Raw genomic sequence first — 144,179 nt, 5'->3', positions numbered from 1 at the left:
GCTTTCATAGCTGACTCAACATCATCAATATAATGAATAAAATCATCTTCTAAAGTAGTAATGATAATACCAAGTGCTTGCTCATCTTTTGCTTGAAGTGCAGCAGTTGTAGCTCTTGTAACTGCAGCAGAAATACCTGCTTCATCTTCAGTAAGTGGCTTGACCGTACTCCATAGATTCTTCTTCATGAGGTAGCCCTTCACCTTGATTTGCTAGGTATGAAACCCAGTTCCGTTGAATTTGTCGAGAAATTTGGAACTCATGATGATGAAATATGATACTTTATGTTGAAATCTTGCTCATATAGATGATTTAAGCCCAAATAAAAAAAATATCATCAATATAAATCAAGATAAGTATCACCATGTTATTGGAGCAAAAACTGCAGAAAAGAGGCGACTGAAAATTAGCTCCGTACAGCAGCTACAATGAACCATATGCTCCAAGATTTGATATGCTGAATCTTCACTTGATGGACTCGGATCACCTCAGAGGAATTGGGCCAATTCGTTGAGATGACGGCGAATTGTTTGAATGAACAGAAAACGGGCTGCGCTAATGGCGATGACGAATTCGCTGAGCTGCGTTGAAATTGGCCGTTGAGCTTCAAGTTAGGGTATGCATGGCACCAAGGCAAGAAGGCTATATCATAATATTAAGGTTTCATCCCCTCAGGTGCAAGCACGGAAGCAATCTACAGCATGTGGTTCAAACAACGAAAAACTGGCTATGGTGATTAAGAAATTGATTAGGGTTTTTGCTAATAAACTAAACCTAATTGGGTCAAGCTCTGATACCAAATGTTGGATATGATAATTCAACTAAGAATATTGATCAAAACATATTCAAGGTGGATCAAAGATTGTACAAGACATCATTAATATGAGGAACAAAAATTGGTATATGCAAAAAATTGATATGAGATTAACACAAGAAGACACTAATTATGATTAGACATGAACCAAACTTACATAACCACTTGATCACGACTTGTACCTTATTTAGAGACTCCTCTACCCTATTTTTAGTTGCATGAGTTGCATGAATAACATGCACCAACCATTTGTAGGCTTTACACACCAACCACTCACCACTAGCCTAACAACCACATAATAAATTGGACTAAGGAGTTGGGATTACATTTATCCAACATATCCAACTAGGGTTGGCTATCATGCTATCTTGCTAACAAATAAGAAGTCAATGCATAATTTGTTCCAAGGAAGTAGGTTCCTTGGACAAGGACTGCCTAGTAAAAGGTGTTTTATATTTAGAATGTCGAGTAAGGGTCTAGCTTCAAGTGTAGACTTGGTGAATCGAATGAGAGGAAGTAGTGATGGTGACCTCCATCTTGCATGGGTGCAATTTGATCACACACACAGAGTACATGATTGGGTCACAATGGCATGCCATGTTTATGACCCATTATAAGTGTAATAAGTTATTATATATCTCAACTTTTTATTTTATTAAAGGTATTCTGGTAATTTATATAATATTAAATAGTTATTTATGTTTAAAAATATACTTCAACTTTTTTATTATATATTTTAATATTTTTATTTTATTAAAGGTATATTACTAATTTATGTAATAGTAAATAGTTATCTAAGTTTAATAATATACAAGGTCCAAGAGTTGATGACTATTGCAATGTGTGAGATGAAAGAGGAAGATGTGGAATCCCAAGACCTTTTTTGAACTTTTCTTAATCAAATGATGGAGTGGTCATGAGAAAGAGTTGATTTCCATGGCTTCATGGAAGATGAAGCACAAGCCAATTGGAATGCCATAAGAATAATGTACAACAAAGGGGCTAATAAGAAGATGGAAGGTCATGCAAGATCATGTTTTTTCCATTAGGAATAGAGTTTGATAAATACCAGTACCCACTATGTTAGAAATGAAGATCAAATGGAACATAAGGAATTGTGTGAGAAATAGAGAAGTACACGTTCAAAAGAGGAGGCAAGGTCTCAAAATAGACATATTCACAACTAGTGGAGAAGCAAGCAAGTGAGGCAATCAGACATCCATGCCTTGGATAGTTGGTTTAGTTGGTGGGAATTTGTATTGAACATTGGGGGGAATTGATGTCAAAAGTACTCTCACTAACTTGTTTATATGATTACCATAAGTAAAGCTTAATACTTACACATGTCAATATTTTAGGTTGTCTCTATCGAGGAGCTAGCAAACACACCAAGGACAAATCTTATAGAGTCTAAACATGGAAGTTGGATGGCAAGAGAGAGGGTCATAAGAAAAAGATAGCATTATACAGACATGGCCAACTCTCTATTGCAAAGTGCAAAGCAACATACATACATAATGGGAAAGCACGTAGGATCTGGACCTAATCTAGAGACATTGATGGGGCTAGGATTGCTAAAATAAGAATGTTTCTCATGCAATTGAAGTGGCTCGTGTTGAAGGCATAGTTCCCTTAAGTTGAATGTTGCTAAGTCGGATATTTAATAGGTCGGATATGTAAGCAGTCGGATATTTAGTAAGTCGGATCTGTAAGCAGTCGGATATTTAGTAAGTCAAACATATGCTAAAGTGGTAGGAATGTATGATGACTTTCTTGGGATCTTGGAAGTTAAGATATGTAACGGTTACTCAAGAATAACGTTTTGGGGAAAGAGAAACGTTTTTTGAGCAAGGTAGAAAAGAAGGAGAAGCAATGTAATGAAGGAAGTGAATCAAGCAGAATTTTGAGTTCTTTTCTTATCTCTTGTGTGACCTTACTCTATCAAACCTCTGTCTGTGCATTGCATTCCTGCCATGTCTGAGTTTTCTGCTTTGGCCTAATCAACATGTCTTTTATTGAGCAATTGTGTCTGTTTATACTTTCTTCTGTGTTGTTGAACCCCAACACAATTGGCGATCCTGCTGTGTTTGTCCTGTTTGGACAAAGGCGATGAATGCCAGTAGGGATGCATGTTAGAGAGGGAGAGAAGAATAGCCAGAGTTTATTATACAAGGGCACAAGCCCAGGCAGGCAATATTGATCCATTTCATTACAATCAAGCTGCCCAGGATGGTCAGCAGAGTCCACTCTCTGAAAATCGCGTAGTAGACCAACGGGGGGAGAATTCTGGAGCAGCAGGAGGAAGGCAAGTAAGGCAACTATTAGGGGCTTTACTCTTGGCAGGAAGATCTGCAAGAGTACAAAGAAGTCTCCAGTTTGACCCACTACAGGGGGCTACCAGGCAAAGACCTAGGAGACCACCACAACCGAACCTCATGGCTCAACCACCTCTCAACCCCACGGTCAAAGCCGCTAAATTCAGAGGAGGATCCAAGGAAGATGCAGATTGCCATGTAGCCCAGTTTGAATCTCGATGGCAAGCAAGCGGTTATCAGGCTTTATACAATGATCCAATTAAACTTCAGCAGCCACATTAGAAGATAAAGCCATGAGCTGGTTTAGCCAATATGGTATTCCACATTTTGTTAATTATAATGCTTTGAAGGCAGCATTTTTGCAGAGGTTCAGAAAGGAAAAGACTCCAACCGATGTTCTGAGAAAACTCAGGGACATTAGGCAGAAGAATATGTTGGTGGAAGACTATGCTCAAAAATTCATAAATTTGGTTGAAAGATTGCAGGGCAATGAAAGACCCACTAATGAGATGTTGGCCGGATATTTTTTGAAAGGATTAAGGTATAGTTTAAAGAATGATGTGGCAAGCATTGACATTGCTGGAGGAATCAATGATCTTGTTACGGCTGCTTAGCAAGAGTTGAAAAGAGGCTGGGTATGACAAAAGCAAAGAGTAGTAGAGATAACAGTTCTGATTCCGAAAAAGGGTCAGATGTAACATCAGATTCAGATAGGGAGGAGGCTTCAGATACAGCATCAAAAAGTGATGGAGAAGAAGACAAAAGAAAAAGAAAGGAGAGAAGTAAGAAGAAAAAACAGAAGGATAAGCATCCCAAAGAGGCGGATTTGGTAAGTAAGTTGAAAAAGTTTGGGTATTCTGTGGTAGCACCAAAGGAGAAGTAGTATTGTCACATTTGTGAAAGGGATGGTCACAGCACAGCTCAGTGTTGGTACAATCCTAAAAGCAGAGGACAGCCTACACCTGCTGATGTAGGAAGAGGTAGAATTGATGTAGGGGCAAATCAAGTAGCTCCATTTAGGGGCAGAGCACCATTTCAGAGGCCTAGACCTCCACGACCACCATGGAGGGAGCAGGAGAATAATGAAAGGAGACCACCAGGAGCTATGCCTTGTGTGTACTGTGTGGTGCACCAGATCATTGGGTAGGCCTGAATTGTCCATTGTGGGTTAAGCATAGAGAAGAACGGGGAATGCCTATGCTAAGGTATAATTAGGGTAACCAGCAAGGAGGACAGCAACCGCAACAACAACAGCAACAGCAATAACAGAATCAGCAACAACCAGCTCAAGCTAATGTACTTTTGGTTGATCTCTCAGATCAAAAAGAGCATAATGGTGTTAGTCAACCAACTCAGGAGCAGCACAAGCAAGAAGATAAGTGGGTTTGTGATGAATGCATACAAGTTGATGATATTGAAGTCATTGCTATCACTAGATCCAAAGCAAAGGGACCAATAGATTGGAAGGAGCAGAAAGGAATTAGGGATCAGGTCCAGAAGCAGATTCAGAAGGAGCAGAGGAAGCAGGTTGTGCCTACATCAAAGTCAGAAAGTCAGTCCGACCAACAACAACAAAAGGACAACATTAAACTTGAGGTAAATCAGGACAAAGATTGGTTCGAGGTACTCATCAACTCTCCCTTACAATTGTCATTGGATCAGTTATTGTGCTTAGTGCCAGCTTTTAAGGAAAGGTTGTTGAGGAAACTTTAGGATCAGGATAATGAATTATTGGTTCATCAAATAGGATTCCTAGCAATAAACAACATTGATCCAACAGATGTTGATTTTGTTGTGCCTGTAAATAAAAGTTCAGTTTGAGGGCAGGATTTTTGCATATGTATTGTTGGATGGAGGATCCGGAGTAAACATTTTATCTGAAGCTGTTTATACACAAATGGGCTTGGGAAAGTTGGCCCCAGCAGGTGAAGATGGCAGATAAAACAAGAGTACAACCATTAGGAATTCTCAAACAGCAACATATTGCAATTCAGGTATGACCTTCTTGGTCAATTTTGTGGTCATGCGAATGTCAGATTCAGCGTCCTCTTATGAAATGCTGTTGGGAAGACCTTGGCTCAAAATGGCCAAAGTCAGACAAGATTGGGGAGAGAATGTGGTTGTTATAAGAAAAGGGAAGAAGAGAGTGACTATCCCTATGCAAGGGAGGAAGAATATTCCACTCAAGGAAAAACCATTGTTTGCACAAACTATCAACTTGGCAGAAGAAGTTGAAGATGATGAGGAAGAAGAATTTCTGAAGGCAAATCCAATAGTTGTTCCAGTATTTGACGTAGATGTGGAACATATATTACAAAACAGGCTCAGGAAAGGTCCGATGTAGCACCTGGACAAAAGAGATTTAGGGAACAGAATTCAGACAGCTAATGGAACACACAGTAGAATCTTCTACCAAGGAACAGATTGAGCAGGAGGAGAAGGATGCAAGAATTATGGCTGAAAGAATCTATGACAAGAAGTTTGGCACTTCTAGTAGGGTTAAGGAGGATGAATTGAAAGAGATTAATTTGGGTATAGAGGCTAACCCAAAAATGGTAAAGGTGAGTGTCCATGCTGAAGGAGAATTTTTGAAGGAGTTGTTACACTTGTTGCAAAAAATACATGGATGTATTTGCTTGGGAGTATTCTCAGGTGAAAGGTATAGACCCTGCATTACATCAACATCATATTAACTTGCAAAAAGATGCAATTTCAATTGTGCAGCAAAGGTACAGAAGCAAAGGTACAGAATGAACCCTAGTTTTGCAAAGCAGGTTAAGGAGGAGATAGATAAGTTGTTGACAGTAGGCTTCATCAAGCCAGTGAATGAAGTGTCATGGTTGTCTCCAATTATAGCGGTACCTAAGAAGAATGGGAAGCTGAGAGTATGTGTGGACTATATAAAGCTTAATGCAGCAACTATTACTGATCCTTTTCCAATGCCATTTTGTGATGCAGTTTTGGATGCAGTTGCAGGGCATGAAATGTATAGCTTTCTAGATGGGTTTTCTGGGTATAATTAGATTCACGTTGCTGAGGAGGATCAATACAAAACAGCCTTCATTACTGAGTGGGGCGCATTTGTGTATACAGTAATGAGTTTTGGCTTGAAGAATGGACCACCATCATTCAACTTTGTCGCCCATAAGGTATTTGAGCCATATTTGCAGGATTTTATGAGGGTTTTTGTAGATGATTTTTTGGTTTTTGGCAAGAAAGAATTGCATTTGCTGCATCTGAAGTTATGTCTGGAGAGATGTAGACAGTTCAGAATGGCACTGAATCCTTACAAGAGTGTCATAGCTGTTAGAAGTGGGGTACTACTTGGTCATGTGGTTTCAAGTGAAGGGATGGCCATTGATGTAAAGAAGATTGAAACCATCCAATCTGCAAAGGCTCCTATCAATGTTAAAGAGTTGATGAGATTTGTGGGTCAAATTAAGTGGCATTCAAAGTATCTCAGATATTTAGCTAATGTGTGTTTACCACTAACACACTTAACTAAGAAAGAAGTAGCTTTTGTTTGGGCTGATCCTCAGGAAAGATCATTCCAACTTTTAAAGAAGATGATCTCTGTTGCGCCGGTTCTACAGTCTCCGGAGTGGTCTTTACCTTTTCATGTCTTTGTGGATGCGTCTGATGTGGCCGTAGGAGCCGTGTTGATGCAGGAAAAAGTCAGAGGTTGGTTTAGGCCAGTGTATTATGCAAGCAGAGTACTCACATCAGCTGAGAGGCATTATGCTGTCACTGAAAGAGAAGCATTAGGCATGGTATATGCTTTGAAAAAATTTAGGCACTATTTGTTGGGAAATAGGGTAATCTTCCATGTTGACCACCAAGCTTTGTTGTACCTAATCAAGAAGCCAATGCTAACAGGAAGGTTGGCTAGGTGGATGTTGTTATTACAGGAGTTTTATTTTGTGATTGTTCATACTCCAGGAAAAGACCATGCCATTGCTTATTACCTGAGTAGGCTAGAAACAGGTGAAGCACCAGTGGGAGTGAATGATGATTTACCAGATGCTCCATTATTTAAAGTTCAGCCTGCTGTGTCGGATTCTTGGTATGACCAATTATTGACATTTCTGACTGACGGCACTATCCCAGGTGAGTTTACTGCAGATCAGAGGAGGAAGTTTGCCTTGAAGAGTAGACCTTTTTTGGTAATTGCAGGGACATTATATAGGAAGGGCATTGATCAAGTCATCAGAAGGTGTGTTCCAGATTTTGACAGAATGCTATTATTCAAGAAGCACATTCTAGTGTAACAGGTGGACATTTCTCAGGAGATATAACAGGCAAGAAGATTCTCCAGGCTGGATTGTGGTGGCCCATAGTTTTGAAGGATGCACATGAGTATGCTAAGAGGTGTGTCATATGTCAGAATACTGGTCAGCCAGATAATAAGGATAGAATGTCAGATCATCCTATTCTGCCACTAGAGCCTTTCCAGAAGTGGGGGATGGATTTTGTGGGACCTGTTAAGCCTACAACAAGGAAAGGATGCAGGTATATTTTGGTTGCAACAGACTATTGTACTAAATGGGTAGAAGCTGTAGCTTTGAAGGATAATAAAGCTTCAAGTGTTGCAAGGTTCTTGTATCACAACATAATGACCAGATTTGGGTGTCCTGTGGAGCTTGTGAGTGATAGGGGATCTCATTTCTTAAATGAGGTGATAGCTGAATCAACCAAAACCCATATGATTATGCACAAAAAGTCTACAACTTACCATCCTCAGGCTAATGGGCAGGCTGAAAGTACTAACAAAACATTGGTTGGAATTTTGAAGAAGATAGTGGCAGACAATCATAAGGATTGGGATGACAAATTGGACTCAGCCTTATGGTCTTTTAGAACAGCCTTTAAGGTAACAACAGGGATGACACCATTTAGATTGGTGTATGGATTAGAAGCTGTGGTGCCTATGGAGTTTGTGGTGCCAAGTCTTAGAATCACAGCTGAGAAGATGTCTTCTAAACTGTCAGTTCAACACAGGAGTAAATATCTGATGCAGTTGGAAGAAGACAGGTTGGTCAGTTCATATATTACTGAGGTGATCCAGAAGAGAAGACATGCATGGGTGAGTATGAATGTCAAATTTAAAGTGTTTCAGGTTGGTGACTGGGTGATGGTGTACAACTCTAGATTGGGACCTCATCCAGGGAAGTTGACACTTAGATATAAAGGACCTTCTCAGATTGTGGAAGATTTGGGTCAAGGTACCTTTATTGTTGCAGATGTCTTTGGAAAAAGGGTAGAGAAGCCAATCAATGGTTTTAGGCTAAAGAAGTTTCAAGGGAAACCACCACATCTTGATTAGCCAATTTCAGCTTTGGTGCATATTGAGAAAGTCCGATCGGACTCACCAAAAGTTAACCAAGCACAGAGGTGGATGTTCTTCAGGCAGAACATAGGTGTTGAGATGATGGCCAGAAGCTTAATTGTTGGCACAGGGTGTTTTGATCAGTTGTTACAAAGAAGGAAATTTGCTGAAGTTTTTGTCAGGGTTGGTTTGACTGAATTATGCTGTGTCGAAAATTACTTAGTTGGACTTTACTGCCTCGGAGTTTTTAAAATTACTATTTTTTCCACAAGACTCCAGTTGGGGGCTGCATGCCCAGTTCAAAGGGTTACCAACTCTTCGACCCTAAGGCAAGGAAGATATACTATTCTTAGAATAGCCCCATTAGGTGGAGGCAGAGAAGGAGCCTCTGGAGGAGGCTTCATCCACTTTGCCCATCAGCAAAGTACTAGCTCAAAAGACATAGCCCATCATCTACAAACATGCAAGCTCCCGTTCTTCTATGGCAAAGGAGAGGCCTAAACCCTTTTAACAAAAGGTGGAATCAGAAGATGGAAGATGATAAGCTTGCTAAAGAGCAAAAAGGAGAATATGCTACCCAAAGTGGGCGAAGCAACTCTTGGATGGAAAACCTCCCCCGGTTCTTAATGACAAGCCAACCATTGTTTACAAAGTCAATGTAGGGTCATAGAGAATAGAGGAGCCAAAGCGTGATGATTATTTTATGGAGGTGTGTGTGGAGATCTTACGTTAGGCGAGTTGGCACGAGTGTGAGCCATCACATCTTCGTTTCCCTCATGCATCGTCCTTTCCGTTTTTCGTCTGTGTTTTCAGAGCCCCTTCAGTCTCCCATGCCTAACCGAAACCCCTTGCCACCATGCGACCTCTTCAAGATGAGGAATCGCCCAGAAGTGCTGAAGACGAGGTTGCGCCGCAAGGGAGCTAGCACGCGGGTGGAGGTGACTAGCTCTGACGAAGACTTGGAGGGTTCGGCGGATGAAGAAGCTAGCATGCCTACAGCTATGTGAGCCCGACAAGATGATGCAGTCCTTAATGGACCCATTCATGGACTTCAAGGTCGAGATCGATATTCAGGCAGTAGGAACGCCAACTGGTTGCAGAAAATTGGATTGCATGACTTTGCTACCTTGCCATGGGATGAATGGAGGAATAGTCTCTATGCAAAGTCACAGGTGGAGATCTTAAAGAAAACAAAAGGACGGCTTTCTTCAAAGGTAGTTTTAACTCCTGAAATTGTTGCTGAAGTGTTTAAGTTGCCCTGTTTTTCACAAGGTCCTATACCCAAGTGCACAGAGGACTCTTTGAAAAAGGAGTTTGGTCCTCGCGAGGGTGGAAGACAATATTATATGCTGAAGAATGTCAGTTTTACAAGAAGGGAGCAACTTAAGTGGTATTTGGAAAGGCTGTGTTTTCTTCTTAAATTTGATTATATGTCAAAGGAGAACTATGCTACTTTATGTTGGGCTGAAAAGGGTGAACAGGTCAGTTGGACACATTGGTTGTATGAAAGGATGTACAGTGAAGTATTTGCGTCTGACAAACGGAAGACTCAGACTAACAGTAGGGTGTGTGCTTACTTGGCAGCTTTGTTTTACTATGCTCAGAAAGTTGATGCAGGGGATGTGCTGTTACCACACAAGGACAAAGCTTTGGAGGGTGAGCAATATCAGCATGCAGAGCCGCAGGCTTTGCAGAAATCAAAGATGTTTGATTTGTCTAAGCTGGATAAGGACAAAATGGAGGTTTTTCAGAACCTGAGGAAAGCTGGATACACTGCACAAGAAGCTTTACCATTAGCTGACTCACCACAGTGTTCACAGTATTTTGGGGAGTTGGAGATACATTCTCCAATAGAGGTAATGGAAGCACAAACACCAACTAAGTTGGGTAAGACTTTCACTTTGTCCAAGAGAAGAAAAGCTGATAGCAGCATCAAGAAGTTGGTGACTAAGTTTGATTTTGGTGGTGATGAAACTGTTGTTACTCCATCTGAGTTTCATGTAAAAAATGGAGTCATGGCTAATAAGATGTTGACAGTTGTACAAGCTTTTATTGGTAAGCAACAGGTTCAGTTTGAACAACACATGCAGCAGATGGTAGAGTATGGTGCAGCCTCTGATGTGTTGCAAACAAAGGAGTTGCAGATACAGCAATTTCAGAATGAACTGCAAACAGGTGAAGGAGAAGCATAGTAAGGAAATGAAGGATATGTTTTATTTTATTAAAGGTATATTGCTAATTTATGTAATAGTAAATAGTTATCTAAGTTTAATAATATACAAGGTCCAAGGGTTGATGACTATTGCAATGTGTGAGATGAAAGAGGAAGATGTGGAATCCCAAGACCTTTTTTGAACTTTTCTTAATCAAATGATGGAGTGGTCATGAGAAAGAGTTGATTTCCATGGCTTCATGGAAGATGAAGCACAAGCCAATTGGAATGCCATAAGAATAATGTACAACAAAGGGGCTAATAAGAAGATGGAAGGTCATGCAAGATCATGTTTTTTCCATTAGGAATAGAGTTTGATAAATACCAGTACCCACTATGTTAGAAATGAAGATCAAATGGAACATAAGGAATTGTGTGAGAAATAGAGAAGTACACGTTCAAAAGAGGAGGCAATGTCTCAAAATAGACGTATTCACAACTAGTGGAGAAGCAAGCAAGTGAGGCAATCAGACATCCATGCCTTGGATAGTTGGTTTAGTTGGTGGGAATTTGTATTGAACATTGGGGGGAATCGATGTCAAAAGTACTCTCACTAACTTGTTTATATGATTACCATAAGTAAAGCTTAATACTTACACATGTCAATATTTTAGGTTGTCTCTATCGAGGAGCTAGCAAACACACCAAGGACAAATCTTATAGAGTCTAAACATGGAAGTTGGATGGCAAGAGAGAGGGTCATAAGAAAAAGATAGCATTATACAGACATGGCCAACTCTCTATTGCAAAGTGCAAAGCAACATACATACATAATGGGAAAGCACGTAGGATCTGGACCTAATCTAGAGACATTGATGGGGCTAGGATTGCTAAAATAAGAATGTTCCTCATGCAATTGAAGTGGCTCGCCTTGTGGAAGGAGTAGTTGGTGGAACTCTAATGTATCAAGATAATCGAGCATTAGAAGGTGATAAGGAAATTATGCGTCACAAAGGAAGGACATCTCATGTGGTTAGTGGAGGATAACAGTACCCATTGTCTCGAGTATAATTATGAAAATAAAAATAGATAACCATGGGACCGACTAAGGAGAATCTTTTTCAAAGAGTAAGATACAACACTTCAAAACATGACACACATGCAGCATAACTCCGATGTATGTTGGATGGAAGGTGTGTTATGAAGTAGTCCATTTATTGAACGGAATGGGCAATTAGAAGGAAACCTTTTCAGGTGAAATGGAGGATCATTAAAGGAACAAGGATATAAAAGTGTAATAAAATCATCCACAATTATTTTGCACGTGTGCCATGTCCATGTTTATTTTTAAAGAGAAATCACCCAAGACCAGGGGGTAAGAGGCCACAATTCATGTGGTTTTTCCCAAATGGTAATGCACTCTTGGCACACCTAGATATCAATATCTCACCCATGCCAAATTTGCCTTCTATTTGGCCCATTGAGGAGGGAACAAAATTGAGAGGCAAATACATTGATCTATGTTAAATTTAGGTTAGCCACTACAGATGGCATACCTGCTAAAATGTCACGCATTCCGTGATGAAAACATCAAACATCATAGGTGAAGGCACGGGCAAATAATCATGAAAAAACATTAAATTATGCATGAGTAGTTTTGGTTTCTCGAGATGAACTAGACAACGCCCAAAACATCATGCTTTTTTATCAAAGGAGGGAACCTCAAGATATGTGCACCAGAATTACCCAAATCTATCCAAACTGGCATGTCTCTAATAGTCGAGATGCTTTCTTTAGAGTGGCCATGTGAGATGGTAAAAGTGGTGCTTTTGTGAAGAAAACAATCCTTTTCAGGAGGTGGTACAAATGGTGAGGAATCTGAAAAATTTCCACAAAACCGTTTTTAAAGACCTCTATAAACTCTACGACTTTCCTTTGGGTGTTGGAGCCAAATTTCATTGTTTAGGGCTCCAAAACAGCCTTGCAAAGGTGTGGCACGAAAAAGTAAGCAAATTTCCAACACAACCACTTTAGTATCAATTTGCAGCCATCGTTTAGGGACCCGAATGAATAATTAGCTAGGGTTCAGGGGGGGAGCAAAGTTGTTCTACTATGATAAACCTAGAACTCTCTTATATATCTCTTTTCCGGATTCTCTTTCTAACCTAAACAAAAATTGCTCAAAAATTTGTAGAAATCTATGATCCATACAAAATTCAAAAAATATATATGGTCACTAAATGATAAGGAATGGATTTCTAGATTTGATTAAGCATTCAAAATATAAATATGATAAAATAATTATAATAAAAATATAAGACATCACAAAACTAATCAATGGATGGTCCTTAACCCATGATGTCTTACAACATTCAAAGAGTTGTGATGATTTTGGAGGCAAGTCTTGGTTGCTCTAATCATGAGGATCCAAAGGTGAGACATAGAATTGAAAAAGTGGCTGATCAACGTATCATGTTTTTGTCACTCTCTAAATATTCGTATTACATGAAAGTTAGTGGTTTACTTTTTTTTTATGGGTATGTGTCTCTACCTTCTCTCTCTCTTATTGTGGTCTACATATTGCTGATCTAGCTTCTACCTAAAATAGCTCATGCCTGTGTCCCAGGTTGATTAGTGGGATTGATGGGACTTGGTTAATTATGGTTAGTCGACACAATTTCATAGTTTCTGCTTGAATTTTTGAGTGCTACAAGGGGATGGTCTCAATAAAAGAAAGGTATGTGGCTTTTCAAGAAAAACTTAACCAAATTTGCCTAGAAATAACTTGCTTAGTCAACTCAAACTAGGTGTGTATATTCACCTTTTTGTTAGTGTGCATATTAATTTCTTCTAGCCAAGTGTTGCAAACACTTTATTAGAACTAAGGTTAAGTAGGTGTTGTTGTAGTCTTCTTCTTCGGCACGCTCCTCAGTATCCACCACAATCGAAGTTTGATAGGTCCGTGCCTCATCATCTTCTTCATTTGTATGACCATTTGTGTCTTCTATGTTGCTTCCATAGAAGTATCTTCTTGCTCGTGTGTCCATGTAGAAGATTGTTTCTATATTGGTGCATTGTGTCGAGTGCAGGATCTTCATGACTTTCCAGATGGATGAAGCTCTTTTTCTATCCATGTTATTTTCTATTTTAGGTATTATCCATGATGCAATTGGGTAGTACTTTACTAGTTTTCTCCATCCAAAGAAAAGTGTTTTCAAGTGTTGCACCGATTTTTGTTAATCCCATTTTGGATTAACAAAGATGCTCCTCCAATTGAGGACATTAATAAGTGTCATGTAAAGGCACTATAAAAGTTTTATTAAGATACTGGCCATCCTTCCAAGTGTGAATAAGGGCCAATTGTATAAAAGGCAATTCTCATAGAAATGATACAATCCCCCTTTGTGATAACTATTGTGCTTTGTCTTGAGAGAGAGAGGGAGAGAGAGTGAGAGTGTGCTTTAGTACATGTGCCTCTTTCATGCATGCATGTGTGTGAGATAGTGAAAGGTCAGTTGCCTTGCATTCATGGTGCGAGTGACTCCATAGAGTGATAACATGGAGGTGGAATTTGGAGGAGTGGAGCTCCCCAAGGCGACCTTGGGGAGCCTTAAGGGACGTGAGCTCAAAGCATTGGTAAGTACCCAACGATTGTTGTGTCTATTGCTTCTCTTGTTTGCGACGGTTGTGTGGAGTTCCCTCTTGGGAGGTGCGGTGGCCCATAACATTTTGGGCACCGCTGCCAGGGAAACACCCTTGTTTCTTCCACCCTCTTAGAGCTTTAGCTCCCACTATGTAAGATTCACCATTGCCTTTGCATTTGGAAGGTGCAATGTGAAGAAATTGTGTAGATAAGGTTTGAGTGATAGAGAAGGAATTACAGAAAATCGTGTGTTGAAAGTGTGGGTGAGTACTTGGGAGAACCTAGAGGAAAGCTACACTGGTTGTTTCTTTCAATTTTGATGGTTTTGTCACCAATCTTGCTACCGTGAGCTAGCACAGGTGATACCTTGTTTTTTTGTGTTTTTCTAAAAATTCACAAAAATTACAAAAATAAAGAGCCGTTGGTTGTGTTCATAACTTGCATTACATTCCTAATCCTTAACACAACCATGATAGATCATTTAGATAGGAAAATTACACTCCAAAGCATTATTCCGACGGGGTAGTTAAACATGTGAAAGTGCAGAAAATGGTTCACAGCGTGAACCATTTCCTGCTACTTCACGACGTGAAACGCCTTTTACAATCAGCGTCGAGATTTTTGGGATTACCTTGCTAAAAATAGGGCACCTTATCCTAACACATCTGACACAACGAAACTAAAGAATCTTATCACGTGAAATAGCAGTGAAGCGTTTCACGACGTGAATTCTTGTTTCACGGTGTGAACCATTGCCTACTCTTTCACAGGTTAAGCCTTTACGGTTTAACACTTCACATGTTAGCAGTTCACAAGTTAAGATCTCATGGATTGCTAGTTCACAAATTAAGGGTTGCTAGACCAGCGGGCGGTAAGAGAGGTATCCTAATTACACCATTTGGGTCTATCCAACTCAAATTAAAGTGATTCTAAGCTTTAAAAAATCAAAACATGAAACATCAGTACCACAGTGAGAAATAGTTATATTTCACAATGTGAACTACTCCCTGCTACTTCACGATGTGAACCATTCTCTACGGTTTCACGAATATCTGCTAGTTCATAGCTAGAAAAGACAATTCAGTAGAAAACCAATTGAAAAAGTTAGAGTAGTGATTTCGCCTATCAAAATACACTCTCATGCACTTGAGGTCTAGTAAACTCATTGGATACGACCTTACTCCCGTCGATAATGCATCAGACCACCCAGGTTCACGCCGCTCAGCGAGCACTCAATTGAGTGTTTTAGCTTGGAGAAATCTGACCACCATAGAAACAAGTAGAAACAAGTAGAAACAAGTAGTGAGGAATCCATGGAAAAAGGGCTACAATTCTTTGGCCTTGGGAGAGAAAGAAAAACCATCTTTCCCTATTAGATCCAACGAAATCTTTGATATGGCCAGAGGTTTTTTTGGTCTACCACACGACCAGGAAGATGAAGCGTAATCAGCGGGCATGGGCCGTCAACCACCGCAGGACACGATCTAACACCAGAATTACCAACCCAACCTTCTAGCTCCAAGCATACTAACACAGTGAGGATCAGTGGGACGACCCTCATGGTTAGAAGGGATAAGGAAAGTGCCACCAGGATAGGCCAAGTCTTCTTTCCCATATCAGAGAAAATAGAAACAGACTTGAAGAGGCTTAAGGCAGAGTGACAATTGCGGCTATTGAGCTTAAGAAAACAAGAGCTCGATACTCAAAGAGAACAAGGGCATAACAGACGGAAATGGAGAATGTAAATCTGTTTTGATCATGTGGCAAAGAACCAGAAACATATAGAAATGCCACTGATAGCATGTGGATGGGAATAACAGAAGGAGCAATACCAACTCTAGAACCCATCAATGAGGAATCAAAGGTGGACGAAGGTCTTGAGATGCAAGAAGAGGAGGAAAATTTACCGAGGGTATCTACATATGGTGAGGATCATCTCTATACAAGAGAAGATATACAAGAAATGATCAATGATCCAACATTCTTGCAGGGCATGGAACTCCTAATCCAACAAAGGTGGACTGAAGCCACTAATAATGAGCCAGGAGACGAGGAGTTGGCCGGACCTAGCCATAGACCCGAATTATATAGAAGAACCAATGCAGGAAGAGGAAGAGGTCTAGGTAGGCGGGGAGTAGCTCCTCAAAGACTAATTGTGGATCCAAATGCAGATGTGAACGTAGTCACCTGGGCGGATCTGCTAAATATGGCTGTAGAAATGGGTCGAGGTATGGTTAGGGAGCTAGGCACCGCCCTTAAATCCAAGCCATCCCAAATGAAGCCACATATCATTTCTAAGCTTGTGCAAAAGTTCTTGGGTGATGGGGACCCGATCCAGTATATAGAGATCTTTGAGTCAACCTGTGGGCTAGTGAGTGATGTAACCATGATCCATGCTTTTTCAGTGACCCTAGAAGCAAAGGCTCACCAATGGTATCGAACCTTAAAGCCAAAGGATAAAGTCAACTTCACTCGGCTTAAGAATGTGTTCATACCAAGCTTTGCTCGAAGTGGTGAGACAAATGGAGTCATGTGGCTCAGCTCCACAATATCAAGAAGAAAGAAAACGAGTCCATGCGACATTATGTATCTCATCTCGAGCACTTGAATTCAAGATGCAAGTTAAGGGACAAGCTAACTGATGATCAGTTATTGCCTTACTTCCGAAGAGGAGTCCGAGATCATAAAATACATGATTATCTAGTGTTAGCCCCAGCCGGCTACTCTAGATACATGCTGTAAGCTGGCAATCGAATATGAGAACAATATGCTTGTCTTGCCTCAACCAGAAGATGCCAAGGTAGCTTCGGTAGCGGTAACATCGCGAGTCTCAAGTCACCAAAACACATGAACCAAGAGTAAGCAAGTTGGAAATATGACAGTGGAAGAGCTCAATAATTCCATATTGGAGAAATTAAAGGTTAGGGATGGGAGAGAAGAATCACGGAATGCTCATCTCTACCCCCAGAGAGAGAGCTGATTTGGTGCTCTATTTGTAGACAAAATCACACTAGCACTAAATGCCCTCACTTAAGACTAAGGCAGTTACTTTATTGTGCTCACTGTGTGAGATTGGTGAACCATGACATTGCCATGTGTAGATATCCAAGGGTCCAACCCTTAGCATAACTGCCAGCACCAAGAGGACCGCTAGCCTTACTAGCACCACCAGTGGAAACCACTGTGGATGCAAGGTAGCCAAACCCATCCTACTTACCAAGAGGGATGTTCCGAATGTAGGACATGTCACCTTTGCTGCCACCTGTTCTACCATAACCACCACAGGCGAAAATCAACTAGATGTTGATTGAGGAGCGCTTGGACGAGGGGGAAGTCATGCGTGAGGTAGAAATCAATAATGATTACTATGAGGAGCCCACAAAGATCATGCAAGAGTTTTATATCTTACAGAACAACACACCGGTGCTAGTGTTTCAAACCATGATACAATGGAAAGATAAAGACATAAACTCAACTATGAGAAGGGGACCAATACAGTGTTTTGGTTGCAATGGACCTCATCGAATAGCGGAGTGTCCTCATAATAATGTGGCTAATGCAGGCCAAGCCCAGCCCTTGACAACACCGACCAACATCATGCCAACACTTTCCTATGTTCAATGTGGGGGGGTTGATCATTTGATCAAAGACTATCCATATCGCGCTAGTGGTTCTGCTTCCACTTCTAACCATGCCACTATCAGGACTATAAGTGTGCAGCCTGGGAATATCACGCCATTGAATGCCTTAACATGAGAGTAAGCAAAACAAGTGGGCAACGTGAAAAACCCAGTAGGTGTTACAACCTCTAAAGCTGGGAGAAGGAGAAGAGTGAAGAAAGTGGGCAAAGGTGATACCGTGGTCACAATTTAGGATGGATCCGAAGAAGATACCATTGACACAGGATCCACCCAATCAATGGAAGGAGACGACCAAGTGCTGAAACAGGATGGGCATGCCCAAGAAATTGCAAAGGAGAGACTAGCAACCACTAAAGGGATTGGAGAATATCCAAATGATGATGAAGAAATAAGGAAGCTTAAAGAAGCTAAGGCCATGGTTACGGAGTGCCAACAAATTCACGAAGCCAAATTAAGGGCTAACAGGGCTAGAGATACATCGTATCCAAGAAACGAGCTAATAAAGGAAAGGAAATTGGATGTTCCTACTCCAATTCTAGAAGGGTCTGAGGAAGGGACTCACAATGACCTCATGGCAAAAATGTTTTAAGGAAGCAGGGCAAGATTTGTCCATCCATTCATTCCCTAGGGTTGAATATGCGAAAAACACATGGAAGGAGCCCTCACTTGCTAGGGAGCCTAGATACATAGGAAGTCTCGCAGCCATATTGTCCACCACCATCAAAATGCTGCTGAGACCATTGTTATGCAATACGCCAGCATTATGGGCAGATATCAAGGACTGGGTAGAGGGAAGATTAAACCCAATGTCCACTACTAAGGAGACTCAATCACCTCTAGCAAAGAAAAACTTAGTGCATGAGGAGAAGGAAACCCCCAGATTCGTCAAAATACCTATCAATTAACTAGGCCGGTATTATGAGAGGATGATACAAATGCTATGATCCCAATTCACCATAACAGATACCAAGCATTGGCTATCCTAGATGGAGGAGCAAGGGTGAGCATCATTACAAAACGATGTTGGGAATTGGAAAGAGAAGATCTAATTATCAAAATGGAGGACATAACATCCTCAAGACCAATGGGGTTGTTGAAAAACATTAAGACTTAAGGTCTTTTCGTTCCGCTACCATCATACATTTGTTATGGAATTCCTACGCCAACCGGATTCATACGAAATTATCTTGGGTAGACCTTTCATGAGGGAAGCCAAATTGGTGCATGATTGGGCATTAGAGCATGATTGGGCATTAGATCAAGTGTATGTTCGAAAGGACTCGCAAATTCTAAAGATCGATCTACAAACATGGAAGGCAAATCCAATGGAAGGGAAATTGTTTGGAAATGATTCGTCGGTCACCACCCAACGAACCACATCCCTACAAGTCTACCAACCAATGGAGGAGAATTCACGGGAAGAGAAAGAGGCCGCAATGTATGCGTAGCTTCTACCCCCATATTTTAGTGAAAATTGGATGCATGTGCTTGCTACTATAGACATGTTGCCTCCCAAAGGAACCCAATATGTTGAATTGGGAAACATTCCTACCACCTCAATGCACATGGTAGATGTGCAACCAAGAGAAGAAGAAATGAAGGATGAATCCTCCAGCACAGAAGGTTCTAGATCACAAGGCCGCAACACAACACCTCAGGAGATGACGTAAACAAAAGAGGTATATTGCTCAACAAAATCCCCTATTACGAAGTAAACCCACGGATACCCAATGGCTAAAATATCTCGAGGTCACTAAGGTGAACGAGGAGTTTTCTAAGAACTGGGGTGAAGAATTGAGTAAGATAACCCTTGAAGGAAAATGAGAGGAGAAGGTTATACCTCAAGAGCCGGAAACGCCTAAACTCACAAAGGTATGACATAGAAAACGAAACAAGGCTCTGGTAGTGAAGCCGAGCGTGCAAGGCTAAGAAGGTCATGGCTTAGACAAAGGATGAGGAGGACGACATGCAAGACCTACTCTTAGTACCTGACCATTTTAAAACATACACCATTGACAAACAAAAAGCAGTCCAATTGACGACTAAAAGAGTAAAGGAAGTTGTCCAATCCATGTCTTACGAACGGTCTAGCTGAAGTTAAGAAGGTTGATCTTGTAGAGCCAGGGGAGGATCCTAAACCTGTCTATATTGCTAAGGACTTAACTGCGCGGCTGAAGAACAAGAACTCATTGCTCTCCTCAAAGAATTCAAGGATTAATTTGCTTGGAAATACATTGAAATAAAGGGTGCACCACCCAAGGTGGTTCAACATATGATTTTGATCATGGATGGATCAAGACCATCCAGGCAAAAGCCATACCAGATGAATCCAAAATATGCAGTGATTGTAAAGGAGGAAATTGATAAACTCATCACTTCAGATTTCATCTATGAGATTGAGCACACAAATTGGCTCTCACCAATCATGATTGTGCCGAAAAAGAATGGGAAATTGAGAGTCTGTGTTGATCTCAAAAAGGTCAATGTAGCCACCACTAGGAAAGACCACTACTACCCCACTGCCATATGTGCTGAACATGTATTGGAATGGGTAGCAAGTGAAGAAGCTTACATCTTCTTAGATACGTTTTCAGGTCATAATCAGGTGTCCACAGCACCAAAAGACCAGTACAAAAAGGACTTCAATACAATGTGGTGGACATATGCTTATAAGGTTATGCCTTTTGGCCTCACCAATGCCCCAACAACCTTCTAATGATTGATGTGCACAACCTTCAAAGACTACTTGCAAAAGTGGCTTGAGGTATTCATTGATGATCTATGTGCTTACTCATGCTAGACTGAACATTTGGCTTGCTTAAGAAAGGTGTTTGAGCAACGTCGATTATATCGTATATCCTTAAACCCTTTAAAGTGTCAATTTGATCTTAGAAATACCCCCACCAGCCAACTACAAAGGTGTACAGAGGTTTATGGGCCACGTTGGGTATTATCGTCGTTTCATCTTATTCTATGCTAAAATCGCCAGACCATTGTATAGACTACACATTGTCTTTGAATGGACTGAGGAATGCCAAGAAGCATATAATAAGTTGAAGAAAGCACTGGCAAGTGCACCTATTCTAAGGCCACCCAATTGGGATCTTGTATTCCACGTGCACATCGATGCATCGAATTTTTTGATAGGATGCATATTGGCTCAACCTGGGGAATTCAAATTGGATTACCCTGTTTTCTTCGCAAGTTATCAAACGATGCAGAGATAAATTACACCACTATGGAGCGTGAAGGGTTGGCCATGGTTTATGCTATAAAGAAATATCAACATTACTTATTACCGGCCAACAAGTTTGTATTCTTTGTGGAGCATCAGGCCCTATTATATTTGGTGAACAAGCCTTACACCACGGGAAGAATCACACGCTAGTTGCTTCTACTCCTGGAATTCAACTTTACGGTCACAGTGCGAAAAGGAACACAACATGTGTTAGCCAACCATCTATCTAGAATTCCAAATGGAGAATCTGCAAAACTGGCATTAATGATGTCGTCCCGGATGCTTATCTGTTCAAACTTGACATGGTGCCTGAGTGGAGAGAGGAAATTTCAAACTATCTAGCTCATGGTTTTCCACAAGATCAACTTTTGAACAAGGATAAAATGTGTCGGCTCATTAAGGCCATAATTGATTGCTGAAAATTTATATAAGCTGGGCAAGGATGATATCTTAAGAAGCTGTGTGCAAGAAGATGAAGATGTGTGCGAGAAGATGAAATTGACATGATATTAGAAGAAGCACACTCAGGAATAGCCGGAGAACATTTCACTTGAGAAGATACAACTCACAAAGTGCTTCAAGCGGGACTATGGTGGCCTACATTATTCAGTATTCCACAAAAAAAGACAGGATGCCACTCACCCCTGTAATTGTAAGACAACCCTTTGAGAAATGGGGGATTAATTTTATTGGACCCATTAGTCCAGCAGTGCATCTGTCTCACAAGCCCGATATGTGATCATGGCCATAGATTATTTCACAAAGTAGGTAGAGGCAAGGGCCTCTAAAATAGCCGATGCTTGAACCATAGCCAAGTTCTTATACGAACAAATCATTTCTAGATTTGGCTGCCCACTTGAATTAGTTAGTGTGACTGGGGTTCACATTTCTTTAATGAGGTGATTGAACACTTACTTACAGGATTCCTTATAGTACATTGCAAATCGTCACCTTATTACCCCCAGCAAATGGTCAAGCAGAGAGCACCAACAAGATTTTATGTGCTATCTTAATGAAAACCTTAGAAGCCAGTCGCACGGATTAGGAACACAAGCTGACTGTAGCTCTATGGGCTTATCGTAAATCGTAAATCGTATAAGGTAGCGATGGGATATACCTTCCGTCTAGAATATAGCGTTGATGCGGTAATGCCAATGGAGTTTTTAGTTCCAAACCTACAAATTGCAATATAAGAAAGGCTTATTGAAAATGCATTAGTCGAGAGATTGGTTGATTTGGAAAAACTTGATGAAACCAGGCTAATCGCATCACATGGGCTTACGGTCGAGAAACTATGAAGAAAACATTGGTTTGACCATAACTTGAAACACAAGGAACTGGAAATAGGGGACCTTGTCTTCCTGTATGGTATTGGAAGCACCAAGAAAAAGAAACTCAAATACAGAGGGTTAGGACCTTTCTGAGGGTTCAAAATCACCCCTCAAGGGTCGGTACGAATTGAAACCATCGAGGGAGTAGAAATGGAACGATACATAAATGGAAGCAAACTCAAAAAGTATTACGGACCCTTGACCCAGGAAATGCTCGCACAAGAGCATCTTCTAAAACAAAAGAAGGAGCTAGCTAAAGAAAAAATCAGACAAGCTCGAGAAGAAGCCAAGGCAAAGGAGAGACTCAAAGGAAAAATGCTACATGTGATCATGGCTTCACCACTCACCTTGCTTGATGAGGATGAGCTGGACATTGAGCTTGCATGTCTCAATGTAAAAGTCTCTACAACAAAGAGACACTAATATCATTGCATTAATTGATACGGGATTAAGTCATAACTTGATTTCCTATGAAACATGGTAGCTCTAGTAGACAAACCTCACCTCGAGGCCTCTAATGCACATGTTCACAATGTGCATTTGTTAGCTACGAAAACCATGGGATTTTTTAATGTTAATATTTCTATCAAAAATAATCCCTTGGTTGGAAAGGTGTTTTTCATGCCTATAGGATCCATGGAAGAAGAGATGATTCTTGGAAGATCCTGGATTTACGCCAATAAGTGCCACATCCAATGGGGAGAACGAGCAGTGTAGCTCAATGATGACAAGGAAACAGGCAAGGGACCATGAAAGCTGCCCAAGGGCAGGAAGTAATATTCTAAGCACAACTCAGCATTCAAAAGTGATGGGTCCATAAGGACTTACTAGCAGCATATGGCTACTACCAAGGGAATGCAAATGTATGGGTACCAAAGACCAATCCAAGACCCAACGTTATGTGCACCTTCAAGACAACAGAAGGGGCCCATAAGCACAAACAAAACCAATCCACCACTAAATCAAGTGATAAAGAAGAACCAACATTGGTATGGCAAAAGAAAGTTGTTCAATCAAGTAAATAGGGGAGTGTGACACCACTAATATCATCCACCAAGGAGAAAGAGTTGAACCAAACTATGGACCAGGGTAAAGAAGACATGCACTCACAAGGTCTTCATCATAGAGGAGCTGATACACAATGCTTTGCAGTTCCCCCACTAATCCCGACACATGTACACAGAGCAAATACCCATGGAAGACATGCTAAAGAGGATTTCCTATAACTCCAATGGGGAAGAATATGACCATATAAGGGATGAAGTAGATGAAAAGTCTTGCAGAGCCATGTCCATGCTCATGCAGGTAAAACTCGTGTGGACAGATATAACAGTGTACCCTTAAACCGCATCGCCAAGGTCCATGAAGAAAAAAGAAGAAGACTGGGCATGGTACATACATCGAGAAATGGAGAATTACCTCAAGTCACACCAATAAAAGGTGTGTAACCCCTATCTCTTTACTAAAGTGCTCAGCCATTCAGCTAACCTTCCAATTCCAGAAGGCACACAAGGAGCATAGGTACCCCAGGCTGGAGCACCCTTGGAACCATCTACTACCATTCCTGAAGAGCTGCAACAATAGGTACAAGCGCTCTTAAAAGACACTAAGGAGCTACTACAAGAGCTGAAGAAGGGTAGGATAACCAAGAAGGACAAAAAGATGAGGGGGATTCTCCAGCACGTTAAAGCTGACCCCAACGCTTAGACGCAGAAGTGTCATAGGAGATAGCTTCATTGAAGCAGACACACTAGAGCAGCAAGAAACACAAGGAATTAAAAGGATAAGCATACCAGCAAGCGCAGCTCCTAAGTTGCCACTTCCCACACCACCCTCAAGCCCTGCCCAGATTGTATTCACAAACCTCTCACCACTTTGCGACCCTGTCATTTCTGATCAGCCACCTTCGGCGGAGATAGGTGCAGAACAGGCTCCAAAACAACAAGTGCCCCAAACAGATGTGAGTACAAGGTATGAAGAAGCTACATTAGCACAACCGAAGGCCACGGAGGAAGGCCGCGAAGCTGAAAAGAGAAAGAGAGTAGAAGAGCCTACAAGGCCCACCAAGAAGAGGCGAATAGACAATAAGGGCACAATAAGAGAAGGTTCCTTCTTGCACAACTTAGAGGCTGATCGATTTCTATAGGAAACCATGGAAGGCCTCGACAGCATGTTGCAACTACAAGTCTGCAAAACAGAGGGCTCCGCCTCCACAAGTGCCAATACATGGGAATAAGAGCAAAGGGTATGACGATGTCAATTACTTACTACTCACATGATCCATGACAGGAATGCCACCCTATGGAAACAATTACAGGAAGCGAATGATCAAGTGCAAGCGCTTAAGGAGAAAATGGCTATTGCAGCAGATGGAACACACAAATAGGGAATACTTAAAAGCTTAAAAGCAGCACAAGAGCAGGAAAATAGATTCCAAACATTAGAGGAGCACAACAAACTGCTAAAAGCAAGAGGGGTTCAGAGGATCAAAGAAAACATGAAGCTTAAAGCACAAGTAGATCAAGCCAAGAAGCAACTTCAAAAGGAAGTGGCACATGCAAGAGAAAAGGAAGACCAACATACACAACAACTTAAGGACACCCATGCCACATTAAAAGCCAAGGAAGAAGGGTTTAAGGGGCACATCATTGAATCAAATGAAGACCAACATACACAACAACTTAAGGGGCACATCATTGAGTTAAATGAAGACCAACATACACAACAACTTAAGGACACCCATGCCACATTAAAAGCCAAGGAAGAAGGGTTTAAGGGGCACATCATTGAGATAAATGAAGCCATTGCTGTTGTTGAACAAAGAGTGGTCAGCCTTCAAACTGAAAGGAAGTAGATAAGCAAAGCCCAGGCTGACAAACTCAAAGCCTTAAATGAGGTGATCCAAGCAAAGACTATGGAGATTGATCAGATGCTGGCCAACCACCAGCAAGTGCTTGAACATGTACATCAATAGCTAAGTAGCAGCCAGAGCTTGGTAGCGGAGAGGCTGAAGCAAATTGAAGATGTTAATGCATAGGCCACCACTACAAGAAGGACACAAGAAGAGCCTACAAGAAGACAAGATGAGCTATGGCCGCTACTAGAGAGGTACGAGAGGCTACCATTTCAGACGTCCTTTCTGCCACAACAACACAAGGATATAGGAACTGGAACGCCGACTTGCCATGCAACAAAGGACTCAAAGGACGAAAACAACTGATGAATTACGACTCCTCATTGAACGAGCCTTAGAGATAGGTTCGTTGTCGGTAACTCATCGGGCCCCTCCTCAAACACTAACACTCTCTCTCCTTCAATATGAGATTAACCTCATAGAAGGCCTCAATCTAGGAGACCTTACACTCATCCATCTTAGAATACAAAAAGAGATGCTGACCCCACCATTATAATGGGAATTCTTTAGGGGGATATAGTACTAACCGTCCTAGCTAATATCTTTCTATCCCTTACATCCCATAGTGCTCAACCATTGTAGTTGGTGTCGGGTGCTACAACAATCAGACATCTTGGATGAAAGTGTCGATAAACTTGACCTGTTTATGCCAGATGATATCCCAATAACACCAACCAACTATGAGGTTGTTGTAAGAAGCTATTAATGGGCCACGGTTGGATAGAGGTTTATAATACCCATCAACATCTAAATCTTTTAGAATCCACCTTATATCATCCTTTTGGTAATATAAAACTTTATCAAAATATCCATAAGCGTTTGGAGTCTATGCTCACTACTGTGGTTTATAATTTTGATAAACAACATATTGAATATCCTAATATAACCACATAAAATATAATTGAACTCCAAGAATTTATGAAAACTAACAAGCCCACCTACCAACCCCCAAGTTCAGGAGAGGGTCAAGAAGAAACACAAAGCTCTTCTATTTCAGCTACTTACCCTGTGTTCTTTTCAATCGCAAGTAAATTACTAAATCCCTTCTCGAGTGTAGCTCCTACTAACAACTCTAAGGTAGATTACACTTCTCGCTTCCTTCTATCCCTATTGATATTCCCAATAACCCTCTAGCCCCCGAGGAGATGCCGGCACCCAATCTGTCTCCACCATGGCCGCTTGATGAGGTACGTAATATCCAACCTCAGGATGACATTGAAGCTTTTACTGACGTGAATGTCCTTGAGTCCTTGAAAGTTACAAAATATGAGGGGTTCATCAGAGCAGGTAACCCACTTTTAAAGCCGAAACTCATGTTCAAGGTGTTGATGCAAATCACACCATGGATCATGCCCAATGCTTATTCCACAATGGAATCATGGAGGTAGCCTTATGTGCCTTACCCTCGCACCAATGCCAGATTTAGAGGAGCTGTTACCAATCGAGGGAGAAGGCACATTATGGGAGAATGTGGCTAAGCACACAAAGCTGGCAAACCCCCACTTAGCTGACTTGCTGGAAATACAAATTGTCACCTTCATGATTGGCTACTACTTCTGTAGGTGGCACAAGGCACACCGAGTTCATACAAGGGGAGGCTACACAACCATCACCATAGATGATACCAATCCCACTATCGAGGATTTTGGTATACAATCAGATTGGTGAAAAGAATATTTGATGATCCCCGAATATAGTCATCAGTACTAGTGCTCCCCACCAACCCAAAGAGTGGATCCGCTCTACATGCCCATCAAGCGAAGGCTCACCCCACTCCGATTCCATGACGCAAAGCGAAGAGATTCTCATGTTTGCTACAATTTTTTGCAATTCTTGCCATCTACCTTCCCAAATATTACCAGCCAACGACAACAAATGCTCACATTGATACAAGCTTGGCCACCAAATTCCTGATCTAGACATCGTTCACTGCTGTCTACTCCTGAAGTTGATCGTAGTCCTTATCGATTAACCAAGGGAAAGGTATGTCAGAACAGCTTCGCTTTGACATGAACACATGCCCCAATGAAAGAGGCATGATGCTGTATTATGATCGCCTATGGTGTCTTCCCGGCTATATGCACATCACGTTTGAAGACATGGTGGACACCGGGTTCTGGACTTCCAACTCAGCATTTAGAAGAACCCTGAAAAAGCTTCAATCTCGCAGGAACTTTGCTATAGACACGAGTTCGGCGACCACGTCTTTTGACCTCAGTAAAAGGTTCTGAGGACAGAACCTACACTAGGTAGGGGGGATGTTAATCCCATTTTGGATTAACAAAGATGCTCCTCCAATTGAGGACATTAATAAGTGTCATGTAAAGGCACTATAAAAGTTGTATTGAGATTCTAGCCACCCAAGGCCTTAGTTAGTAAGTTTTGGGTGCCCAAGTGTAAATAAGGGCCAATTGTATAAAAGGCAATTCTCATAATGAAATGATACAATCCCCCTTTGTGCTATGCGAACTCTTGTGCTTTGTTGAGAGAGAGAGAGAGAGAGAGAGAGAGAGAGAGAGAGTGCTTTAATACATGTGCCTCTTTTATGCATGCATGTGTGTGAGAGACCGAGAGGTCGATTGCCTTGCATACGTGGTGCAAGCGACTGCGTGGGGTGATAGTGTGGAGGTGGAATTCAGAGGAGTAGAGCTTCCAGAATCCAAAGGGACATGAGCTCGAAGCATTGGTAAGTACTCAACGATTGTTGTGTCTATTGCTTCTCCCATTTGCGGTTGTGTGGAGTTCCCTCTTGGGAGGTGCGGTAGCCCATAACAATTTTATTCGAAATGTATTTCTCCATGAAGACATTAGCATGCTTGAACATATTCACTCGTGATAGGCATACCTTGCTCGTTAGATCCCTTTGGTCATAGAGAGAGCGTATAATTACTGCCCACGGGTTATTTCTTCGGATGAAATGTTATGGCCGAAAAATTTGAAATGGATTTTGTGAAGATCTTTCATATAGTATCCAACCATACCTTCAAAAGTGTACATGTGGATTTGACGGAGTCCTCTAGACATGACCAGTCCTCCTTCAGGTTTGAAGAAATCCCATTGTATGTATCTTTTTATCAGTTTACCAATACTTATCAGAGATGGTGCCATCAAGGAAACTACCATTTGGAAGTGAAGATGGTTCACTGTTCCACCTTTCTCCAATGCAAACATCCCTTTGAGGCACCCAAAAGAGATTCCCAGTTGGATACGTCGATATCACAATTACCAATGCTGCCTATTGTGATGGAGGCCTTGATAAGTTTAGTTTTTTTTGTAGGAGGAAATTTGGGGTAGTTGCTAATAGAGGGATTGGATTGTTGCATCTTACCTTTTGCGTTTAGAGTTTTGGAAGAACCTAAGACAAAGCACACATAGACAGAAGCATTCATGCTGCAGAACAAGGCTCTAAAACGTAAATGCGTAATTTTTAAATAACCGATTTATGAATGTAACAACAAGTGAACCCATGTACATTTATCACACGACGGCACAAAGCATGCTACCGGTTACGCATCAGCAGAGGTACTATAGTCATATATATTGAAAGAAAGGGCTACGTACAACAAACAATAAAGCAAACCTTGCGATCTTGCTCACCTTTCATTGCAAGAATATTCCGGACGCAGCTAGGACCTTCAGGAGGAGTAAGTATCCTCCTTCTTGTTGGTAAAGAACTGGGACCTCCATATCTCGGAACAGTAGTTGCAGTTGGTTCTAGTTCATGACAAAAGAGTGCAATCGATGGAGGAACGAGAGCTGAGTTTGTCACATCACGTAGAGGAATCCTTCGAGGCGGCATGATTAGAAATACACAAACTACTAGAAGAAAGGGATATTTATAATGGATCATCCACAATGGCATGCTGGAATAGAAAGGAATGGACATGCACGTATGGGCGGTAACGCATGCACGTGATATCCATCCCTTACAACCACGGTGGACCATGCATGACAAAATGAACACCGTTGTAGAATGCGCATGCTTGCCACATAAGGTACCAACAACATGAATGACCCAAAAAGAACACAAGAGATGATGGACGACCGATGATAGCCGTGTTGCATGCACAACAACGCACCAAGCCTTGTAGAACCTTAATGTGTGCTAGAAGGTACGAATATCATGAAAGAACAGGAAAAAACGTTAGAGCACGTAACTCGTAGTGCATCACGAAGGCCCAAAGACGTCGACGAGTGTGGATGAGAAGCACGAAGCATTGGAGACACGCAAGAACACCTCAAAAAGCGGGAATGACCATTCGAGATGGCCAGTGCTGATAGAAAAGCCGAGCAACATGGCCACGATTGTAGAAGGTGCATCACGATGGCCAGGTCGACGACCAACATCAAAGGCCATGCAACCGATACGTCGGGCGGGCGCGATGACCAAATGATGGGATAACTGAGAAGTACACGAACAAACAGCATGCAACACACACGTAGCATATCTAAAAGAAGCAAGCAAAACAAAAAAACTACTACCTTACTACCCCCTCTATTCACTCTATGCCCATAAGGTTAATTAATTAATTAACCTTTGTGTACCCTTTCCCAACTCGTCTCGACCACCCTCCCTTGCCCTAGCCTCCCTCGCATTGCCCAACAGTGAGCCCTCACCTCCAGCACCCTCTCCTCGTCCCTCGTCCCTCTCCCCTCTCCCTCTCCCCCTCGCCCTAGCCCCCCCCTCTCCCTCCCTCTCATTCCACGCTAGCCTCCCCTCCATCTCTGGCTCAAACACCTTGTATACCACTCGAAGTCGGCATCCGATGAATCTAGAAGGCACTAGATTTTTGCCTAAAGTTATCACAGCTTTAATTCTTTTGTTCGAAGGTTTATGCTCGACAGCTTATGCCCATTAATTAATTAATAGCAAACCAGCATTTTGGTGCCATATTATTCAACTTCAAACTAGGTGTTTTCAAGGTTAATTCGACTTGGTTAGTACTGTGTTTTTTTTTTTTTTTTTGCCTGGACATTGTGACACTTGTCGATTGGAACATTTTTGAGAGAGAGAGAGAGAGAGAGAGAGAGAGAGAATGGCTGCTGCTGCGCCTTCCCCTCCATCAACGCTTCTCCCTGGTCATGCTGATGCCTCCGGCACGTCCCTCTACGCCCACACGTTTGGCTCGAAAGCAGGTACGCATGCATATATACATGCATACATTGGACATATACATACAACATACGTGTGGATGCATAATGCGCTATCAAAGCACAGAAAAACATAAGTGCGTGCTTTGCGGAATCAAAGTACAATGTCTGCATACACATGTACGCAGGCACAGAGCAAAATACCACGTATGTACGTTACATACATACATACATACATAAATACATGGGGCACAGAGCAAAATATCATGGATGTACGCTTTGTGGAACGTGAGTACGTACGTACGTACATACATACATACATACATGGGTATCGGGTTGATGCTCACATATGTATTGGCTTGAAGGACTTCAATTTGTGGAACGTTGACGCACATGCATACAATCTCAGCACATGTAGATCACATATAGATATGCATACTTTGTTTTGTGGAACGTGGAACATTTGCATTCACTCATCCATGCTTACATTTTACATAGTACATACTTTCTCTCTCTCCCCCACACCTCAATGTTGGGGTTCGAATTCACGTCTTTTGGGTAGGTGAGTGGTGAGCTAACCACTTGGGCAAGAGCCTCTCTTTTCTTCTGGTACCATTTTTCAGCTACATTTGTGTTTGACTTTTGCTTATGTGAGAGAGAATCAACCAGATTTTCTTCGTTTTTTTGTATGTAGATTTTTAGTGTTCGCATGTTTCGATATATTATCAGTTTTTGGTTTTTGTAGATAGAGCTAGCTTTTATCTGAACTTGTGACAGTGTCATGTTCTAGTTCAGAAGTCTTGAGCTATGTAAGGAACCACAGGGTACATCCTGGTGGCGAAGGGTTTCCTCTCTTAGGGTAACAACCTGCGTTTGATACCTGCCAGCATACACCTGTTGGAAGCACTACGTGATTAAATAGTATATATCCCACAAAGAAAAAGGGAAAAAGTCTTCTGATCACCTGCACAAACCAATGCGTTAATGTAAGGCAATGGAAGTGATTGAAGCTTAGTGATACCTTATAACTAGTATGTATGGCACTTGAATGGTGCACGTTTGGAAAGGCTTTCCAAGGAAGCAGTTTTACACTACACTCTTAATTTGTTCACAATATCATGTCATTTTGAAAGCTAATACATGACATTAATCTCCATAGCCCTGATTCAAAGATCTTGGTCTGTGATGCAGGACCGGGGCACTTTAGAACACTTCCAACACATGGAGGTGCTGGAGATCTGATGGTTTCATCAATTGGTGTAGGCACATACTTGGGGCCAGACTCAGATGTAGCAGATAAAGAATATGAGGATGCGATATCACTTGCTCTCTCCCTCGGCATCAATGTTCTTGACACGCAAGCATTGGCCATCCTTTAAACTATGCTCATAAATTTCTCCCCAATAACGTGCAACCTTTTTTTTGGGCAAAAACTTTTCTCATCTTAGAATTTTCTTTTGATTTGTGCGTGTCTATGGTGTGTTTTGCAGGGCGATAAATTATCGGAACATGCGTAGTGAGAGAGCTGTTGGCCGCGCCTTATCAAATGCTATCATCAGGGGAGGCTTGAAAAGGAATCAAGTAGTTGTGTGCACTAAAGGAGGGTATTTGAGCTTTGATCTCAAAGAACCGGATGATCCGCGGGCTTGGTTGGAAGAGACTTATATAAAGCCTGGCATATTTTCATGGTCAGAGTTTGCAGCTGGAAGCCATTGCATGACAGCACCATACATTAAAAACCAGGTTCTCTCTCTCTCTCCCTCCCCCAACCCTTCTTCCTTGCACCCCCATTGTTGTCTTCCTAGCAGCATGCCATTCATCAAGAATAAGAATTTTGAGAAGTTGCTTGATTTCAACTATGAGTATACTAGTTTTGTATCTCACTTAAAAGCCCATTAGGAAGGTGGAAAGAAAGAAGCACTCTTTCAGCTGTAAGAACTCCCAGTGTGAGACACCAAGGATTGCTTACTGTTATTGTAATTATGCCTTGCAAAGTAGGGGAATTTATGTGAGCAAGCTGTAAGAACTCCCAGTGTAAGAAATCAAGGAGTGGTTAGTGTTGGTGTAATTATGTCTTCCAAAGTAGGGAAAAACTGCAAAGTAAGGTGGTGGTGCGAGGGCCAAAGGCATGAAGAATGAAATTTTACAGTTGCATCTGAAGGCAACTGAGATGATTGCTTGTAAACACATCAATAGAAAGGACAAGCTCTTCAAGCCTCTTCAAGGAAAGTACATGGGCTTCTAGATTGTGGTTGGAAGAAGAGTGAGCTCAATTGAAAGTATAGGCTCTTCTCTGAAGAAGACTTGCAGACGAAACAAATTATGTTGGGGATGCCTTGTACATTTCTGAAATGACAAAAGAATTTTCTTTCAATCATGAAAATAGTGACGAACAAAATAAAGGTGGAGTTTCATGCAAAATCCGATGCCGGCAAAAACTGTGTGAGCAACTGCAGATTAGAAAGTATACGGGCAAGATGCTTTTTTCACATAAAGCTACAAAGAATAGGGGTTGTAATAGCTGCAATTTCAATATATCACAGGCGAGGTATATATGGTTGGCTGTGGCTCGAGGGATGGGGATGTTTGGTTTGCTGCAGCCGATGTGCTCTATCACCTAGACAATGTGTTCAGAGTGTGGTTACATCTTTTTATGTCCATCGATAAAAGAGAATGTGGGGGAGAGGGAGAGCTTCAAACCATAGCAAGCAAACACACACACACGAGAGAGCAAGACACAAGAGAGATGGATAGCTGAATTTTCTTCTATCTTCTTCTTCTCTACTCAACCAACATAACATAAAGATAAGAGCACACACTATATGGGTTAGTACTCAACTACAACAACATACAAGGGTTGGTCTATAATGTGAACCTGACTAAATGAGCTGGCGCTATAACTATGCCAGTCTCTAGTAATCTAAAATGGTTGTCACACAACCTGTCATCCCATTGGCCGCATATCACCCGTAATGTCATGTGCACAGTGTGTATCTACCGTGTGCTACACACACACAAGACTAGCTTCGAGGTTTGGGGAAGCTTGGAGCTAGGCAGGCTGATTGGCGAGCTGAGTTAGGGATAGACTAACGGGCGGGCACCCAAGTATGGACGGGCGGGCGTCCAAGTGTGGACGCCTGATGACCGGCCAAGAGCCTATAAAAGGGTGGCCAAGGTTAGTCATTAGTACATAGAGTCACGTGTCTCTGTGAGAGCTCTATGGTCAGGAGCTTGGATGTAGTGCAGATATGCACCTGCTTTACGTAGCCGAGGCCGGCAGCAGTCTCGAGACCCGTGAGGGTAGCTTTGTGGTGATATGGGACGTCACGAGGTAGAGATTGGTCGGTACGTTCATCTAGTTAGCTCAGCTCATGGCTTGATGGGAATAGCCAAGACTAGTGGGCTTGCCCATGGCTGTCAAGATTGGGAGGTGAGTTAAGCCTGCACCCCCTTCACGTTTGTTTGGTTTGTTTGTAGGTTTCGAGTCTTGTACCAGGAGCTTTCTACGAGGAGATCCTATGGGGAACACCCAGTATAGTATCTTAGGTGATTGTATACATCCCTCTCAGGGACCTCTTATAAATATAGTAGGTTTGTTTGGTTTGTTTGTAGGTTTCGAGTCTTGTACCAGGAGCGTTCTACGAGGAGATCCTATGGGGAACACCCAGTATAGTATCTTAGGTGATTGTATACATCCCTCTCAGGGACCTCTTATAAATATAGTTGATTTTGGAAATATAATGGATTCTTCTTTGTATAATGCTTTCCATTGTGTCTTGATTTCACTTTCTTCATTTCTCATACCTACAATGGATGTTAATGAGTTAAGTGTGTTTGTTGAAAGCAACGAATTAAAGAAGATACTTGATTTGTTTCAAGATGTATTTCCTAAGGAACTGCCATCAGGCTTACCACTTGAAAGAGCAGTAGATCATCGTATTGACCTGGTCCCTGGTGCTCACCCTGTTAGTATTCCACCTTACAGGATAAGCCAAGCTGAGGAAGATGAGTTGGCCAAACAACTTGTAGATTATTTGAGGATGGGCTTGATCCGTCCAAGTAAATCACCTTGGGGTGCACTTGTGTTACTCAGGAGAAAGAAGGACAACACCTGGAGAATGTGTATAGATTACAAGAGATTGAACAAGCTGACAATTAAGAACCGTTATCCTCTCCCTAGATCAGATGACCTGATTGATCGGTTAGCTGGAGCGAACTATTTCACAAAGATAGATTTACGTACTGGTTATCACCAGATACGTATTCATGAAAGGCATGTCGAAAGAACTGCATTTCTGACTGGGTATGGCCATTACAAGTTTCTCGTCTTACCTTTTGGGTTAACCAATGCTCCAGCCACTTTTCAGCAAATGATGAACGATCTTTTTCGTGAACATTTGGGAAAATTTGTGGTTGTGTTCTTGGATGATATTTTGATATATAGTCGTACTCTTGAGGATCACGTTAGACACCTCATGATTGTCTTAACTATTTTAAGACAGAATCGACTATATGCTAAATTAAGTAAATGTGAGTTTTTCATAACAGACATCATTTACTTGGGACACAAGATCACTAGAGATGTATTGAGCATTGACTATGACCGAGTTCAGAAGGTTCTGGCTTGGCCTACACGGCAGACAGTGAAACAACTTCGTTCTTTTCTCCGTTTTGTTGTTTTTCTTCGGAAATCTATGCGGGAGTACTCTCAGCTCACACTACCGATGAGACTGACTTGTTGAAAGGTCGTGGACGTAAGTCGAATTAGCCTATCACTTGGAATAACAATCTGGATATGGCCGACTTTTGAAAGATAAAGTCAAGGAAGCACCTATCTTAGTACTACCCGATCCTATCTTAGCACTTGTTGAAAGGTCGTGGACGTAAGTCGAATTAGCCTATCACTTGGAATAACAATCTGGATATGGCCTTCAGACTTTGAAAGATAAAGTCAAGGAAGCACCTATCTTAGCACTACCCGATCCTAGTCGTCTTATGTTCTTGAAACTGATGCTAGTGACTATGCAACGGGATTGCTCTATTTCAAGATGGTAGACCTATTGCTTTTGAGAGTAAAAAGCTAGACAACACTCAATTTCGTTGGCCAACCCTTGAGAAGGAGCTTTATGCTGTCATTCATGCTCTCAAGGTTTGGAGACATTATTTATATGGCTCCAAGTTTGTGGTATTGACTGATGATGGATCATCAGTCAATTAGGTATGTGTGTGATGCAGATGATTTGAGAGCAAGGAAAGCTCGATGGATTGAATTAATGCATTTTTGAAATTCGTTATCGAAAGGAATCCATGAATAGTGTCGCAGATGCGCTTAGTCGGATTAGAGAGGTGAATACTTTGTCGTTCACCAAGATTTCTATTGACTTATTTCAGTCATTGAGAGGGATTTGTAGGATTGATAGTTATTTTGGTTTATTTTGACAGAAGATCTAGGACAGGAGCTCATTGATTGACTTATTTCAGTCATTGAGAGGGATTTGTAGGATTGATAGTTATTTTGGTCCATTTTGACAGAAGATCTAGGACAGGAGCTCATTGATTGACCAAGACTCAATGACTGAGCAGCCTACCATTCAGGCTGCAGGAGGTCAGTGGATGATTCGGAATGGTTTACTATTCCGTAATGACAAAATTTGTGTACCACAGATCCCGGACATTAGGTCCAAGATTCTTAAGGAGTGTCACGACGCCCCAACTGCTGGACACCCTGGGGTACACAGGACATTATCGTTAGTAAAACACACTTTTTATTGGCCAAAGATGAAAGGGTATGTAGAAGATTATGTTCTCAAGTGTCAAGTTTGCCAAGCAAATAAAGCTGAACGCGTTAGACAGGCTGGGTTGTTGCATCCTTTGCAAATCCCGGGTAATAAATGGGAAAGTATTTCCATGGATTTTATTACTGGATTGCCAAGAACAAGTCAAGGCCACGATTCTATTTGGGTTGTGGTGGATTGCTTGACAAAAATGGCTAGATTTTTACCGACACGGAAGACCATTACAGCTACGTAATTAGCACGGCAGTTTATCGAGCAATTGTTTCGACTATATGGGTTACCGTAGGACACAGTCAGTGATAGGGACTCTAAGTTTACAAGTGACTTTTGGAGACTTGTTTTTGAGAAGTTGGGAAACATTTTTGAATTTGAGTTGCTGAGATCATCCTTAATTTGATGGCCAAACTGAAAGAGTGAATTAAATTTTGGAGGATATGCTTTGAGTATATGTCTCCAAAAGACAGTTCATGGGAGGATTATCTTCCTATGTTAGAATTTGCATATAATAGTACTAAGCATACGAGTATAGGTTTTAGTCCTTTCATGCTTATGCATGGCTTTCAACCTCGATCACTTGTTATAGTGGGATTTTCAAGACTTCAGCATGATGCAACACATAATTTTTTGCAAGATATGCAAGAAATATTACAAGTTGCGAAGGAATCTATTAGAAGTGCTCAAGACAGAGACAGATTTTATTCTAATAGACATCGTTCACCCAGAGAGTTCTCTGAAGGAACGATGGTGTATTTGTGAGTTCCGAAAGATTCCGAGACTTTACCGTCAAGTCGATCTCCGAAATTATCTTCTAGATACTGTGGATCATTTCGTATTACACGACGGATTGGTTCAGTCGTATATGAATTGGATTTGCCTTCTCATGTGAAAGTTCATCCTGTATTTCATGTCAGTAGACTTAAGGAAGTACTGGGTGGAACAGACCAGTTAGTTACTCCTCAAGAAATTATAGATGTCGAGGATATGACATTTGTTCCATACGAACCTGAAAAGATTCTTGGATTTCGTGAAAGACGATTGCGTAATACATTTATCACGGAATACAAGATCAAGTGGAAGGATCGTGTTGAGGAGGACGCTACATGGGAGACATTGACTACCCTTCAGAGGGATTACCTTGGCTTTTTAGTGAGCTCACGAGTGAGCTCTTAGAGGAAGGGGAGTATGTCATGTGCACAGTGTGTATCTACCGTGTGCTACATGCACACAAGACTAGCTTCGAGGTTTGGGGAAGCTTGGAGCTAGGCAGATTGATTGGCGAGCTGAGTTAGGGATAGACTAATGGGCGGGCACCCAAGTATGGATGGACGGGCGCCCAAGTGTGGACACCCGGTGACCGGCCAAGAGCCTATAAAAGAGTAGCCAAGGTTAGTCATTAGCTCATAGATTCTCACGTGTCTTTGTGAGAGCTCTATGGTCAGGAGCCTGGATCTAGTGCAGACATGTACCTGCTTTATGCAGCCGAGGCCGACAGCAGTCTCGAGGCCCGCGAGGGTAGCTTCGTGGCAGTATGGGACATCACGAGGTAGAGATTGGTCGGTACGTCCATCTAGTGAGCTCAGCTCGTGGCTCGGTGGGGACAACCAAGACTAGTGGGCTTGCCCACGGCTGTCAAGGTTGGGAGGTGAGTAAGGCCTGCACCCCCTTCACGTTTGTTTGGTTTGTTTGCAGTTTTTGAGACTTGTACCAAGAGCGTTCTACGAGGAGATCCTATGGGGATTCGACACATAATCTCACCAACCATGCTAGTGGTGTAGATGCGAAAGCTATCACCCAGGCGGGTCATCAATGTCCGCCGTAGCACTAGTTGAGCTCGATATGTCAACACTCCCTCTCGAGCTCAACTCCACGCATTGCACTCCAAGTAAGCTCCTAAACCTATGGAGCTTCTCTGTGCCCAATGCCTTCGTGAAGATGTCAGCCACCTGATCCTCTATGCTGACATATACCAGATCGACATCTTCTGCTAGAACCTTCTCCCTCACAAAGTGATAATGCATCTCAATGTGCTTCGTTCTTGCATGATGTACTGGGTTATTGGCCAACTGTATGCTGCTCATGTTGTTACAATATATGACAACTGCTCTATCCACGGACTCTCCCATGTCACTAAGTAGCTTCTGAAACCAAGCTACCTCACAAGCTGCCATAGCAGCACCCCTGTACTCTGCCTCTGTACTCGACAAGGTTACTGTTGGCTGCTTCTTACTGCTCCAACTCACAGCAACACTCCCAAATGAGAACATAAAACCATTGGTAGATCTCGTCTGCAATACTACCAGCCCAATCAGCATGTGTACCCATGCAACTGTATCTTTGTACGAGCCTCATAGAAAAGTCCATAATCAACTGTGGACTTTATGTACCTGAGGATCCGTCTAGCCGCATCAAGTGTGGCTTCCTAGGGGCTTGCATAAACTGACTCACAAGTCCAACAGCATAGCTCAAGTCTGGCCTTGTAATGGTCATGTAGATCAAACTACCCACTTTGCGCCTGTATGTAGTGGGGTCCTCCAAAAGGTCACTTGTATCTGCGGAAAGCTTTGTGTTCTGCTCCAATGGCACTGAAATAGGCTTACAGCTTGTCATACTATACTTGGACAACATGTCCAAGCCATACTGTCTTTGCAATAGCAAAATGCCATGAGGTGATCTCACCACCTCTATGCCCAAGAAATACCGTAGCTCACTCAAATCCTTCGTCTCAAACTTCTGCTTCAAAAGCATCCTGACATCATGTATGTCTCCATCACTATCACTAGTGGTAATCAAGTCATCTACATAGATGACTAATAGCATGATCCCTCTATTTGTCTTTTTCACATATAGTGAAAAATCTGCATTGGATATCTGAAATCCAATGGTAACAAGATACTCCCCGATCTTGTTTGACCATGCTTTGGGTGCCTACTTCAAGCCATACAAGGCTTTGCGTAACCTGCACACAAAAGCTAGATGTCCATCACTCTCATAACCTGGTGGCTGCATCATGTACACTGCTTGCAAATCACCATGCAAGAAAGCATTCTTTACATCCATTTGATGTAAAGACCAACCCTTCGCTGCAGCCATAGCAATGACAGCTCTCACGGTTGCCATTCTTGCAACCGGGCTGAATGTCTCCTCATAGTCTATGCCATAAGTTTGCGCATAGCCCTTGGCAACCAATCTTGCCTTGTACCTGCTCACTGAACCATCAGCATTGTGCTTGACTTTATACACCCACTTACATCCAATTGCCTTCTTTTCCTTAGGCAAAGGCATTAACTCCCATGTTGCATTTGCATCCAATGCTGCCACCTCCTCATCCATGGCATCTTTCCATTTCTTATTTCCAATTGCCTGCTCAAAGCAAGTGGACTCAACCTCCTGTATTGCTTTTACCATGTAAGTATAATGATGGGTTGTATATCCATCATATCTCAACCAATCAATAGGGTATCTAATCCTCGTAGACCTGCGTACACCTGGATCACTTCCAGGTGTCCTTAAAATAGCCCTGGTTCTCCTTACACCAGGAGTAACCACAGACGGAATGCCAAGCTCCTCATCAAGGCTCTGCTCAGAGCCACTAGAGTCACCATCCACATATGAGTGACCTGCTGACAGATCAGGCACAAAAGGTTGATCTACCTTTTCCTTCCCTTTCCGTAATACATGTGTACCTGCATCATTCCTCAACCTGCCTGACCATGGGCTAACATTGGATCCACTGCTCGAGGACTTCCCAGGTCCACTCAACACCTGTGATTGCTGCTCTACATGTGGTGCAACATCAGCACTTCTTACATCTGCATCTTCTGTTGCCTTCACTACTGGTGCATACCGGCTTCTTATCTCATCGAAGACAATATCTTTGCTTACTCGCATCTCACGAGTGGTAGGGTTATAGCGTCTATAACCTTTTTGCTCCATAGCATAACCAATGAAGATGCATTTCTCTGTCTTTGGATCCAACTTTGCTCTCACTTCATCAGGAACATGTACATATGCAATACACCCAAACACTTTCAAGTGAGACACATTTAGTCTTATGCCTGTAAACTTCTGTTCAGGAGTCATACCACGAACAACTGCAGTGAGTGTCTTGTTCATAATGTACACAGCAGTTGCTACTGCTTCTGCCCAAAAGTAATGTGGCATATTCTTTTCAGCCACCATCAAGGCACGTGCCAATTTTGCAATGTGCCTGTTTTTCCTTTTTGCAACACCATTCTGTTGCGGAGTGTACCTGCATGTAAATTGCCTCTTGATTCCCTGCTTTCTCAAGAAATCGCTGAACTCATTGGAGAAATATTCTCTCCCACTATCTGATCTTAGGCATTTTATTTGCATGCGTTTGAGATTATTTATGGCAGAGTGGTCTTGCCACCTATCCTTCGAACAAAGGATGAGATATTTGCAGCTGATGAATATGTTCGTGACTTGGATGTTGCCTTTGGTCAGGTGCGGACAGCCATTGCAAGATCTCAGGATAAGCATAAAATCGCTGCTGACAAGCATAGAAGGGACATGGAAGTCAAAGAAGGTGATTGGGTATTGCTGAAATTTGAGAAGGCTAGGCTTCGAAAGAGGCCAGGATGAGAAGGATCATATCCTAAGCTTTCTCCTCGCTATTATGGACCCTTCAAGGTGATTCACAAAATCAATGAAGTGTCCTACAGCCTACAGGCTTGCTCTACCTAGTCATTGGAAGATTCACAATGCTTTTCATGTGAGTCTATTTCGGAAATATGTGGGGCCAGATCCTGATGAGCCTGTCACAGAAGATCCGCCCGAGATTGAAGAGCTTGAGGAGATCCTCCTCAACTCTCAAAAGTGGCACAAAGGTTGGGTCTACCTTAACAACTCAAAGAGTTGAGGCGGGGGGGCCACGTGTTTTTCTCTGGACAGTATGCAGGTGTGCACGGGGACATGGTGGACAGTGTGAATGGCATCAGGTTGGAGTCAAAAAGTAAGCCCATGTGTGGACAACCCCAAGTGTGAAGGGGGCAAAGAGATTTTGATTTAAAAAGGTTTTATAACCTTTGGTGGTCAAAAATTAATGATATAAAGGTTTTAAGCCTTGGGAGGCCCCTAGGCAATTTTTAGAGACTACTCCACTTTTGGAGGCCCACGTCTCTCTCTCTTGCTTTTTTTGGGGGGGGACATGCAAGTTTCATGCGTGGAGGAGAGGCCAGGATGAGAAGGATCATATCCTAAGCTTTCTCCTCGCTATTATGGACCCTTCAAGGTGATTCACAAAATCAATGAAGTGTCCTACAGGCTTGCTCTACCTAGTCATTGGAAGATTCACAATGCTTTTCATGTGAGTCTATTTCGGAAATATGTGGGGCCAGATCCTAAAGACTGCAGGCCGTACAGAGCAGGTGACGGCTGTGGATGCAGGTGTGGCGCTGACGACCAGAGTGCAGACGGTTGGCAGTTTTGCAGATTCAGGCGGCGTAGGCAGGTACAATCGATAGCTGCAGGTACAATCCACGTGGCAGCTGTACGACTGCAGATACAGGTGTACGGACAGGTACACCTGGTTGCCATGCGTGTGCTTTTTGGCTCGTGGAAACAGATCTGCAGGCAGCGCTGGACAGAACAGTGCATGCTTTTCTCCACGCACAAGGGAAACTGTAGGCGGCTGCTGGACAAGACGGGCAGAGACTCAAGCCTACTTCTCTCTCTCTTTCTTTGGCCGGTGCAGGATTGGTTGGCTGTTGTGTGGCTGAGAATAGAGGCCCGTTGGGGACTGTTTTGGAAAGGGTTTATGGACTGTTTCGTGGCAGTGCATGTGGTTATGAACATGGGCAATGCTCGGGACTGTTTTGAGATCAGTTTGTGGACTGTTTATGGGCTGTTTTTGTTTGGCTAAAAATTAAGCTATGTACTTGGGTCTCTGGCTGCAAGTACAGGTCATTTGGTTATGTTTCTTGTCATGGGAGTGATGCAAGCTCGGAGCAGATTGTTTTCTTCCTGCTAGAAAGGAACAGAGGGACCTACAGTTGTGGGCATCTCTATGTTTCCAGATGTTTCATGAGGGAACAGGTAACTAGATGTATGCTGTTGTTGGCACTGTTGTTGAATGGTGCTATGAATGGTTTTGTATGGAAACAGGACAGAAGTTTCAAAGGGAAACAGGCCTAAGGGTTTCATGTGGAAACGGGTCGTAGGTTTCTCGAGGAAACATGTATTTGGGTTTCTCCAGGAGATAGGTCACATGCAGGCAGAAGGTACAGGAATGGACACATGCTTGGTACAGCCTTGCTACTGATTGGACAGGGGACAGGGAATCCATGACAGAGATGGATAGTACCCTTGGAAGGTAGAGAGGGTTGGTACAGGTGTGTCGACTGTATGGTATGCTGTGCTGTGATACGAGTTCTCTTTTGAGAGACAGTTTGGGAGTCTGTGTTGTGATGCAGGAGCACTGGATGTGTCAGGGTGTGATGCTGTTCATAGTGTGAGAGGCTATGGATGGTTGTGGCAGCCTTGATCATAGGAGAAAGCTTCTGTATGCAGACTCAATGTGAGAGAGTCTTTCGATGTGAACAATAATCAAAGCTCTTATAATCAATTAAAGAAATACCGCAAGGGGCGCCACTGCGATTTGGGGCCAATCGGTGTCCGTGTACTGTTTGCAGGAGCACTCTAGCTCCCCCTGTTTGTTTTCCTTTTCTAGGTCCTCAATGGCGTTGAAGTGTTTTATGTGCGAGTGTTTGTTTCACCGCCCGTCAGGCCGGTTTCAAGGTTCCGTTTGCCGGGACAATCGCCAACTTTCCTAAGGGGGCGAGCTCGTGGTTGTCTCATGAGAGTCACATCAAAAGCTTCACCGTGTGGAAAGTGAAAAGGAAGTGCAGGACACAATGCAGGATTGTGTCTTTGCCTATATGAGGTGAGGAGCAAGAGCTGAAGATGAAGTTCAGGAGAAAAGACACCAAGGACTAGAAGTAGTCGGCCAGGAACGAGAAGCAGTTGAAGTGTTATGGTGCAGGAGATGCGTTGAAGGCTATGGCTTTCGACAGTTTGTCACCGGTGGTATCTTCAAGGAGGCTTCATGGGTTCGGAAGACAGTTTCTTTCTAGGCTGGATTTGTTTGTGGATGCCGAGTGGACAAGAAGCCATGATGCAGGTTCTTTGCAGGCTTCAGGGGTTCTACGTGACGGTTGAGTTTCCAGCCTTATTGTTGTTTAGCAGTGGTTATCTACTATGCTTCAGCGAGGACTTGTGCTTACCACTTGCGTGGAGTGCAAGCACGTTTTGGGTGCCTGAGGATGTATCAGATGAGGCTCAGATGGAAGTGGAGGAACTTGACGAGGTTCTTATTCCTGAGCATATACTGGCACATAAGGAAAGAAAGGTACAGGGTAAGGTTTCCCGTCGCTATCCTGTGAAGTTCAAGAGCTGTTCACTGATGGATACGAAGTGGATGGAGGAGGTTCGCTGATGGATGCGAAGTGGATGGAGGAGGGTGACTTAGTAGATTCACCTCAGGAGTTGCAGCTTTATCTTGATGCCTATGAGTTGGAGTCGACTCTTGTTACGGCTCATTCAGGTTCAGCAGAGCATAGGTCTGGAGCATTGCCTGATGCTCAAGAGGGGGGTAGCACCTCTGCTCCCTTGTTACAGACAGGCTCAGTTGTTATCTAGGAGTCGCTTGGTGACATCTTTGTATTCACCCGAAGGTACTGAGGCTGACAGTACATCTGCTTATGGGACTTCTATGATCTTGTGTTCTAGACACATGAGATGATGGTTGAGTATGGTTCACAGTCGCGCGCACCTTGAACTATAACTGCAACTATGGATAACTCTATGGAGGGCATAAGTCTTGCGAGCAGTCCTAGAGTTGGTTTGGTTCATGGAAATATGGATCGAACTCTATTTGTGCATGACACTGCATGTATGCATACACTTTTTGAGGTAGAGGTATTTTTGTGTTCTGGTGCCATTGGATCCTGGTACCATTGAGAATACATTGGGAAATACTCTGCATTGTGTTGAGTGCTGCATGTATATTGGTATGATACATCAAGTGCTTTATTATGTTCATGGATGAACCACTGGGTGTGACTCCTCTGGGATGGCCATGAGACATATGTGGGAAAGTACTTAGTGGATGTAGTGTTTGGATGCATTGAGTGCTTGCATATGCTCATGTTGTACCATCAGTCGTGGGTCGTGCGGGATGCCCATGGGCGTAAGGCTTGCGAGCAGCCCTTAGACTGTTATTTTAGAGTAGGTAGAGCATTTTGAGGAGCATATTGTTTGCGAATGCATATATGTGTCATGCATATGTTTGTCATATGTAGAATGATGCATGGTTTTGTTTTTGGCTAACACAGTTAACGTGTTTCCATTTGGTTTTAGACTTTTGCTGTAGGTTCTGCAGGAACAAGCAAGAGGTGTTTGTCACTTTGGCGTGACAGTGTGGCTTATTGTGCAGGATGATTGTATTATCACCCAGATGCATTGGAGGGCCATTATTTTTGTCATATGGGGAGTCTTTACTCATAAGATGCCTTACTGTGCCATTGAGTGCAATCGAGGACGCTTGCCATTTTTCAAGAGGGGGGTATGTCACGACCCTGTGTTTTTCTCTGGACAGTATGCAGGTGTGCACGGGGACATGGTGGACAGTGTGCACTGTGAATGGCATCAGGTTGGAGTCAAAAAGTAAGCCCATGTGTGGACAACCCCAAGTGTGAAGGGGGCAAAGAGATTTTGATTTAAAAAGGTTTTATAACCTCAAGTGGTCAAAAATTAATGATATAAAGGTTTTAAGCCTTGGGAGGTCCCTAGGCAATTTTTAGAGACTACTCCACTTTTGGAGGCCCACATCTCTCTCTCTTGCTTTTTGGCGCCCGGGGGGGGGGGGGGGGGGGGGGGGGGGGGGGGGCGTGCAAGTTTCATGCGTGGAGGAGATGAGAACTTGGTCGACTTGTTGCTGCAGGTGATTGGCTGCGCCTAGAACTGCACTATCAGACAGGCCGTACAGACCTAAAGACTGCAGGCCGTACAGAGCAGGTGACGGCTGTGGATGCAGGTGTGGCGCTAACGACCGGAGTGCAGACGGCTGGCAGTTTTGCAGATTCAGGCGGCGCAGGCAGGTACAATCGATAGCTGCAGGTACAATCCACGTGGCAGTTGTACGACTGCAGATACAGGTGTACGGATAGGTACAGCTGGTTGCCATGCGTGTGCTTTTTGGCTCGTGGAAACAGATCTGCAGGCCGCGCTGGACAGAACAGTGCATGCTTTTCTCCACGCACAAGGGAAATTGTAGGCAGCTGCTGGACAAGACGGGCAGGGACTCAAGCCTACTTCTCTCTCTCTTTCGTTGGCCGGTGCAGGATTGGTTGGCTGCTGTGTGGCTGAGAATACAGGCCCGTTGGGGACTGTTTTGGAAAGGGTTTATGGACTGTTTCGTGGCAATGCATGTGGTTATGAACATGGGCAATGCTCGGGAACGACCCAAGTACATAGCTGAATTTGCAGCCAAACAAAAACAGCCCATAAACAGCCCACAAACTGATCTCAAACTGCAAGTACAGGTCATTTGGTTATGTTTCTTGTCATGGGAGTGATGCAAGCTCGGAGCAGATTGTTTTCTTCCTGCTAGAAAGGAACAGAGGGACCTACAGTTATGGGCATCTCTATGTTTCCAGATGTTTCATGAGGGAACAGGTAACTAGATGTATGCTGTTGTTGGCACTGTTGTTGAATGGTGCTATGAATGGTTCTGTATGGAAATAGGACATAAGTTTCAAAGGGAAACAGGCCTAAGGGTTTCATGTGGAAACAGGTCGTAGGTTTCTCGAGGAAACATGTATTTGGGTTTCTCTAGGAGATAGGTCACATGCAGGCAGAAGGTACAGGAATGGACACATGCTTGGTACAGCCTTGCTACTGATTGGACAGGGGACAGGGAATCCATGACAGAGATGGATAGTACCCTTGGAAGGTAGAGAGGGTTGGTACAGGTGTGTCGACTGTATGGTATGCTGTGCTGTGATACGAGTTCTCTTTTGAGAGACAGTTTGGGAGTCTGTGTTGTGATGCAGGAGCACTGGATGTGTCAGGGTGTGATGCTGTTCATAGTGTGAGAGGCTATGGATGGTTGTGACAGCCTTGATCATAGGAGAAAGCTTCTGTATGCAGACTCAATGTGAGAGAGTCTTTCGATGTGAACAATGGCTGGATTTGTTTGTGGATGCCGAGTGGACAAGAAGCCATGATGCAGGTTCTTTGCAGGCTTTAGGGGTTCTACTGTGACGGCTGAGTTTCCAGCCTTATTGTAATCAAAGCTCTTATAATCAATTAAAGAAATACCGCAAGGGGCGCCACTACGATTTGGGGCCAATCGGTGTCCGTGTACTGTTTGCAGGAGCACTCTAGCTCCCCCTGTTTGTTTTCCTTTTCTAGGTCCTCAATGGCGTTGAAGTGTTTTATGTGCGAGTGTTTGTTTCACCGCCCGTCAGGCCGGTTTCATTATCAATGAATATAACATAGTACCTGCGACTTGCAATTGTTGCAGTCTTGGTCGGTCCCCATACATATGAATGTATGACATCCAATGGCCTTGCACTGACATACTTTTTATGTGGGAAAGCATGTTTGGCCAACTTACCAAGTTGACCGTCAACCTTAAACTTTGGCAAACCTGCAACAATATTTTGGACCTGCATAGACTTTAGTCGCTGTACATTCACATGACCAATGCTCTTGTGCTATATATCAATATCTGCAACGACACCTGTTCCATGCTCAAACATGGCTGCCTTTATCTCATGCATGTTCACATCCAAAGTAAACATCTTGCCATTTCGGTTCCATGCTCAAACATGGCTGCCTTTATCTCATGCATGTTCACATCCAAGTAAACATCTTGCCATTATTGTTACCCTTTGTAACCAAGTGACACTTATTTTTGAAGTCTTCCACAAAACATCCTTGAGGATTAAACCTCACTTGTAGACCCTGCTTAACCATCTGTCCAACAGAAACCAGGTTCTTTGTAATATTCGGAACATGAAGTACACCAGCTAAGTACTTCATTTTGCCATCCTGCATAGACAATGGCACTTTACCAACATGCGCAATGGGATGTATAGTATCATTACCTGTTTCTACATAACCTGGTTTTTCTATTTTCTGCATATTTCTAAACCACTCAGCATGATCGGTCATGTGGTTAGAGGCGCGAGAATCCACATACCATATATCTTGAGATCCTGACACATCCCGTGTTATGGAACTAAGCATGTGCTGCATCACAAACAGTTGCTCACTTCTGTCATCACCTCCATGTTTGCTAGATGATGCATAGTTGCCTTGCTGCAACTTTCCACTTTTAATGTCATTCTGCTTTTTGTAGCCTTGCTGCAACTTCCTACTTTTTACGTCATTTTGCTTTTTGTAGCAGTCCTTTGCCATGCGTCCTGGTTTGCCACAGTAATAGCACTCTATGCTATTTGCATTTTGTTTTCTTTGCCAACCACCTCGGCCTCTTTGGCTCCCCCTGCCTCTAGACTGGCCTCTTCCACCTGTGTATGATTGCTGCTGTGAATCATTGGATTGTTGTTGTCCAGAATTCTAATTTCCTTGTCGGCCACCACCTCTACCTCTGCCTCTACCTGAATTAGAGTAAAAGGCCTGTTCCGATGTGTTCTTGCTTTGTGAAGAAGAATCCTCACCTAAAGCCTTTTCTTGTATGATCAGCATAGATATCAAGTTCTGAAAGCTGGGAATATTCTCTCTAATTGCAATGGAGGTCTTGAATGGCTTGTACTCTTTGCTAAGTCCATTCAAACAGACACTCAACAAATCATCATCCTCCATTGATACATTGATAGACCCAAGGGATTCAACAATGCCCTTGATCTTGAAGGCATATTCATTGATGGACATGCTTTTCTTTTCCACAGTATTCAACTCTTGCGTTAACTGCAACTTCTTTGCCTTTGTTAGTCTGGAACATCTGAACCAGATTCTGCCATGCAGCTGCTGGAGTGTTTGCATCCTGTATGTGTCCTATCATAGTGTCTGTGACACTAATTGAGAGCGAGTACATGACTTTTCTTGCACCTTGATTCTAATCCTTAAATGCCTTTATATCTGCAGGAGTGGCATTCTCCTCAAATAACTTTGGAGGCTCCTCATTGTCTCCTTCTACATAATCTCAATATCCTTTACCTATTAGGAAATTGGTCATTCTGAACTTCCAGGCATGGAAGTTATTCTTATCTAGCTTCTCACTAACAATCTGATTAATTCCATCAGACATGTTTTCCTGCAGCAATCAAATAACCTGCAAAAAGACAACTTCTGTATGCAACTTGTAATACAGTAGTATCTCCTGTAACTGCTGTAGCAGCGGTACTTCAGTACAGTCTGTGTGTCACCAAATGTGACCAGAGTATATGTACATACACCCAGTATCAACAATACATGTGCAAACCCTGTTTGTAATTCCAAAATGCACTGCTGCACTCCAATAACCAGATTTCGAGCAGAAACAGTTCTCTACCAGAACTTCCAGAAAACTGTCGAAAATACCCTGCAGTGATGAAACAAGTCCCGTAACGCGAATCTGGGTGAAAAAACTGGTCCAATAGGACAATATACCTACCCTATAGCTCCGCTCCCGCGAAGATAGCTCCTCAATTGGAGATGTGTAGCTCCCAGAGCTACTGAGGGAGTGTTGTACCTAAACCAAGATGGGGAAAGAGATGATGGTGCTCTTATCCGTGTAGTACCGCTTCCTTCCTTGCTTGTTCTTGCTTCTTGCTTGCCTCCTTAGCTCTCACACGAACTAGGCTCTGTTACCAAAAAGAGAATGTGGGGGAGAGGGAGAGCTTCAAACCCTAGCAAGCAAACACACACACACAAGAGAGAGATGGATAGCTGATTTTTCTTCTATCTTTTTCTTCTCTACTCAACCAACATAACATAAAGATAAGATTACACACTATATGGGTTAGAACTTAGTACTCAACTACTACAACATACAAGGGTCGGTCCATAATGTGAACCCGACTAAATGAGCTGACACTATAACTATGCCAGTCTCTAGTAATCCAAAATGGCTCACACAGCCTATCATCCCACTGGCCGCATATCACCCATAATCTCACCAACCATGCCAGTGGTGTAGATGCGGAAGCTATCACCCAGGTGGGTCATTAATGTCCATCGTAGCACTAGTTGAGCTCGATATCTCAACATCGATGATTTTATTTCTGAAAGATATTGGTGTATTCCAGTAGAAACAAGCTAGATGTGTCTTCATGTTTAAAATGGCTGAGAACTATTGAATGATAGATTGTGGTCGTCCCCATGGCGGTCAATGGGTTCCCGAACTAGATCCCTTTGACATAGATTGCACCACATATACTTGAGGGTATCAAGGAGTAAAAGCTATCGAGTTAGAGGTATATAAAAATCTGGCTATGTTCTGTTAAAGAATTGCAAGATGTCTAAGATTAGGAGAAATTCATTCATTCTATAGCTCAAGTGGTAGGGAAGGAGGCCCCCTCACGTAATTGCTAAGGAGACCCTCCCTTGTGCAAAGCTCCCGGAAAGAGGTACAAGATTTGGAGGGGACCCACAACCATGGAGAATAAATGCCATAATCTTGATGAGTTATTTAAATCGGTTAGAGCATGAAGAAAACTCACCAACTATTTCACTCTGCATATTGAAGTAGTGGAGGAGAAGAATTGAACAATCATAGAAGCATATAAAAGAAGGGGAAAATATGTAACTTAGATGAGAAGAAGATTATAAGAAGCATGCTAGCTTGTAAAAGGGCAAAGCTGTAGTTGTAACCATTTGGTCCTCCATGCTCTTTTCACATGATAAAACTCATGCCCGGACACATAGAGAGGATGATGGATACACAGAAACAGGGTTCCTAAAGTTGGAATTGGAAAAGTTTGGGTCAAAAAGCAAGAAAAAGCAAAAGTCAAACGTTGTTGACCAAAAAGATGAGGGCACCGTTGGAAAGAGGGCATCGAAAAAGCAAGGCCCTGAAGATTCTAAAAGCATGAATCAAGAACTTTGACTATTATCAAAGCAAAAGCAAGGAGGCAAAGCAAAAGCAAGACAATAAAACAAAAGCTAGGGGATAAAGGCACAAGCAAAGCGTGGTTAAAAGCAAGCATCCCCTCAAGTATTTAAAGGAGCATGCACCCTCCTCATGGATCATAGAAGAACTCTTGGAGGCTCATAGAAGAAGTACGTGGAGAACTCCCTTGGGAAAAGAACACCATCAACCTTCTTGTGTGCTGCTCCTACAGCCATACACTGCCACCACCTTGGGGAGCTACCACCGGTGCGTCACCCTTCACCTCTACGTTTGAGTACTTCTGCCGCTGACCGCCAACTGTTGCACCACTACTCTGCGCGCCTGTCCAGCAGCGCCACCACCTTTGCCTTGTGAACTCTGCCGCCCCGCCCTGAGCAGAGCTGTAACTATTTGGCCTTCCTAGCTCTATTTCACATAATGAAATCCATGCCCGGACACCAAATAGGTGGAAAAAGACATGGGGACAGGGTCCAGAAGGTTTGATTAAAAAAAAGCGCCATTCTTGGTCAAAAAGCAAGAAAAACCAAAAAGTCAAAAAGGGTTGACCGCAAGCCAAGGGCACCATTGGAAAGAGGAGACTAAGCCGGACCAAAAATCTAAAAGCGGCTTTCTCAAAAAGCAGCTCTAGGGCCAAAAAGCAAGACCTTGAAGTTGTAAAAGCACAAATCAGGAACTTTGGCTATTATTAATAATATTTAATAGAAAGGCAAAAGTAAAGCAAAAGCATCACTTTTTGGCAAAAAGCAAGGCTTCCCCAAGTATAAAAGAAGCATGAGCCTCTCTTGAGCATCAAGTTGAAGAAGAACCTCTTTATCGCGTTGCCATCTTCGTTCAAGCGTGGAGATTATCTTCTTCATCAACATCTATGAACCAAATCATGGAATTTTTCATCGCTACCGGCTGATTTTAGAGCGCCTCCAACAACTGCAGTGCCACGTCACCATCTTTCCGTGTGACTGTACGGACACAAAAGTTCAAAAACTCTAAAATTTCTTGGAGCCTAAAACTACTCAAAAATTGCTTTTTGGAGGTTTTTATCGCCCGTAAACCATTAAAACAGGTTTTATATCTGTTTTCTTGCCAAAAAGAGCTTTTCTAGGGTTTTCATCATCGACAAGGCTATAGGAGTTGTGGAGATTATTCATGGGATCTAGATCTAGACTTGGACTTGGGATCCATTGGATTTGGATATTGGATCTGGTACTAGCCCGATGAGAGATACTTGTGGGTCATCCCCGCGGTGTGCTCGGCATCAGAGATCTTGTGCGTCGACATTGACATCGACTTGGATATCCTACATCGGCATATTTGTTTGTTTTGTATTCATTGATTATATTGATCTTAGCCAGTGTGCCCGTGGGGATTGTTCCTGAATAAATTCCTGAAAGGGAGCGGGCCCTGTTCCCTGCTCGGTGCGGTGTATTGGGCAAGATCCCTATTCCCTTCTCTCTCTCTTCCCTCTCTCTCTCTATATCTTTTATCTCTTGGACACATGGTTGAGTCTGTCACGGCATGCCCCGCTGGGCTTACAAGAGCCGACCACAGCCAACACCGCCATGGCTTTGTGCGTTGCCAATACTCCTATCTTCCTGCGTCGCCTCCATCCTCTGTCTGTGCCACCTTTGTGCCACCTATAGCCGGTTCTGTTATTGCCTCCCGTCGCTGCCAGCATAAGTTAGCAGCATAGCGCCGCCAAAAACACCAGCATAACTGTCGCCTGATAGCTTGAAAAGCTTGCACAGTCGGCTCTTTACCTTGTACACAGTATGCAGCCACCGCCTCAGCTTTGTGCGCCGCCTATGCACTACTCTTTGCCCTAAAAGCATTGCTGCTGTTGTCGCTATCTGCAGCATCTATCCCCTCAGAGTATTCCGTTTGAGTAACACCAACTTTTCTAAACTCTCAAGAAGGAGGGAAGTTACCTTGTGGAGACACTATCTAGTTGTGAACACTTCTGAGATTATCTTTGTCCGGATTGGATTGAGAACAAAGAGTTTGTTTTGTGGATACTTGGGAACATCAGTTTGATTCATTGGATATTGATACTAGCTCAATGTAAGACTGTTGTGGGTCAACCTTATTGTGAGCTCGACATTAGTTATCTTGTGCCTCGACATCGACCTCGGCCCGATCTCGATATCAACACCTTTGTTTGATATTGTATTCATTTGTTGTATTGGTCCTGGCTTGGAAAAGCCCGTGGATTGTTCCTGAAATAAATTCCTAAAGAGGGGGCGGGGCCTGTTCCCCGCTCAGTGTGGTGTACCGTGTGAAACCCCTATTCCCATCTCTCTCCCCTTTTCTCTCTCTCTCTCTCTCTCTCTCTCTCTCTCTCTCTCTCTCTATCTTTATCTCTTGTACACGTGGTTGCATATGTCATTGCATGCTCCGTTGGGCTTACAGTGGTATCAGAGCAAGATTTCTCTTGAAGAAATCTTTTCTGGGGTGACATAACCATGTCGAGAGTTTAGGGAGACCAAGGGCCTCAAGAAGGGAACAACTTTGAAGACAACCTAGGACATCCAGAAGAGATCGAAGGCCGCCAGTCTGCCTCTCATGAGACCGCAGTCATGACTTCAATTGAATATCGAGAATTTCAAAAGTTAAAAAGGTATCCTTAAGATGAAGAGTTCCTAGCTTGGAGAGCCAAGAAGGAATAAGACTACAGAAGAGCCCAGATGTTTGAAGACTTTATTAAAGACCAGACCAGTGAAGCCAAAGGTGTGGAAGCCGCTAAAGCCTACTTACGAGGTAAAGGGGTTTCCTTTAGAGAAGAACCAGAGCCACCCGATCCATCAGTCATGGAGGACAGAGAGAAGCTACCCCTAGACCCGCTCTATCAGATGCAGCCTCTTCTGGCCAAGCAAAGGAGCCTTCAAAAACCGGCAAAGGAGACTTCAAGCTAGGAGAGAAAAGTGTGAAGTTTGATACCTTTTATGGAAAGCGGGACACTCAGAAAGCTCTATCCTTCATCAAACAGTTTGATGCCGCCTTTGGAGGCGAGGACTTCTCCGAAAGTCCAAACTCCGCACAATCCGTATGCACTTAAAAGATGCCACCTTGAATAGGTGGTTAAAGGTGGTCCAAGAAGGGACCGAACCTACCTCATGGGCTGATTTCAAAACCATGTTCAACAAGAAGTTCCTTCCCACTACCTTTGAGACAGATGTACAGAAGGAATGGGACGAGGTAAAACAAAAAGCGGGAGAAAGTGTGGCAACATATCTTGATAACTTTTCCAGCCGTCTCAACCTCATATACTCCTATTCCACCATTGACGGAAATGCGAAAGTTTGTAAATGGATTGCAACCAAAGCTTTATCAAGCAGTCTATATGATTGGACCAAAAACCTTGGAAGAAGCCAAGACAAAGCCTTGCAAACCGAAGCTCTATATATGCCTTGGATGGTGGGCAAATCAAAGAATGAGAATCGAGACTCGTCTGAAAAGAAGAAGTTCAAAGGGGGATCTCAAGCAAGGAACGAGCCTCAAGAAAAGAAGAATAAAAACGAGGAAAAACCCCCATTGTACCAAAAGAAGCTATCTTGCAAGCAACTCGAGGATTATGTCAAAGAAGGTAAATGTTTCCAATGTGGAAATAAAGGATATATGGCTGCAATCTATTTCCTCATACTTGATATATGTAAGAGATCCAAAGGAATCAGAGGGTGATGAGTCACTCTCAACTCTTGATCATGAAAGGAAAGACTTCCTAAAGAAGTATGAGGATTGTTTTGCAGATACTCTTCCAGGAGAGCTACCTCCAAAGAGACCGGAAGATCATAAGATTGACATCATGCCAGGAAGCTCACCTCCTAATAGACCTCCTTATCGAGTGAGTGAGACTCAACAAGAGGAGATTATGAACCAAGTGACAGAGCTCTTGGAAAAGAGTTTGATTCGACCTAGCTCATCACCTTTTTGCTCCCCATTTTGATTGGCTCAAAAAAGGATGGTTCTTGGCGTATGTGCATTGATTATAAGGCTCAATAAGATCACTGTAAAGAACAGGTTTCCTATTCCTAGGATTGATGATATCCTGGATAGATTCGATGGAGCCACTATTTTCAACAGGATTGATTTGAAGAGTGGATACCATTAAGTTAGGATTGTTCCAGAGGACATTCACAAGACCGCATTTAGGACTACCTTTCGACTCTATGAGTATTTGGTGATGCCTTTTGGTCTTACCTGAGCATTCAAAGAATGAAGAAGAGCATCGAAAGCACTTGGATATGGTATTTCAGGAATTGTGGAAGCACAAGTTGTATGTGAATGGCAAGAAGAGTGAGTTCTTTTTGTCAGAGATTCACTACTTGGGCCATATAGTGTCCAAGGAAGGTGTTAGGATGGACCTAGACAAGGTCAAGGCTATTGTGGAATGGCCAGAGTTGACTAGTGTGCATGTAGTTCGAAGTTTCCTTGGCTTATGCTCTTATTACAGGAAGTTTATCAGGTGGTTTGCTGTGGTAGGAAGTCCACTACATGATTTGACAAAGAAAGCCATAGGATTCCGGTGGACCAAAGCTGAAAAAGAATCCTTTGAAGTACTAAAATTTTATGCTAGCAAAGGACCGGTATTGATTATTCCAGATTTGTCGAAGCCATTCGTGCTAGAATGTGATGCTTTAGGAGATTGCATTGGAGTAGTCTTGAACCAAGAAGGCCATGCCATGGCCTATGAGAGTCGAAGACTTCAAGGAGCCGAAAAGACGGCACCCACTTACGAGAAAGAATTGATGGCTATCATACATGCCTTGAAGATTTGGAAGCATTATCTTATGGGTGTTGAGTTTGTTATCAAGACAGATCATCAAAGTCTTAGGTATTTCATATCTCAACCTAAGATATCAGAAAAGCACATAAGATGGGCTAGCTATTTGGCCCGATTTCATTTTCAGATTATGTGTACTCATGGGAAAGACAACAAAGTAGTAGATGCTTTATCTTGAAGACCCATGACCCATGCAGTTTCCATGGGATATCATTTGGACTTCACTATGATGAAAGATCTTTATGCTACAGATGAAGATTTCAAGGACATTTGGGACAAGTTGCAGAATGGAGACTTGGTGACTTCTTATGTCATCAAGGATGGGTTTCTTATGATGCAAACCCGTTTATGTGTGACCAAGGATTTGAGACTAAAAGTAATGGAAGAATGCCATGCCCCACCTTTTATGGGACATAGAGGTATCATGACAACAACTCAAGCCTTAGAAAGTTATTTCTTTTGGCCTAGCATGAGAAGGGATATTGAGCAATATGTTCGAGAATGTTTGATTTGTCAGAAGGTCAGGTTTGATCGACAAAAATCCGTAACCAAGTATTTGAGACTAAAAATAATGGAAGAATGCCATGCCCCACCTTTTATGGGACATAGAGGTATCATGACAACAACTCAAGCCTTAGAAAGTTATTTCTTTTGGCCTAGCATGAGAAGGGATTTTGAGCAATATGTTCGAGAATGTTTGATTTGTCAGAAGGTCAAGTTTGATCGACAAAAACCCGTAGGATTGTTACAACCTTTGCCAATTCCCAACATTCCATGGGAAAGTATTGCTATGGACTTCATATTTGGCAAAGCTCCTTTTGAGATTATCTATGGCAAACCGTTATTGCTGCCTATTTTGAAGACCAAGGAAGAGATCTTCCATGCGGACGAGTTCGTTTGAGATTTGGATACGGCCTTTGCACAGGTTCGGAAGGCCATTGAGATATCTCAAGCCAAGCAAAAGAAAGTTGCAGACAAGCATAGAAGGAAGGTCACTTTTGAAGAAGGGGATTGGGTGTTATTGTGATTTGAAAAAGCAAGACTTAGAAAGTCAAAGGCTAAGGAGCTCAAGGAACCCAAACTTGCTCCCAGATATTCGGGACCTTTTTAGGTTACCAAGAAGATCAACGATGTATGTTATTATTTGGACCTTCTAGATCATTGGAGGATACATAATGCCTTCCATGTTAGTTTATTGAAGGCATATACAGGACCACCCCCAGAGGAGCTTGTATTGGAGGATCCACCTGAAGTGGAAGAACAAGAAGAAATCTTACAGCCGGAACAGATTATATTCTATTCTGTGAGAAAAAGAGGAAGGACAGTGGACACCAAATTCCTCTTGAAGTTTAAGAACTATTCGCCTATGGATGCAAAATGGATGCTTGAAGAGTACGTTAAAGACTACCCAGATATTCTTCGAGCTTATGAGAAAGTAGTTGGTCCTGATGTATTTGAAGTATAGGCTGGAAATGTCTTGTGATCAAGACAGATTTAAGAGGGAGGGATTGCAGCCCTAGCCCTCTTCATTGTATATATATTTATATTGAAATGGAATTGATCATTATCTTACTTATGTAATGATTTTGATTGGACATGCTCTAGTTTGGGTAGCAACGATGCTAGAAAGCCCAAGGAGCAAGATTTGTATATGGGAGGCAACGATGCCAGAAGACCCATTGGACGGCAACGATGCCATATATATTGGATTTCGCAGTCGCGCGGTCATTGTGACTAGATGGCCCATATGATTGTATTGGATTTCATAGTTGAGCGGTCATTGCGACCAGACGGCCTAGATGACTGTATTGGATTTCATAGTCGGGCGGTCCATGCGACCAAATGGCTCAGATGACTATTTATGAACTCGCTGGTGGTCTTAGAGACGAGATGGCCTTAAGGAAAGTCTGAGTGGTCCTAGTGACCACATGGCTCAGCATGGTTTCAATGAAACCATACAGGACAATCCATGAATAGGAGAATCATTACTTGTGCATTGCATACTGGTGTATGTTTGAATTTCTTTGACTTTGTGTGCTGTTTTTGATGTGTGGACAATGCTTGGATTTATGGCATGTGATAGTCCACTGGGCTCCAGACTACCTGGCTAGTACCTGGAATAGCTAGTAGACGTGAATGATGCATACTTGTTTGTTGACTAGCTTGTGTCTAGTTTTTGCAGAAGCTGAGTATACATTTATTATCTAACCCTTGTATCATCAAGAACAAGGACATCGGTCAAAGAAAGGCATAAAGATGTTGCTAGAGGAGCAGTAGGCACCACATATATGAGGAAAAGACCAGATGCACAAGAGCACCAGATGGGGCTAGTATTGCGATCATATCTATGCCACAGTTGAGGACAACTATGATGTTAGAGGGACAGAATGTAACCATTTGGTCCTCCATACTCTTTTCACATGATAAAACTCATGCCCGGACATATAGATAGGATGATGGATACATGGTAACAGAGTTCCTAAAGTTGGAATTGGAAAAAGCACTCGTCTAGGTCAAAAAGCAAGAAAAAGCAAAAGTCAAACTTTGTTGACCAAAAAGTTGAGGGCACTGTTGGAAAGAGGGCATCGAACTGAATCAAAAAGCTAAAAGCCGCTTTTGCAAAAAGCTGCTTCAGGGCCAAAAAGCAAGGCCCTGAAGATTCTAAAAGCATGAATCAAGAACTTTGACTATTATCAAAGCAAAAGCAAGGAGGCAAAGCAAAAGCAAGATAATAAAACAAAAGCTAGGGGATAAAGGCAAAAGCTAAGCGTGGTTAAAAGCAGGCATCCCCTTAAGTATTTAAAGGAGCATGCACCCTCTTGGTGGATCATAGAAGAACTCTTGGAGGCTCATAGAAGAAGTACGTGGAGAACTCCCTTGGGAAAAGAAAGAACACCATCAACCTTCTTGTGTGTTGCTCCTACTGCCATACACCGCCACCACCTTGGGGAGCTACCACCGGTGCGTTGCCCTTCACCTCTACGTTTGAGTACTTCTGCCGTTGCCCGCCAGCTGTTGCACTGTCACAAAATTTCTTACAGCTTCTATTTCTCTACTATTCATGTGTGGCATGTGGAGCCTAACATGACATACATGTATGGCTGTTGTGGCAAATGGAGCCTGACATGACATACATGTATGGCTGGTGTAGCCTGACATGATAGTACATGTGTGGCTTGTGGGGCCTGACATGGTGTACATGTATGGCTTATGGAGCCTGACCCTGGTGGTCTGTCTTCAGAGTAAATTCCCTTCCATAAAGAAAAGGTTTCCATTGTTTCAAGGATGTGATAACCCCTAGCAACTCTTTGTCATATACAGAATAACTCTTTTCTGCATCATTCAACTTTCTGTTGTAATACGCCACTGGTCAGACGCCTTCTTTGGCCAGATTACTGGCATCGGTGATCACCTCAAAAGGGTTGGCCCATGGTGCGAGTTTAAGAACTTGTTCTTCGGAAGCCGCCTTTTGCAAAGCAAAGAAAGCCTCTTAAGCCTTACCTGTGTGACTGAAACTTTTTGTCTTCTAGTCTTCACTCCCTTGCGCAAATTTGTCAATGGTGCTACTAGGTTAGAAAACCGAACCATGTGCAAGCTATATGCTTGGCACAAGCCCACGAAGAAACGTATCTCTTGGGCTGTACGTCCCAATCGAGAATCACCTTTATCTTTTTAGGATGAAGGCGAATGCCATTGGAACTGATCACATAGCCCAGGTATTTGACTTCTTGAACTCCAAATATGCTCTTCTTAGCATTAATGTAGAGTTCGTTGTCTCGCAAAAGCTGTAAGACCTTCTGCACATCTTTCACATGCTACTCAAATACCGATGAGTATGGCGAAGACTCGTGACATCATCTTGTTAAATGTCGCCGGTGCATTGGTCAAACCAAAAGGCATGATCACAAACTCATAATGCCCTCGTTTTGTTCAAAAGGAAGCCTTTGGGATATCAGTCTCGAAAATCTTGACTTGATGATAGCCACTTTTGAGGTCGATCTTGCTAAAGTACTGAGCACCGTTGAGCCTTTCAAGGATGTACTCTATCCTTGGCATGGGGAACTTATTCTTGATTGTCAGTTTTTTCAAGGCTCGGTAATCCACACAGAGTCGTGCGGTCTTATCTTTCTTTTGCACAAACAGAATCATTGCAGCAAATGGAGAGGATGAAGGCCTGATGAAATTAGACTTCAGCAACTGTGCTAGTCACGTCTTGAACTCAGCTTCCAACGCCTTGGAAAGACGATATGGAAACTTACTGGGTGGCTCAGCTCCAGGTACCAAATCAATACAATGGTCTTTAGGACGAGAGGGTGGGGGTCTTGGTGGAAGATCATCCCTCAACATGCTGTCTTGGAACTGCTGGAGGAGGCCGGTCATCTGGGGTTCTAATGGAGTTGCGTTGGGTGTCGCTATTATCAGTTGTGGGCATACATAGATCATCTCACACTCAGCTCCCTTTCTAATAGGTTTACTGGCTTGAAGGTGGGAAATAAGTGGAATACCTTGAATGCTTCGATCTCCATGAATGATAGTAGGCCTAGGCAAGCCTTTGACGATCGTGAAGGTGTCCTGCCTGCAATCAGGAATGAGCACATACTGGCAGAAGCACGGAATTCCAAGGATCATGTCGCACCCGAGAAGGGGCGAGACAATGAAAACCCTCTGAAACTGGGCCTTCTGAATTGTGAAGGCAAACTGTTGAGCTTTTTGAGAAATATGAGTACGTAGGCCAAGAGTGAACCCATCCACGTCCAAATGATACATCACAAGGGCACATTTTGTTGGGGTAAAGGCATTATGCCCACCCTTATAGTGTGTACAAGCCCATAAGTTTTATAGTACATAGTACACTTAGTACATTAAAACTACTAAGTGCACTATGTGCACTAGAGCAAATATACATGTGTGATAGGGGAGTCACACACTCATACTTTGTGAGTTGACTTATCCCCACATGTCTCTCTCTCTCTCTCTCTCTCTCTCTCTCCCTCCTTCTCTCTGTGTGTCTCCCACATGAAACCCTAATTGTTTCAGCTGAGCTTCTTTAGCTCCTTCAACTGGTATCAGAGCTTGATCACCTCCCTCTTCTCACAGTCCTCCATTGATTACTCTACTGGTCGCTTCCTACTGGCCGTACCATCTGCACGTGATCACCCTGCTGTTGGTCGCACTGTCTATTGTGCGCCTGCTGGTCTTACTTAGCTGGTCGAAGAGCCCTGTCTATTGCTGGTCGTACTGCCCTGGCTGCCCAGCGTAGGCAGCCAACAGATCACGCAGCTGAGCCAGGCGTGCCCAACCACAGCGTGGGCTGCTCAGCTACTGCCCAGCAGCAGCCACACTGCCCAACCAGGCAGCCAACAGTTGCTGCTCAGCCAGGCGAACCACAGCGCAGCAGCAGCATCATAGCGCAGCCAGCTCCCAGTCTGCACAGCAGCAGCTCTCAGCTCGTAGCACCAAGTCTAGCAGCAGCTCCCTTCAATAGCCGTACAGCACACAGCAGCATCCGTACCTGCATAGCAGTAGTAGCATCAGCACACGAGTCAGCAAATATGACACCCCCCTTCCTGCAACAAAAAAATCAAGAAATTCAGTCTGCAAATCGCAAGAAATCAGAAATTTCAGAGGTATTTGCTTCAATTTTGGGATTTGCATGTCCATTATCATCAATTGAGCAGGTACAGGTCCTAATGGCTCAGATTTGAGCACAATTGGCAACATTGGGTGACATTGGTCACATTCCGGGTCAATTGGCAGGAAATTGGGTGTTAACATTTGGGGCTTTTTGATGTAATTGTGCCATTGGGCATTCATACATGCTGTATGATGTGAGCAATCTCACATTCGGGGCTAAATTGCAGAAAATTGGAGTGCAAATCAAAGGGCTTTTGTGCCAATTGGGTTGATTTGCATGCAGGCACTGGCATTTGATGCTTTGGGCAATGTGTTGATGCCTGTCAAGCACTCAATGTGCCAGTAAATCAAGGGCCTTTTATGTATTGGATGTATATGTGGCCAGGGGGAAGCATTGTGAAGACTCTGGATGCCTTCATGTGCATTAATGTACCATTCATGATCAGAAATTGATCTTGAATCAAGGGGCTTTTCAAGATTTTGTGCTTGTTGAGCTTGGCAAAGCAGTAGGGAAGACTTTTATGCCTTGAACCCTTAGTAATCCACTTGCAGTCAAGGGGCTTTTGCCCAATTTCTGTCCGGGACTGTTGTATGCAGTGGTGGGGACTGTCAAGGTCTGATTTTTCACTCATTTGGACAGCCAGGAGAGCATTTATTGCTATTGTACTTGTTGGTACAGATTTGGTACAACTTTGTACAAGTTTTGGCATGGCTGTACATTGATTTGAGTGAGGAAAAGGCTCATTTTCAGCTGCTGTACTTGCCGGTACAGATTTGGTACATCATTGGTGAGCACTTAGTACTGTTGTACAGTATTTTGGAAGGGGAACAGAGCACATCTAAGGTGCTGTCATAAATCTGCAGCAACCAGATTTTGCTGATCTTATCACATTCAGTGGGAGGAGAGTTGCATTCGTGCTTCCGCAGTGGGAGATAAACTTTGGGAGAACAACTGTGAGCACTTTGTGTGCTTTGGTGCAGTGTTTGCACATCTTGCAGGGAGTCAGGCATTGACTGTGTCAAAGGTTGCATATTGCTATGGCAACCACAGGTGAGAGCTCTTCATTGCTTCACATCAAGAAGCTTGAAGGCTCACATAATTATGACATTTGGCAAACCCAGTGCTATAATGTGTTGCTCCAGAAGAAGCAGCACAAGCCCTTCAAAGAAAGGGGTGTAATGCCCGCTCTTCTTACTGCTGAAGAATGGGAAGATAAGATATGGATGAGCTGGCAAGATCCACCATCATGTTGTATGTGTCAGACTCCTTACTTTTCAGCATACGTGAAGAGAAGACAGCTTGGGGAATGTGGCAAAGATTGCAAGACTTGTATGCCCAGCAAAGTGCCTCAAGCAAAGTGTATTGGTTGAAGAAACTCATAGGTCTTCAAATGAAGGAAGGGGCGTCTATGACAGCCCATCTAAATGAGTTTAATGGTGTTGTTAGCCAGGTCATCAATCAAAAGTTGGCAATGGACGATGAGTTCAAAGCCACCTTTCTCTTATGCACTTTGCCAGAGAGTTGGGACACATTCAGGACAGCCACTAGCAATTCAAATGCTATGCTATCATATGCAGATGTGGAGAGTGCTCTCCTTCAAGAGGAGATGAACAGGAAGAACAACTCTGTTGGAAAGTCCAATGCAATGAATGCACGTGGCAGATCCGAGCAAAGGGGTAAAAGCCAAGAACGGGGAAGGAGCAAGTCCCGCTCCAAAAAGGACTTGGAATGCCATTATTGTGGCAAGAAGGGACATTTCAAAAAGCAATGCTACAAATGGAAGAATGATCAAAAGGAAAAGGGCAAAGGCAAAGACAAAGACAGATGAAGCCAAAGATGCAAAGCCTAAGGGCAAAAGTGGAGTCAAGATTGAAGAAGTCAATGTGTCACATGCAGGTGACAGTGAGGATGAAGTCCTATTCATGTCTTCACTTGATGCCCATTCACTCCATGCAGGAGATGGTCATGGTATGCACTCATGGATCATTGATTCAGGTGCCTCCTTTCATGTCACAGGTTGCAGAGACTTGTTTGTCAGGTATACTGCTGGCAATGAAGGAGTAGTTTATTTGGGTGACAACCATGCATGCCAGATTCTTGGCAGAGGTGATGTGAGGCTTGTGTTTTCAGATGGCTCACAGCTTATGCTCCATGATGTCAGGCATGTACCTGAGATCAAGAAGAACCTGCTTTCTACTGGACAGCTTGATGATGCTGGTTATGTTACCACATTTGGTAGTGGAAAGTGGAAGATTAGTAAGGGCTCACTGGTTGTTGCCAGAGGCTCTAAGGTAGACTCTCTTTACTTCATGCATGCTGGTGTCTGTCACCATGCTAATGTAAATGCAACCGAGCTGCCGGAAATCTCTATGTGGCATAGCCGGTTGGGACACATGAGTGTCAAAGGAATGGAGCAATTGTCTCGTTTTGGTTACTTGCCTTCTTTAGAGTTCTCAAGTTTTCAGTTTTGTGAGCATTGTATATATGGCAGGCAACTCCAGTGTCCCCACAAGAAAGCTCTTGAACAGAAAGATGCTCAGTTAGAGCTTGTGCATACAGATGTATGTGAGATGCCTCAGCTTTCTTTGGGAGGGGCAAAATATTTTGTGTCTTTTATTGATGATGCCACACGCAAGGTGTGGGTTTATCCTCTTCTTTTGAAGAGTGATACATTCTCAGTGTTTGAGAAGTTTGTTGCTCATGTTGAGAATCAAACTGGCAAAACACTGAAGGCTTTGCGTTCCGACAATGGTGGAGAGTATATGTCCAAACAGTTTCAGGACTTTTGTGATGCTAAAGGCATCAAGAGGGAGCTCTCTGCTCCTTATGATCCTCCACAAAAGGGGACAGCAGAGAGGATGAACAGGACCATTCAGGAGAAGGTCTGTTCTATGTTGTCACATCCTGCGTTACCTCATGGTTTTGGGCTGAAGCTGTTATGACAGCCGTTCATCTTATAAACAGGTCACCTAACACGAGGCTTGGTGGGAAAGTGCCAGAGGAAGTATGGACAGCGAAGCCTCCGTCCTACAAGCACTTGAGAGTGTTTGGTTGCGTTGCGTACGTGCACATACGCAGGGAAATACGCACCAAACTTGATCCTAAGTCTCACAAATGCATATTTCTAGGATATGGTGACAGAGGTGAAATGGGGTATAGACTTTGGGATCCAGTGAATAGAAAGATTATACGCAGCAATGATGTCATTTTTGATGAAACATGCATGTATAAGGAGCCTTAAAGGCAACAGGAGCCTGGCAGAGTCATCTTTGATGATGATGGACATCATGGACAACAACCAAGGGCTGTAAATCAGCCATTACAGCAACAAAACCAGTCCTTAAATGGTGTTGAAAATGGTCCTAATGGACAGCCAGAGATGGCAGAAGATATCCCTATGGATATCCCACAGTTAGAGGAGATACCGGGCATGATCTTTCAACCTTATGGCATGGAACAAGAGCCACCAATAGGTGATATGCAGGCTGGACAGCAACCTGCAAATGATGATCATTGGGTACGGAGGTCCACAAGACCCTCCAGACCCCCTGACAGGTTTGTTCCAGGGGTTGACTACTTGATGCTCACCGACTGTGGGGAGCCCTCTTGTTATAAGGAGGCTTTACAGAGGGCGGACAAGGCTCTTTGGGAGCGTGCTATGAAGTCAGAGATGGATTCTCTGCACAAAAATGGAACATGGGAGTTGGTGCATTTGCCTACAGGCAAGAAGGTTTTGCCATGCAAGTGGGTTTACAGGCTCAAAGTTGCACCTGATGCAAAGCCAAGATACAAAGCCAGGTTAGTGGCTAAGGGCTTCAAGCAGGAATATGGTGTGGACTTTGATGAGATCTTCTCTCCAGTGGCACCTTTTCCTATAATTTAGGAGATGATCTCTTTGTTTTTCACCACATGAGAAATACATGTAAGCACCATGTAGAAACCTGTTTCATTGCTCGATCTCCCCCAAATCCTCAAGAGTTCGCCATACATACTTTGCACTTGACACTTGAGCTCTGAAACCCATTTTCGTGTCCAAGAAACCGTCTTGAGTGCCTGGACCATGCTACGAACACTCGGTCCTCTGTACTGGATAATCCCCCATTCCCAAAGCTTGTACATTCTTGATCTTTTGGGCATCCAAAGCCCATCCACACACATGAATTCTGGAGATGCCTAAAATATTGACAGGGTCCCAAATTACCCACTGAAGGCCCCCCCTGCAAGCATGAGTATTTGCTTTATTTCTTCTTCTAGAGAACTGTATACAAGTTGAACTGTGTCCACAAGACTGAGCGGAGAAATTGAGTGACTAACTGCCAAACGCAAGGGCAAAGCGACCAAACGCTGGGCAGAACTATTCAACAATGCATAAGCTTTAGGTGACTGTGAAACTATCTTCGAGAGAAATACATTGGCCCTAGACTGAGGGTAGGTATCCCCGTGGCGTGCTCGGCATCAGAGATCTTGTGCCTTGACATCGACATCGACTTGAATATTCTACATCGGCATATCTGTTTGTTTTGTATTCATTGATCGTATTGATCCTAGCCAGCATGCCCGTGGATTGTTCCTAAATAAATTCCTGAAAGGGGACGGGGCCTGTTCCCCACTCACTGCGGTGTACTGTGCAAGATCCCTATTCCCTTCTCTGTCTCCCCTCTCTCTCTATATCTCTATCCCTTGGACACGTGGTTGAGTCTGTCACAGCACGCCCCGTTGGGCTTACACTTAACCATAGGGGCTAGAGGACCGAGGATTAGGAAAGCTTGCTAATTATAAGGGTCAAGGCTTATAATAACTCATGAGTGAGTTATAAATCAGTAATCCCATAAGTATAGCTTTTATTGAAAAAAGTTATACAAGTGAGAATTATGAGTGGAGTGGGTTTATTGTATTATTGTAGCCTTGTGCTATGATGGTCAATACCTAGGCCATGTGAGTGCTAGCCCACTCCTGCTAGTCCATAGTGATGGAGACAGTCTACCATCGCCCCCTAAGGACAGGTCTCGGTGGTATGCGACACAAGGGCCTATTGGTTGGGTCTGTATGGACAAGAGCCTTGACCCCTATGCTCGGGTTGATCCAGTTTAGTGGATCTACGGTTGGGTGATGAGCCTCAGTCTACCGATTCTAATTTGGATTAACATGTGTTTAACTTGTGTTTAGGAGATCTTGGAGAGAGTTTGATCGTGACAAACCCCAGACAATCACCCATGTGAGTATTGTACTGAAGCATCAAAATACAAGTTGCTGACATGCAAAAACGCAATGCAATAAAAAAAAGAAGAGAAAAAAAATTATTTAAAAAGAAAAAAAAAAGAGATGTGGCATTGATGATGTGGCACTATCACGTGGTAGAATTGCAGCGCAAGGCAACCTTATGGGCTTGGAATGATGCAACCAGCTTTTGGAAAGCAAAAGATTAAAAGCTTTTTAAATACTAAAAAGAGAAGAGCTTTTATTATTAAAAAGATGAGCGCTTTTTTGAAGTGCTTTTGGGCAAGAACTATATATTCAGCTATTCTCTCATTGTTGAGACATGTAAAAAGACAAGAGAGCTCTTTAGCTCTAAGAACTTGTACTCAAGACTCCTCCAAGGGGTTTTATCTAATATAACTCGGAAGAGAGGAGGGGGGGGGGGGGGAAAGGGGGGCGGGGGTGGGTGTTGCCCAAGGCTATTCGGACTATGCTGTCCAATGCTACACTAAGCTGCTCATTGACTATGCACTAGGTGTCTTGTCACGTGCACCCATGCACTGTGGTACACGGTGACAAACTGGCTCATCAACAGTGCAAGAATCATGTACAGAAGTAGTACCTTTTAGGATAATTTTGTCAATGCCGTGACCCCTTTGTGAGCGCAGTCCGGGACATGTCAGGCACGAGCTACGTAGGTTACTCTCCCATCCTTAGAGTGTCAGGTCAGTCCTCTTAATCCACTATGGAGAATTCAGCAAGTGTTCATCATTCAGGAGCATGTAGATGTCAGTCATAGCTGTAGCATGCATTAGGGGCATTTAGTTGCATCCCATGTAGAAGGGGCCAGCCCTAAGGCCAGCCCCAAGGCAGCCCCCAAGGTGGGCTAGCCTTGCAAGGGGGTAGCCAACCCCCTAGCCACACCCTTAGGTCAGCCGAAAGCTTTTTGGAGACTACTGTGCAGTCGACCAGGTCATCATGGGCCTGGACAGCAGTCGGCCAAGTGCCAGACTGCAGTCGGTCAGCTTAGGTGGCAGTCGACCAGAAGATACAGCAGCCCGACCTATTATCTTAATTGACTAGGCATTTATGGTAGTTGTGCACAGTTATTGCAGCCAACCAAGCATTTGTTGCTGATCATGGCATTTTCTGTTGGCCGACAGGTAGTAGGGGGGCAGCTGACTTGCATCATGTGGGCATATAAAAAGGCAAGGCCTGTTCAGTCCCAAAATATGCAGGTACAGATCAAAGATTAACATCAAAAATCAAGCATGTATGCTTAGGCTCATGCCTGTGCATACCTATAGGCTACAGCCATACTTGTGCTCTCAACCGAAGGCAAAGAAGCTCAGTCTCTTCAGGAGTATTTAGCACCCATAAGTATCTCTCACCGGGCTAGTACCAGATCCAATATTCAAATCCAATGAATCCAAGTCCAATGAATCCAAATCCAAGTTCATATCTAAGTCCAAGTTCATATCCAAGTTCTAGTTCCAGATCCAAGTCCAAAATCCAAGCTCCATGTCTAAGCTCTATGTTCCATGTCCAAGCTCTATGTCCAAACTCCATGTTCATGTCCAAGCTCCATGTCCAAGTTCCATGTCTAAGCTCCATGTTCAAGCTCCATGTCTAAGCTCTATGTTCCATGTCCAAGCTCCTTGTCCAATCCAATATCCGAGTCTATATCTAAGTTCCAATCCAAGTTCTAGTTCCAATCCAAATCTGAGTCCAAGTTCCAATCCAAATTCTAGTCCCAATCCAAATCCGAGTCCGAGAATCACTCCTCATCCCATGAGTAATCTCCACAACTCCTATAGCCTTGTCGATTTTTTGGCAAGAAAATTGATATAAAACATCCGAAACGTTGCAGTAACCCCGGAATGGCTGCCCAAAACGTTTCAGCTAACAGGAAACGTTTCAGTTTGCCGTTTTCTACAACACCACACGTTTCAGAGATCTTTCTGCCCAAATCAACATGAACTTGTAAGAAAATGTCACACTACAATAACTTGAATCCATGTTATTCTCCTTTTATTCCCCTTTTATTCGTATAAACCATAAAATTCATTTCATAATGGGATCACATGTGCGTACAAACAATCATGAACTTTCAACCCCTCCCCTCCCTTAGCCCTCCTTGCTGATGTGGTGTTTCCATTTCCGTTTTGGCTTTCCTCAAAATTTTCGTTTCCATATCCATTTTTGTTTCCATTTCCGTTTCCGTTTCCCCGTTTCCCTCAACTACGTTATATTATCCTATTAGCCTGTGATGGATGATATCATGTCATGTCTAGGGAGTGTCTGGTGTTTCCCTTTCATTTTGATGTTTTCCTATTAGCGTGTAATGGATGATATTGTCTCATCTCTAGGGAGAGTCTGGTGTTTCCTTTTCATTTCGATGTTTTCTAATAGGATATTGGAGGATGCATTTCCTATCGAAGTACTCTTACTTGCCATGCATACATTTTGGTCTTATAAGTCGGTTTCAACAAACCACACCCCCCCCCCCTCCCTCTCTTTCCTACCACTTCACACATGTCGAAACACGTTTCGGTCCCCTACCTCAACCGGAACATGTGTCGGCCCTCAAAAACAGCCGTTTCGGGCCGTTTCTCGTAGCTATGTAATATAGTGGACTAAAAGATATCATTTGTGTTCACATGCATCCATCCTTAGGCCCATGTACCGAGACATATTGAGGACATCTACGAGAAAGAATAGGAGAATGAGGGTTTGGCAAACCATTGTGCCCTCACATAAGGGATGAGGTCGATGAGAGACAGAGAGGTTGGATGTATGCCTATGAGGGGTCAAGCATGTCCTAAAGGCATAGGCCTATGAGCCGGGTACAAGAATCTACAAATCAAAACGCCAAGGATGCCCACTAGAAGACTACGACAAGAGAGGCAACCGAGAAAATCAATAAATAAGACCCTAGCAATCACTTTGGGGAAGTACTTTGTCACGTGCATCATTGTTACATACTTGACGCTTAATGTAACTATTTGGCTCTCCTAGCTCTATTTCACATGATGAAACCCATGCCCGGACACCAGACAGGTGGAAGAAGACATGGGGACAGGGTCCATAAGGTTTGATTAAGAGAAAGTACCATTCTTGGTCAAAAAAGCAAGAAGCAGCAAAAAGTCAAACAGGGTTGACCGTGAGCCAAAGGCACCATTGGAAAGAGGAGACTAAGCCCGACCAAAAAGCTAAAAGGCGCTTTCTCAATGCACACAGAGGAAATAAAACATCCAAAACCTACACTGGTACACCTGGTGTTTGCTTCAACTTTTTTTCCCTTAATCTTTGGGACTGTGTGGTATCATAACAGGTTTTGCAGAGGATACTATGGCCGTTTACAAAGATTCTTTGCAACACAGTCCATCACATGGGTGATAGCATGGGCCACCATGGAGTCCCCCTCCCTCCCCTCTCTCTTTCCCTCTTTGCTCCTCTTCAATATGTGAAGGATAGCATCGCCATGGCACTTTGCTTTGACCTCTAGTGGACTTGGCAGGTAGGCATGCCTGGGACACTGTTTACAGCACATCGCTGGGCACACCCCAAAGAGGCACACCCCAAAGAGACCAGAGCGCAATTTGCTATCCTCTTTACGAAGTCATTCAGGACCATTTGGACAGATTTTTATGGCTTTTGGGAACGCCTTCAGGGTAATTCTAGGGCTATGCAGGAATAGAGAGCAGCATTTATTTTTTATTTTTTATTTGCATTTGAAGCTTGAGATCCTTTTTGAATTTGTTTGCTACTCCTATTAAAAGAGAGATGACTGCAAACAGTATATTTGGGGAATAAGGACAAGGGCACAAAGCATAATCATCACTAGAGATGTTACTTTAGAGAGCATAACTGTTATTATACAAGGCCATATGTACATATATGGGCTTGTATAATAAGTGTTCTGCTCTCTGAAATAACATCTCCTCTCTCTCTCTCTCTCTCTCTCTCTCTCTCATGTGTGTGTGTACGCGCATGCATGCACTATATGTATGTTATATTTGTGTATCATCAATCACCTCTCTCTGTGGCTTTTTCTGGATAATATTCATCATGGTTTCTTGTTTATGATCAGCTGAGCAACAGTAGGAGGAACTTGGGACTCGAGACAATTGATGTGTATTATGTACACAATCCGGAGACCCAACTTCGGGAAGTGACAAGGGAGGAGTTCAACTCACGAATACGGCGTGCTTTTGGTGCTTTGGAAGAGGCTTGCAGACAGGGCGAGATTTCAGTCTACGGTGTCGCCACATGGAATGGTTTTCGTGTTCCTTCTGGATCTAAGGGTCATCTTTCACTTGAAGATCTCGTCAATGCTGCCACGGATATTGGTAACATAAATTTTTACAGCCAGAAAAGTCAATAATCAAATCCCTTTTGTAAATTTAATGCTTTTTCGTTTAAGAGACTGAAATTGGATGCACTTTCTCAATTCAATATCTTTTGATTTTCAGAAACCTATAGGAGAGCTGGAGCCTCCCTCCCCTGCGTGAGTCTGTTCACGCCCCCACTTCCCACCTTCTGCCACCTTCGTTCTCCCACCGCCTCCTGCTTTTGCCTCCCCGCCATCTTCATGCTCCTGCTGCCTCCTGCCTTCACGTTCCTGCCATCTTCATGCTCCTGCCGCCTCCCGCCTTCTGCCTGCTTCCTTCGGTCACCCGCCTGCCCACCTTCATGCTCCTGCCTGCTGCCTTAGCCCCTCGCCCGCCTGTCCCTTAGCCTCCGTCTGTTGGCCAGCTTTCCCCCGGTTTGCCTGCCTCCGTGCCCCAGCCTCCTCGTCGCCCTTCTCTGCCAGATCTCCATTGCCATCAAAGCCTGCAGCTGTCCCGCCGTTGCCCTTCCTCCTGAGAACCTATCTGCCTCGTTTCCTTTTTCCCTTGCCCGCCCGTCTGCTTCCTTTTCCCTTCAGGTTCTAGCGTTGGGGGTTTTTGTTCTTTGGGCGAGGTTCAGCTTTTCTAGTCTTTTCCCTTTCAGGACTCCATTGCAGCTGCTCCGTCATCGCCAACCAAGGCCGCTGCCCCTTGCCTATTCTCTGAAGCGGGTCTCCAGCTCTTGGCTCCTATAGTCTCCTCCCACGTGGCCTCTTCACTGGTTTGCAAGATAGTTGGCAGCCTTGCCTGTGGTCAGATTCGGGATTTTCTCCAGGCAGCCCTCATCGTCAAGCCCAGGGAAATCACCGATATTCATTTTCTTGGACTCGGCTACCCCCAGGTCGACTCACCCGCAATGGATGATTGAGTGTTGCAGCAGAGCCCCATCGTGATACATAGCACTCGGGCATTTTTTGCTCGATGGCACTATGGCTTCAACCTTGCATCTAACCCCCTTGCAGGTGTTCCTGCTTCCCAAGCCTCTGAAAGGAGTACCACCCCCTCAATCCCGTCTCGATTGGACAGGTTCCCCTCAGACTGCCGCCTCGGTGGTAGCTAGGGCAGTTGGGATTCCATCCATCCGGGTTTGCATAGCCTCTCCCGAGGCTCTCCCCCATGTCATTGCGCTCCACCCCCCTCCCATGGGGGCTCATTCATGCAGTGGGTTGAGTATTCAGGCCTCCTCGGATAGTCCTTTATTTGCTGACGCATCGTCAGGCCTGCAAAGGACGCCCCTCAGCCTCTTACCAGGACCCATTCCATGCTCACCCAGCAGGAGTGGAGGAGGCAGGCGATCAGCCCCATCCCTCCCCTTAGTCCGGCCAGTGCAAGCCGGGCCGGCCCGATCCGGAGGCCCAGCATTGCGAGGATGCCAGCCATTGACAGCCATTCCGACGGCAATGCCACCCTCTCCCGCAAGGGCGTCGACACCCAGAGAGCCAAGCCAAAGAGGCGGGCCTCCTCACTCCCCCCTTTCCTCCCTCTGTTGATCTCCCCCTTCTGGCTTCCCCTGGCCCTGCCCCAATTCTATCTCCCCCCCCCCCCCCCCCCCCCCCCCCCTTCCACCACTTTCCTCCCCTCTTCCCTCCCTTCCCAACACCTCCACCTCCCCTCTTCATGCCACCGCTCTCCTGCAGCTCCTGATCCTTCCTGACGTGAGCAGCCAGGTTTTGTGCGCCGATGTGCATCAGTTCTCCGATGCAGTGGAGGTGACGATTGCAGCTTCCCCACTTGTTGCCCTGCCACCTGAGTTCCCTAGCAGCCAGCCCCTTGTCAATGGCCTACATCTTCTTTATGTGCATGCTTGTGGATGCGAGTTTTTCCATTACTCACGTACCGCCACCCTCAACAGACAGTTGTATAGTGGTCTTCTCCTTCCCCCTAAGCGCCCCCCCCCCCCCCCCCCCCCCCCCCCCCCTCCCCCCCTCCCAGGGAGCCTAGAGGCAGTCCTCTTTGTTTTTCTCCACGTGTCAATGGCAGTGTTCTAGACGATCTCCTTTATATACAGGATGAGGGAGATGCCCACGGATAGATTATCCCGCCGAGATTTTGAGGCATCGAGACAGCTGGCCGAGGCTGGACACACTGATGCTACAGTGGTTCTCACGTCATGGGATAGACATTGAGCGGTTGCCACCTTTTCAGTATGATCAGCCTGCTCCACGGGGTTACCTCTCTCTCAATGAGAGGAACAGAGTGATGAGACAGGACATATGACAGTGCTACATACAGGAGACATGGACAGCACCAGAGAGCCCACTACCACGGAAGATGCTGTATTACAGAGACCACTTTATGAGCATCTCAGGGGATGGGTTTATACAGCGACCGCGGTATATGGATGTATACATGCCACACAGCTCTTGCGTTGCTATTGGACAGCTACGAGTTTCATCACATCAGCTAGAGATAGAGGCTGGGAGAGCAGCACGGGTTCCCAAAGCCGAGCGGATATGCAGATTGTGCCGCGAGGAGGTGGAGACTGAGGATCACTTTGTATGTAGGTGTAGAGCCCACTAGGGGGTCAGAGATAGATATGCAGGATTGTTTGAGGAGCACTCTTCACTACATTAGTTGATGGAGGCCTCGGACCAGTGACAGCTTGGCAGACTACTACTAGAGCTTCATAGTTCTTGAGAGAGACTCCTCCAGACACCCGCTCCCACTAGGGGTGGGAGACAGTCCCAGCTCACAGATTTCTTCCAGAGAGCTATGCCAGTGCCAGCTGATGTACCACGTGGGGTGGTGACCGCACAGAGAGCAGAGGAATTGAGAGCCAGGAGGAGACCTAGACAGACTGGACATAGAACACCCCGACTCCGTCACCGAGAGATAGCAGCTATCCGGATGAGACACCAGATGGAGACACAGGAGAGGCTAGCTCGCTTTCATTCAGACTCAGGGTACATGTTCACGCCACTCACAGCCTTAGCATCGGCGATGTATGATATCTTATATTCCTCTTATGGCACTGGATGGAGTTAGACATAGATCTGCAGAGCATGCTTGTACTACCCCTTCAACATATAGAGATGCATCTTGCCTTAGCACTCCATCCACATCCCCACCCCCCTTTATATTGTTTGTATATGGGCTCCACCGATCCATGATGATTCATAGTTGTATCCAGACACATGCACACTTTTTCTTTTCTTTCTTTTCCTTTTCTTTCTTTTTCTTTTCTTCCAATGACCGGAAGAACACAGTTGTATTATTTTTTGTCTCATAGGCCGACTTTGGCCTCTTGTAGACGTTAATATATCTTTCTTTCTTTCTTTCTTTCTACCATGATGGCTGGAGCCCGGAGAGTGCATATGGCAAAGCGAGAGTGGAGTGGGCCTTCATGGAAGGCAGGATCAGGGCCCACCTTGCTCGGCTTTGGCCCCGTACAGACAACTGCTACTTCCACCTCCATACCATCTCCAAAAACCCTCTGCGTAGAGGGTGTGCCAAGCAGGACTCACTCCGCCCATTTTTGGCCATGCGGATTGTCTTCTCGAACTTTCATGGGATGAGTGGTCCTCACTTTCATAGGCGGAGGAGGGTTTTTGATAAAAGAGTTGCAGAGAGCTGTGGTCGGAGGCTCAGTGGACATTTTTTCCCTTTAGAACACCACCTATCTACATGACGGACCCGTAGATGCGGGAAAAGTCTTGCTTAGATGGAGTCACGCCTTCTGGTCGCTTGCTTTTGGTCCAGAGTAGAACTATGGTGGTGTTTGCATATCAATCAGTGAGTAGTTGCTCTCCTCGGTTTTGGATTTATGCTCCATTGTCTAGGGCAGAGCCAAGTGGGTTGTCGTCAAGATTGGGAAAGAAGACCGTGTAGGTTTCCTGAACATTTATGCCCCCAACATGGTGGCAGGGTGGACGGAGTTTTGGATAAAGGTGCGGCAGGAGCATCCTCAGGCAGATTTCTGGTGCTTGGGAGGGGATTTCAACATGTTAAGGACCTAGATGACAGGCAGGGAGGAGGGATGGATAGTATTTAAGAGGCTGAGTACTCCACCCGCGAGGAGTTGGTTCTCACCATGAGAGTTTGGTTGCATCCATTGGAGCCTCCGTTTCTCTAGGTCCGATAGGAGGATGCATAGGCCGAACCTTTTACTGCATTGATAGATTTTATGTGGATGAGTGGACTTGTAGTTAAGGGGGTATGATTGGCATTATTGGAGGCACCACTCTGTCAAACCATACCTTAGTTCTACTTCACTTAGAGGATCCTTGGCATCTAGGCAACAGAGTGTCGGCATTCTCGGGAGTTTGATTCAGGATCTTTAGATTGGCAAGTGGATCGAAGATATATTGGGAGCTCTATCCTTGAGGCTGGGCTCGGCTGCTGTGGATTTTGACTTTGGTCTTGGGGAGATCAGCTCTTTCCTACAGAGGGCAGCTCAACCAGGGTTCATCTTGTTCCGCGAGAAGATGGAGGTAGCCCGCGTAGACATATACTCGATGGAGGAGAGCCACTACCATTCATCAATTAACTTCAATAACATTCAAAAACCATTCCAATTAAGCTACTCAAGCTTGAGAGGGGTTGAGAAGAGAGAAACATTGAGAAATTATAGAAAATGATCAAAATTCACTAATTACCTTACAAATTGCTTGATTCTTTGTTCACGGTAGAGGCCTCCAACCAATCAATTGGTTAAGTATGTTGATGGAGCCACCAATGGGGATTGAAGAAAGAGGGAAGCTCCAAAAACTAGTGAATTATTAATGAATTCACAGTTCTTGGCTTAGGTGGAGTAGAGTAACGATGCATAAACACTATATATTTTTCAACAAGGGGGAGGCTTCTATTTATAGGAAAAATTGAGTTTTTAACTAAACAAACTGATTCTAGAATTTTCTAAATCAGTTTGGTCAATATTTGACCATTTTTAGGTCAGTTAAGCTAACTTTTTGGAACTAGACTTGAATGAGGAGAGAGGAGAGATGAAATATCTCAATTTTTATGAGTTTAAAACTCATTCAAGCATGTGAAATATGCACCTCCTTTAAAGAACTCCCCTTCTTTACATATGTGTCAAAATGGAATCATTATACTCAAAATATCTCATATTTTTAATATTGCTCATAGTTTTTTACTAATAAACCTTGTATATTTTCAACTCTTCATCTTATGTGAAATATGCATCTCCTTTAAAGAACTCCCCTTCCTTACATAGTGTCAATATGAAATCATTATACCCATAATATCTCATATTTTTAATATTGCTCATAGTTTTTTACTAATAAACCTTGTACATTTTCAACTCTTCATCTTATGTGAAATATGCACCTCCTTTAAAGAACTCCCCTTCCTTACATAGTGTCAATATGAAATCATTATACCCAAAATATCTCATATTTTTAATATTGCTCATAGTTTTTTACTAATAAACCTTGTACATTTTCAACTCTTCATCTTATGTGAAATATGCACCTCCTTTAAAGAACTCCCCTTCCTTACATAGTGTCAATATGAAATCATTATACCCAAAATATCTCATATTTTTAATATTGCTCATAGTTTTTTACTAATAAACCTTGTACATTTTTAACTCTTCATCTTATGTGAGCATTTACTCATTTTTGGGTATCTTCTTTTACAAAATTGGATTTATCTCCTCCCTACACATGGATTGATGCTATTGGCTCATAGGAACCTTAATTGGACCATAATCTAAATTTTTTGAAAATCTAGACCCTTAGGCTAAGGTCCTTTATACCCATTTTCAATTAATTCCAATTGCACATTGGAAAATTCTTTTTGAATTTCTGTTTCAGGGGAACTTATTTTAACAAGATGAGTTATTTTTCTATCCAAAAATATTCATAATCTGAATATTCTCTCTCTAGAATAATTTTCTCTCTCTAGACTAAAACACTTAGAAATAAGATCTTTTATATTTCTGAAGAGGGATTTGATTACACGGAAAGATGCTGGACATCTTGAGAGGCTGGGGAGGAATCTTACAAGCCAACCTGAGGAAGATGAGTTGGTTAAATAACTCGAAGATTATTCGAGGATGGGCCAGATCCGTCCAAGTAAATCACCTTAGGGTGCACCTGTGTTACTGAGGAGAAAGAAGGACAACACCTGGAGAATGTGTATAGATTACAAGAGATTGAACAAGCTGACAATTAAGAACTGTTATCCTCTCCCTAGATCAGATGACCTGATTGACCGGTTAGCAGGAGCGAAATATTTCACGAAGACAGATTTACGTATTGGCTATCACCAGATACGTATTCATGAAAGGCATGTCGAAAGAACCGCCTTTCGGACTAGGTATGGCCATTATGAGTTTCTCGTATTACCTTTTGGGTTAACCAATGCTCCAGTCACTTTCCAGCAAATGATGAACGATCTTTTTCGTGAACATTTGGGGAAATTTGTGGTGGTGTTCCTAGATGATATTTTGATATATAGTCGTACTCTTGAGGATCATGTTAGACACCTCACGGTTATCTTATCTATCTTAAGATAGAATCGACTATATGCTAAATTAAGTAAATGTGAGTTTTTTATGACAGAAATCATTTACTTGGAACACAAGATCACTAGAGATGGATTGAGCATTGACTATGACCGAGTTCAGAAGGTTTTGGACTGGTTCTGGACTGGCCTATACCACGAATAGTGAAACAACTTCGTTCTTTTCTCGGTTTTGTTGTTTTTCTTGGGAAATCTGTGCGGGAGTAATCTCAGCTCACACTACCGATGACCGACTTGTTGAAAGGTCGTGGATGTAAGTCAAATCAGCCTATCACTTGGAATAACGATTTGGATATGGCCTTCAGTATCTTTTGAAAGATAAAGTCAAGGAAGCACCTATCTTAGTATTACCCGATCCTAGTCGGCCTTATGTTCTTGAAACTGATGCCAGTGACTATGCCATCGGGGCTGCTCTATTTCAAGATGGTAGACCGGTTACTTTTGAAAGTAAAAAGCTAGACGATACTCAATCTCGTTGGCCAATCCTTGAGAAGGAGCTTTATGCTTTGATTCATGCTCTCAAGGTTTGGAGACATTATTTATATGGCTCCTAGTTTGTGGTATTGACTGATCATCAGTCAATCAAGTATGTGTGTAATGCGGATGATTTGAGAGGAAGGAAAGCTCGTTAACTGAGTTAATGCAAGATTTTGATTTTGAGATCCGTTATCGGAAAGGGTCCATGAATAGTGTTGCAGATGCGCTTAGTCGAATTAGAGAGGTGAATACTTTGTCGTTCACCGAGATTTCTACTGACTTATTTCAGTCATTGAGAGGGCTTTGCAGGACTGATGGTTATTTTGGTCCATTTTGGCCGAAGATCCAGGACGGGAGCTCCTTGATTGACCAAGACTCAATGACTGAGCAGTCTACCATTCCGGCTGCAGGAGGTCAGTGGATGATTCGGAATGGTTTACTATTACGTAATGACAAAATTTATGTACCACAGATCCCGGACATCAGGTCCAAGATTCTTAAGGAGTGTCACGACGCCCCTTCTGTTGGACACCCTGGGGTACACAGGACGCTATCGTTAGTGAAACACACTTTTTATTGGCCAAAGATGAAAGGGTATGTAGAAGATTATGTTCTCAAGTGTCAAATTTGTTAGGCAAATAAAGTTGAACGCTTTAGACAGGCTGGGTTGAATGCTTTAGACAGGCTGGGTTGTTGCATCCTTTGCAAGTCCCAGGTAATAAATGGGAAAGTATTTCCATGGATTTTATTACTGGATTGCCAAGAATACATCAAGGCCAGGATTCTATTTGGGTTGTGGTAGATCGCTTGACAAAAATGGCTAGATTTTTACCGACACGGAAGACCATTACAGCTACGCAATTAGCACGGCAGTTTATCGAGCAATTGTTTAGACTGTACGGGTTACCGCAGGACATAGTCAGTGATAAGTTTACGAGTGATTTTTGGAAACTTGTTTTTGAGAAGTTGGAAACAACTTTGAATTCGAGTTCCTCAGATCATCCTCAATCTGATGGCCAGACTGAAAGAGTGAATCAGATTTTGGAGGATATGCTTCGAGCATATGTATCCAAAAGACAGAGTTCATGGGAGGATTATCTTCCTATGTTAGAATTTGCATATAAGAGTTCTAAGCATACGAGTACAGGTTTTAGTCCTTTCATGCTTATGTATGGTTTTCAACCTAGATCACCTGTTACAGTGGGATTCTCAGGACTTCAGCATGATGCAGCATGTAATTTTTTGCAAGATTTGCAAGAAATGTTACAAGTTGCGAAGGAATCTATTAGAAGTGCTCAAGACCGAGACAGATTTTATTCTAATAGACATCGTTCACCCAAAGAGTTCTCTGAAGAAACGATGGTGTATTTGCGAGTTCCGAAAGATTCCGTGACTTTACGGACAGGTCGATCTCTGAAATTATCCCTTAGATACTGTGGACCATTTCGTATTACACGAAGGATTGGTTCAGTTGCATATGAATTGGATTCGCCTTCTCATGTGAAAGTTCATCCTGTATTTCATGTTAGTAGACTTAAGGAAGTACTGGGTGGAACAAACCAGCTAGTTACTCCTCAAGAAATCATAGATGTCGAGGATATGACATTTGTTCCGCACGAACCTGAAAAGATTCTTGGATTTCGTAAAATAAGATTACGTAATACGCTTATCACGGAATACAAGACCAAGTGGAAGGATCGTGTTGAGGAGGATGCTACATGGGAGACATTGATTACTCTTCAGAGAGATTACCCGGGCTTTTTAGTGAGCTCAGGAGTGAGCTCTTAGAGGAAGGGGAGTATGTCATGTGCACAGTGTGTATCTACCGTGTGCTACACGCACACAAGACTAGCTTCGAGGTTTGGGAAAGCTTGGAGCTAGGCAGGCTGATTGGCGAGCTGAGTTAGGGAAAGACTAACGGGTGGACACCCAAGTATGGACGGGCGGGCGCCCAAGTGTGGACGCCCAATGACCGGCCAAGAGCCTATAAAAGGGTGGCCAAGGTTAGTCATTAGTCATATAGATTCTCGCGTGATTTGTAAGAGCTCTATGGTCTGAAGCCTGGATCTAGTGCAGACGTGCACTTGCTTTACGTAGCCAAGGCCGGCAGCAATCTCGAGGCCCGTGAGGGTAGCTTTGTGGCGGTATGGGACGTCGCGAGGTAGAGATTGGTCGGTACGTCAACCTAGTTAGCTCAGCTGGTGGCTCGGTGGGGACAGCCGAGACTGTGGGCTTACCTACGGTGGTCATGGTTGGGAGGTGAGTCAGGCCTGGACCCCCTTGTTGTTTGTTTGTTGCAGGATTCGAGTCTTGTACCAGGAGCGTTCCACGAGGAGATCCGATGGGGATTTGACACTTCCTTTGCTGCGTTTTCTGGACTGAACCTGCTGGTTGTTGCGCCTTTTAGTTTGGCTTCATCAACACAGCCTTCAGGTACTGTTCGACCAGCGTTTTCTATTCCACGTGGAGTTTGGGACATAGGCGGCCTGTTTTTTTCGGGACAGCAGCTTCTTTTACTGCATTTTCCTCTCCCATGGGCTTGCTCCTTTGCAGAGGGGTCCTTGGTGCTGCAGGCTTTGGTGGCACACTTGGTACCTGTGGAGGACACTTTTTCTTCAGAGATTGTGCGTTTTCTTGAGGAGAGCCCAAGCTATTGTCCTTGTTGATGCATTTCCCTCTTGCACCCTCTTACAGCATATTCCCAAGCCCTGTGCGGCTGCCTTTCCTTTCTATATCAAATCTACATTTTTTGCTTCCTTCTTTTGGTGACCTCAAGGTTGGAGGTACAGTCGACAGAAGCTTCTGCGTTTTTTTGCTACAAGAGGATACTCGGGTGCTATCCAGCCTCTTAGGGCTGCGTTTTGGTGGGAGGAAAGACCCTATATCCGCGTTTTGTGATTTGGATAGTTTTATCTTATGAGGGTTGGTCTTATTGATTGGATCAATGATGACAACTTCAGATTTGGCTCCTGTACCACTCTCTTGTTATTTCCTTGATGAGGCAGACAAGTTGGATGGTGGTAACTTTCAGTCATGGAAGTTGCAGGTTACTTCTATTCTCAGGGAGTATGGTTTGATGGAGTTTCTCTCGTACAAGAATCGGTGCTTGCCGGACCTTGCCTCTGCGGAGGATGTGTGTCGGTGGAGGAAGACTGATGGACAGATCTATGGCTTTCTCCTCCTGAATTGTCAGGATTCGGTTCTTCGACACTTCATCTATACTCCTGATGATGCTTCTGCCTTCTATGTGTGGCAGTTGCTTTGTGACCTGTATGGTGATGCCAGTTGATTGATAGATGGTTTCTACTTCTGGGTGCTATGTAGCCAATGATTCTGTGGATACTTCTTTTGGAGATGTTCCTGCAGCGAAGGATATTGGGCCAGTTTTGCTCATTGCATTTGAGGAGTTTGTTTCTCCTATTGCCTTGCCTTCAGTTTTTGTGCATACTTCTCCTTGCCAGGATAATATATCTAGTAATGTTTTTAGGGCTATCTTTGCTCATAGCTTTTGAGGAGGATTTTTCTCCTATTGCTTCGTCTCCGACTCTTTCTTCGTCAACCAGTAACCAGGATGTGTTGTTGGTCTCTTTGCCTTCGATGGAGGAGCTTGCTTCTATGCTGTGTGATGCTATTGAGGAGGCTACTACTACTTCAGTTACCACTACAGTGGATGTTCCTCTTCCTCTTACTCTGTGTGAGGATTTTGGATTGTGGTCAGGTGTGTCCGTGACCGTGCCTGGGGCACAGTGGTACTTCTAGGGATCGAAGGATTGGGATTCGGATTTGGTTGGGCCTGTGGAGTCCCGACATCAGTTTTCAGAGGGGCCAGTTGAGTTCTTACATCTGGTTGGACGACTTCTTCGGCTTCTCGGAGTTTGTTCAGCATTCGGTGCTGAGAGGGGGTGTTAGCACATTCATCTCCAGTTTCTGTCCATTTGCTTGGGACTGTTTCGCTTCAGTATATTCAGCATAGTTTGCTCCATATCTTTCTCTCTCTTGCACTCCCTGTTCAGCACATTCTAGTGCCACTCTGCTTCCGCTCTGTGCACTCTCTCAGAGATCACATCGGCTCTCCAAGTGATGTGGGGGACATAGGTTCTATGACTTCTTCTCTCACTGAGGAGCTTATCTATCTTATTCCTAAGAGTGGGGATAAGACATTGATTGGCGAGTGGAGACCTATCACCGTACTTGGGACTGCATATAAGATTCTTGCTAAGGCAGTGAGCATCAGATTGCAGCCAATTTTGTAGGATGTCATTCATGATACTCAGAATGGATTCTTACACGGAAGGTCCATTCTTACACGGAAGGAGCATCTTTGATAACATTTTCTCATTTTGGGAGGCCGTGGAATGGGCCAAAGCGAGCAATCAGCCTGTACCATTCTGCTCTTGGATTTTGAGAAGGCCTATGATAGAGTGGATTGGGACTTCCTTGAGGGTACTCTTAGCCATATGGGTTTCTCTCAGAGATGGATCAAGGGAATTTCATGCATGTATCGTGATGCCCACAATAGTGTGCTCGCTTGCAGTGATAGAGGAGAGCGGTTTCAGATTTGTCGCTCAGTACGGCAGGGTTTCCCTTTAGCCCCATTATTATATATCATAGTTGCAAAGGCCATGAGCATCTTCCTCCGCTCCACTGCTGGTATTTCTGGATTGAGGTTGCCTCTTCGTAGTCAAGAGGAGCAGGGGCACTCATTAATTGGAGGCCTCACACATGCTTATGTTCCTTCCGGGTAGCAGTGGAAGAGTTTTGGTTGGCAACAGGGGCACTCATTAATTGGCACAAATCTATTGGTTTTTGGATTAGTGACTCACTGAGAGTTGCTTGGGGTGCAAAGCTTGGTTTTTACTTGGATCAGTAGAGGATGCAGTACTAGATATTTGGGATGCCAGGTTGGGGTTGATATTTCTCCTGCATAGTAGTTTGCTCTGGTACTTATGAGTATCCGCAAGAAGCTTCTTCATTAGAGCTCTAGGAAATTAGATTTAGCCTCCAGAGCTTTGGTGGCCAATCAGGTATTTCTTGCCTTGGCTTGGTTTATTGCCTCTTGTTGGTGCTTCTCTCGTGCGTGCATTGGTCAATTGCGGAGATTGATCGGCAATTTTCTTTGGTCGGATTTGGATGGCACCACAGACACTCATGCCAGGGTAGCTTGGCTTAGAGTTATTCAGCCTTGACGAGAGGGGGGGCTGAATATTATTGATTCAGATGTTCAGTGCAGGGGGTTGCTCTGCAAACTTGTGGTCAGAGGTTTCCTACTAGGCACTAAGCCTTGGAAAGATTTTTTCTTGTCTCATTTCTGGATGTACACCTTGTGTTGGGAGAGATTGGCTACCCAACACACAGTTTTTGTTCACAGAGGATGATATCAAGGCACCATCTTCCCCTCTTATTGGAGCCATTGTTAGAGCATGGATAAGCGTGAGACCATTTTGCGACAAAGGCTTCCTAGGTCTTTGGATGAGGCTGGCCGACAACCTATTATGTGGAAGGAGTTCATCAGGGATGAGGCCGGTCAGCCACTTGGTGCATCTCGTTACATGTAGTGGTCAAGATGGGAGAGATGGGCATACACAGTTCTTGCTTGGAAGACCCTTAAGAGTCTTCCACAGGATCGGTGAGGTGCATCCATTCAGCATCTTAGGGGCTCTCGCATACGTATTGATCAGATTGATGTAGCTATTCCGCATGAGTGGCTCTCTGGGACCTTTCATGGAGACTATCATCCGAGTTGGCTGGGAGTTTTTTCAAGGATAGGCATACCTTTTCAGGTCATTGCTCTCGCGGGCCAGGAGGCTACAGATAGCATTGTTTATTCTATCATGCCTGGAGGGAGATTGAGGAGATGTAGCATGGAGGGGATCATCCCAAATACTAGGCTTAGTCCAGTGAGGATTGTTGGTCGTTCGGGGAAGCATTGGTTCATTGACCCTTCTCCTCAAATAGTGACTCATGGCTCTTGGTGTTTGTGGCTATATGGTGGCAGTCCTATCAGATATCTTCAGTGGGATTCAGGGGAGTGGGAGTGGATTGATGCCTTTGATCCATTGAAAAGCCTTCCCTTTTACAGTTTCACAGTCCGGAATGCCAGGCTGCTCCTCACTTGACAGATGCATAGGATCCCTACTCTCAGGCCTCATTGGGAGAGTTTTGATATCTCTCGAGCGATGCAATGCAAATATTGGCATAGGCTTTGGCATTCATACAGAAGGAGTCGAATCTCTCATTTCTTTTGGTTATTTTTACATGGTGGTCTTCCCACCAATCAGTGGAGATCAGTTTTAAGTGTAGCACCTACCTGCCCGAGATGTGCGTCAGATTCTGAGACTGTACAGCATTGTTTATGGGGATGTAGCATGGCACATCAGATTTGGGGTTCACCGTTCTATAGCCCAACTTATGGGCAAATTGAGTGGCCATGCCATGCATGTGACTTGGGTGGCAGTTGCTTGGCTCTCCCAGTCTGGTCTGCAGCTTTTTTACGAGGGCAGTGGTACAGACTCTGCTATTTTCATTCGTAGAGGTATTGCCCAGCATGGTTTGTTGCAGGATGTCCCTCACTCTGATTATACATCCCCCAGACAGAGGATTGACACCAGTTGGGAGATTGTTTCCAGTATTACAGCATGGCAGATCTGGAGCATTAGATGCACTGAGGCAATTGAGGGTGTCTAGATCTTTGGATTTGAGTGCATTAGTACTATATGGGGTGATATCATCCATACTCTCATGGCTACTTGGGCTCGTATTCAAGGGTCCTCTCGTTCCGCGTAGGCAAGGCGCGTTATATTTATGGGGGAGTGGGACCATGGCATTTTCTTTTCTTCTAGCCCCACAAGTCTCTCATGGCATCATGATGCTCCTCAGCGGTTGAAATCACCTTACATATTGGGGTGATTCTATTCTATTCCGGCTTATAGCCATGATTGTTGTATGCCTTTTTCATACTTAATAGAAGTCTTTTTCTTGAAAAAAAATAAAAATTTGTGTACAATTCTCCCCCCGAGTGACCCATACATCTGCATTAGGTCTATGGTAGTGAAAACAACTTATGCAAGAACTATGATCTAAAACAATAGTGTACGAAAGTACTTTTACCTTTAACCTTGTCGCATGGGCTCCCCTTGACTTGCCCTTTGCTTGCGGGTAGTTCGTCCTCATGTGTCCTTGCTGACTACAAGTGAGTATTGAAGCGTCTGCGCCACTTTTCTTGATTTCTTCGAATTGGGGTCTCTCATAGTCTACGAGTAACTTTGGGTTTTTAGTGGAGTATGGGAAGTCTTTCCATGCTTTGACTTTCGTTTTATATTGGGATCTTACCTGATCTATCGATGAGGGTTGTTGGGGTTTCTTTGGTTGTTTCTTCGTCAATGTCTCATCATAAATCTAAGCATATCAAATAGCATCATCCAATGTCTTGCTTTGATTATTCCTAATATAGAGCTAACATCCATCAGGCAATCCATCCACAAAGAATCCAAGAATGGTGATAGGATCCATGTGGATTGCCCGAGCCTACAACTCTCTAAACTTCAGCAGATAGGTGTCAAAAGGCATATTCTTCATTTCTAAGCTTTCAAACTTGGGCATTGTAACTATTTGGTCCTCCTAGCTCTGTTCACATGATGAAATCCATGCCCCATGCCCGGACACCAGACAGGTGGAAGAAGACATGGGGACAGGGTCCATAAGGATTGATTAAGAAAAATCACCATCCTTGGTCAAAAAGCAAGAAAAAGCAAAAGATCAAACAGGGTTGACCATGAGCCAAGGGCACCATTGGAAAGAGGAGATTGAGCCGGACCAAAAAGCTAAAAGGCGCTTTCTCAAAAAGTAGCTCTAAGGCCAAAAAGCAAGGCCTTAAAACTAGAAAAGCAAAGCACCAAAAGTTGAGTAATATTTTATTAATAAAAGTAAAAAGAGCAAAAGCAAAGGCAAAAATAGAAAAGCAGAGCATAAAAAGGCAAAGCAAAAGCATGAAGGCTTTTTGGCAAAAGCAGGGTCTCTTACAAGTATAAAAAGGATTGGACTTCACTTGTAGTACCATGAATAAGATCATTGAAGATTGAAGGAGATTGTGGAGTGTGTGTGGGCATCATTATGATCATGGAGAGCTTCTTCTTCGCCATCAACACCTTATTCAACTTGCTTTTCAGATGTACGGTTAGCCCTAGACTTGTATGGGCATATGCATGGGCGATACGAATGCATGTACGAAACTGTACGGACAGAAATTTCAGAAATCCTAAAAACTGCTTTTTGGATGTTTTTATTGCCCAAAAACCATTAAAACTGGTTATTGCCCAAAAACCATTAAAACTGGTTTTATATCAGTTTTCTTGCGAGAAAGAGCTTTTCCATGGTTTTCTTCATGGACAAGGCTATAGAAGTTGTGGAGATTACTCATGGGATGAGCGAGTGTTTCTTGGACTTGGACATAGAGCTTGGACATGGAGAACATGGGCATAGAGCTTGGACATGGAATAAGAAGCTTGGACATAAACATGGAACTTGGACATATAGGTTGGACATGAAGCTTGGACATGAACATGGATCTTGGACTTGGACTTGGACTTGGACTTGGATTTGGATTTGGATTCATTGGACTTGGATATTTGGATTTGGTACTAGCCCGGTGCGAGATACTTGTGGGTCATCCCCGTGGTGTGCTTGTACGTCGACATTGACATCGACTTGGATATCCTACATCGGCATATTTGTTTGTTTTGTATTCATTGATTGTATTGATCTTGGCCAGCGTGCCCGTGGATTGTTCTTGAATAAATTCCTGAAAAGGGGCAGGGCCTGTTTCCCGCTCAATGTGGTGTACTGTGCAAGATCTCCATTCCCTTTTCTCTCTCCCCTCTCTCTCTTTATATTTTTATCTCTTGGACACGTGGTTAAGTCTGTCACTGCACGCACCGCTAGGCTTACAGGCACTATGTGATATTCATCCTTGGCCTACATGAACTCTTTCGGAAAATTCTCTCAAAATCTACCCACGTGGTGGGGTTCACCTGTGATTCTTTCCACAAGGTAAGGGCTTTTCTCGTAAGGAACCTCTTTACCATCTGTATCTATTTATCCTTAGGGAAAGGATGGAACTCAAAAGGTGTACCCCACCTATGGAGCTAGGAGTCAGTTGTCTCATGAGTCCTCTGCTTTTTCTTCCCCGTGTATGGCTCTGGAGTAAAAGAAGTTGTCCTGGCTCCCCTTGTAGCCACCAAGCTGCTGATGTTGCTTGCATAATAATAATGGTGTTGCTAAGGTTCAAAATCTGTTGCTCAAGCAAGGCCATCCGTGCATCGAAGATCATTTTAGTGATCAAGTCATCGACCGACATCCTAATGAGCGTTGAGATGAACATTCTCGTCCATTGCTTAATTGTTATTTGCTTCGTCGATCATGATAAATCTGAAGGTGATCTGTTGTTGCTCAAAGAAAATCTCACGTGGTGCCAAGTGTAGAGATGAAGTGCTGCAAAATCCCGCTCTCCCATGCTCTTAAGTACAAATCGTGACATCTATGCCTAGACACGCATACCTCTTCAAACTTTATGTTAGGGTTTCTCTGATACCAACTGTAAAGTTCTCCACAAGATCTACCCTAATCACAATTGATCAAGGTTAGTACAAAACTAGATCATGAGGTAGAATGCTAGCGTACCTCCCAACCACGATCGGCATCCACCAATCTGCCTTGAGCTAGGGCTCCAGCACAATCCCCTACAAGTCCATGTCTAACTCGTGCGTCCCATACCACCAAAGCCTGCCCGAAGGCCTTTGACACGCCAACCTATGTACTTGCCATGTACATGGCATGAGCATGTGTGCTCTCATGGTCAAAGCGAGACCTTCAGTGTACAATTTTGTCTCATTATAACCTAGGCTCTCACTTATATAGTGATAACTATGCCATAAATAGCTAACGTGCTAAAACAACCATTAAACGTGGCTTATCAATATTGGAACCCTAGACAAGTATTTGCTTGCTAATCCCTAATCCCATTGGATTAGGTCCCTAATTTGTAGATTAGTGTCCAGGTACGTATATACCTCCCCCCACCCTCTCTCCTCCCACTTCCCCTCCTGTGAGAGACTCCTCCCAAGGTTCACCTAATACACATGCATAAACAAGGTTAAAGAAACCAAATAAAAGGGGTGTAGTCCGCAAACATCCCCCGAGCCAAGGGCTAAGGTCCAACTCCCACGAGTCCATGCTAGTTAGCCCTAGTGTCCATACCACTAGTGCTTGTGTCATGGCCCTGTGAAAATGGAACAGCACAAGTGTGGGCATGGTGGTTGCAGAGTCAGAATATTGAATGATTCACATGGGGGGTGCCCGGACAGAGTTAATGATGTGTGGACATCCCTAGGTGTGAAGGGAGGAAACTAGAACATTAAACTTTAATGTTTATTAAAGTTGCCCCTAGGCCTTAGTGGCCCCTAGGGACTTTTTAAGTTTGGGGCCCTAGGATTTTTATGGGGAGGAGGCCACTCCACTTTTGGAGTGAGTGCTTCTCTCTCCTCCCCCTCTCTCTAGCTTTTGGGAAAAGGAGTCGTGGAGGATTGATGCGTTGGGTACAAGCGTGGAAAAGCTGAAGAAAACTCTGGTCGACTGCTGGGGGGAGCTGTTGCTGAAATCTGTGTGCTGGAGCAGGCCGTACAGCAGCCGTACAGTGCTGTACGAACAGCAGGTACTGCTGTGGATAGGCGGCGCAGATAACCAGAGAGGGTACAGAGCTGTGGGACAGAGACAGGCGGCTGCAGCTGTTGAATTCAGGCTGTACAGGCTGTACGACTGCAAGTACAGTTCTGTACTTTCTGCAGGTACACTGTACGGCCAGTTTTGGTGCAAGTACAGGTGCTGGGCAACACTGTTGCAGACGGTGCAGGCGACCAGCAGCACATCAACAGGCGGCTACTTCTGGTTTTCTGTAGAAACAGTCCGTACAATCAAGTACAAGCAAGTACAGTCAAGTACATACAAGTACAGTGCTGTTTTTCAGATCTGTACTTTCAAAGACAGCATAGAAGTGAACACAAGGAGGAGGGTATAGACAAGTACAAACACATGTGTGAAGCAGGGTTGTGGAAACAAGTGCCTGCAAGTACAGATTGGTACCGTCGCTTCCTCCAGTGCTGTTTCACGAGCTGATTTTGGTAAGCTCCTCATCTGTTCATCTATCTCTCTTTCTACTGCTTGATGTCTGTTGCAGATATGAGCTATCTGGCCCACCACTCGACACTAGTACGGCTAGTAGCCTTTGGGGAGGGCTCTTCGAGGGATCCTATTCCCGGAGGTGTGTATGTATGAGCTGAGATGTTGAATCATGTACTTGAGTTATGCCAGATGTATGCTCATGGCTGCCCTGCTTAGTGGTCTTGGCTGATCAGAGGGAGGCACAGTGTGTTATTTGAGACACAGATCTGTGTGCGTGGATCCTCTGTGCTAAGAGGGATTGTGGGCCGTCAGATTGGACATACAGGTGTAATCTCTTGGCTGATTTTTGGTTGTACTCAGCCATTCATATTTTTGGAATTGAATAAAGAAATACCGCAAGGGGCGCCAAGCTTTGGGGCCAACAGGTGTCGCCTTGTTTTCAGATTTGGGCACTCTAGCTCCAATCTGTTTTGTTTTCATATCTAGACTACAAGTGGACGGGTGACTGCTAGTCTACCGCACTCTGGTTTCTATCAGAGGCCGGTTTCAATGTTCCGTCCCCGGGACCAATCATCAACTTTCTGAAGGGGGTGAGCTCGTGGTTGCTTTGAAGAAAGCCATCGCTGAAAAATTCAGCAAACATGTCTGATACAAAGGATGAGTACTTCTATCATGAAGAAGAAGAGCAAGAGACTTCTTCTGAGAGAGATGTATCTGAGGATATTTTTGCAGGAGAACAGGCTGCAGATGTTGAGCCTTATGAGGATGTAACACAGCCAGAAGATGTGCACGGTAAAGAGGATGATGATGCTCGGTTCAAAGATCATTTGGCTAGTGTTATGGATACTTTTATGCAGCTCACACAGAGTGAGAGATTTGCTGAATTTATGAGATCTCGAACAGAGTCCCGCACAGAGCCCGAGAAAAAGAAGAAGAAGGTTCGTTCAAAGAATCTTCTTCAGGGTCATAGTGGTGCCATCCCACAGGAACCATCTTTTGGCCAGTTTCCGAATATGCAGCATGCTTATGGAGCAAACTCTCAGAGTTCCTTCTATGGAGAGCCACCTATTCCTCAGCAGAATATGCATCCAGGTTATTTTGGTGGTGGCTCGGTGTTCCAATCTATGACTGGGGGTTACCCTCAGGGAGGCATGGGTATGCACGGGCCTTTTGGAGCCAATTTTCAGCCTGCATGCAAGGGAATATGCTTCTCGTGATGCTAAAGGGTCTTCAGAGACAGTATAAGAAGTTGCCAATGCCCAAGAGGACTTCTGAGGAAAGACAGGTTTTGAGAGATGCTCATAAGTGTTTTTACTGTACTGAAGAGGGGCATATGTCATTCAATTGTCCCAAAAGAAAGTCCCAAAAGGACTCTGACAATAAAGGAGAGCCCAAGCCAAAGAAACAAAAGCCTTCTGCAGGCTTAGTTCCTGATCTTGTGGGGGAACAGCCAGGTGGTGAAGCCACAGAGTTGTGCAGGGCATGGGGCAAAGTGAGAGATCAGAATGCTTTGATCTTCTTTGACACAGGTGCTAGAGCCAACTTCATTTCACCAGATTTGGCTGGCCGATTGGGGATTCGCGTAGAGGAGATGGGGCCGTTACATGAGGCTAATATGGCTTGTCCAGGGTATGCAGAACCCGTTACTCCTATCATTGGGAAGCTTCGGCTTCATTTGCAGGGTTATGTGGACAGCGAAGAGTTCTTCATCATGCCTTTGGATGGCTGTGATGTTTTGTTGGGGATGCCATGGTGCCATAGGGTACATGCGGTGGTGGATACTTACAATAGGAAAATCACTCTGACTCATAGAGGGAAAGAGCATGTATTGGATGTAAAACTCAAAGGGGAATCTGTTCCTATTGTATCTGCTTCGGCGATTTCATCAGTAATGAAAAAGCATCTTTCCGCGTACTTGATTTATGTAAAGGATGCACAGGATGATGAATTTAAGTCTAATTTGTCTATGTTAGATAAGGACAGGACTGATTTCTTATGTGGGTTTCAAGATTGTTTTTCCGAGTCATTGCCAGGAGAACTTCCTCCTAAGAGGCCATAAGATCATGCCATAGATCTGATTCTTGGTAGTACTCCACTGAACAGACCGCCGTACCGTATTAGTGCAGCCCAACAGGAAGAGATTATGAGACAGGTGCAGGAGCTTTTGAATAAAGGGTTGATACAGCCTAGCTCATCACCCTTTTGCTCACCTGTGCTCTTAGTGCAGAAGAAGGATGGTTCTTGGCGCATGTGTATTGATTACAGGGCGCTGAACAAGAATACCATCAAGAATCGATTCCCCATACCGAGGATCGATGACATCTTGGATCGCTTACAGGGCTCCATAGTTTTTAGTCGCATTGACTTGAAAAGCGGGTATCATCAGATACGCATTAGACCCGAGGATGTGCATAAGACAGCATTCCGAACCACGTTTGGGTTGTATGAGTTCTTGGTTATGCCCTTTGGTTTGACGAATGTGCCTGCCACATTTAACAGAATGATGGACAGGATTTTCAGGCCTCATAGAGAGTTTGTGGGCACATTCTTTGATGATATGATTGTGCATTCACAAATTGAGGAAGAGCATAGAAGGCATTTGGCCATTGTGTTTGCAGAACTCAGAAACCATAGGCTGGTTGTTAATGGCAAGAAGAGTGAGTTCTTTTTGCAAGAGATACATTTCTTGGGACATATTGTGTCTGCGCATGGAGTCCGTATGGATCCAACAAAGGTGGAAGCAATACTTAATTGGCCAGCTTTGAGGACCGTGCATGATGTACGCAGTTTTCTTCCTATTACAGGCGGTACATACGGCACTTTGCTGAAATTGCTTCGCCTCTTCATGCTTTGATAAAGAAGGCAACTCCGTTTAGATGGGCCGATCGGGAAATTACAGCATTCAAAAAGCTCAAAGAAAAGCTTACTTCGGACCCAGTATTGGTGTTACCGGACCTCCGAAAGGCTTTTGTTGTCCAGTGTGATGCATGTGGAAGTAGCATTGGTGCAGTTCTCATGGAAGAGGGACATGTGATAGCCTATGAGAGTAGAATATTGCAAGATGCTGAGAAGCATTTACAGGTTTATGAGAACGAGATGTTGGCTGTAATTCACGCTCTTTCTACATGGAAACACTACTTGCTTGGGGCTGATTTCACTGTGCAGACAGATCATCAGACCTTGCGCTATTTCCTCACGCAGACTAAGCTTATGCGTTGGGCAAACTTTTTGTCAATGTTTCACTTTCAGATTGTGCATGTGGAAGGCAAAAAGAATGTAGTGGCAGATGCTTTGTCACGCAAGCCACAGGTCTCTGCAGTTTCACTTGCTTATCATCATGAGCTTGATGAAATGAAAGAGCAGTATGCCCATGATGAGGACTTTGAAAGGTTGTATGATCAGATGTTTGAGGGTCAGCGCCATGAGCACTATACTCTCAGAGATGGGTTTTTATGGATGCATGGCAGACTGTGTGTTACCAGGCCATTGCGACTCAAGGTTATGATTGAAAGTCATGCTCCACCGTATGTAGGTCATAGAGGTATTGACGCCATGGTCAAAGCAGTGGAGACTTTCTTTTATTGGCCAACCTTGAGGAGAGATGTTGATGCCTTTGTGAGGCAATGCATCGTATGTCAGAAGGTAAAGTTTGACCGTCAGAAGACACCAGGGTTATTACAGCCTTTACCTATTCCGGATAGACCTTGGGAGAGCATTGCCATGGATTTTGTATTTGATCTTCCACGGACACAAACGGGAAGTGATGGCATATGGACTATTATATGCAGGTTCAGTAAGCAGGCTCATTTCATTCCTGTGCGTAAGACGATCAAAGTGGATCATATGGTGAAGTTGTTCATGGCGAACATCTTCAAGTATCATGGCTTGCCTACGTCTATCATTAGTGACCGTGATCCACGGATGACGAGTTTATTCTGGAGAGGGTTGTTTGACAACATGGGTACAACTCTCAAGTTTTCATCGTCATTTCATCCACAGACAGATGGTCAGTCAGAAGAGGCTAACTCTACAGTGTTGGATCTTCTCAAGTGTTATGTGTCAGAGCACAAGCAACAATGGGAAAAGTATCTTCCTTTGGTGGAGTTTGCATATAACAACACTGTACATACCTCGACAGGCAAGGCACCTTTTGAGATTGTAGAAGGAGGGAAGAAGGTACCACCCATTTTGCATACAAAGGATAAGATCTTTGAAGCTGATCAGTATGTGGAGAGTTTGGACGAAGCTTATCGGAGGGTTAAGTTGGCACTCCAGAAAACTCAGCAGAAGCAAAAGAAAGCCGCATACCGTCACAGACGTGATTTACAGTTTGCATTGGGTGATTGGGTTCTTTTGCGCTTTGAAAAGGCTAGACTCAAGAAGATGAAGGGTAAAGAGCGCTTATTCCCTAAGTTGAGCATGCGATATTATGGGCCTTTTCAGGTTTTGGAAAAGATTGGTGAGGTAACCTATTGTTTGAAGTTACCAGATCACTGGAGGATTCACAATGCTTTTCACGTGAGTCTTCTTAGACCTTTCCGTGGGGATGTGCCTGAGGATGTATCAGATGAGGCTCAGCCGGAAGTTCAGGAACTTGATGAGGTTCTGATTCCAGAGCAGATACTGGCACATAAAGAAAGGAAGGTACGAGGTAAAGTTTCCCGTCGCTATCTTGTGAAGTTCAAGAACTATTCACCGATGGATGCGAAGTGGATGGAGGAAGGTGACTTAACAGATTCACCTCAGGTTTTGCAGCTTTATCTCAATGCCTTTGAGTTAGAGCCGACTCTTATTGTGGCTCATTCAGGTTCAGCAGAGCATGGGTCTGGAGCATTACCTGATGCTCAAGAGGGGGGTAGCACATCCACTCCCTTCATACAGACAGGCTCAGATGACATCTAGAGGTCGCTTGGTGCAGTTTTGTATCTCACCCGAAGGTACTGAGGCTGACAGTATATCTGTTTATGGGACTTCTATGATATATGTGTACTAGTCACATTTGATTTTGTGGATATGTATGGTTCACAATGGTATACAACTTGGACTATTACTATGCCATTGGTTTGCATTGAATGTTGATACATGTGTATGGCTTAGAGAGATTGGGACGCTGATCTTGCCATATTGTATATTTCACTTTGGATATTTTGATGCATCACCAGAATGCAATCGAGGGCGCTTGCCATTTTTCAAGAGGGGGGTATGTCATGGCCCTGTGAAAATGGAACAGCACAAGTGTGGGCATGGTGGTTGCAGAGTCAGAATATTGAATGATTCACATGGGGGGTGCCCGGACAGAGTTAATGATGTGTGGACATCCCTAGGTGTGAAGGGGGGAAACTAGAACATTAAACTTTAATGTTTATTAAAGTTGCCCTAGGCCTTAGTGGCCCCTAGGGACTTTTTAAGTTTGGGGCCCTAGGATTTTTATGGGGAGGAGGCCACTCCACTTTTGGAGTGAGTGCTTCTCTCTCCTCCCCCTCTCTCTAGCTTTTGGGAAAAGGAGTCGTGGAGGATTGATGCGTTGGGTACAAGCGTGGAAAAGCTGAAGAAAACTCTGGTCGACTGCTGGGGGGAGCTGTTGCTGAAATCTGTGTGCTGGAGCAGGCCGTACAGCAGCCGTACAGTGCTGTACGAACAGCAGGTACTGCTGTGGACAGGCGGCGCAGATAACCAGAGAGGGTACAGAGCTGTGGGACAGAGACAGGCGGCTGCAGCTGTTGAATTCACGCTGTACAGGCTGTACGACTGCAAGTACAGTTCTGTACTTTTTGCAGGTACACTGTACGGCCAGTTCTGGTGCAAGTACAGGTGCTGGGCAACACTGTTGCAGACGGCGCAGGCGACCAGCAGCACATCAACAGGCGGCTACTTCTGGTTTTCTGTAGAAACAGTCCGTACAATCAAGTACAAGCAAGTACAGTCAAGTACATACAAGTACAGTGCTGTTTTTCAGATCTGTACTTTCAAAGACAGCATAGAAGTGAACACAAGGAGGAGGGTACAGACAAGTACGAACACATGTGTGAAGCAGGGTTGTGGAAACAAGTGCCTGCAAGTACAGATTGGTACCGTCGCTTCCTCCAGTGCTGTTTCATGAGCTGATTTTGGTAAGCTCCTCATCTGTTCATCTATCTCTCTTTCTACTGCTTGATGTCTGTTGCAGATATGAGCTATCTGGCCCCTTGTGAGAGGAGGGGTATGGCAGATTGACAAGGGTTGAGACAGAGTTTGGACAGTACATGTATGTATGAGCTGAGATGTTGAATCATGTACTTGAGTTATGCCAGATGTATGCTCATGGCTGCCCTGCTTAGTGGTCTTGGCTGATCAGAGGGAGGCACAGTGTGTTATTTGAGACACAGATCTGTGTGCGTGGATCCTCTGTGCTAAGAGGGATTGTGGGCCGTCAGATTGGACATACAGGTGTAATCTCTTGGCTGATTTTTGGTTGTACTTAGCCATTCATATTTTTGGAATTGAATAAAGAAATACCGCAAGGGGCGCCAAGCTTTGGGGCCAACAGGTGTCTCCTGTTTTCAGATTTGGGCACTCTAGCTCCAATCTGTTTTGTTTTCATATCTAGACTACAAGTGGACGGGTGACTGCTAGTCTACCGCACTCTGGTTTCTATCAGAGGCCGGTTTCAGCTTGCCCACAAGGGCCCTTGGAAAGACTACCCGTGATCCTCCATCTCCATGGTAGGAGTAAGCCTATTGGTCCAAGTCCAGCCCCCCACAATGGATCAATAACAACCCAAGGCTTACTTATATAATGCGTATTGCCACTATAAATAATAGTAGAGCCATAAATAGTTAATAAGTATTGCCACTATAAATAATAGTAGAGCCATAAATAGTTAATAACCTTGGATTTATTAAATGTCAACCCTAGCCACCTGAATCCACTTGTTGTCCCTAATCCCAAGGCTCCCCTAACCGTGCTAGATTAATCCCTAACTCCAAGGGTTACTGTGAGGTACATAACATTCCTCCCCACTTACGATATTTCCACTCTTGGAAATAAATGAAGGAGAATCTAGCTATGCATCAACTATTTTCGAAATTTGATTTAAACCTGTCTATCAAGTCCCCATAGCCATTTATCAAGGAATCAACTCAATTGAAGTTGATGTTTCTCTAGCTTATAAAAAGCAGAGCCTTCTTAGGTCCTTGAAGAACATAAACCATCATTCAATCCTAAACGCCTTGTGGAATTGGAAACCTGAAATCACTGAGACAACTATCTGCTAGTTGTAACATCATATCCATCCTTTACAGGATCTGGTAAATCATTGTACCTAGGGGATATCATATTTCCCTCTCAAAGACTCCCAAAACTATCAGGCACCACTTCTACAGCTCTCTGCGCATCCTGATCAGCCTCTCATCTACACCAGACTTGCCTCATGGCCTGTGTGTACGACAGATTGTTCACAGGCCTCTGTACAGCCTTGTCCAGGCCCTGGATAGCCTGCTATAAGGCTTATACAGCTCTTTGTGCAACATCTATAGAGGGGCTCTACCAGCTGCAACACCTGCATACATCTGTTGGTTGCTGTTGGTGCCCAGTTCAGAGCTCAAACCAGCCTTAGAAAGCTGCCTGCTGCCCTCATGAAACCTGCACATGATTGCTTTTCTACACACGTCTGGATGCTGCTTACAGCCCATGCAAAGTGACCACATACACCATGCCAAGACATTCAATCTGCAGCGTTGACAATTCAGAGAGAACCTAGGGTTTCTTCTAAAAAGCAGGGGGTTTCCCGGGACAATTTCACCCACATGCATGGATACAAATCTCCCCGTTCTCCCCCTACTCTCAGAATCCACATGAATCCTATCTTGTCAGCAAACCTAAAAAAGCACCTACTTCTTGCAGATTCAAAACATAGATATGGTGACCGAGAGATACCTGGTGACCTTGAAAAACACAAACGACACGCAAACCTTGATTTTTCCTGCCCCTGTGATTAGGTTAGCTCTGATACCGTTTGTGAGATACTCCTCCCAAGGATCACCTAATACATAGGCATAAACAAGATTAGAGAAACCAAATAAAAGGGGTGCAGGCAAGCTCACCACCCAACCGTAGGTTCGCGTCTGCAAACCTCCCCCGAGCTAGGGGCTAAAGTCCCACTCCCACAAGTCCATGGCAGTTAGTCTTGGTGTCCCATACAATCAGTACCTGCCCACAAGGGCCCTCGGCAAGACTACACATGATCTGCCATGTCCATAGCAAAAGTAAGCCTCTTGGTCTAGGTCCAGACCACAATGGATCAATAATAACCCAAGAGTCACTTATATAATGCTTATTGCTGCTATAAATAAAGGCCAATAACCTTGGATTTATTATATCTGAACCCTAGCCACCTGAATCCACCTACTTTCTCTTATCCTAGGTCTCCCCTAACCCTATTGGATTAGTCCCTAGCCCAAGGGTTAGTGCTAGGTCCCTCTCCCCCATGCCCAGCCGCATATGAGGTAGTTTCCCTCCGAGGTGGCAAGCCATGGAGGGAGCCACTCTTCCCGATTCTTACTTTGCCTCTATGGAGGGTTCTGAGCATGTATATTAGCCTATGGCTGTTTGATATATAACGAATAGAAGGATCTCTTTCCCAGAAAAAACTGAAATTGATCTTTGAAGTTTTACTATGTTTTGTTTGGGTACATTGGCAGGAGGCGATTCCCATCACTTCAAAGTTGTGCAACTTCCTTTCAACATGAAGTTACAGGAGGCTGCAATGGATGCCACACAGGAAGTAAAAGGTAGGCGAATGCCGCTTCTTGATGCTGCAAAGGAACTTGGAATATCAGTCGTTGCTTCAGCTTCATTGATGCAGGTACTGGGGAAATTTTATAATCCATTTTTATTGTCGCTTTTAAAAGAAAACAAGGCACAGGTCAAAATCCTTTTTTGAAAGAACTCTGTTTTGGGAAAACATTCAATCTTGCTATATGTTTTTCTTGGGTGCTACTACATGAGTGGGAATCTCATAGCAAACAGTCTATGTTATTCCTGCACACACCACCCACTCCTTCATGGGCATACATGCACACGTGAACTCTTGTCCCTGCCCACATGTTTTGTGGGCCTATATCCGCCTCCACACTTATCTGCCCACCACACCCACACCTATACCAAAGGTTAGCTGGTTGAGGAGGGTGGGTGGTAGGTCATAAAGAGGGTAGCTATTCGGGAAAATGTACTGCTTTGGATTGAAAGAATTAGGATAAAGCAGCGGGTGGTTGCAACTCAGAGGAAGAGCTCAAACATGAGTCGCTCCTGGCAATGCCTGATGGTAATGCAGTAGCTACTGAAAGCAGGACGGGACACCAGCAGCATGCCTGCTTATAAGGCAGAAAGAAATTCAAATGGAAAGTTCTGGATTTTATCCAAACTTAACAAAATTGGAAGTGTGATATCAACTCCATAGGGGTCTACTCACAAAGCTGCAATCCTTCAACTCCATCATGCGCGTGTGGGGGTGAGTGTGCATGACCACCTCTTATGGCACTGTTGACATGGGGATGTATAGCACATGGTCCATGGCGTGCACAGTGGAGTGATGGTTTGAAGCTTTGTGAGTACATCCCTCATGGAATTAAGAGCACACTTTGGTTTTTGTTCAGTTTTGAATATCAACTGAAGGTTCCATCCTTGTATGTTTTTCTTAAAATCAAAACCACCAGCTGGTTCATGGAAATTTTTGTCTATCCAAAGTGATGGATATAATGATCACACCTTCACAGTTTTGTAGATCAGCTACGAAGAACTGTGTGGCACTTGTTAAGAGCCTTGAGATGATATATAGGATGCATATAACATTTTTATTTTTTAGTGTTGTATTCAAGTTTTTCATTTTATGGACATTATAAGTGACTTTAGGACATTTATTAGGTGTGAACTCGTTTATTAACTTTCAGCCATGAAGAGGTATGTGCATCAACCACTCCCTAACACATGCAATTGTATTCGTACATTCATTCAATGCAATCCATGGTGCTTCCTCTCTGTCAATGGTCTATGCAATATTGAAGAGTTAATGGTATTAATTGTCCAAGCATTAATCTGAATTTTTAGACATTAAATTGGTATCAGGGCATTTAATTTTCTTAGGCCTGTGGGAGGAGAAATTGCTGAGAGCAATTCTTTTGAAGCCTCTGGGAGTAGCAGTGGAGAGATCTTTAGCCCCATGTAAGGAGAAGAAAGCGATGGTGGCGATGGTCTTCTTTCTGTGCAGCCTGTGAGGTGCTTCATGATGAAGATGAACAAACAGGTAGGTCTGGTTGTGACAATGGCAATGAGTCTTGTGCGTGCTTTGAGGAGTTAAAGGTCGGTCTTTGAAGCGATGAGAACACATAGGCTAAAACCCGTATATGAGCAAGTACATAGAGAGGAGATGATGGAATGTGTCAAGATGTAGGCGGAGGAGGCACTAGTGTACACGACAAAGTTGTGGGAAATAGAAACGGAATGGGAAACGGATTTTTCCAGGGGAGGGAAATTGAAACACCACATCAGCAAGGAAAAGGAAGGGAAGGGGGGGGCGGGGGGGGACATGGAAATGAATGCATGAGAGAGTCTTTGGAAGGATGTCTTTGTCGTATTGCTGATATCTCTATTTTGAGCCTGAAGCTATACAAAATGGATGTGGGGAAAGCCTAAATGCATGTTATTTTAGCTTGATATGACCAGACTGTTTCCCCATATGTTTCGGTCTCGACCGAAACATCTTCCTCGGTGTTTCCTGTCGTTTCGGATATCCCGAAACATTTTGGAAGGGAAACACGTTTTGTTTGCAGCTATGTACCCGAAACGCCTGTTGAGCGGCATTTCGGGGAGTATCTTCGTCGGTGTTTCCTGTCGTTTCGGATATCCCGAAACGTTTTGGCAGGGAAACACGTTTTGTTTGCAGCTATGTACACCGAAACGCCTGTGGAGCGGCATTTCAGGGAGTTTCCTATGGTACACTGTAAAAGGTGCCTCTTCGTGTGTATTTGCAGAAGGTGATGATGGCTGCTTGATGGCGACGGCGGGTGCTGCGAACATATGGCAAGCCTGCAGGGATGTGCACAATGGTCCATGTGTTGTCTTCTTCAAACAATTAAAGGCGAAGTGTTTCTTTTGCTAAACTAGGGCTTGTAGCCTCAGTAAGCCTAACGTGTGCTAAAACCCTTGAAGCTGAGGGCTACCTTTTTCAGCAGGGCGGCCATTCGTAGGCCTTTAGGGCTTGGGCACGTGCAAGTGACTTGGGCAGTCCAAATCAGGGCCAAAAGACAGCAGACACTGGAGAAAGAGGCCAACCTGTAAATCCTGGGTGGCCAAAGTTTAAAATGAAGCGAGTTTGGGTGGCCATTTTTTTAATGTACCTGCAACTTGCAAATACAAGCACAGAGCAAGTTTTGAGCCATTTTTATGCATAAAAACTAAGGGAAAAGGGGTTTTTTCACGTATTGATTTCCACTTTAGCTCCTCAGCATGGGACACAAGCATAGATAGGGTGACAACAAGAGTCCTGTCCCCTGGCTGAAAACAATCCTGGAGCGAGAAGTGATATAACAAAAAGAGAACCCCGCAAGCATAGTTGTTTCTTGTACCGGTACGAACCCATTCGTATCGTACTGTTCGTACGATACGGTGCCGTACGATATCATACAGTACGATCCCCCCCCCCCCCCCCCACCTTGAGAAAAAAAATTCCAAATGCTAAAATGAAAATATAGAAATATTGCTTATTTTAACGAAGATCCCAAATGCCCGCAATACTTCGCAACTTTCGTGTCCACTCAGTATTCCATATGGGGTTGCTAAGAGAGCTAAAAAATCTGGCAAGGTAGACTGGTAGTGTACACTTGATTGGTAGGATGAGAGAATCTTGCTACATCACTTGGAGATCCCTGGTATAGGTAGGCTAGACGGTCAGATCCTCAAGTTATGTACGAGGGAGAAGATTTGGACATGGCCATTTTGATCTAGAGAGGAGTCCCTAAACCTATCACCCTAGATGCACTGCTTGTATCTGTGCAAGGACGGTCCCTTAGTCATAAACGCTACACTGGGAGACGTTTGGTATTGCATTACCCATGCAGGTTCTTTTTTGGAGACAATTGGGAGATCCAATTGGGAGAGACACATCTCCATGTTCTGGTTCCTCAAGCACTATAGACTTTCCCCCCCCCCCCCCCAAACAAAGCTTCCCTCACATTCAAGCTTGAAGCTCCATAGTTTGTAAGTGTTAAAAAAAAACCCGTATTTTATCGTACGGTATCCGAAAATTTCATATCGTACCAAAAATTCCCATATGGTATCGTGTTTTCGTACTGTAACCTGTGGATCTGTGTTCCACCCATATTAGCACCAAGTATGGTGAGATACAATAGGTATTCTCAACTACATCGCCAGTAAAATTATCCATCTTGAGGTGGAGTCGCCTTTGGTTGCAGAGTGCACCTTTCAGAGGATTCGGGTAGTGGCTGCCGCTTCTCGGAAGTGGCATATTGACCCCGACCCTGCTGACGTGCTCCCGGATTGGCGTATATGGGCATATGCAGCGCGCCCCTTGGCCCGGCTACAGTGGGACCCCGGAGAGTACGAGTGGCATGATCCTTATGCATCCCTTGAGGCCACAGAGATCACATTTTTTCAGTATACTGTTCGGCTGGGACGGCATATTTTGACGGCGAGGAGGACGGTTTCTCCAGCGGCAGCGGGGCATTGGCGATTGCAGGGACTATCACAGGAGTTCCTGGAGGATTTCTGGGCTCGGCTCTGGGCTAGTCGACAGGCCCGCAGGATCTCGGCTTTTCAGTGGCTGGTCGCCCACAGGGGCTCAGCAGTTGGCACTTGGCTTGTTTACAGCGGTCTTCCGGCGGCCTGCGTCCGATGCGGCCACCCTATGGAGACACAGAGACATTGCCTTTGGGACTGCCCTCAGGCACAGCAGATTTGGCTGCGGATGCTGCGTACTCTAGCCCCCCTCTCTCCAGAGGGTATGTTTACGTGGGGTGCCGCTGCTTGGTCGACTTCGTCAGGGCCTGCTATGGGCTATGAGATGGAGCAGGGCAGTCAGGCCATCAGATTTATTAGGGGCCAGCCTCGCCTGGTTCCGGCACCGGATTTCTCGTCCGCCAGCTGGACACAGGAGAGGGATTTACGATGGGAGCTCCTCAGCAGCCTCACCATCTGGTTCACCTGGAGGGCCCGGTGCTTCACGGCCTTTGAGGGGAGATTAGAGCCACTAGCAGAGACTGTTCGGGGGATTTGGCAGGAGTTGATCCACACCCTGCGAGGACAGTACGACCGCATCCGGGGAGACTCGGATGAGGCGATTTTACGGCGCCAGGCCTTTCATACCACTTGGCGCTGTGGCCCTTTCTACACCCTACACACGGGATCCCCCCGTTGGCACTACAGGCCACCTGTTTGGCTCTTTCCCCCCCCATTGTATGATTTAGCCGCTCAGTCCTTTAGGCTGATGCTTGTATTTTGCAGCACCTAGGGAGAGTCTCCCGGGCTGCCATGATGTATTCACTGCTCTTCTCTCTGTTAGGAGCAGGAGAGATCTCTTTTGTAGCCCTACGGGCGTTTTTTACATAACTAATGAAAGGATCTTTTCTCGGAAAAAAAAAAATTATCCATCTTGCCCCATTGTTCCAGTAAACTCATCTGTTGAAGATGGGTGACAAGATGGATGCATTAGTGATGCGAGATAGCGGCAAGTTGGATGGAAAATTTTACCAAATATGGAAATTCAAGATGAAAAATCTGTTGGTCCTAACGGACCTATGGGAAATCACAATAGGCATGGAGAAAAGACCTCTCACGTCCATTCAGAAGGTCTATAAAAGGAAGGCAATTGAAGTCAAAGAAGGAACGTCCATTGATGATGAGGTGTTAACACCTGAAGAGAAGGAGTAGCAAGCAGCTATTGACGTTGAGCTTAAACAAAAAGCACTTGATTATAATCAGAAAGGCCAAAGGGTGTTGTGCATGATCAGCATGTCAGTCCAAGACCACATTATTCCACACATAAGTGGTGCCGATTCCCCAATGGAGGCATGGAATACCCTCCGCAGCATATGAAGCAACAAATACAACTAGATTGCTTTACTTGAAGCAGAAGCTTCACAACTTGGAGATGAAAGAGCACGATACCGTGGCATCTTTTTTGACAAGGCTCAAAGAGAGGTGTGATGACCTGCGTGGGATTGGTGACCAAGTGGATTATATGGACATGGTGAGCATAGTGTTCACGGCGCTTCCTCCAAGCTATTAAAGCTTGCGTACAATGTTAATGGTTCGGGAAACCACTCCATCCTTTGAAGAGCTCTTGGGTATCTTACTTTGAAGAGGAGATGGCCCGGAAAGGCAAGATTTAGAAAAGTTCAAGGGGAGTGAAGATGCATATAATGTGGGATTGAACTCCAAAATTGGAAGAGTAGGACGTGATTGTGGAAGCAGCAATTTCAGATTTTCTTTTAACCGTCCCATGCAAAGCCAAGGTAAGAATTCATCATATGGACAGCCACAAAGTCAAAGATTCAATCAAAATCTCAACTTTAGAGGTAGAGGAAATTTCAGGTCATCCAACAATAATGCAATGCAAAGCAAAGGCCCATGCTACTATTGTGGGAAAGATGGGCACATAGAGAGGGAATGTTGCCTCAAGCAACAAGCACAAGGAAATGGAGAAAGAGGAAGCGGATGAAGTTTCCACAATCGTGGAAGGCAACATGACCCCCCCCCCCCCCCCCCCCCCCCCCCCCCCCCCCCCTTGCAGTGTTTCTAAAGGCAGGTTTTCAATTCTCGGGCAACTCTTCCTTTCAGCAAGTTTTGGCCTCTTTTGGTCTTGAACCCCCCCAAGGACTCCATGGCAGCCGCTCCATCATCCCCAACCGAGGCCGCCGTCCCTAGCCTCTCCTTTTCAGAAGCAGACCTCTAGCTCCTCGCTTCGACAGTCTCATCCTTAGAGGCCTCCACCTTGGTATGCAAGATCCTGGGTAGCCGCTCGGTGTGCGGACAGCTCAAGGATCTGTTATAGGCTAGCCTCCTTGGCACGCTTGGGAAGTGTACTGATATTTCTTACTGGCACGTACACCCCTGTGCATCCTTTCATGGGGTGTTTATCCTACACCGGATTGGGCACTAAACCTACAACTAGTCTTCCCAAGCTTCATTATCTACGCTCGTCTCTTGTGCAAGCTTGGACTTGGACTTGGACTTGGCCCTGGACCTAGACCTAGATCTGGACCTAGCCCGGTTAGAGATTCTTGTGGGTCATCCCCGTGGTGTGCTCGGCATCAGAGACTTCGTGCCTCGACATCGACTCCGACTTGGGTTTCTACGTTAGCATATTTGTTTGCTTTTGTATCCGCTCCCCACTCAGTGTGTGTACAAAGTTCCCTAAACTCCTCTTTCTCCCTCTCTCTATCTTCTCTCTATATTTCTCTCTCTTGGATACGTGGTGGAGTCTATCACGGCACTCCCCGCTGGGCTTACAACATGGCACCCGTAGCTATAATCTTGTTGAAGGCTCCTCTAAGGCCGCCTTCCATGAGATCCTAGTGACGAAGAAAAAAAGAGATTTGAAGCCCGTCCGTCCCCCGGCATTTGCCCCTAGGGAGCGCTGTCAAGGCCTCTGCCAGTTCCTCATAGCTATGAAGGGAGTCAATAGGAAAGTCCAGAGAGCGGGAAAAACCACCTCTCGTGTGCCGTGGAAGCCCAGTGGGGCGTGCTGTGAAAGATTCAACCACGTATCCAAAAGATAGAAATATAGAGAGAGAAGGGTATAGGGAACGTTGCCGAGTACACACACTGAGCGGGAAACATACCTTGACCCCTTTCAAGAATTTATTCATGAACAATCCACGGGCTCCCAAGCCAAGATCAATACAACCAATGAATACAAAATCAAACAAATATGTCGATGCAAAAACCCAAGTCGAAGTCGATATTGATGCACGAGATCTCTGATGCCGAGCACACCACGGGGATGACCCACAAGAATCTCTCACCGGGCTAGTACTAGATTCAGTATCCAAATCCAATGAATTCAAGTCCAAATCCAGATCAAGTCCAAGTTGAACTCCAAAGAACCCCTAGCTAGTACTCCTAGTGCTTAGGGAATGTTATCGAGAAGTAGACTCAGTGTCCAAACTAAGGTAAAAGCAGGCCTCAAAGAGAGGTCCCACGAAGGTATATATATCAAATCAGGTCCACAGCCTAGCAACCTGTAGATGGCTTAAGGCAGCTGAAGGCAGCGATGTGGCTCTATACTTGTTGACGGCGACGTTGTGGGCAACGGCTAGGTGATTGCTGGTTGGTGCTAGTGCCTGAAGATGGTGCTGGTGAAGCTGACGGCAGTAGCAGCTCAAGTGCTGGCAGCTCTGAGGCTGGTGGGGAATATGTGGGCAACATCCTGGCTGGTTGGTGGCGTTGAGGGCTGGCGAGGCTGAGCGCTGACGCTAGCTGAGCTGAGGGCTGGCGAGGCTGAGCGCTGGCGGCGCTGTTTTGGCAGCAGGCGAAGTTGGTTGCGCAGGAGGTTGGAAATTGGAATAGGCGGTGCAGAGGCTGACTGGACTGGCTGCGCAGATGGCTGAGACAGGCTGCAGAAGCTGGTGCAAGTGGCGCAGATAAGCGGCAGAGGTTGGCGGCACAACAAACTGATGATCCCCACGATGATGACTTTCCGTGTCTCCACGATCAAGTTGACAAGGTTGATGATGACGAGTGCTAATCCCTTCAACGAAGATACTCTCACCCTTCACGATTTGAGTGGGCTTTCTAGCTGCCTTTATGTATGTGTGAGTTAATAAGGGTTCTCTGCCCCGGGTAGTCCCTTGAAAATCTGATTTTATCTATGTTTGTATGTGTTTTCCTTTCCTGTGGTAACAATAGCCTTGATGCCATAAAAGGCTCCTTTTCGCCTGACAGAGGGCTGATTCATCACACGCCCGCACTACATGGACACACATCTATCATTTGGGCTGCAATGTGCGATTGGACAGATCCACACCTCATCCCATGAGTTGAGAGTGGAGACAGCCAGATATGGGCCGAGGTGTCCAGCATACTATGAGATTAGGGGGAGGTTCCAGTGCCTCTTCCGAGATGGATTTGGACCACTTTCCAGGATCATGGATTTCCCAAACCAGAGATGCTTGGGACTTTTCCTCCTGGAGCTTCGCAGAAACAGGGAGTCCCTTTTGCGGCCTAGACTAGCGGATCAGAGGACCAGTACGGAGAGCTCTCACTGATTTCTTCCAGACCAGAGTGATGAGGGAAAACTCACCAACTACACCCGACCTTCAGGCTAATGCGGGAGCTCAGCCGAGAGGAGTGACACTAGACAAAGCCATTGAGCTATGTAGAGCCCGACGCCCTCGACCTCGTGGTCCCCGCCCACGCCCATGTCACTACAGGAGGATCAAAGCCATCATCTCCCACCACCACATGATTTTCTCCCGTCGGCCCAGCTTTACTACATTGGGTGCCATGTTGCAGAGTCCTATGCGGGATATTTTAGGGTGATATGAGAGCTGGACACTTTTTGTTTTGGGATCAGATCTGACATTTCAGCTCTTATTACTTTTCAGTACCCATGATGATGTATTTCATGGACATAATGTAACCTTTTGGTCACATAGGTCATTTTGGCCTTTTGTAGACATAGGATACAGAAGAGAAGGATGTACTGCTGCTTTGTGGACTTCCGCAAAGCCTTCGATACCGTACCACGTGCCAGGCTTATGCACAGATTGCATGACATTGAGGTACCCGAGGATATCCAGTGGGGGATATATGCTTTGTATGAGTCTGTGACAGGCAGAGTCCGAGCTCTAGGCGGACTATCTGATAGGGTGACCTTCACAATAGGGGTGAAGCAGGGATGCCCGCTATCACCCACCCTCTTTGGACTGTACATTGATGCGGTCTCTGATTATGTAGACAAATTGGGAGGCCCAGGGGCATGCCTGGCAGGGGTGTTGATACCCATCTTGTTATATGCTGATGATATTGTTCTAATCTCAGACTCTCCGGAGGGATTACAGAGGCACCTGGATGCATTACAGGCTTTCTGTGCGGATAGAGATCTGACAGTGAACCTTGGGAAAACCAAGGTTATGGTGTTTAACACCACACAGGTATGGGTGACGAGATCAGAGCCGGTAGAGTACGTCAGGTCATATGTCTACTTGGGAGTTACTTTTTACAGCGGCTATGGGAGCTCCCTCAGCAGAGGTACTCCCGATTGGCATTGACCTCATCCATACAGTTGGCAGAGGATGGAGATACTCATTGTTGGTACGCTCAGATGAGATCATGGTTTGACCTACATGGTTTGCGGATAGAGGCACTACCACCCTTTCAGTACAGTCTGGATTGTCCATTTTTGGATCTCACCCGCTCAGAGCAAAACCGCGTGATCAGGATGGATATCATCAGAGTGGACACAGAGAGGACATGGACTAGCCCCCTTGAGTCCTTGGACACGAAAATGGCTCATTACAAGAGCCATTTTCTACACCTCTCACCGGATGATTTTATCACCGGCCCGGCGTACATGGATGTACACCTATCACATGGCATACGTTGTGCCATTGGACAGATCCGGACCTCATCACACCAACTGTGGATTGAGACAGGGCGATATGTGCATCAGATCTTGGATGACCGCATTTGTCAGCTATGCTACCAAGAGGTAGAGACAGAGGGACAATACATTTGCCGATGTACAGTCTATTATGAGATCCGAGGGAGATATCACTACCTCTTCCGAGAGGGTTTTGGGCCCTTATGTAGGGTCATGGAGTTTGAGGATCAGAGATGCCTGGGATTGTTTCTACTTGAGCTCGGGAGACACACAGACCCTCTTGGCAAACAGGAGGCCGGCCGAGCGATGATGTGTTGAGATATCGAGCTCATCTAGTGAGGCGGTGGACACTGATGACCCGCCTGGGGGATAGGCCCCACACTTACACCACTGGCATGGTTGGTGAGATCATGGGTGATATGCGGCTAGTGAGATGACAGGCTGTGTGACAGCCATTCTAGAGACTTGCATAGTTATAGCGCCAGCTCATGTAGTTGGGTTCACACTATAGAGAACCCTAGTATGTATTTGGTTGAGTATCTTTTCATAGTGTGTACTCTTATCTTTGTATATGGTGTGTTGAGTGTTGTGTGAAGAAGAAGAAGATTTTCAACCTCTCACCGTGTGTGTTCTCTTTTAGGGTTTTGTGAGTGTGTGTGTGCTTGCAAGAGCTCAAGCTCTCTTCTCCCCTGCATCTTTTCATGGTATCAGAGCCTGGTTCATGCTAAGGGCTGAGCTGCAAGCAAGAGAAGCATAGGAAGTGGTACAAGAGTAAGAGCTTCATCTACTCTTTCCTATTTGTATTAGCGACTACACCCTTGTCGAGAACTCTACGGGAGGCACCGGCAAACGATCTCTGATTGAGGAGCTTTCTTCGCGGGAGTAAAGCTATAGGACAACTATATTGTCCTATCGGACCTAATCATGGTGGCCAAAAACACGTTTCGGGCGCGTTACGATCTCCGTTTTTCAGAAAGCAGGCGATTTCGAGCACTGCGGGTAAGTCATCGATTCTCTGCAGAACTTTGTTTTAAGAACTACAGGAAGACAGATTGGTTGTGTAGACATTGTGTATGCTGCAAGAAGGTCAAACAGTTGCCTTTGGGTGTATGTATGCACATTGAGGTCACTGGTTGTGACATTTGAGTGTAGTACAGTACCGCTGCAGAAAATACAGCAGTTTGTGCAGGACAAACGAGACTGCTGTTTCTGGTAAATTTGTGTGTCTGGCAAGATGTCAAATAATGGCATAAACCAGATTGTTGCTGAGAAGCTTGATAAGAACAACTTCCATGGTTGGAGGTTCAGGTTGACAAATTTTCTAATGGGAAAGGGTTACTGGGACTATATAGAAGGTGAGCATGAAGAGGCATCGGAGATACCGGAGATCAATCCGACTACTGTAGATGTGAAAGAGTTCAAGGATTGGAACCAAGGAGCCAAAAAAGTTATGTATTGGCTCTCTATTAGTATACAGGATACCATGATTGGGCACATACAGGATGCCAAGTCACCCAAGGAGGCGTGGGACACCTTGGTAATACTCTATGAAACGAATACCAAGGCACGAAAGATACAGTTGAAGAATGAACTTCATACTGTGGAGAAAAAGAGTATGTCTGTGAATGACTATGCATTGAAGATCAAGGATATTGTGGAATCCCTTGCATCTATTGGTGTTTGAGTAGATGATGATGATAAGGTGGAAGTCTGTCTACCTGGTCTCGGGCCACAATACAACGCGTTCAAGACGTCTATTCAGACTCGGGAAAACATTCCCAATTTCACAGATTTGTTGTCTATGTTGATTATAGAAGAGAAGAGCTTGGGTGAAGACCAACAGCCTTCACAAAACAAAAACAGTTCAGAGCAACAGGCCTTCTACACAAGTTCAGGAAGAGGACGAGGTAGAGGAGGCCGTGGACGCGGCCAAGGAGGTGGCCGAATTATGGCCACCAGCAACAACAACAGCAGTCCCAGAATTCACAACAACAACAACACGCAGGTGGAAGAGGCCAATTCAGAGGCAGGGGGAGTCAAAGAGGTCGTGGAAATTGGCAAAGGCAGTATAATGATACACGTGGATGCTTTTATTGTGGTAAGCCTGGACATGTGCATGCAGATTGTTATAAGAAGCAGGCTGACATGCAAAATGGAAAATTGCAGCAAAACAACTATGCATCCTCGAGCAGAAACAATGAGGATAATGAAAGGTTGTTTGTTATGCAGCATGTCGTTAATGCCATGTTTGAAAATGTTGAAGCAGCACATAAAGATGATGTATGGTACGTTGATTTAGGTGCTTCGAACCACATGACAAGTCATGGGGAGTGGTTCAAGGAGATGAAAAACCTTGAACGACTAGGTTTTGTGGAAACAGGGGATGACACTGCTCATCCAATTGTCCATGTTGGAGATGTGCCATTGTCTATTCAGGATGGCAAAGTGAAGTACCTTGCAGATGTACTTCATGTTCCGAACATAACAAAGAATCTGGTTTCAATTGGCCAAATAATTGAGCAGGGTTTGCAGGTTCGGTTTAATCTTGATGGTTGTTATGTTGAAGACTTTAAAGATAAGTGCAGGCTAGTTGCAAAAGGCAACAGAGTGGGCAGAATGTTTACATTGAATGTAAACATGCCTGAAGTGAGTGCTGTGATGTTTGCAAATGGTTCAAGAATTGTTGCAGACACAGACATTTGGCATAAAAGAATTGGACATGTGAATGTGCAGAGAATGAAGTCTATGCAGACTAAAGGAATTGTGACAGGACTGCCAAAGTTTAAAGTTGAAGGTATGCAGAAAATATGTGAAGCATGCCAATTTGGAAAGCAAACAAAGCATGTATTTCCACGTGATGCAAAAGGCAACAGAGTGGGCAGAATGTTTACATTGAATGTAAACATGCCTGAAGTGAGTGCTGCGATGTTTGCAAATATTGTTGCAGAGACAAACATTTGGCATATAAGAATTGGACATGTGAATGTGCAGAGAACGAAGTCTATGCAGACTAAAGAAATTGTGACAGGACTGCCAAAGTTTAAAGTTGAAGGTATGCAGAAAATATGTGAAGCATGCCAATTTGGAAAGCAAACAAAGCATGTATTTCCACGTGATAAAAATGTGAGCAGAAATGCACGATGTTGTGCATTCAGATGTATGGGGTCCTACGAAGACCATGTCTATGGAAGGCTGCAGGTATTATGTGACATTTATTGATGACCACACAAGGAAAGTGCGGAGGAGAAGGGTGAGGTGTTCACTCATTCTCAGAATTTCAGAGTTATGGTTGAAAAGCAAACAGGGAAATATGTAAAGTGCCTAAGGTCAAATGGAGGAGGAGATTACTTTTCCAATGAGTTCTCTGAAATTTTGAAGAAGAATGGTATTCGGAGACAGTTTACATGCAAATACACTCCGCAGTAAAATGGGATGCTGGCGGAAAAACAGGCACATTGCTGAGATTGCGCGAGCATTGATAGGAGAGAAGAATATGCCGCATAGCTATTGGCCTGAGGCTGTTTCTACAGCAGTTTACATCATGAACAGGACTCCAACTGCAGCCATACATGATGTAACTCCAGAGGAGAGGTTTACTGGCAGAAAACCTGATTTGTCTCATCTGAAAGTCTTTGGATGCATTGCATATGTGCATGTGCCAGATGAGCTGAGAACTAAGCTGAATCCAAAAGCTGAAAAATGTGTGTTTATTGGGTATTCCCTTGAGCAAAAGGGATACAGGTGTTATAATCCTGCTACACGTGAGTTGAGGGTAAGCAGGGATGTTGTTTTTGATGAGATAAGCAGCTGGTATGCTGCTGAAAAAGTTGTTGTTGGGGTTAATGTGAGTGGAAATGTGGTTGCACAGAATGCAAGTCAGCAATCACAGTCTTTGAGTGGACCAGGAGAGTCCTCATCTAGTGGTTCAGTTGATAGACCATGGAGTGGCAGGCTGCATCATAATACCAGTCCTGCAAATGTGATTAGTACATCACATAAAGGCAAAGAGAAAGTGGTTGAGCCCCTTAGTATGTCTGGCATTTCTGCAGGGCATTCTCATGTTGATGGAGAGTCTAGTGACTCAGAGATGAGCCTTGATGAGGATCTTGGGATACCAGCTATGAGAACACCTGGTGTAAAGAAGGCTATGGAAGCCATGAATGCAAAGCTGCGAAGATCTGGGAGAGTGAAGAATCATGTGCAGAGGTTTACCTATGATGGTTATGTGGCACATCACTATGCATACATGGCAAAAGTTGTGCAGGTTGTAGAGCCCACATGCATTGATGAGGCTGTTGGAAATATGTGTTTCAGGAGAGATTTTGGAGGATCCTACTATGTATATGCGCATAGTAGGAAGCTTGATCTACATGACGATCACCAGGCCGGATTTGAGCTGTGCTGTTGGGTTGGTGAGTCAGTTTATGCAGGTTCCACATAAGCCGCATTTGGATGCATTGAGACGCATACTGAGGTATGTGAGGTCTACTTTGTATTGTGGACTATTTTATGAAACTGGGACAGAGATATGTGTACATGGGTACACAGATGCTCATTGGGCTGGTAGTATCTCAGATAGAAGATCTACTAGTGGCTTCATGTTTTCTTTGGGGAGTGCTGTTGTGACTTGGAGCAGCAAGAAGCAGCCTATGGTTGCTCTATCTAGTACAGAGGCCGAGTACGGTTGCTCTATCTAGTACAGAGGTGCTGCTATGGTAGCATGTGAGGTAGCTTGGTTGAGAAAGCTACTTGCAGATTTGGGTCTATCAGTGGATAGACAAGTTGTCATTTTCTGTGACAACATTAGTAGTATACAATTGGCCAGGAACCCATTTTTTCATTCTCGCACGAAGCATATAGAGGTCCACTACCATTTTGTCAGAGAGAAGGTTTTGGCAAGAGACATTGACCTTGTTTATGTCAGCACATAGGATCAGGTCGCTGACATCTTTACCAAAGCATTGGGTACAGAGAAGCTCCGCAGATTCAGGGCTTCGCTTGATGTACATGACTCGAGGGGAAGTGTTGAGATATCGAGCTCATCTAGTGAGGCGGTGGACATTGATGACCCGCTTGGGGGATAGGCCCCACACTTACACCACTGGCATGGTTGGTGAGATCATGGGTGATATGCGGCCAGTGAGATGACAGGCTGTGTGACAGCCATTCTAGAGACTGGCATAGTTATAGCGCCAGCTCATTTAGTTGGGTTTATACTATAGAGAACCCTAGTATATATTTGGTTGAGTACCTTTTCATAGTGTGTGCTCTTACACCACTGGCATGGTTGGTGAGATCATGGGTGATATGCGGCCCGTGAGATGACAGGCTGTGTGACAGTCATTCTAGAGACTGTCATAGTTATAGCGCCAGCTCATTTAGTTGGGTTCACACTATAGAGAACCCTAGTATGTATTTGGTTGAGTATCTTTTCATAGTGTGTACTCTTATCTTTGTATATGGTGTGTTGAGTGTTGTGTGAAGAAGAAGAAGATTTTCAGCCTCTCACCATGTGTGTTCTCTTTTAGGGTTTTGTGAGTGTGTGTGTGCTTGCAAGAGCTCCAGCTCTCTTCTCCCCTGCATCTTTTCATGATGTACCTAGACAGAGGACCCTGACAGATTTCTTCGACACCAGCAACCTAGCCCACACACCTCCTGATACCTTCTCCATTGGGCCATCAAGGCACCGACCACGCTCCCAGGGAGTCACCACCGATAGAGCAGTTATCTTATGTCTTGCTCGTCGGCCACGCCCACTAGGATCCCGACAACGGCATCCCAGGGGACTAGGGCCTTTGGCACACTTGTTGATACCATCAATGCATATTAAAACATTTAAACATGGCCACAGCCTTAACACATATCCATCATCACTTTGCATAAAACATAAAATTTGGACAAAAAATCCACAGATGCTGAAAATGGAGCTTGCACATGTGACACTGCATAGAGGCCAGAATGGGCCGATCCCTCCCGTTGGAGTATTTTATTACCCAAGGAGAATAATATAATGTACAAGCTTTGAGGGCCTTACTCTCCCCATGGGAGATGCCGGATTATCCATATACAAATGCCATAACACAGCCCAACACGAGGCTACCAATCCGGAACACAAGCTGTAGAAATGCCGAGCCAACAATATAATCCATATACCTCCGTGTGGGTACTGATTCTTCCCCAAAAACCATGGGTCTTCATGCAATAGAGCTGGTACTGCAAGTTCAACTCTACATTCAGTTGGTACAACAAGTACAATGGTTGGAACGATAGGTACAGTGGTTGGTATAGCAAGTACAAAAGCTGGTACAGTAGGTACAATGTTTGGTACAGCAAGTACAATGTTTGGTACAGTTGCTATATGGTCGGTACAGCAAGTGCAAGGGCTGGTACAGCCAGTACAATGGCAGGTACAGAAAGTACAAGGATTGGTACAACAAGTACAATGGCTAGAAATCATAATAAAATGATTAAATATCCTTGCCTTAAGTATTTCTTCGCGATGGAAGCCTCCAAAACAGTCCCCAACAGCCGGTATTCTTCATGGGCAGCCGTCAAGAGAGAGAGCGAGAAAGAGAGTAGCCATCATTAGGGCAGCCTGTAACGGTGGTAAAGGCTAGTGTGCAGCAAGAGAGCCTCTATTAATGAAGAGAGAGGGCTTTAATTTATAGATTTGAGCCTCCCATGAGCTAAAATGGCAAGAGAAGGCTACAATGACAAGTGGAGAGCCACACAATAGCTGAAGTGACAAGTGTGAGGCCACTTGTCTCACTTTGATCCACTTTCTAACAAGTGTCAGGCCACTTGTCTCTCTTTGGTCCACTTTCTTGCCACATGTCCCAATCTAAGAGATGGGTCCTTCCATAAACTTTTATCTGCTAAAATATGTCAATTGGTAGACATTCTGTTATAGGCACTTTGCCAACTCTTGGTATCTGCTCAATTCGAGATGTAATGACGCGAACAGAATTTCCATCGGAGTCGGGCCAAAAATAGCAACTCCTAAATTTTAGGAGTGTGGTCCTTTGTATTCTAGGATAATCCCCCATTCCCAAAGCTTGTACTTTCCAAATATTTAGACATCTTGGAGTCCACCAGACCCCTTTCATACTGGGAAATGTCTAGGCTGGTGACATCCTCCCCAGCTTCTTAAAAGTTGTCCGCAACTTTAAGCTTAAAGCCATATATCCAAGATATAATCATGTCCGATCAAGTAGGCGAGAGGAGACAGTCTCAAAAATCCAATATAACGGAAGAATCCATGTCCCAAAGAAATGGGTGAGACTAAATAAGTCTCCATAATACCAATATCAAAATCATGTCCCAAAGTAAATGGGCGAGAATTCCATGGAAAATATGCTAGACACAGGCACAAGAGCCAATTGTGTCTCAATCACCAATATCAATGAGATAATCATATGCCAATGAAAATCACCAACTAGGTGCTAAGACACTTAAATAAGTGCCATTCACAAGAAACTAGTGCCTCGCACAGAAACATGTGATATGCACACAAACTGGTGCCATTCAAGAGCACAAACCATGGTGACAAAAAAGCTGGTTCTCCATAGTTCTGGCAATCCTTTCTCCCATCCCAACAGTTCCCATGTTCTCCCATACAATCCCAACTCTAATCAACAAGCATGGTGTGGAAACAATGAAACACTCACTTCACAATCGCAACATGAATCCACATGTATGGTGGAGTGTTCATTGAATTGCCCTCTCACAATCCCAGCATGAATCCACATGCATGGTGAGATAAACAATGAACCTCTTGGCCTCTGTATGGGGAGATAGTGATTCTAATATGGCTTAAAAATAAATAAATCCATGTCCCAAATAAATGGGCGAGACAAAACAGTCCCACAAGTCCAGATATCATAATCATGTCCCAAGTAAATGGGCGAGACAAATCAGTCCCATAAGTCCAGATATCATAATCCATGTTCCAAGTAAATGGGCGAGACAAAATAAGTCTCCTGCTAACAAGGCATCAGTCCACATGACCCTTGGCATAGACATAAGTCCGGTGCCAACCAGGCGTCATGTCCACTTTACCACTTACACTCCGTGTTGGTACTCTGACCACACACCTTGGATGAGAGGTGGGCACAAGTAACAAGATAAAACAATCACTCGCAGGCATAGATAGCCTGGTGTTCCATCAGCATTTCTGCTACACATAGTTTATAGGCATTTTGGCCACCAATAGTTTGTAGGCATTTCGGCCACCAACTCACACTACCCTCTCAAGTGCCCATGGGAGTATTTTATTACCCAAGGAGAATAATATGATGTACAAGCTTTGAGGGCCTTACTCTCCCCACAGGAGATGCCGGATTATCCATATACAAATGCCATAACATAGCCCAACACGAGGCTACCAATCTGGAACACAGGCTATAGAAATGCCGAGCCAACAATATAATCCATATACCTCCATGTGGGTACTGATTCTTCCCCAAAAACCACGGGTCTTCATGCAATAGAGCTGGTACAACAAGTTGAACTCTCCATTCAGCCGGTACAACAAGTACAATGGTTGGTACAGTAGGTACAGTGGCTGGTACGGTAGGTACAGTGATTGGTACAGTAAGTACAAAAGCTGCTACAATTGGTATATGGCTGGTACAGCCAATACAGTGGTTGGTACAGTAGGTACATAAAGTACACGGGCTGGTAAAAGTACAATGGCTAGAAATCATAATAAAATGATTAAATACCCTTGCCTTAAGTATTTCTTCGTGATGGAAGCCTCCAAAACAGTCCCCAACAGCTAGTATTCTTCATGGGCAGCCTTCCAAGAGAGAGAGAAAAGAGATTAGCCATCATTAGGGCAGCCTGTAACGGTGGTAAGGCTAGCGTGCAACAAGAGAGCCTCTATTAATGAAGAGAGAGGGCTCCAATTTATAGATTTGGGCCTCCCAAGATCTAAAATGACAAGAGAAGGCTACAATGACAAGTGGAGAGCCACACAATAGCTGAAGTGACAAGTGTGAGGCCACTTGTCTCACTTTGATCCACTTTCTAACAAGTGTCAGGCCACTTGTCTCACTTTGGTCCACTTTCTTGCCACATGCCCCAATCTAAGAGATGGGGCCTTCCATAAACTTTATCTCTAAAAATATCCCAACTGGTAGACATTCTGTCATAGGCACTTTGTCAACTCTTGGTATTTTGCTCAATTCAAGATGTAATGACGCGAATAGAACTGCCATCGGAGTCGGGCCAAAAATAGCAACTCTCCTAAATTTTAGGAGTGTGGTCCTTCCTATTCTAGGATAATCTCCCATTCCCAAAGCTTGTACTTTCCAAATATTTAGTCATCCTGGAGTCCACCAAACCCCTTTCATACTGGGAAATGTCCAAGTTGGTGACACTATCCCTCTGCACACCCTCCATAGCTGTTCCCTTTGATCTTGCAAACACCGGCCCTTTAGATGTAAAAACAAAGAAATTTATCTTTTTTTTTTCCGAGAAAAGATCCTTTCATTAGTTAAAAAAAAAACGCCTGTTGGGCTACCAAAAAAACTCTCCTACTCATAAGAAGGTAGAGCAGAGATCCAATCAAGGCAGCTAGCGAGACTCTCCCTAGGTGCAAAAAAGGTACAAATATCAATACAAATAACTGAGAGGCTATATCATATCATATAATAGGAGGGGGGAAAAGCCAAACAGGTGGCCTGTAATGCCAGTGGGGGGTACCCGCGTGTAGTGTATAGAAGGGGCCGCTGCGCCAAGTGGTGTGAAAGGCCTGGCGCCGCAAGATCGCCGCATCCGAGTCGCCTCGGATGCGGTCATACTGCCCTCGCAGGGTGTGGATCAACTCCTGCCAAATCCCGCGAACAGTCTCTGCTGGTGGCTCCAGTCTCCCCTCAAAGGCCCTGAAACACCGGGCTCTCCAGGTGAACTAGATGGTGAGGCTGCTGAGTAGCTCCCATCGTAGATCCCTCTCCTGTGTCCAGCCGGCGGAGGAGAAATCCGGTGAAGGAACAAGGCGAGGTTGGCCCCTAATGAATCTGATGGCCTGGCTGTCCTGCTCCGTCTCGTATCCCAGAGCAGGCCTTGACGAAGTCGACCAAGCAGCGGCACCCCACGTATACATGCCCTCTGGAGAGAGGGGGCCAAAATGCGCAGCATCCTCAGCCAAATCTATTGCGCCTGTGGGACAGTCCCATAGGCAGTGTCTCTATGTCTCCAATGGATGGCCGCATCGAACGCAGGCCGCCGGAAGACCATTGTAGACAAGCGAGGTGCCAACTGTAGAGCCCCTGTGGGCAACCAGCCCCCACTGGAAAGTCGAGATCCTGCATGCCTGTCGACTAGCCCAGAGCCTGGTCCAAAAATCCTCCAGGAACTCGTGTGAGAGTCCCTGTAGCCGCCAATGCTCCGATGCAGCTGGAGAGACCATCCTCCTCGCAGTCAAAATATGCCTCCCCAACTGAACAGTATACTGGAAAAAGGTAATCTCTGTGGCCTCGGGGGACGCATAACGATCATGCCACTCGTACTCGCCAGGGTCCCACTGGAGCTGGGCCAAGGGGTGCGCAGCATATGCCCATATGCGCCAATCAGAGTCCACATCTGCAGGGTCTGGACCAATATGCCACTTCCGGGAAGCAGCGGCCACTACCCGTATCCTCTGAAAGATGCACTCTGCAACCAAAGGCGACTCCGCCTCCACTCTCTGAAGTCTGCCCTCATCCTGGATCTCATAGTAGAGGCATCTACTATCCTCAGTGCAAGCTCTAACAGCAATCAGGATCTCCAACTGTGTAAAGGCTCCCATCCACCTTGAAAGAAATGTATCTTTATTGGCTATGCTTTAAATGACAAGGAATACTGCTTATTTGATCCCATAGAAGAAAAGTTATAATCATTCATGATGTCATCTTTTATAAGAATAAGAGTGCTGATTTTGCTCAGCAAAATCCGGACAGCAACTCATCTTCATAGTTTGATGATGAGGAAAGTCAAGAACATGACGTTTTTCAGCATAAGGATGACATCAACATTTCAGCTCTCATAATGATGGTATATTATTGCATCAAAACTCGTCTCAAAAGAGTCCAAGGAATGATGTGATTGATCCATGAGAGTCACCTCATAAAGTGGTGAAGAAGCCTCCACAATGGTACTTAAAGACCATTGAGGACAGTAAAATCAAGGATCAGCCTGAGTGCAATGAGCAAGGCTCCAAGTGAGTTTTGAGGGAAAGAAATCCAAAGAGGGGTGTGATTTTGCTGTAATGGTAGAAGGATCTTTTTTCCCAAGAATTTTTTTTTAGTGACCTGTTGGCACATAGGAGGAATAGGGCTAGGGTTAGGACAGCAATGGGAGCTCACACACACACACAAGGGGCAAGTCAACTAGCAGAAGAGTGGGAGAAGTACTAGCGCGTATATTGATAATGAGTGAAATGAAGTACAAGTAGAACTTATAATGAAAGCCCTAGTTTAAGTGTCCTTTCACACTAGGTGTCTCTAGGGGGGAAAACCCATTGGGATAAAAGTCCCCCAAGAGTCATCTCCTGTTCACATGTGACACTATATATATGCATACCTTCAAATCCCCCTTGTAGTGAAATATGTAAACCTGTACAAGGTGGCAGATCAGTCTCTATAGGAGAGTAAGCCTAAAGCTTTGTGGAAAGCTTCAAACTTCTCTCTAGGCAATGCCTTCGTAAATAGATTTGCAACATTGTCTTGTGTAGAGTAGTAGGTTAATGTAATATCCCCTCTCTAGTGATAGTGAATCTCTGTGTGCTTAGTGCGAGCATGGAAAAGTCGATTCCGTGCCACAGCCATAGCACTTTGACTGTCAGTGAGAATCGTGGTGGGTGTTTGCCGGCACTCACGGAGATCTACAAGTAACCTCCTCAGCCCCACACAATCTACTGTAGCTGTGAAAGATGCCCTATACTCAGCTTCACAAGTAGAGGTAGCAACAGTGGGTTGCTTTTTTCTCAACCAAGATATGCATGACTATCCAAGAAAAAAACAGTTCCCATTGGTGGACGTCCGTGTATCATAGTCACGTGCCTAGTCGATCACATCACCTATATAGTTTATTAGAAGGAAGGGAAAAAACCAACCACAGGCGGAACACCCTCTGAACCATTGTAAGCATGTAACTGCAAGCTGCCCTCGGGATAAAACAAACCAAGATCTTGGGTGCATTGATGATAGCAGAATATTCTTTTCATTGCTTGCCAATGCTTAGAACCGGGACTGTTCATGTACTTGCTGGCCTAGGAAACTTCAAACACCAAACTGCATGTTAGGCCTTGTGTTGCACAAATATATAAGACAACCAACTGCTTGGATGTACATGCTCATGTCATATGGCTCTCCTGCATCATGCATGCTCATCTTGAGCCCTGGTTCAACTGGTTTAGAGATGGGCTTACAATCCTGGAACCCAAACTTATGTAGGAGCTTCTGTAAGTACATGGATTGAAGCATAACAATGCATCTGCACAAACTTGATGCCTGGATAATAGTGCAACAGACCCAAGTCTGACATCTCAAATGATGCCCATAATTCAATTGAAATTGCATCCTCATCATTCCTAGTCAACAACATGTCATCCACATAAAGAATGACCACAAGTAAAATCCCATGATGCTCTTTTACATAGAGTGTGCTTTCTGTTGGACTATTTTGGAAGCCGTAAGTGGCCAAATAAGAATGTATTTTCTCACATCAAGCTCTAGGAGCTTGTTTGAGACCATAAAGTGCTTTCATAAGCTTACACACTTTAGCCTCGTGGCCAAGCATCACAAAACCAATGGGGTGACTCACATAAACGTCTTCTTGCAAGTCCTCGTTGAGAAAAGGTGTCTTGATGTCCAACTGATGCACTTTTTATCCATGATGGGCAGCCACCGCAACAACACATCTAATAGTGGACAACCTGGAAGTCGGTGCAAATGTCTCATCATAATCTATGCCTTTTTTTTGCTAGGCATAGCCTTTGGCAACGAGTCTTGCTTGTAGCTGCCAATGGTACCATTAGACTTTCTCTTGACCTTGTACACCCACTTTGTACCAATTGGCTTCATCTTCCTTGGCTTCCTCAAATGAAGCCGACTCATCTGTGTCACAGACTACTCATGCAGGCCACATCTACATTTTCACTTGCATTTCTAGACCCAGCCCGTGTCCTGCTATGCAAAGGAGTGGAGAGCTTGCTCTCTTGTAAGGTACAAACCAGCCAACGAGGCACTGCTCTAGCCTCCTCCAATGCTGTCCGCTCTTCCAATGCTGTCTGCTCTTCTTGTACTACCTCCTCAAACCAACGAACTCCTCAAACATAAGGGGTTGAGGGTTACCCCTCATGGACAAAGTGAGAGAAGTGTGGAAGTTGAGGTAGGATTCTGGAAGTGAGTGTAGTGTCCCGGAGACTAACTCCCTTTCAGCAATGACTTCATCAATGCTAAGCAGCTGCTTCCGAAGATCCTAGACCTTCGTAAGATGATCAGCCATGCTATCCCTTCGTTCATTTGCAAGTTTTCAAGCTCTTTCTTCAAATAGGCAACTCTGGCCTCATTTTTGGCTTGGTACATAGTCTCCAATACATCCCATGCACGTTGTGAGGTTTTACATGAACAGATGTGAGGATTAATGGATCTCTTTACTGACAAAGAGATCAAGGCCATAGCCTAAGAATCATGTGCATGCCATCTGTGTTGTTCCTGAGTGGCAACTGTAGGTGCTAGTGCCTCTTGAGCATTCATGCCAGGAGTTGTAGGTGCAATGTTTGCAGGTCTAGGCTCGTCACCACTGACAAACCCCCAAAGGCTTTTGCTCACCAGCAAGTTCTTGACCATAAAACTCCTCAAGGAGTAGTTGGTGCCATCCAACTTATCCTCCTGTAAGAGTACACCAAATACATCTGTTGTGTTTTGTGTCATTTATACAAATGCACAAATTGCAAAGAGGCTCAAATATAATTTGTATGCAACCAAAAATGCATTATTGTGCTCTATCAAGCGCAAAATGCACAAACTGCCATTAAGCTTGTGCTATAGCTGCTTGTACTCGTTGCAACAATGAACTGAAGAAAAGAATGAAAATAGCCTTAAATTTCATTTACAGATGCAATTAGTCAGCTTCGAGTAATGTAATGTGTCATTGACCAATGTCGGAATTCAATGCAAGTCCCCCCCAAATTTTTGTTGTAAAAATCCAAGGTATGTGTATTTTAAGGCAACCTTTAGCAAGGTACAACAGGTGCAAATGTTGATTCAGCTGTACAGCAGGCTGGTACAGCAGTCAGGTACAGTCTGGCAGCAAGTACAACTATGCAAGATGATGACGTGGCACTGTACGGACAGGTCGGTTTCAGTTCAGAGTTGTACGAACAGAACCAGGGTAGCAAGGCGACCACACGTGTGAAGGCGAAAACCAGAGTTTGGTCGTACAACTGTACGATCAGGTCGTGCAGTACGGACAGCGAGCAAATTAAGGTTTCTGGCATTGGACAGAGCCATGCTTAGCTGCTATGTACCTTGAATGGACTGATTTGACCTGAATCTGTACAAAAATCCTAAAACAGGGTGAAACCCTAAAACGGGCTCTGATACCAATTGTTGGCACACAGGAGGAATAGGGCTAGAGTTAGGACAGCAAAGGGAGATCTCACACACACAGAAGGAGCAAGTCAACTAGCAAGAGAGTGGGAGAAGTACTTGCGCGTATATTGATAATGAGTGAAATGAAGTACAAGTAGAACTTATAATGAAAGCCCTAGTTTAAGTGTCGAGGGAGAAAAACCCATTGGGATAAAAGTGCCCTTGGAGTTATCTTCTATTCACATGTGACACTACATACCTGCATACTTTCAAGAACAAATGTTTTGTATCAGCTTCTCAAAACAAGCAATGGAAGCAAGTTATGCATGGGGAGTACAACTCCATTATGAAGGGCAAGACTTGGCAACTTGTATCACTTCCAAAAGGCAAGCAAGCGATTGATACAAAGTGGTTGTACACAATGTAGCATTGACGAGCACAAAGCAAGGCTTGTGGCAAAAGGATGTGTGTAAAAGGAATGTCACGACCCTGTGTTTTTCTCTGGACAAGATGCAGGTGTGCACGGGGACATGGTGGAGAGTGTGAATGGCATCAGGTTGGAGTCAAAAAGGGAGCCCATGTGTGGACAACCCAAGTGTGAAGGGCACAAAGAGATTTTAACTTAAAAGGTTTCAAAAACCTTTAAAAATTATTATAAAGCCCTTCATTAAAGAAAAACGTGGCCCTTATGCTATTTTGGGGCCACGTGTGCTTTTTGGGAAAAAGAGGGGCTGCCAGGCAAAGGAGGCGCCTATCTTTTGTGTGGGTGTGCTTTTCCAGTCAGGAGGGCTGCTCATCTGGATATACAGGCGGCCAACGCTGAAGATCTAGGCTTTTGCTGCGTGCTGAACTGGTACTGAACTGGCCGTACAGACCTGAAGACTGCAGGCCGTTCAGGGCAAGTGGCGGATGTGGTTGCAGGCGCCTGCTGTGCAGGTACAGTCCACGTGGCAGATCTGTACGGCTGCTGCAGATTGGCTGGCGGCTGGTCCAGGTGGTAGATGCAGGCCTGTACGGACAGCAGGAAGGAACTGTTGGCGGGCTGCCCTACAGGGTCAATAGGCGCAGCTGAGTGTCTTCCTGTGCTTGCTTTTTGGGTGAAAGCAGTGGGACTGCACATGCGCCTTGACTCTCTTTTTCCCTCCCTTGCTTGCTATGAAACGCCCAATAGTATTGGTGCTTTTTGGAGGGGGCGTGTTTTTGCAGAAGACAAGGGTTGGTTTCTCTTGACACAAAGGTGGACAGAGGTTGGTTTTCCATGAACATAGACATCATGTCGATGGCGTTCAACTGATGGAACTTTCAGCTTCTCTAAGCTTTGGTACAGGACTGTTTTGGGACAGTTTATGGGCTGTTTTTGTTTGGTAGCAAATTCAGCTATGTGCTTGGGTTTTTGGCTGCAAGTACAAGTCAATTGGTTATGTTTCTTGGCATGGGAGTGATGCAAGCTCGCATGGCTGCGTGCTCATGGAGCAGATTGTTTTCTTCCTGCTAGAAAGGAACAGTGGGACCTACAGTATGGGAATCTCTATGTTGCCAGATGTTTCATGAGGGAACAGGTAACTAGATGTATGGGAAACATGACAGAAGTTTCAAAGGGAAACAAGCCTAAGGGTTTCATGTGGAAACAGGTCGTAGGTTTTCTCGAAGAAGAGACATGTTTTTGGGTTTCTCCAGGAGATAGGTCACATGCAGGCAGAAGGTACAGGAGTAGACACTTGTTTGGTACAGCCTTGCTACTGACAAGACAGGGGACATGGAATCCATGACAGAGATGGATAGTACCCTTGGAAGGTAGAGAGGGTTTGTACAGGTGTGTCGACTGTATGGTATGCTGTGCTGTGATACTCTTTTGAGAGACAGTTTTGGAGTCTGTGTTGTGATGCAGAAGCACTGGATGTGTCAGGGTGTGATACTGTTCATAGTGTGAGAGGCTATGGATGGTTGTGGCAGCCTTGATCATGGGAGAAAGCTTCTGTATGCAGGCTCAATGTGTGAGAAGAGTCTTTCGATGTGAACAATGGTTGGACTTGTTTGTGGAGGCTGTGTGGACAAGAAGCCAGATGCAGGTTCTTTGCAGGCTTCAGAAGTTCTACTGGGACGGCTGAGTTCCCAGCCTTATATTGTAACCAAAGCTCTTATAATCAATTAAAGAAATACCGCAAGGGGCGCCACTGCGATTTGGGGCCAATCGGTGTCCGTGTACTATTTTGCAGGAGCACTCTAGCTTTTCTAGGTTCTCAATGGTGTTGAAGTGTTTTATGTGGGAGTGTTTGTTTTCACCGCCCTTTGGTTTCTGAAGGCCGGTTCTCAAGGTTCCGTTTGCCGGGACACATCGTCAACTTTCTCAAGGAGGCGAGTCCGTGGTTGCTTTGGTCGGGACAATCGCCAACTTTCCTAAGGGGGCGAGCTCGTGGTTGTCTCATGAGAGTCACATCAAAAGCTTCAACATGAGGAAAGTGAAAAGGAAGTGCAGGACACAGTACAGGATTTTGTGTCTTTGCCTATATGAGGTGAAGAGCAAGAGCTGAAGATGAAGTTCAAGAGAAAAGACACCAAGGACAAGAAGTATTCGGCCAGGAACAAGAAGCAGTTGAAGTGTTATGGTGCAGGAGATACGTTGAAGGCTATGGCTTTCGACAGTTTGTCACCGGTGGTATCTTCACGGAGGCTTCATGGGTTCGGAAGACAGTTTCTTTCTATGTTTAGCAGTGGTGATCTACTATGCTTCATCGAGGACTTGTGCTTATCACTTGGGTGGAGTGCAAGTGGGTTTTGGGTGCCTGAGGATGTATCAGATGAGGCTCAGATGGAAGTGGAGGAACTTGACGAGGTTCTTATTCCTGGGCATATACTGGCACATAAGGAAAGAAAGGTACAGGGTAAGGTTTCCCGTCGCTATCCTGTGAAGTCCAAGAGCTGTTCACTGATGGATATGAAGTGGATGGAGGAGGTTCACTGATGGATGCGAAGTGGATGGAGGAGGGTGACTTAGCAGATTCACCTCAGGAGTTGCACCTTTATCTTGATGCCTTTGAGTTGGAGTCGACTCTTGTTACGACTCATTCAGGTTCAGCAGAGCATAGGTCTGGAGCATTGCCTGATGCTCAAGAGGGGGGTAGCACCTCCGCTCCCTTGTTATAGACAGGCTCAGTTGTTATCTAGGAGTCGCTTGGTGACATCTTTGTATTCACCCGAAGGTACTAAGGCTGACAGTACATCTGCTTATGGGACTTCTGTGATATTGTGTACTAGTCACATGAGATGGTAAAGTTGGCAGTCGCGCGCACCTGGAACTATAACTGCAACTATGGATAACTCTATGGAGGACATAAGTCTTGCGAGCAGTCCTAGAGTTGGTTTGGTTCATGGATATATGGATCGAACTCTGTTTGTGCATGTATGCATACACTTTTTGAGGTAGAGGTATTTTTGTATTCTGGTGCCATTGGATCCTGGTACCATTGAGAATACATTGGGAAATACTCTGCATTGTGTCATGTGCTGCATGTATGTTGGAATGATACATCAAGTGCTTTATTATGTTCATGGATGCACCATTGGGTGTAACTCCTGCGGGATGGCCATGATACATATGTGGGAAAGTGCTTAGTGGATGTAGTGTTTGGATGCATGGAGTGCTTTCATATGCTCATGTTGTACCATCAGTCGTGGGTCCTGCGGGATGCCCATGGGCATAAGGCTTGCGAGCAGCCCTTAGACTGTTACTTTGGAGTAGGTAGAGCATTTTGAGGAGCATATTGTTTGCGAATGCATATGTGTGTCATGCATATGTGTGCCATATGTAGAATGATGCATGGTTTTGTTTTTGGCTAACACAGTTAACGTGTTTCCATTTGGTTATAGACTTTTGCTGTAGGTTCTGAAGGAACAAGCAAGAGGTGTTTGTCACTTTGGCGTGACAGTGTGGCCTATTGTGCAAGATGATTGTTTTATCACCCAGATGCATTGGAAGGCCATTGTTTTTGTCATATGGGGTGTCTTTGCTCATAAGATGCTTTACTGTGCCATTGAGTGCAATCGAGGACGCTTGCCATTTTTCAAGAGGGGGGTATGTCACGACCCTGTGTTTTTCTCTGGACAAGATGCAGGTGTGCACGGGGACATGGCGGACAGTGTGAATGGCATCAGGTTGGAGTCAAAAAGGGAGCCCATGTGTGGACAACCCCAAGTGTGAAGGGGACAGAGATTTTAACTTAAAAGGTTTCAAAAACCTTTAAAAATTATTATAAAGCCCTTCATTAAAGAAAAACGTGGCCCTTATGCTATTTTGGGGCCACGTGTGCTTTTTGGGAAAAAGAGGGGCTGCCAGGCAAAGGAGGCGCCTATCTTTTGTGTGGGTGTGCTTTTCCAGTCAGGAGGGCTGCTCATCTGGATATACAGGCGGCCAACGCTGAAGATCTAGGCTTTTGCTGCGTGCTGAACTGGTACTGAACTGGCCGTACAGACCTGAAGACTGCAGGCCGTTCAGGGTAGGTGGTGGATGTGGTTGCAGGCGCCTGCTGTGCAGGTACAGTCCACGTGGCAGATCTGTACGGCTGCTGCAGATTGGCTGGCGGCTGGTCCAGGTGGTAGATGCAGGCCTGTACGGACAGCAGGAAGGAACTGTTGGCGGGCTGCCCTACAGGGTCAATAGGCGCAGCTGAGTGTCTTCCTGTGCTTGCTTTTTGGGTGAAAGCAGTGGGACTGCACATGCGCCTTGACTCTCTTTTTCCCTCCCTTGCTTGCTATGAAACGCCCAATAGTATTGGTGCTTTTTTGAGGGGGCGTGTTTTTGCAGAAGACAAGGGTTGGTTTCTCTTGACACAAAGGTGGACAGAGGTTGGTTTTCCATGAACATAGACATCATGTCGATGGCGTTCAACTGATGGAACTTTCAGCTTCTCTAAGCTTTGGTTCAGGACTGTTTTGGGACAGTTTATGGGCTGTTTTTGTTTGGTAGCAAATTCAGCTATGTGCTTGGGTTTTTGGCTGCAAGTACAAGTCAATTGGTTATGTTTCTTGGCATGGGAGTGATGCAAGCTCGCATGGCTGCGTGCTCATGGAGCAGATTGTTTTCTTCTTGCTAGAAAGGAACAGTGGGACCTACAGTATGGGAATCTCTATGTTGCCAGATGTTTCATGAGGGAACAGGTAACTAGATGTATGGGAAACATGACAGAAGTTTCAAAGGGAAACAGGCCTAAGGGTTTCATGTGGAAACAGGTCGTAGGTTTTCTCGAAGAGACATGTTTTTGGGTTTCTCCAGGAGATAGGTCACATGCAGGCAGAAGGTACAGGAGTAGACACTTGTTTGGTACAGCCTTGCTACTGACAAGACAGGGGACAAGGAATCCATGACAGAGATGGATAGTACCCTTGGAAGGTAGAGAGGGTTTGTACAGGTGTGTCGATTGTATGGTATGCTGTGCTGTGATACTCTTTTGAGAGACAGTTTTGGAGTCTGTGTTGTGATGCAGAAGCACTGGATGTGTCAGGGTGTGATACTGTTCATAGTGTGAGAGGCTATGGATGGTTGTGGCAGCCTTGATCATGGGAGAAAGCTTCTGTATGCAGGCTCAATGTGTGAGAAGAGTCTTTCGATGTGAACAATGGTTGGAGTCTTTCGATGTGTCAGGGTGTGATACTGTTCATAGTGTGAGAGGCTATGGATGGTTGTGGCAGCCTTGATCATGGGAGAAAGCTTCTGTATGCAGGCTCAATGTGTGAGAAGAGTCTTTCGATGTGAACAATGGTTGGACTTGTTTGTGGAGGCCGTGTGGACAAGAAGCCAGATGCAGGTTCTTTGCAGGCTTCAGAAGTTCTACTGGGACGGCTGAGTTCCCAGCCTTATATTGTAACCAAAGCTCTTATAATCAATTAAAGAAATACCGCAAGGGGCGCCACTGCGATTTGGGGCCAATCGGTGTCCGTGTACTATTTTGCAGGAGCACTCTAGCTCCCCCTGTTTGTTTTCCTTTTCTAGGTCCTCAATGGTGTTGAAGTGTTTCATGTGCGAGTGTTTGTTTTCACCGCCCTTTGGTTTCTGAAGGCCGGTTCTCACAGGAAGGTATTAATTTTGAGGAAACATTTTCTCCCATGGTTAAAATGAATACCATCCGAACTGTTTTGGCATTATACACTTATTATGATTGGGATGTCATGCAAATGGATAGATAGATAGACGCCAATTGGGAACCCTCGATGAAGGAATTTCGTTAAGCATATACTTCAATTGCAATCCGTGTATGTTACAGTCGAGTGCTAGTAACTAGATTTGTGACTACTTGTAGTTACTTATTATTTTTCTGTATGATCATTGATCTTACCCATTTTGGGTTACCAGCAGTAACCTTAGATCATGTATGTGATCGAGTACATTTCTTGGATGTAGTGCACAAGATCTTAGGGACAGTTTATTCAGTCATCTTTTGACTGAGAGGTTCTGGCTTTAAGTTGGGGATTGAGTAACTTGATGTGGGTAGTCATTATCTGATGAGTTCGACTCACGAGGGAAGCATGTCTCGACGAGAAGATTACATTGATGAGGTTTCTCTGTGACCATGGATAACTTATGGTTATCAGCATGGTGAGGATGGCTGTTGTGCCATATTTCCCTTGATGTGCACTAGGTTTACTGGTGATTATGCTAGTACTTTTACAATGTGTAAATTTGGGTTCTAGAGTAGAAATTCCTTTATAGACCTAGATTCAGGTTTATCTTGCGAAGTTGGATCAATACTAGGTTTTACTACCATAGATGTTACCCGAGGGAGACATGATATGCAGATGCAATATATACATAGCATTGATGGTATGACCTATACTTGATGCCTTTGGCTCACATATATACTCTAGCCCAAGATCATAGCAAATGTTGGATGGCATTTGTTTTGGAGTTCTTGCATGCTGTAATGGTAACAGGTTTTCCTTAGGGAGTATTTTGCATACACCTTTGTTTCATCTCTGATTTCAAAATGAGAGAGGCTATCACTTATTGCATGTAAGATGGGGTTCTTGGATAGAACTTGATTATATGGGGATTTTATCTTCTAGATGGGGGTTGAGTTTCTTTTAGTGCATAGATACAAAGGTGGAGGTGGATATTATGGTTGGTTCCTTGGGAGAGTTTAGCAACTTCGTATGGGATTTACGGTTTCTTCCATGAACCGGGTAAAGGTAGCATTCCTTGAGACTATCCTCCGAAGTTTTGAACTCATGCTCATAGGGCTTACATGTGGTAGCATAATCAGGATCTGTCCAGCCTTATGATTAGGGCCAGTGAGTTGCTACAGACAAAGTTTTACTTGAGGTAGAATTGTTGTGGTGGATGAGTGTGCAACACTTACGATAGCTTCATGATCTCTATTTGGGGAAAGATTGCCAGAGACGAGTGTTCTATATTTATGGTAGCCCTAGAATTACCTCGACCTAGTTCTAATAGAGAGTGTTGACTAGTGGGTTTAATGTTGACAGATTTCGCTTGCATCTTGATTACCTCGACACTCTAGGCTGAGTTGTGACTTGAAGTTTTTGGATACTTTCGGCAATAGAGTTCAACTGAGATAGATTCCTACTCGTAATGATTGTTTTCTGACTGTCACAACAACAGAGAGGATACATCAATTCTGGTGAAACATTGCACATGTTCAGCACCGAGAGAGAATTTGATTGGTCAGGATCTGCCTGTGATAACACTGAACAAGTTATGTATGGTCTGGGTGTCAACCCAAGTTTCCATGGAGAATTAAAACTTGAAGATGTAGTTCTAGGTGTAGTCGTAAAAAGAATTGACGTGCTATACAACGGTTGTGCATTTGGCAAAGAATATGGTACAATAGGAGAGTTATATCATGGGTGTTCGGGCTTGGACATCGTCTTGATAGGAACACTTTCAGAGGTCATTTATGACGAGTGTTCAGATATCTAATGGTTCTATTGTTCTCAGAGAGGGAAGGTATTTTTTTGATACTCCCTAGGCACAAGGAATTACCCAATCCTGATAGGATAGGTAATTTGATTGGCTACGACGGAGCAATGGCTACAGTTTTGGCTAGTTACTATGACAAAGTTATGAGTGGAAAGAGTAGACATGGCGAACGAGATTATGGAGTTAGCTGTCAATTGTAGTTCAAGTTTCCCCTGTTTATTTCCAAGACTGGAAAATGTCTTCGACTTAGGAGCGAGTTGCTAGTTTACAGCATAGGTTTCCCAGTTTTCTTTCTTAGATAGATTTTGTTTCCAAGAGTGGAAACATCTGAGGACGGGAAGTATGTTACGTATTGAGTACTAATCTTTAGGATTAGTGGTCTAATCGAACAAGGTTAAGGGAGCCTTGGGATTAGAGGAAGCAGACTGATACAGGCGGCTAAGGCTCATGGTTAATAATACCAAGTATACTGGCTATTTATGACTGGATAGTTATTTATAGCAGCAGTAGTAGCCACTATATAAGTGAGACTTAGGTTATTATTGTTCACAGAGAGTTATTCACTCTATTGTATGTGATGGACCAAGATTACCATTGGGAAATTGATTGGATTTAGCGGATCATGGACGGTCATGTTGAAGGCCTCAGCAGGCAGGGGTTGGTGGTATACCAATGCTGACTGACGTGGTTTGAACCTTAGCCTCTAGCTCACGAGAGGTTTGCGGAAGCAAACCTACAGTTGAGTGGTGAGCTAGCCTTCACCCCTCTTATGGGGTTTGTACTAATCACTCGTGTTTTGCATTTAGGAGATCCATGGGGTTATAACATTGGGGGAGGTTTGTGGATGCAAGCCTACTGTTGTGAGCTAGCCCTCACCCCTCTTAGGAGATTTGTACTAATTACTCGTGTTTTGCATTTAGGAGATCCCTAGGGTTGTAACACTAGGACTCACTCCCATTGATCCATGTCAATCATCTGTGGTGTCCCATACCACCAGTGCTTGCCCGTAGCTCTCAACAAGACTATTTGTGATCCGCCATGTCATGGCGGGAGTATTACAACTCTTGGTCTAGGCACGGACCAACTGTCAAGCCCTAATGGCAATAATCCATAAGTCACTTATATCGTGACTATTATTGCTATAAGTAACCATCCAGTCATAAATAGCCAATATCCATAGTGAATCCTAGCCACCTATATCAACCACCTGAAGTGACTATTGTTGCTATAAATAACCCTCCAGTCATAAATAGCCAATATCCATAATGAATCCTAGCCACCTATATCAACCTGCTTCCTCTTATCTCAGGGCTTTCCTAATTGTGCTAGATTAGGCTCTAATCCCATGGATCAGTATTAGGTATGTTACGTTTTGGACAGGTGCACACTAGCACGGAGTCAGGTTGAAGGCCAGACATGGGGCACCTAGTGGGGAGATATCCCTAATGTGGGAAGAGGCTTATAAGTGGAGGCATAATTCTAAGTAATTATAGGGTTAAAAACTTATATAGGCCATTGGGCTTTATAATTAGTCCAAGTGCTTTTATAAGCTTTTAATCCTATGATTAATTATATCTATGCCTCCATTTAGAAGCCTCTCCCCACGTTAGGAATATCTCCCCACTAGTAGGCGCCCCACGTCCGCCCTTCAACTGTTACGTCGTCCCTACAGAAGTTTCTCCACCTAGACACCCCCCCCCCCCCCTCCCCAGTGCGCGAAAAAGATCCTTCTATTAGTTACCAAAAAGGACAGCCATAATGGCTAAGTACAAACTTGTCTCCACATGGGAAGCAAGAGTCAAGAAGCATGAAGGGGGGAGAATGCTCTTCTCCTCTGGCTAGCCACTCTAGGAGGAGAAGGCTATACAATGGGAGGGGGAAACAACCACAAAGGTGGTCTATAGTGCCAAGTGGGCTAGCCACCATTGTTAGATCCTGATGCCAGATCCTCAGGAAGGCCTCAGAGCGCTTTTGCAAGCGGTGTGAGCCACCCTAAAGCTTCCCCACCTGGCCATGGAGGGTATGAATGATAAGCCAGATGCTTGGGATGGACTCCATTAGCGGCGTCAGGGTGCCTTCGATGGCTTTGCTGCATCAAGCTCTCCACATGTGCCATGCAGCAATACTGTTGCAAATCTCCCATCTCTGGCTAGAACCTAGAGTCCAGCAGTAGGTGCAGCTGGAACTGGCATTACAGAAATACGAAGGTGAGAGACTTGAAGGGCTAGTCCCCTACCCTCCTCATATGACATGATGACCTCGGCCTTTGTGGCCCATGAAATTATCTGTGGCTCCCATGTCAAACAACACTAGAGCATTCTTGTCCCTCACTTTCCCCCAAGAGAGGCATAAGTCTCTAGCCTCGCGTTATGTGTGTTTCCCAATACATCGGGAATCCCACCAACCATTGGCTTAGACTTTTCCTTGGACTTCTCTTGCTCTTTAGTTCCCTTAGGACGATCCTAACATTGGGCTGGTAGTACACCTCTTTGCCACATCTAAAGCATTTCCTTTCCTTGTGCTAGACCTCTATTTGCTCATTGGTCAAGTTGTGCTTCCCCCCCCCCCCCCCCCCCCCCCGCGAGAAAAGATCCTTTCATTAGTTATAAAAAAACGCCCGTTGGGCTACAAAAAAACTCTCCTGCTCATAAGAAGGCAGAGCAGAGATCCAATCAAGGCAGCTAGGGAGACTCTCCCTAGGTGCAAAAAAGGTACAAAGATCAGTACAAATAAATGAGAGCTATATCATACAATAGGAGGGGGGAAAAGCCAAACAGGTGGCCTGTAATGCCAGCGGGGGGTACTCGCGTGTAGTGTATAGAAGGGGCCGCTGCGCCAAGTGGTGTGGAAGGCCTAGCGCCGCAAGATCGCCGCATCCGAGTGCGGTCATACTATCCTCGCAGGGTGTGGATCAGCTCCTGCCAATCCCCCCGAACAGTCTCTGCTGGTGGCTCCAATCTCCCCTCAAAGGCCCTGAAACACCGGGCTCTCCAGGTGAACCAGATGGTGAGGCTGCTGAGGAGCTCCCATCGTAAATCCCTCTCCTGTGTCCAGACGGCGGACGAGAAATCCGGTGAAGGAACAAGGCGAGGCTGGCCCCTAATGAATCTGATGGCCTGGCTGTCGTGCTCCGTCTCGTATCCCAGAGCAGGCCCTGACGATGTCGACCAAGCAGCAGCACCCCACATATACATGCCCTCTGGAGAGAGGGGGGCCAAAATGCGCAACATCCTCAGCCAAATCTGTTGCGCCTGTGGACAGTCCCATAGGTAGTGTCTCTGTGTCTCCAATGGGTGGCCGCATCGGACACAGGCCGCTGGAAGACCACTATAGACAAGCCAGGTGCCAACTGCAGAGCCCCTGTGGGCAACCAGCCACTGAAAAGTCGAGATCCTGCATGCCTATCGACTAGCCCAGAGCTTGGCCCAAAAATCCTCCAGGAACTCCTGTGAGAGGCCCTGTAGCCGCCAATGCTCCGATGCGGCTGGAGAGACCATCCTTCTCGCAGTCAAAATATGCCTCCCCAACCGAACAGTGTACTGGAAAAAGGTAATCTCTGTGGCCTCGGGGGACACATAAGGATCATGCCACTCGTACTCGCCAGGGTCCACTGGAGCCGGGCCAAGGGGCGCGCAGCATATGCCCATATGCGCCAATCAGAGTCCACATCTGCAGGGTCTCGATCAATATGCCACTTCCGGGAAGCAGCGGCCACTACCCGTATCCTCTGAAAGATGCACTCTGCAACCAAGGGGGACTCTGCCTCCACTCTCTGAAGTCTGTCCTCATCCTGGATCTCATAGTAGAGGCATCTACCATCCTCAGTGCAAGCTCTGACAACAATCAGGATCTCCATCTATGTAAAGGCTCCCATCCATCGTGGGGCCGCTGGCTCGAAAGGCGTGAACCACTCCTCAGTGAGTGCCTCGGTCAAGTTGTGCTTTCCTTTATAGGAGTTTGGATTACCCCTTGGCTTCATAGGCTGAAACCTATTCATGGAGTTTTCATGCTTCTCAAGGACTAAAGACTTATGATCTCCAATACTAGTCTTTTTCTTTGGTTCCTCTACCATGTAGACCTTGTCAGCAAAATTGAAGCTGAATGCATCAAATCTTGGATGGTGTCATTCGGGCATACATTCACAAAATCTCGAATGGGTGGACACACACCCCTCCCCCCCCACCCCCGAGTTATATTAAATAAACCCCTTGGAGGAGTCTTGAGTACGGGTTCTTAGAGTTAGAGAGCTCTCTTGTCTTTTACATGTCTCTGATAAATATGGGCCAAAAATTGGATTGAAACGCAATTACTTCTCGAAGAACCCACAGATTGGTCTTCCGAGCGCTCTCCTACTCCATGGTCACGAGAAACGAGAAACAGGAATGGAAACGTTCGAGGAATGGAAACGGGGAAACGAGTTTTTAGGGGTGGAAACGGCCGTTTCTTGTGACAATATCACTTGGGAAACGAGAAACAGCCATGGAAACGGATGGGGTCCTGAAACGGAGAAACGTGTTTCTAGGGACTGAAACGGCCGTTTCCTGTGACTATGCCCAAGTCAATCATGGGTCGGATGCTTGAAAAGAAAAAAACGTGTTTTCAGTCAAAGCCTTCAGCCTTGGCTCACTAAATCTCATAGGTCATTAGAGAAGGTTATATGGGTGTCTAATAAAAATATATGAGATTAGAAACCATGAAAAAGCTGAATATATAGTTCTTCTCCAAAAGCACGCTTTAAAACTCACTTATAGCCCAAAAAGCATCTTTTTAATAATAAAAGCTTTTAATCTTCTTGCTTTCCAAAAGCTGGTCTCATCATTCCAAGCCTCTAAGGTTGCCCTATGTTGCTATGCTACCACGTGACAGTGCCACGTCAGTCCTCCCTTCTTCTTTTTTTGCTGCGTTGCGTTTCTGCATGTCGGCAACCTGTATTTTGATGCTTTGGTGACACCTACTACCCTTACATTTAACTCCTTTTCTTTCCTGTGTTTTGCTCTTCCAATGTCGCTGTCATGATGCCATTTTGTGGGGAACAGTTGTCTTTGGCTTCTTCACAACCTCAACCTACTGAGAGGCTTCTGCCTCTAGACCCGCTTGGAGTTTTTGCATTCTCAGCTTTCAACTGTCCTTAGAGGTCGTAAGCTCCGCAAACTCCTGGTGGAGTTCCCTATTCTCTGTTTACGTTCTGTATATTTGGCCTCACTTAATTGGTGGCCATTTGTCAAGCTTTCCTTAGAGGCAGCCAATTCCACTCTCATGGCTTCAACCTTCAAAATGTGTTCTTTGGGAAGCCATCTTCTTGGGTCTCCTTCAGAGAATCTCCCTTTCCATGGCATCCTCTTGGAGACCCAAGGTTTCCTTGATGCAAGGGCTTCCAACACGTGTGGCCTTCCCGTTGTCTGCATGAGCATTGAGTTTCCCCAAGGCATCTGCCACTTTCCCTGCAATTCATTCCACCAGGCTAATCTTGTCATTGCTGTGAACTTGCACCTGCAAAAATCAAGGAAAGAATGCGAAGGATGAATGACCTGTGTGATGGGTTGACGGGTGGATGAGGCAGGAAAGCATGGTATACTGGAACATGGGTGGCCACAGGCAGGAAGCGCAGGTGAAGAGGGTATACTGGTGGCGGCATGCAGCACGAACAGGGGGGTGGAATGGCTTGTGCAGGTTGCATGAGCAGGCCGGTGATTGGAATGGGAGCCATCAGTGTGCAGTGCGAGCAGGGAGGGGCTTGCGCAGCTTCAGGCCATTGGCTCAAAAGGGGAGAGAGAGAGAGAGAGAGAGAGAGAGAGAGAGAAAGAGAGGGAGGTGTTTTAAATCAAGTTGCATATTTTCTTTTGTGCATGTATTCCTTGTATTGATAGGGCGGATGATATTGTGTGTAAGAGACACACCTACCAATGAGAGAGAGAGAAATGAAATGAAATGATATATTAACGTCTTCAGAAGGCCAAAATGACCTATGAGACCAAAAAGGTTACAACAATTGGTGGATCTGATACAATGTCTGTGTAAGAAAAGCTAAAAACAAGTAAACAACTAACTGAAACTGAAACAACTATGAGGAAAAGTACGGTACTAGGAGCTCCTAATGGATAACATCTGGGAGGAAAACTCCAGCAACAAAGGTAAGCATCATACACATCACTATCCAAAGATGTCTCTCATCGGTCGATGGTGGATATTCTCAATGTCCTGAGAGAGAGAGAGAGAGAGAGAGAGAGAGATGTACACTCGGGTACTGATGACATGACACTTAGTCGATGCCATGCTTGATGGATTCAATAGTTTGCTTTGTCAGTTCATCTCTCATGGAGTTGATTGCACTCTGGTTTTTTTTGTAAGTGCACGAAATGACCTGAACTTCATATTGGTATATGTTATCCTTAAAAACAAATCAAAATTTTAGCATATGTTCATTGTATTTCAAGCATGCATGTCTTATCCTCTTCAATGTAGCTATAAGCAAATGTGTCCATTGTGTGACTGCTGCAGGCAAGTCTCTGCAAGTCTTTACCAGGTGATATCCGAGGCATTGCCAATGAACTGGGTGACCGGCCATCAAATGCACATTGTGCGCTTCAGTTTGTGAGGACTACTCCTGGAATCATTACTGCTTTGGCAGGAATGCGCCAAGTTGTACACGTTCAGGAGAATGTGGAAGTGATTCGTTACCCGGCCAATACTCCAAAGTAGAAAAAAGGGTAGTTGTGTATGCTGTATTCTGTAAGTAGCGTGGTGATGGGTGATAAAGTTTTTTTAAGTGTACAAAAAGAGTGTTCCAGGCAGATGGAAGGTTTTCTTATGTATAAAAAAGGAGTCAACAAAACAGTTGAACCTCCTAGTTTTTAGCCACAATCATTAGTTGGATTTTAGATATAAAATGGAGTATTCATCTTTTTTGTTGTTTGTATGTTTGTGAGTGCCAGTCACTCCAAAACAATACAATGGCTTTTATTGTTTATAGTATTTTTCGTGGGCCTTGAGACAAAAACAAGCAAGGGAGTATAAAGCACATGTTTGTACTCAAACAAAAGTGTCCTGCTTGTGGCGTTTAAGCATGTCTCTTTCCATGATAAAAACTAAATAACTTGGCAAGTAGAGGTCTCTCCAAGTAGGGATAGAGTTTAAAGGGTGGGCACTTAGAAGCTCTAGAATTCTTCCAAAACTTCCAAGCTACTACATATTCATTGTATTTGAAGGTGTGCACGACGGATTCTTTATACCCATATTATGTAGAGTAAGCCTAGAGTGAAGGCCTTTGCTGCTCGCATTCGTTGATATTTGTTGCTTCTGAATTGCCAAAGTGGATTTAAAGAAGAAGCCACAATTATGTGGCCTTTAGATCCAAGTCATTAATCACAACAAAATATGGTAGATGTCAGAACTATAAAAGATCATTGTACAATATCCAGTCACAACATGTGCTCATGTGATGATGATAGTGCCTTTTTACTTTTCTGGATGGCATCCACTCTTGCATTATCTACATAGCGTGTACAGCTCTTTTGAGATGAACATGTAAAGAGCTTTCTAACAAGGCCTAATAGGTATTAATTTCAAGTAAGAAAAGTTTATTTTATGGCCAATCATTGTATCAAAGTCGTTGATTGCTTAATTAATGTGCCGCTTTTGAACTTGAGAGCATTTTTCTTGAATGGTAAAAGTGAGTTATGTGAAGTTTGGTTTCACCATTTGGTCCAGCCAATAGCTAATAATTTATAAGTGAATACACACCAAAGGTGGACTATTTTAATGAACTATGAACAAAACACAAGTTTGGGGTGCTTGGAATCCACAAATAGCTCCAACAGTGTGCTAAAAAGTGTTGGGGGAGTTATTTTGAGCTGGTTGACTTGCAAAAGAAGGCAAGGGAGTTGAGTTGGCCGACTTGCATGTGTGCATATAATTGGCTTGGGTGTGTGCTTCACAAGCTCTCTTTCTTGTAACAGAAGCCCTAGCCAAGCCTGGGGGACTAAGAACTTTCACACACTTCTACATGATCATCGATATGAACTTACACATTTAAACACTATCACATTGGGAACGGAATGGCTGTCCCCCCCCCCCCTTTTCAGGAATTCTCTATTCCATGAGAATTAGTACAACAAAGGATGTGGGTGCCTAGCAACGAAATTTTTCAAGTACACATGATTTCCAATCAAAGAGAGATTGGATTTGCAAGAACATTGTCCTATAAACTCACAAATTTTTGCACTTGTAACGCAAGGTTGAAGGCTTCAAGATTTTTGGAAAAAACCAATAGCTTTTCGTAATGAAACTCTCCAAAATTGCTCCTAGAGGTATTGTCTATGCTTGAGTCACCATGAGAACACCTCTAGTACTCAAGAGCAAGCATAAGACAGAAGAAACAAGTTGTCCATTTTTGAAATTCTATTTTTTGCCAATAAAACACTCCATAAGGAGAGCTTGTGCTTGTATGATATAAGTCAAAGAAGCTATGCTTATGCGCATGATGGAGAGAAAACGGAAGAGGTTGCTATGGAGCTGCCTAGCATAGAAAAATAGCAAAGCACCACTTGTATGTCGATGCAAGAGAGAAGGGAGCTTGTGAAGCACATGCCCAAGCTAGCTATATGCACACATGCAAGTCGGTTAGTTGAAAATAACTCCCCTTGCCTTCTTTTGCAAGTTGACTAGCTCGAAATATCGAAATAACTCCCCCAGCTCTTTTTAGCAACTCGTGGAGCTATTTGTAGCTTCAAAGCGCCCCAAACTTGTGTTTTGTCCATAGGTCATTAAAATAGTTCACTTTTAAATTATTAGCTATTGGTCGCCCAACTTTAGTGAGTGTCTACACATATGCTCATAAGCCTTATAAACCATATAAATGAATAAAATCTCATGAAACTTATGTTTTGTGGCCGTCTTTCAGGCATTTCCATGCCAATTAAAGCTCTATAAAGACTCTACATTAAATCTTGACCTCAACACGTGTCCTCTTCCATGTGAAATGTCCATACCTCATAAATATGAGCTTGTACGTGTGACCATGTATGTGTGAAATCACAATTCATAGAGTTTCAGATTGTCTAGCAACCCATCAAATTCCTCGTTCACATCCTTGTAAAATAAGTCCGAGCCAACCGAACACTGTCCAGATCACAAGGGTGGACATGATGGCATTCCCCCACAATTGTCCATAACTGTAAGATAATACATATAAATTTTAGTTTTGAGTAGCATATCTCATGATGGCAAATCCATAAAAATCCAAGTTCTTGTCAAGCACAAACATAAGAGCCAACTATGTTGCTCCATAGAATAAGAGATCAACTACCACAAATCAATGGATTTATGGCAAGAAATCCATAAATCCATCAATTGTGATGGCCACTAGTCATTCCAATAGTTGTTCATTAGGATATCACCCTATTCATGAGTCTTTCAACTCTTTTGGCATGCCATTGAACTTTGAAGACATGAGCACTGCCCATATGGTCCATATGCATGCACGTACCATTCTGTTATGTTCTTGGACTCCATATGGGTGCCGTCCATATGGTCCATATACATTCACAGACTATCATAAATCTCTTCTTCATTGGTATTCATCAAGATAGATATGAAGGAAGCCTAGAAGACAAAGTCGAGAAAAAAAAATCCGATATAACTGAAAGAATCCATCATGGCCCGAATAAATGGGCTCATAATCATGTCTCTGTGTCCATAGTCCAAGTCCAACCGAAATCTAGTACATGATCACACCCTCTAGCTTAATGTTGTCCATATGCCAATTTGAATCCAACTCGAAGGAGAAATTACTCGTTCCCCAATCCCCCCGTGTCACGTTAAACACATCCACTCTCCATTGGTTTTTCCGTGCTTACACATGTGAACACCAGTTCAAGAAATAAAAGACCGATTGACCGTGCACGCGGATGTAGAACATCCATTGGATCTGTGTGCAGACATCAAGTCCCCAGCATACCACATTCTAGTCCACTAACACTTGGCATAGAAATAGTCCCCTACCAACAAGATGTCAGTCCACATGACCCTTAGCGTAGACATAAGCCCTTGCCAACAAGGCGTCATGTTGACTCTACCATGTGCACTCCGTGTTGGTACTTGGACCATACACCTTGGAGGAGTGGTGGGCTTAAGTGTATAACATAAGACAAGAATCAGCTCACAGGCATATTGATCCTGGTGCTCCATAAACATTTCGGCCCCGTCAGTAGTTTTATAGGCATTTTGGTCGCCAATAGTTGGTCGCTAATAGAAATCCATAGAAACCAGGAGACATACATGAGTTCCATAAATACATAGTCTATCCCAAATAAAGCGAGTCAAATACATGCTCCATCCCAATAAAGGGAGCCATAAATGTGTATATAAAGCCCAAGAACCACTTAGCCAGATGCACCAAACCATCATATATGTATAAATCCTCAAGCAGAGATATGCCATAAGTTTAGATGAAAACCATGTAAACCATGCTTTTCAACCATTAACGGTGTTTACTTGAAATAGTTCAAGGAAAACAACACACAATTCTTCTTGTACAGGCATAGAAGGGTGAAGTATCCAAAAACACTTAAAAATTACAAAAAGCACCAACTTTGCAAAACTCAAAGTATACTTAGCTTTTCTTTGCTAGGTTCATCATGCAGCCAAAAGAACTATATCCTCACCATATCCATAAGATATCCCAAGATATAGCTTTTCTTTGCTAGGTTCATCATGAAGCCAAAAGGAATATCTCCTCACCATATCCATAAGATATCCCAAGATATACCTCCATATAGCTTGCCTATAAGCTTGATTACTATATAATCCACAATATCCATATGAAATGAGTGCTAAACACAGACACATAAAGCTAGCTTGATACTTTGAGGATAAATTTTGGGAATCTATAAATCCTTAGACTAAGTTGTTTACTGCTCATGCTCTTGACGCATGACTACTTCCATAAGTGAATAGGTTGGCCATGCAATTGATGGTCAGTGTGGTCCCCATTTCTGATCTTTTCTCTTCCTCATTATTGAAAGGAAGCCTTTTCTTCCGAGGAAACCTATGCTCTGATACCACTGTACAATGGTATCAATGAGTTTATATAAGCACTCACCAAGGTTACCACCCTTCCACGAGTTCACATAATCACTCACCAAGGTTACCACGCTTCGATGAGTTCATATAATCACTCACCAGGGTTACCACCCTTCCATGACTCACTCTTCCATGAGTTCACATAATCACTCACCAGGGTTACCACCCTTCCATGAGTCATGGGAACTCATGGAAGGGTGGTAACCTTGGTGAGTGATTATATGAACTCATGGAAGGGAGGTAACCCTAGTGAGTGATTATGTGAACTCATGGAAGGGAGGTAACCTTGGTGAGTGATTATGTGAACTCATGGAAAGGTTGTAACCCTTCTGAGTGATTATGTAAACTCATGAAAGGGTGGTAACCCTAGTGAGTATTATCTAAACTCATGGAAGGGCACTTGCTCTAGTGCATATTAGCATACTCTATTGGTGGTGCCCGTGGCCTGTACTGTTTTGCTGTACAAGAAGTTATAACTAGTGCACCTCAGCTAAAAGAGGTTGGGCTGAACCGTTGAAAGGAGGAGGGGTTTCTCTTTTGTTGAGAGGCTCACAAGGACACATGCCGATTGTAGCAAGTTCTCTCTCTCTCTCTCTCACCTTTGAATAGGCCAACAGCTATACTCTCCTTGCTTTTGCTGGTGTTGCGCCCTCAGGGCTAACCGATAGTAGTGCTCGATTTTTCTCCCAGTCCTCCTGTGATTACACATTGGCAAAGTGGGGGTTATGTGCAAAAAACCAAAGGTGGCACAAGAATGCACATCACCGATTATGTGAATGTGTAACATTTGTGACAAAGACTTAGTGATATATAGCTCAAGGTGTACCACAGCATAGGGGGTGCATGAATATGTTGTGGTCTTTGATTGCATATTGGAAAAGCATGGGACACGTAATAATGCAAGGGATAACCAAATGGCGGCATATAAATGTATATCATTGCTTATAACATTAAGTGAATGGGTAGCACTTTTGAGTGATAGTTATAAGCCAAAGAACTAGTGATGTGTAGCACGGGTTTATAGGCGGGGACATGGGACATGAATATGGTGTAGCCTTGTACTTGTTTGGTGAGGGTAAAGCTAGATCCATGTATCTAAAATGATATTTATTTAACTTGACCAAGGTCAATTGATTGATCTTGGTCAAGTTTTATCAACTTATGCTCAATGAACATACATTTGTTGGTGATGAGGTTTGTTGGTGATGAGGTGAATGTTGTCAGACACTCAATGCATTTTGTTCAACATAGGCTTAGGATGCCATGGGATGGTGTTTGTTCATGTTTAGGTTGAAAGAATATGTATAACAATGGATATCACACAAAAATGGGGAGGGGGCTTAAATCCTCTTATTTTGTGAACCAACCGTCAAAATTATTTATCCAAACATTTTGAAGTTCTTCTTAAAATAACATATAAGTTTTGTGAGAGTTCGAGTAAATATTGCCGACGGGTGGAAGAGAGACTTTGGCCCATAATACACCGAGCCAAAGAAAGTTGTCTTTGGATTTTGCGATAGTTATAATGCACCGGTTGCTTGACTTGATTGGAGAGGTCTTGGTCGAGTGTATTTGACCACATTTTTATACAATTTTGTAGCTTCTTGTGCATTGTCAAGATGGTTAGCCATTATGCACAATGTTGTTGTTCTTTTTAAAAATTGATGTGCATTCTCCTCTTCTTGATATTCACTTTTTTGCTTGCCCCCATGACAGATGTAACTATTATTTCCATCTTAAAAAGAAGGTTCAAGGGGGGAGATTGCATAGCTCTTAAAGCTTCTACCTTAGGGTTTTATTTGATCTAAGGAAGAAGTGAAAGCCAGTTTTTATGGAGCCAATAAGGTTCATATACTTGGAGAGATTGGCTAGCTAGCCTTTGTTGCTCGTTATGCAGGAGTCATTGTCAAACTTTCATATCAACAAATTACTTGATGTTTGCCTGTAACTAGTCTTCCACACAAATTGCTTGATGTTTGTTACTTGATCTCAACTTTAACATGCCTAATCTTAACTCAACCTTTTGTTCTATGTGGCAATCGGACGCAAACATAAAACTTATTGAATCATCACACGTGAGACCTTACATCGCATGACATACCACAAATGCATAACAAGAACACGTAATATACATGACTAATTAATACAACATGACATAGGACTCACATTACATGAAACCATATGTGGCTCATAAACATGTAAAGGGAATTATTCATTCCAAGATTTCTTTATAGCTTAAGACAAAGTATGCCACATATCACCCACACTTTATGTGAATTTTAGAACTAACTATGAGCACAAATAGATATCACTTTGAGCATGTGAAAAATATGAGCAGTAGAAAGGAACAAAGATAGATGTGTGTGGAGCTCGTTGCTTTAAATAAGAAGAGAAACATATGCGAAAAGATATTTAAGTCAAGATAAAGCTAACAACACCCATTAAAAGGCACATGTTGAGGGATAGAAAATGTTAAATAGCCTTCAAGTGGGATTTTGCCCTTTACAAGAAAGATAAACACTTATGATATAAATTTAAAATGATACCTAGATTTACATAATCTGAATATTTTTTCATTTGAAAAAAATAAAGGCATGGCACCAACCACTAACTTTAAGTTGTTTGGTTGGGCTACTTGAGCTTTGGTTACCCAACTGATGAAACTAGAGAAGTGAATGTGGAAAAAACACACATCAACCTTCACTAATCACATAATACCCTAAGAGAGAGAGAGAGAGAGCGAGAGCGAGAGCATCCTTTGCTTAGAGTGCCATTGAATGAGTAGCACCTCTAATTGCTTATATTATCTTAATTTGTGTATTATTAGTAGAAACATATAATTGATTACATAACAAATGCATATATATATTTGTGAGACCCCCGCCCTCTCCGCGGTGCCCCCTCCGAGGGCGCTGGCGGCGGAAGCAACGTCAGCCTCTCACACGGGGCAGGGATCCACACTCGGGACCTCGCCCACGGATATCCGGATAAGAGACTAGTCCGGCGGTTCCTCCGAAACCAAAACCGAAAAAACTTCCCTCGCTCGGAAGAGGCACGGGCAATTCCTCCAGGAAAAATCTTCTAACGGGTCAAAGTCTTAACTATTCAAACTAATCCGACTGAACCTGAAGTCACACGGTCAAATCAAAGAAGATACTTGTACTTGGTCCATAGAATCACCACTTTTTTCCTCCTTTAACGAGACACGGTCGTTGATTCCTCCCACAGAACAAGGGTCTTCCCAGGACTTAATTTAACTAACATAACTAATCGTAACTTAATTGTATCGCAGGAATCCCCCGATCCAGCCTAACCCCAACCGGCCCATGGGTTAGCAAACCGCCTGCCTGACCATTGTATCGGTGGGATTCCTTTATAAAAATTTGGTTATGTTTTGCCCGGGTTCTTAGTTAAACACATACCAAATGCTTCCTCCAGCATTCTAGCATAAAACAATCCTTTAAAAGAAAACAGAGATTCTATGCAAGTAAAATTCTCGGTTTGAGATTGGTT

At 44.2% G+C, this 144,179-nt stretch overlaps 1 protein-coding gene across 1 annotated transcript; it reads left to right on the top strand.

The window, feature by feature from the left end:
• The first annotated feature begins 30,299 nt into the window (after window positions 1–30,299).
• Window positions 30,300–136,485, top strand: LOC147633274 (uncharacterized). The gene is made up of 6 exons (XM_086806306.1): window positions 30,300–30,510; window positions 31,657–31,822; window positions 31,956–32,208; window positions 70,054–70,312; window positions 97,165–97,328; window positions 136,086–136,485. The coding sequence occupies exons 1-6, from the start codon at window positions 30,411–30,413 to the stop codon at window positions 136,284–136,286; spliced, it is 1,143 nt and encodes a 380-aa protein (XP_086662432.1). The 5' UTR covers window positions 30,300–30,410; the 3' UTR covers window positions 136,287–136,485.
• Window positions 136,486–144,179: the final 7,694 nt, after the last annotated feature.

The sequence above is a fragment of the Cibotium barometz genome, chromosome 12 (genome assembly GCF_041138505.1).
Source record: "Cibotium barometz isolate CiBa-2024 chromosome 12, ASM4113850v1, whole genome shotgun sequence".
Lineage (NCBI taxonomy): Eukaryota > Viridiplantae > Streptophyta > Polypodiopsida > Cyatheales > Cibotiaceae > Cibotium > Cibotium barometz.
This window is presented reverse-complemented; position numbering and strand designations above follow the sequence as displayed.

What these genes read in the sequence shown, in the direction of transcription:
- LOC147633274 (XM_086806306.1), top strand. Translation starts at nt 30,411, where the DNA reads ATGGCTGCTGCTGCGCCTTCCCCTCCATCAACGCTTCTCCCTGGTCAT. An exon ending in GGCATCAATGTTCTTGACAC is followed by an intron (nt 31,823 to 31,955) that starts GCAAGCATTGGC and finishes TGTGTTTTGCAG; the next exon opens with GGCGATAAATTATCGGAACA. An exon ending in CACCATACATTAAAAACCAG is followed by an intron (nt 32,209 to 70,053) that starts GTTCTCTCTCTC and finishes GTTTATGATCAG; the next exon opens with CTGAGCAACAGTAGGAGGAA.